The sequence below is a fragment of the Symphalangus syndactylus genome, chromosome 2 (assembly GCF_028878055.3).
Source record: "Symphalangus syndactylus isolate Jambi chromosome 2, NHGRI_mSymSyn1-v2.1_pri, whole genome shotgun sequence".
NCBI lineage: Eukaryota > Metazoa > Chordata > Mammalia > Primates > Hylobatidae > Symphalangus > Symphalangus syndactylus.
The window spans coordinates 26,220,447-26,364,625 of NC_072424.2; the positions used below are offsets into that span (position 1 = coordinate 26,220,447).

Genomic DNA, 144,179 nt, shown 5'->3' on the forward strand with positions numbered 1-144,179 from the left:
ACATGAAAGGGACAAAATGAATATTTACCAGGAGCCTGTTATATGCCGGCACTAAGGCAGATGGTTTATACACATTAGCGCATTTCATACTCACAGAGCCCCAGCAGATCTTTATGCTTGTTCCAGTTTAGGGATGGAATAAGCTCAGGAGATCCTCTTAAGAACCTCATAATTAGAATTTCCCTGGGATATGACAGAAGGTAGTTTTATGTGGGGGAAAGAAATGAAGAAAAAGGACAGGGTTCACATGGAGGAATTGAGGAAATGCAACCCTGGATGGCTCTAGAATCCTCTTTGCAGAGACTTACCATTTCATGGAACACTAACATTTCAGAGCAAGAAAAGTGGGTATATGGAGATGATCTAGATTGAATTCTTTTTTTAAAAAATGAGAAAATTGAGGCTCAGATAGTAAGGGACTCACCCATACTCATAGATATGAAGTGAAGAAGGCTAGATTAGAAGTTAGCTCCCTGACTTCTTAGTCCAGCGCTGTTCTGTTGCACCATTATTTCATGCTTCTGTGTGTGCCTGTTGGTCTGATTAGGGAAAGGAAATTTGAAGAGGAAAATCACTTTTGGGTTTATTGCTCAAGTGAGAGGCCAGGGGTCATTAAAAACATTAGACTTTCAGCATCGCTGGAATGATTGTCGGTAACACTTGATGGATTCCTTTGATGTCCAGGACTCCCCTTTCTGGGTCTTAGGGAAGCAAGGTCACAAGGCCTTGGAAACCTTGATGTTCATGTGAGCAATTAATGCTTTGCTGCAACTGAACTTTGCCACTTGAACATTATTAGTTTTGAAAGAAGCTGCCTGGCCTCAGAGTTCAAGTTAAACTTGGAACTGGAGCTATGTCCTAAGAGTCAAGCAAGAGGAGTAAAGCACAGTGGCTGTGGCATGAGACATGAATGATTCAGCACATATTTATCAAGTGCCTGCTCTTTGTCTGTGCAGGGCTCTGTTGAAGACCTTCCTAACTGAGGGAGGTGGACCACAACAAATAAGTGAAATATATAGTGGTGAAAAGAACTATGAGGAAAAGCAAAGCAAGAGAAGGAGAAAGGAAGTTCTAGGGGTAGAGAGTGGGGTTCAGGGTAGGCCTCGCTGAGAAGGGGAGACATATATATGTATATATATAAAACTGTGGTAAGAACAGGTAACATGAGATCTATCCCATCAACAAAAATTTAAGTTAACTATACGCACAATGTTGTGCAGCTGACCTCCAGAGCTTCCTCATTTTGTATAACCGAAACTTTATGCCTGTTGAATAGTAACTCCCCATTGCCCCTCCCCCAGCCCCTGGCATCTACCATTCTACTCTCCGTTTCTATGAGTTTGACACGTTTAGATACATTATATAAGTGAAATCATGTAGTGTTTGTCCTGTATCTGGCTTATTTCACTTAGCATAATGTCTTCCATTTCGTCCTTGTTTTGGCATATGGCAGGATTTCCTTCTTTTTTATGGCTTCATAATATTCCATTATGTATGTATACCACACTTGCTTTATTCATTCATCCATTGATAGACATTTAGGTTGTTTCCTTATTTTGGCTGTGGTGAATAATGCTACAATAAACACAGAAGTGGAGATTTATTTTTGACATACTGATTTCATTTCCTTTGATATATACCCAGTAGTGGGATTGCTGGATCATATGATAGTTCTATTTTTAATTTTTCAAGGAACCGCCATACTGTTTTCCATAGCCACTACACCCTTTTACATTCCCACCAACAGTGTACAAGGGTTCCCATTTCTCCACATCCTCACCACAACTTATCTTTTGTTTTTAAAGAATAGCCAAATAGGTGTAAGGTGATATCTCATTGTCATTTTGATTTACATTTCCCTGATGCTTAGCAATGTTGAACATCTTTTTATATACCTGTTGGCCATTTGTGTGTTGTCTTTGGAGAAATGTCTATTCAAGTCCTTTGGCCATTTTTAAGTTGGGTTATTTGAAGTTTTGCCATTGTGTTTTAGGAGGTAAAGGAGACATTTGAGCAAAGACTTGAAGGAGGATTAGAGAGTACAAAGCCATACCAATGATTGGGGAGGAGTTCTTTCAGGCAGTGATAACAAGAAGTACAAAGTATTAGAGACAGGAGCCTGTATGGGGAGATGGAAGAGTAGCAAGGAGGCCAGTATGGCTGGACTGTGAGTTAGGGAAAAGTCATAAGACATGAGGTCAGCATGGTACCAGGGTCCAGAGCCGAGGTGGAGAAGTAGTCTGATATGGGGTATATTTTGAATGTGATATCACAACAAATCATTCAATACATCTTTAGTTAACAAATATGCAATGTGTGCTTTCTACATTCAAGGCAAATACAGCACAACCCTGAAGCACTCACCATAAAGGTGGGGTGATAAGAAAAGTAAATAAATAACTGCAATACAAGGCATGTCATAAGCAACACAGAGAGGAGCAAATCAGTAGGGGATGTTCCTCTTGTTCCCAATCAGGGATAATTAAAGGCTTTGCTGGTTTGGCCTTTGACATGGTTTTCAAGAATGGATAGAATTTCTGAAGTCTAAAGTCTTTTTACTGTTCTGGTAATAAATATTAATATATGTTCATCACAAAAATGTTGTAAAGTGCAAAATATAAAATAACCACCAATAATCCTATACCCAGAAATAATCACTATTAATATTTTGATGTATTTTCTTTTTCTTTCCCCTATAGAATCAATTTCCCCTGTACAATCAATTATATAATCAATCAATTTATACAATCACACACAGTATAAAACTTAGATCAAACTGTTCATAAATTTATAGTATCATTTTTCATTGAACAAATTATGAGCATTTTCTAAGACTATATAATCTTTGAAATGTTAATTTTATTTATTGCTTGGTAGTCAATTATATTGCACCAGGAGTGGTTCAATAATCTTCCATTGTTGGAAATTTATTGTTTTCTTTACTGTTATATAGATAGTTCCATATTACCATTCAAAATGCTCACCTCATTAGACATCATTATTCATAAATCGTTGTGCATATTTCTAATTATTTTCTTACGATACATTATTGAACTGGAATTATGGACTAAAGAATATGTACATAAAGTTCTCAAACATATTATACCTATTAATCAACTTCCCTTAAAAAGGTTATAACAATTTATATGCCCAAAAGAAATCTAAGAGAAGGTCTGTTTTCCTATGCCCAAATTAATAATGGTCATTGATACCAAAAAAGAAATTTCCAATTTGAAAGGTTTAAAAAGAATCTCGCTTTTATTCCTGATTCAGTTAGTTTTGTTGTATAACAACAGAACATTCCCAAAATAGTGGCTTATGAAGAAAACCATTCATTTAGCTAATGATCTGTGAATCTGAAATTTGGGCTAAATTCAGTTGGAGTCACTCATGCAGCTACTATCAGATAAGGGCTCTACTTTTAAAGGATTTGCTGCTTATTGGTAACAAGGGCAGGGAAGTTTGTGACTGGATAATGTACCTCTCATCATCCATCAAGGGCTTCCTTATGTGGCTGGCAAGGAGTTCTGAGATACAAATTCTTTTCAAGTCTCTGCTTGGATAGCACCTGCTAACATGGCATTGGCTAAACCAAGTGACATGGTATCAGCATGGCAGCAGGTTCCTTGCTGTTCACATGGCAATGAGGTTGGAACAGAATGAGGGAAAGAACTCATGGCAGTCTACCAAGGTTATTACAAACAAAATAGGACAAGACCAAATATTTGTTTAGCAATTAATTGTGTGCCAAACACTTTCCATGCATTATCTCATTGAATCCTCACAACTGTCCTGTGAGTAGGTGCTATTATCTCAATTTTAGAGCTTAAGGACTGTATCAATTGAAAGCAGAACAAGTATGAGATATATATTAAGACATTTATTGCAAGAAATTTGCCGTATGCAATTGTGGGTGCTGGCTGGGCAAGTCTGAAATCTTTAGGGCGGGCCCTGGAAGGGCAGGCTGGAAATTTTAGGCACAGGCTGAAGATGTAGTTCAGAGATGGAATTTCTTCTTCACCAGGGAAGCCTCAGTTCAGCTCTTAAGGCCTTTTGACTGATTAAATTATGCCTATGCAGATTATCTGGGATAATTTATCTTACTTAAAGTCAACTGATTATGAGCTATAATCACATCTTCAAAACATCTTACAGCAACACCTGGATTGGGGTGATGGAACAACTAGAGACTGTAGTCTAGGCAAGTTGACACATCAAAAGACCATCATAAGAACGCAAGAGAGGTTCAATAACTTACCCCAAATCGCATAGCTGTTAAAGTGGCAGAGCTGGAACTAAAATGCAGCTCTGATTGTGAAGACCTCAGTATTATTAACCACTACACTCCCTTTTGATATTGTAATATTTTTATACATATATTGGGTGTTTAAGTATTTTTCCCTTTGTAAGTTTTTCTTCTCCATTGTGGAGTGGGGTAGCATTTTAACAAGTGGTGATGTGAGGGGCCCCTGGGAAGAGGCGGAGCTCGTTTGTAAATGTAGAGGTAGAAACGCAGGGGTGTATGCAAGGGTGTTTTAGTTTCCTGTTGTGCTGTAACAAGTTACCACAAATTCAGTTGTCTAAAATAACGCGAGTTTGTTATTTTACAATTCTGAAGGTCAGAAGTCCAAAATTAGTCTCAGTGGGGTAAAATCGAGGTGCCTACAGGACTGTGTTCTTTCTGGAGACTCTTGACTTGTCTCTTCCTTGTCTTTTTCAGATTCTAGAGGCTGCCTGACTTCCTTGGCTCATAGCCCTGCATCACTCTGACCTCTGTTTCCATTGACACATGTCCTTCCTGGACTCTCCTATTTCCCTCTCATAAAGACCCTTTTGATTACCTTTGGCCAATGTGGATAATTCATGGTAATCTGCCTATCTTAAGATGCAAAACTTGTTCATACTTGCAAAGTCTTTTTTGGCATATAAAGTAACATTTTTACATGTTCTGAGGATCAGGACATGGACATCTTTGGGGACCATCATTCTTGCTACCACAACAAGTTATGGTGTGAAGGATTCAAACCGCCCCTATAAACTTTATAAAATCAGTGAAGAAGGGAGGGGGAGATATGTAAATAAACCAAGCTTGCAGCAAACTGAGCATTTAATCATTAGGTCAGCTTGCTTTCTGACTTGCTTCCTCATAGCTGTTTGGAGCCTATTGCCTCAGGATCATGCACACCCTGTTATAAGATTATAGTTCCCCTCAACTGTTCTATAGATAACAACTTTAACATTATGAGATGTTAAGTTTTCCCTTTGAGATATTCCTTTCAAGTCCTGCATACCAGTGAAACTACTGACATCATCTGGTTTGAAGAACCTCACAGGAACTGACTCACCAAAAAATAGTTTCCTGATGATTTCATCCCTCTTACCCCAATCAGTCAATGATCCCAACTCTCCAGCCCTTTCCACTCCACAATCCCCTTAAAAACACCAGTAAAGAACTCCTTGGGGAGATGAATTTTAGGATCGCTTTCCATCTCCTCACTTGGTGCTCTGTAATCATTAAACTCTTTCTCTGTTGCAAACCCTGCTGTCTCTGTGTAATTGGTCTTTTACTACACAGTGGGCATATAAACATGTTGGTCCTATAACAGGATCTATTTTATTAGGCCTATTCGTGCTTGTTGGGAGATGGTGCCACATAAATCAAAAGAGATGGTGTATTAGTCTGTTCTCATGTTGCTAATAAAGACATACCCAGGACTGGGAAATTTATAAAGGAAAGAGGTTTAATTGACTCACAGTTCAGCATGGCTGAGGAGACCTCAGAAGACTTACAATCATGGTGGAAGGGGAAGGAAACACTTCCTTCTTCTCATGGTGGCAGCAAGGAGAAGTACTGAGTAAAAGGGGAAAAAGCCCCTTATTAAACCATCAGAGCTTGTGAGAACTCACTCAGTATCATTAGAACAGCATAAGGGTAACCACCCCCATGATTAAATTACCTCCCACCAGGTCCCTCCCATGACATGTGGGGATTATGGGAACTACAATTCAAGATGATATTTGGGTGGGGACAGAGTCAAACCATACCGGGTGTGTTGGGACAGATACAGAAAGTCTTGAGAATCTTCTGCAGTAAAAAGAGCACTGAACTTGGTATCAGAAGACTGGGGCTCAACTCCCTGCTCCACCTCTGGTTGTGTGGCCTTGGAAAACCTATCTAACCATTTTATGGCTTCAAGTTGACACTCAATGAAGTTTTCACTTTGACCATAATCAGCAGTTTCTGTGGGCTATGGACCCTGGGGCCTGTGGGGTTCTTGGGGTAAGTTAATGAATTTATGTATACACAAATGGCACAACAGCTCTCGATATGTGCTATTTTTCAAGTATATGGAGATTCTGCAGTGATGACTAAGAAACACCATTGATTTAAAAGTGTTACTGAACTCATAGTACCTATCTGTCAGTCCACATACTCTGCAAATGGAAAACTACTAACATATGCAGAATCAGTGAACTAATTTTTAAAATAGGGCTTGGAACTATTCGGGTGGATGGATTCTCCTAGCAATAAGATTTCTTTTGAGTTGAAAAAGAAGGGGGACATCAGTGTTTTTCAGAAGGGGAGAGGCCTGGGTGGAGCTGTCTTCTGAGAAGGCCACTCTAGCAGTAGTGTGAACCATGGACTGAGCAGTGCTTCTCAGCCTTGCAGGCTCATTGGAATCCCCTGGATCATATTGGTACCTCTGTCTACGGCCACACGTTCTGATGTAATTGGTCTGTGGTGGGCATGGGGAAATAAAATCTCCCTAAATGATTTTAATGTCCAGCAAAGTTAGAGAACCACTGGTGTAAGGTGTCATTATGCTTTTCAAGAAGCTGAGCAGGACCACATGAGAAGTGCAGAGGCTCCAATCTCACTCAGGCAAGAGGCAATGAAAGGGATAGAAACGAAGAGAAGAGGACAGTGGAGGCTCTGCAGAAATGAAATCAATAGTACCTAGAAAATGATTGCATTGGGCCGAGGATGGTGGCTCACACCTATAATCCCAGCACTTTGGGAGGCTGAGGCAGGCTGATTGCTTGAGGTCAGGAGTTCAAGACAAGCCTGGCCAACATGGTGAAACCCCATCTCTACCAAAAATACAAAAATTAGCTGGGCGTAGTGGCAGGCTCCTGTAATCCCAGCTACTAGGGAGGCTGAGGCAGGAGAGTCACTTGACCCTGGGAGGCAGAGGTTGCAGTGAGCCGAGATTGCACCACTGTACTCCAGCCTGGGCAACAAAGCAAGACTCCATCTCAAAAACAAACAAACAAAAACAAAAACAAAAAACAAAGAAGAAAAAATGATTGCATTTGGGAACTGAAGAAGTCAAAGTTAACCTGAGGCTTCAATACTCATGTTAATAATAATTACAATAATAATATAGGAAGAGAAGACAAACCTTTAAAAAATGTTTATGTGTGCCTTGTGCTGTGTTAGCACATCCACCCATCAAGTCCATTTCTCCTCACAGCAATGCTATGAAGCAGGAGCTCTTTTTGTTCACCTTTTACAGATGAGGACACGTGAGGCAGCTGATAAGTGGCTGAGCTGGAAGCCAACTTCGGGTCTGAGTTACACTCTGGATTCTCCATCACCAGTCCACATTGCCACATTGTCAGGCTTGGGGGACCTGGGCAATGTCTCTTTTACATGGGAGGGGCCCAAGCTAGTAATCAGTCAGGCCAACCCTGTGGATCCTACTTCTAAGAAGACTCCTCACCCCTTCTGGGTAAGATCTCACTGCAGATCAAACCCACACCCAAATGGGGGTCAACTCTAGACCCTAAAAGGCATGATTGTTACTGTCTGGGAAACGTGAGATCTGATGACAAGGGGCAATACTTCCTTAACCTTAGTCACCTTCAGGTCTTTCCTAAATCCTCTCACAACTCCTTTTTAGGGCCTGCTTCTCCCTGGTCAAGAGATTTTTAATGTCACAGGTGATAAGATTAGAAGGACAATTTAGTAGGCCTGATGATTGGAAGAAATTATTTAGAATGAGTGTTGGTAAGAATAGAACATTTACATGTTATTAACATGCCCTTAAATTGGGACACTGCAATAATTGCTAGCCACTGGATTTTGCTACCTGAGGGAAGGGTTTAAATGACTAAAATTTTGAATTGTTGTATTGTTAGAGTGTGCATTTGAAATATATAAAAGGTATAGCCCAGAAACAAGTCCCAGGCCCTAAAGGATGAATGCCAATTAATTCACTTGGGTTTGAAAGATGCTACTTTGCCCTCATCTGTAGAATGATGATAATAACGACTAATCATCATTGAGGTTATTATTTTTAGCAACAGAAATCGATCGTCTCACAGTTCTGGAAGCGAGAAGTCTGAGATCTAGGTGTCAGCTGAGCCATATCCCCTCTGAAAACTGCAGGAGAATCTGACAGTGCCTCTTCTTACCTTCTGGTAGTTTGTCTGGAGTCCTTGGCATTTCTTGGCTTATGGCTGCGTCACTGAGATCTTGCCTTTGTCATCACATGGTGTTCTCACTGTGTTTCTCTGTCTTCACATGGCCATCTTCTTATAAGGACACCAGCCATATGAGGTTAATGGCCCACTCTATTCCAGTATGACTTCATCTTAATTATTTTTGCAATGTCCCAATTTCCTAATAAGCTCACTTGATATCCTGAAGGTTAGGACTTCAATATATCTTTTTTCTCTTTTTTTTTGGCAAGGGAGACACCATTCAATTCATAACATCTGCCTCACTTGACTATAATTCATTTCAGGGCTTTTTACAGTAAACTTCCTTTATTCCCACCCCACTTTATTTTTGCTCAATGAGATCTTATCAATTAATTCTCACAATAATTCCATAAGATAAGTCATTATTATTTTTTTTGTGTGTGAATGAGAAACCTGCTGGAGATCATGCAGCTTATAGGATTCGGAGGCAGGATTTGAAGTCAAGCAGTTGACCCCCCTCCCTGTGTCCACTCATGGAGTTGTGAAGAAGAAAGGAGATAAGAATACATCTGAGGGCAGGCTGGGTGTGGTGGCTCACGCCTGTAATCCCAGCACTTTGGGAGGCCGACTCAGGCAGATCATGGGGTCAGGAGTTCAAGATCAGCCTGGCCAACATAGTGAAACCCCATCTCTACTAAAAATACAAAAAATTAGCTGCTAAAAATACAAAAAATTAGCCAGGTGTGGTGGCGGGTGCCCGTAATCCCAGCTACTTGGGAGGCTGAGGCAGGAGAATCGCTTGAACCTGGGAGGTGGAGGTTGCAGTGAGCCGAGATTGCACCACTGCACTCCAGCCCAGGTGACAGTGCGAGACTCCATCTCCAAAAAAAAAAAAAAAAAAATACATCTGAGAGTAGTGACCTCAAAACCAATCACTTTTATTAAAATGAATTCATTCTACCAACACTGAGCACCTGCTGTATACTAGTCATGCTGCTGGCGCTAGGGAGACAGGTGAGTCAAAGTAGACTTGACCATGAGTAAACCTTACAGTTCGTGGAAGACAGGCAGAAATCAATAACCGCACAAATGGGATATGTAAGTACACTTTAAGATTAGCACTCTAAAGAAAACTGACCCAGTTTTAAGAGCATTTAATTGGGAACTGGCCAAGACTGAAGGAGAGGGCTAACTACAAATAATATGACAATTATTATTAATGGGGGAATGGCTTGGATGGGCACTATATGTGTCTCACAAGTAATTGAATAAATAAGTAATCAAATAAGTTTAATGGTTGCAAGTGGCATTTAAAAACAGAATAGAACTAAACATCAGAGTGTATTGCCCATGAGACGGGAGGTTTTTATGAAACTTTTAGTTATATATGTGTATGTGTAATCCGAGCCCCTACATAAAACATATTTTATAATGTGTCATCATCAAAATACAGAAATATTAGTTGAGCTTTGTGATTAGGTTGGTCTCCAAATTTGAATCCCTACCTTGTCATATTCTTCCAGAGCAACTTCAGGCAGCTTGTGTAATTTATTCAAGCTTTCTCCTCTGCTAAAACAGAAGAGAGTGTTTTTAGGACCGATTGCAAGCAGAGAAGGAAGCAATGCACAGGCAATGTCTGAAACATGCTGTCTTCCTTCCCCAGTGGTTTGGTCATGTTCACCGGGTACTTCTCTGGTGAGGTCAGCCTTTCCCCCACCCGCCTTCCTGACATGTGTCTCTTTTCTAGACAGTGAGCACCCAGGATCTCACACCCCATGAAGCAGACTCTTTCTGTGCCCCACGTCACAACCTCTTGGTCACCCCTCTAATTGCAGGTCAGCAGTGGTGGACACTTCTTTGCCTACTTCCAGTGTCCCATCTCAAGTGCCAGGTTCGATCTCAGAGCTTTCTCAGAAACTGAGGGAACCCACTTAGCCCACCTGTAGGTGTTGCCCAGAGCTGGGGGCAGTTAATGTTCTTGGAGAGGGATAAATGCCTGTTCCAGGTCCTTCAGAAGACACTTCTGGCCTGGTGCAGTGGCTCACACCCGTAACCCTAGCATTTGGAAGGCCAAGGAAGGAGAATTTCTCCAGCCCAGGAGTTTGAGACCAGACAGGGCAATATGGGAAGACCTCATCTCTACAGAAAATTTCAAAATTAGGTAGGTATAGTGGTGTGTGCCCGTGGTCCCAGCTACTTTGGAGACAGGTAGGAGGATCACTTGAGCCTAGGAGGTCAAGGCTACAGTGAGCCCTATTCGCGTCACTGCCCTCCAGCCTGGATGATGGTACGAGACCCTGTCTCAAAAAATAAATAAATAAATAATAGAAATAAATAAAAGACACTTCTGAGTTACATTCTACGTGGTGCCTCAGACAGTCCCCAGAAGGTCTGGGCTCCATTTCCCAAGATGGGAATCAGCTTGATAATGTCCTCTTAACTGGTGCTGCCCCATCCAGGTCTCATTCTCTGCGGTCTCTCACTCCTGCTTCCCGGATCTTTTCCCAAAAGGTTACCTGCTTCCAAGGGTCTGCTTTAGGCTCTGTCTCTGGAGAACCAAAAGAAACCATGCCTGCAGCACTCAAGGAGGCTTAGGAAGACTTTTCTCAACAGCTCCAGGTTCAGGAAATTTTATCCAATCTGCTGACTCTCACTTCTCTAGACTAATGGAAACTGAAAAGGGTGGGGACAATAAAAGCCCCAGAAAATCCACACTATTTTTTTTTTTTTTGGCAGTCTTCTCAATTTGAGCTTGAGCTTCTCAGCTCAGCCTGGGTCAGTTGATGCCTCACTTACTTTTGCCTTCTGGGTGATTCACTAGCAGAAGTATTCATTATATTAAAACAAATATACTGATTGGGCATGGTGGCTCATGCTTGGAATCCCAGCACTTTGGCAGGCTAAGGCAGGAGGACTGCTTGAGGCCAGGAATTCTAGACCAGCCTGAGCAAGATAGTGAGACCCCATCTCTGCAGAAAAAAAAAGTTAAAAAAAATCTAAATACACGGAAGTAATCCCGGTAGTCACATAGTGAGCTACTATTGTATCTACTAATTTTTAAATGTCTGCATCTATTGATTTAATCTTAAAAATTTTAAATGTAATGTTCTTTTTTAACAGCTTTATTGAGATACAATTCACATATCATTCAATTCACCCATTTGAAGTGTATAAGTAAGTGGATTTAGTAAATTCCCAGAGTTGTGCAACCGTCAGCCCAATTATTTTTAGAACATTTCATCATCCTCAAAATAAACCCTGAACCTATTAGAAGTCACTCTTCACTTGCACTCAACTTACGCCATCCTCTGGCAACTACCGATCTATTTTCTGTCTCCATTGATTTGCCTTTTCATAGAGATGGAATCATACAATATATAGTCTTTTGTTTCTGCTTCTTTCACTCAGCATAATGTTTTCAGGTTCAGTCATGTTGTAGCATGTATTAGTACTTCATTTGTTTTTATTGCTAAATATTTCATTGCATGGATGTACCATGTATCTATTACTTCCGGATTGTTTTTCTGGTTCACTGTAGTGTCCCTAACTCCTACAACAGCACCTGCCATAAATGCTGTTGAATAAATGCATATGTGAGTGAATGAGCGATCAATGATAGCTATCATAACAGGAATGAATCTTTGTTCACAAACTAAGCTGTAAAACAGGTGCAGGAGGGAGGTGGAGCAAGATGGCTGAATAGAAATCTTCAGCAATTGTCCACCCACACAGGAACACCAAATTGAACAACTATCCACACAAAAAAACACCTTCATAAGAACCAAACATCAGGTGATTTTTCACAGTACCTGGTTTTAATATCACATTAAGGAAGGAGGCACTATAGAGGGTAGGAAAGACAGCCTTGAATTGCCTGCACCACCTCTGCCCAATCTTCCAGTAGCCCCCATGTGGTGCGGAGAGAGAATCTGTGTGCTTGTTGGAGGGAGAATGCAGTGATTGTGGAAATTTGCATTGAAACTCATTGCTTCCTTGTCACAGCAGAAAGAAACACCAGGGAGAACCCAACCAACACCCATGGAGAGAGCATTTTGACTAGTCCTAGCCACAGGGAAATCATCCATTGCAGTGGTCAGAAGCTGAGTTCCGGCAAGCCCTGCCATCATGGGCTAAAGTGCTTTGGGCTTCTAAATAAAATTGAAAGGCAGTCTAGGCCACACGGACTGTAATTCTTGGGCAAGCCCTAGTGCTGTGCTTGGCATGGAGCCAGTGGACTTGGGGTGCCTGGGACCTAGTGGGATATAAGCCGGGAGGCCAAGGGAGTGCTTGCATAACCCCTCTCCCAACCCCAGGCAGCACAGCTTGCAGCTCTTGGAGGTACTTCTTCCTTCTGTTTGAGGAGAAGAGAGGGGAGAGTAAAGAGGACTTTGTCTTGCGACTTGGATACCAGTTTAGCCACAGCTCCTGGACAATATTTCTAAACATACCCTGGGTCAAAAGGGACTCCACTGCCTTGAAGGGAAAGGCCTAGTACTGACAGAATTCATCACTTGCTGACTAAAGAGCCCTTGGGCCCTGAATAATCAGCAGTAGTAGACAGGAAGTATTGGCCATGGCCCTTGGGTGAGAATCAGAGTTGTGCTGGCTTCGGGTGTGACCCAGCACATCCCTAGCTGTGGTGGCTCTACGGAGGAAGACCCCTTCTGCGTGAGGAAAGGAGAGGGAAGAGTAAAGGGGACTTTGTTTTGCAACTTGGTTACCAGCTTTGCTATAGAGAAGTAGAGCACTAAGTGGGATCCTAGGATCCCCAGTTCCAGGCTTTGGCTCCTGGATGGAATTTCTTGACCTGCCTTGGGCCAGAGGGGAGCCCACAGCCCTGAAGGGAGAGACTCAGGCCTGGCAGAATTCACCACAAGCTGACTGAAGAGCCCCTGGGCCTTGAGTGAACCACAGTAGTAGCCAGGCAGTCCTCACCATGGGCCTGGGGTGGTGCAGGCCATGGCGGAGAGACTCCTCTGCTTGTGGGAAGTGGGAGGAAAGAGCAGGAAGCATGTGGCTTGGTTGTCAGCTCAGCTGTAGTATAATAGAGAGCCAGGTAGAGTCCTAAGATTCTTGACTCTATGCCCTAGCTCTCAGATGGCAACCCTGGACCCATCCAGTGCCAGGGGGATCTCATTGACCTGAAGGGAAGGACACAAGGCTGGCTGGATTTGCTACCTGCTAATTGTAGAGCTCTAGGGCCTTGAGTGAACATAGGCAGTTGTCAGGCAATGGTGACTGCAAGCGTTGAGTGAGACTCAGTCCTTGACTTGGCTTTGGGTCTGGCCCAGCACAATCTGAGTGGTGGTGGCCACAGGGGTTCTTCTCTAACCCCTTCCCCAGCTCCAGGCAGCTCAGCACAGAGAGAGAGAGAGAGAGACTTTGTTTGTTGGGGGAAGTAGGGAGGAGAATAAGAGTCTCTGCCTGTTAATCTAGGAAATTCTTCCAGATCTTACCTAAGACCACCAAGTCAGTATCTCTATGAGTCTGCAAGAGTCACAGCATTACTGGGCTTGGAGCACCCCCTAAAGCAGATATGGCTGCAGTGACCAAAGACTTAGATCACAACACGCAAATCCCTTCAAATACCTGGAAAGCCTTCCCAAGAAGGATGGGTACAAACAATCCCAGACTGTGAAGAACATAATAAATACTTACATATTCAGTGCCCACACACCAATGAACATCAACAAGCATCAAGACCATCCAGGAAAATATGACCTCACCACAGGAACTATTAATAAACAAGGCACCAGTGACCAATTCTGGAGAGACAGAGATATGTGGCCTTTTAGGTAGAGAGTTCAAAATGGCTGTTTTGAGGAAGCTCAGCGAAATCCAATTTAACACAGAGAAGGAGTTCAGAATCCCATCAGATAAATCTAACAAATAAGTTGAAATAGTTAAAGAATAAAGCAGAAATCTGGAGCTGAAAATACAATTTACATACTGAAGAATGCGTCAGCATTTCTTAATAGAAGAATTAGTCAAGCAGAAGAAAGAATGAGTGAGCTTGAAGACAGGCTATTTGAAAATACACAGTTAGAAGAGACCAAAAAAAATAAAATAAAATAAAGCATGCCTACAAGATCTAGAAAATAGCCTCAAAAGGGCAAATCTAAGAGTTATTGATTTTAAAGAGAAGGTAGGGAGACAGAAAAAGGTAGGAAGTTTATTCAAAGGAATAATAATGATGGCAGCAGTGGCCAGTCTGGAGCAGCTGTTATGAAGACACCACCTGCAGCGGGGGAGGTGCAGTGGGGTTGTGCATTCTGTGGTGCTGGTGGGAGCTGGGAACAGGTGAGAGCCTTGCCCCCTACTGAATTGGTGGAGCAGGAGCCCATGCTCCTGGGCACAGCTGCTGCCGTCCAGCCCCAGCTCCCGACCTGAGCATCCCTGTGCTCTTGCGGGCTCTTTCCCCACAGGCTCAGAAGTGTCTGCTCCTGCTCCCTGGCCTCTCTCCACTCCCGGCTCCCACTCCAGTGTGGAGCAAAGCTGTGGCTGAGCCCAGGTACTGTCATGACTCAGCCAGGTGTGCATGCACTTGGGGTGGCACCGACATGCCAAACCCTGCCCCCTCAGCCCCTACTGGACTCTGGGTGCCACTGAACATGGGAAGGAGGCTGGTGGGGGGGTGCTGCAGGCAGCTTGGCATGGGCCTGCAGGCAACCCTTGGCACAAACAGCCTGGGCCCTGTGGATGGAATGTTGATGGCGGTAGGAGGCAGACAAGCTCCTGGGCAGGAAGGGGCAGGTCCCTGGTGAAACTCCACCTTCAAGCCAGGGACCATCTGAAGCCTGGGGTCTGGGTTGCCAGCTCCAGGTGGAGTCCATGGCCCAGAGTGAGAACTTACAATGCTTTTTCCAGGCCTATTCATGGCTGCCCATGGACCAATCAGCATGCACTTTCTCCCCTCTGAGCCCATAAAAACCCCAGACTCAGCCAGACTCACACAGATGGCTGACTACCCGCTGTGGCAAGGAGCTACCCATGTTGGATCTCCTCAGCTTGTAGGGACAGCCTGCCTGTGAAAATGTGCTACCCACTCCTGGTCTCCTCTCTGCTGAGAGCTAGACACTCATTGGGATGACCTGCCTGTGGGTAGGAGCTACACACTCTGGATCTCTCTGCTGAGAGCTGGACACTCCTCTGGATGACCTGGCTGTGGAAAGGTGCTACCCACTTTGGGTATCCTGAGGCTGTTCTGTGTCACTCAGTGAAGCTCCTCTCCACCTTGCTCACCCTCCAGTTGTCTATGTACTCCATTCTCCCTGGATGCAGGATAAGAACTTGGGACCTACTGGATGGCAGGACTGAAAGAGCTGTAACACAAACATGTCAAATACATGCCCCCTGCTTGCCATGTTGTGGTCAACAAGGAGGAGAGAAGAGAGGACAGAAGAGGTGTAGCCCTTTGGGGAGCCTAGACTTAGGAGCTCCCCGAGCCAGGGCTGTGACACCCTCTTTGGGGCTCTGCAGTTCTTGGCATTTCCAAGCTTCTGGGTGCCACCACATTTCCCGGTGCCCACATTGGAGGCTGCTTGTGGTACGCCTGGTCCAGCCACAGCCTTGGAGGGAGCCAGTGTCTATGCTGGCTCCTGGAGCTACCTACCCTGCCACAGCTGGCATGCCTGGCTGTGCACAGTGGCCAAACTCCGCACTCACTCACACACTCCTCACTGCTCCATGCTTGGCTTCCCCTTGGCAGGTGTGGGATCTGGGCTGATAGTGTGACCCAAGCACAGCCTGCTGGGCTGAGTGGGTGGAATGAGCCCAGTGGGCCTGAGCAAAACTCAGGCAAAAGCACCACCAGCCACAGAGGTTTTGAGCTGGAAAAGTGACACCCTAAGGATCCTGTGACAATAACAGAGAACATCCCAAACCTAGGGGAAAATATCAATATTCAAGTACAAGAAAATTATAGAATACCAAGGAGATTTAACCCAAATAAGACTACCTCAAGACACTTAATAATTAAACTCCCAAAGGTCAAGGATAAAAAGGGACCCTAAAAGCAGCAAGAGAAAAGATACAAATAACATATAATGGAGCTCCAATATATCTGGCAGCAGACTTCTCAGTGAAAACCTCATGGGCCAGGAGAGAGTGGCATGATGTATTTAAAGTGCTGAAGGAGAAAAACTTGTATTCTAGAAAACTTTTATCTTTAGGATAAACTTTTACTTTGTTCCAACAAAAGAATCCTTCAGACACAAAGGAGAAATAGACTTTCCAAGATGAACAAAAGCTGAGGGATTTCAACACCAGACCTGTCCTACAAGAAATGCTAAAGAGAGTTCTTCAATCTGAAAGAAGAAAGATATTAATGAGCAATAAGAAGTCATCTGAAGTAAAAAACTCACTGGTAATAGTACCTACACAGAAAAGCACAATATTATCACACTGTAATTGTGGTGTGTAAGCTACTTATATCTTGAGGATGTTTATGGATTGGAAGAATCAATATTGTTAAAATGTCTATACTACCCAAAGCAGTCTACAGATTCAAAGCAATCCCTATCAAAATACTAATGGAATTCTTTACAGAAATAGAAAAACAACCCTGAAATTTATGTGGAACCACAAAAGACCCAGAATAACTAAAGCTATCCTGATCAAAAGGAACAAAACTGGAGGAATCACATTGTCTGACTTCAAATTATACCTCAGAGCTATAGTAACCAAAACAGCATGGTACTGGCATAAAAACAGACACATAGACCAATGGAATAGAACAGAGAATCCAGAAATAAATCCATGCATCTACAGTAAACTCATTTTCAACTAAGATGCCATAAACATACATTGGAGAAAGGACAGTCTCATCAATAAATGTTACTAGAAAAACTGGATATCCATATGCAGAAGGATGAAACTAGACTCCTGTCTTTGACCATATACAAAAATCAAAGAAAATGGATTAAAGACTTAAATTGAATGCATCAAGCAATGAAACTACTAAAAGAAAACACTAGAGACACTTTCCAGGACATTGGACTGGGCAAAGATTTCTTGAGTAATGTCCCTCAAGCATAGACAAGCAAAGCAAAAATGGACAAATGGGATCACATCAAGTTAAAAAGCTTTTGCACAGCAAATAAAACAGTCAACAACGTAAAGAGACAATCCACAAAATGGGAGAAGACATTTGCAAGTTATCAATCTGACAAGAGATTAATAACCAGAATATATAAGGAGCTCAAACAACACAACAGGAAAAAAAATCTAATAATCTGATTAAAAATAGGCAAAAGATCTGAATAGGCATTTCTCAAGAAAAGACATATCAACAATAAACAGATTCATGAAAAGATGCTCAGCATCATTGATCATCACAGAAATGCAAGCCAAAACTATAATGAAATGTCATCTTACCCCAGTTATAGTGGCTTTTCCAAAAGACAGGCAGTAAGAAATTCTGGTGAGGATGTGGAGGAAAGAGAATCCTCGTACACTGTTGGTGTGAATGTAAACTAGGACAACTACTATGGAGAAGAGTTTGGAAGTTCCTTGAAAAAAAAACTAAAATTGGAACTACCACATGATCCAGCAATCCCACTGCTAGGTATAAACCCAAAAGAAAGGAAATTAGTATGTTGAAGAGATACCTGCACTCCCATGTTTATTGTAGCACTATTCACAAAAGTCAAGATTTGGAAGTAACCTAAGTGTCCATCAACATATGAATGGATAAAGAAAATGTGGTACATATACACAGTGGAGTACTATTCAGCCATAAAAAAGAATGAGATCCTGTCATTTGCAACAACATAGATGGAACTAGTGATTATTATGTTAAGTGAAATAAGCCAGGTGCAGAAAGATAAACATTGCCTGTTCTCACTTGTTTGTGGAAGCTAACAAAAATTAAAGCAATTGGACTCATGAAGATAAAGAGTAGAATGATGGTTACCAGAGGCAGGAAAGGGTGTGTATGTGTTGGGGGGAAGTAGGGATGTTAATGGGTATGAAAATGTAGTTAGATAGAATAAATAAGATCTAGTGTTTGATAACACAACAGGGCGACCATAGTCAACAATAATTTATTGTACATTTAAAAAATAACTAAAAGAGTATAATTGGATTATTTGTAACAAAAAGAAAGGATAAATGTTTGAGGTGATGTGATTTATCCTGATGAGATTATTACCTATTGTATATGCCTATATAAAAATATTTCATGAATTCCATAAATATATACACCTAATATGTGCCCACAAAAATTAAAAAGAATAAAAGAATAAAAAGAGGTATAAATAAGTTAACTTCCTATTTTGAACCCTACCACGCTCAATTCAGTACTTCCCAGCCTTTTTTGCTTAAGAGTGTATGTGTCTCCAGGGTCATCATGTATGCACGCCGATAGCCTCTGAGATAACCCCACTCCCAGCGGTTGCAGGTTTGGGAGACCATCAGGCAGGATGCAGCTGGGTTGTCCCATTTCACAGCCACTGGCTCAAGAATTCTCCTTGAAGCTTCCATGCCCTCTGGGTACACAGGGCTCTCTCCCTGAGGGACACTTGTACAGCTGCCCAAGATCTTCTTTGCTTTGGTGTGTATGACACAGCCTGTGGCTCCTTCTCCTCTGGGACCTTGCCACCTTCCCAGATGTTGTCAACTGAGCCAAGACAATTGGATTGTTCACAGTTCTTTAATTCTTCAGTAGATACGGGCAGGATCTACAGGTAAGATCACAGAGAAAACAAGTCTCAGTTGGAATTCCACCACATGTGCCTTTGCTTATTAGCAAAAAGACATGCAAACATGTAATTATGTAAGCTTGGTGAAGATTCAGCTCTCTATCCTTTGAGGTCTTCCCTCAGCATCTTGCATAAAAGCTTCTCTTTATGCTTTTATGCAAGAATGTAACAATATTTTAGCAGTAGGAATCAGATAACCTATCCAGAATCAGACAATAGAACCTTCCTATGAACGAGTCTTAAGCCCAGGGTGGCTTTCCAGAGAGTACAGGCTATTGCATGGGACAGGCCCAGTGAGCTCCTGTTGTCTTGCAGAATTAGGCTATGTTCTCACATTCTGTTCATGCAAGAGTAGGAGTGCCTGAACAAGTCTAGCAATCTGCATGTGTTCATCGTTTCATTCCACCAAGGAAAAATTCTTTCTAACATTCATCATAACTGTTTATAAAGTCTCTGACCGAAGGGCTGGTTATAGCCTCCATTTTTTATTAGATCATTTCAAGTGCTAAACAGTGCCTGAAGTCTATATTCCTGATGAGTGTACTTCAGATGTTAACTAATCACATCTAGGTGAGTTACTACTCCTTGTTTTACCCTAGGGCATAGGTTAAAACAAACACATACACATCCTACGATCTAAGCTGAAATATCTTAAAGTATATCACAGACCATGTAACACAGGGGCTCTATCTATAAACTGAGGCCCAGTAGGGTGAGTATATAATTTATCATCCAAACCAGGGTTGTGTTACAGGATGAAAGAGGGTCTTAAAATAATTCTGCAACACAATAGGAGCACTCTGGGCCTGTCCCATGCAAAGAGGGATATGTGATCAATTTAAGTATTAGTCCTTTCCACTCTCAGATCCTACGATTATGCGGGGGTTGGGCTATTCCTTGGGCTTTCACCCTAGAGAGATAGATGAGTGTACAGGGATCCACATTTACAAACATCCCCAATCCTCCCGACACTACTTCTTCTCCTGTCCTTGAGCAGCTTTGAATAACTCAAACAAGGTGGAATCTGGCATGTTCAGATTCTGAAAACACAACATGTGAACAGCACCTCCCTCCTGGGAGTGAGTGTGGGGTGAGGTAGCAGCTGGATCTCATCTTTCATCTTGGTTGCCCTCCGCAGGCACCCGAGTACCTACTGTGTGCCAGGCACAGCATCAGCACTGCACATCTGTTATCTAGACACACTTCTGTGTCTGTCTTTCTCCTTCCCAACTGCCCACCTTTTAGCTGACTGTAGTGGGATGAGCAGAGGCTTAATCTATCAGTTGCAGGATCAACTCCAGCTTCTACCACTCTAACCTTGTGAGCTTGGACAACTCCTCTTCCCCTCCTGAGCCTGCTTGCCTTATTTGTAGTGTTATGAGGGAGACCAGATATAATGTACATGTCCCCTCGAAGTCCACTGGCCCCTTTGTCCCTGTGGATTGACCCTGTTCCAACCTCAACACACAAAAAATCAAATGCTTATCCGTTTTGTTTTTTGGCTGGCCACCACTCTGACCTCAGCCCCTCCTGCTCTCACCGCCCACTCTGCTCCTGACCGGTGGATTTGATGTTTCTCTCTCTAATACTCCAAGCACGCTCCCATCCCAGGAACTGTGCATTTTCTGTTTCCCTGCCTGGAAGGCTCTTCCCCCAGGCATCTGCAGTACTAGCTCCCTCATTTCCCTCAGTGCTTAATAAAAACTCACCTTCTCCCGAGGCAGACGGATTACTTGAGGCCAGGCACATTTGAGACCAGCCTGGCCAACATGGAGAAACCCCGTCTCTACTAAAAATGCAACAAAAAATTAGCTGGGTGTGGCGGCGCACACCTGTAGTAGTCCCAGCTACGAGGGAGGCTGAGGCACGAGAATCATTGTTTGAACCCGGGAGGGGGAGGTTGCAGTGAGCTGAGATGGCACCACTGCACTCCAGCCTGGGTGATGGAGTGAGACTGTCTCAAAAAACAAAGAAACAGCCCCCCAGCCAAACGCACACACAAAAACAACTCACCTTCTCCCTGACACCTTCCCTGGCCTCCCCTGACAGCACTCTTATTCCCCTCTCACATACCACCCACTCTGTGGGCCACCTTTCCTGACTCAGGCTGTCACTCCATCCTGTCTCACTACCTAACATTTCATATCCTTGTTAACATCTGTCTCCGCCACTACAATATTAACTACAGGAGAACAGATTTTGGTCTGTTGAGTTTACTGTTACAGTCCCAGTACCCAGAACACTTCAGAAGGTGTTTAATTACTGTTTGTTGAATAAATGTTGAATCAATGAATGCAGATGTGGGGGAGGAGGAGGGCCTATATTGTCCATCTCATCATATTCACTGTCCATCTTTTGGGCCCACCCACAGTGGGGATTTCCCATCTGGGGCCTTCCCAGCCTCTGAGCCTTCAGCTTCCCCGTCCCACTCCCCACTTTCCCACCCCCCAGGTGTCTAGATATCTCATCACTCACTTTCTTTCTTTTCTTTTCTTTCTTTTTTTTTGGAGACGGAGTCTCGCTCTGTTGCCCCAGCTAGAGTTCAGTGGCATGATCTTAGCTCACTGCAATCTCTGCCTCCTGGTTCAAGCGATTCTCCTGCCTCAGCCTCCTGAGTATCTGGGATTACAGGTGCCTGCCACCATGCCAGGCTAATTTTTGTATTTTTAATAGAGACGGGGTTTCATCATATTGGCCAGGCTGGTTTCAAACTCCTGACCTCAGGTGATCCATCTGCCTCGGCCTCCCAAAGTGCTGGGATTACAGGCGTGAGCCATCACACCCAGCTGTCATCTCTTACTTTCTCACAGCAATTCAGTGCCCCTGGATTTGCAGACCGCACATGAGATCAACTCTAGCAGGGTTGAGTTCAGGAGAAGGCAAGCATTAAAAATCCTTTTTCTTCCTCTTTCAGATAAAGTGCTTATTGGAGGCCTGAGCAAAATTGCATTTAGATAACAGATGTGCATTGCTGACGCGTGCCTGGCACACAGGAGGGGCTCAGGTGCCTGCTGAGGGGAACCAGGATGAAAGATGAGATTCAGGCGCTACCTCATTTTATGGCTCACTCCCAGGAGAGAGGTGCTGTTCAAATGTCGTGTTTCAGAATCAGAACACGCCCCACTCCACCTTCTTTGAGTTATTCAAAGCTAGTCAAGAATAGACATACAGTCCGGGAGGAACTGGGATGTATAGAGATGTGGATTTCTGCCCACCCATCCATTGCTCCAGAGACAAACCCAGAGGTTCTTTTATTAAGAGGAAGGGATTGACTATACAGGAGCTGACACAACACTGAGAATGAGGGCTACCGCATTTTCTCCTACTCTTGGCACCATTGCTCACATAGGCTGAGGAGGGCAGTGACATAGCTTAAGGTGCTTGATTTATTCAGAACCTGGGCAGCAAGTAGTGTAACAAATTGGGAATGTTTGGTTCTAAGTCTCTACTCACCTCCAACTTGCTATGTGACCTTGAATAACGCCCTCAGCCACTCTGAACCTTTGGATTATCCTCTGCCAAGGTGGGGCACTGGCAAATTAAAATGTCAAGTGGCTTTCAAAGGTTGAGTCATTGCTCTTTGCCGTGAAAAACGAGATGCCCTGGACTTAAAGGGTTTTGCATAGTTTGCCTGAGACCTAAAGCAGAAGTGAGAAACGGCTGGATGCCTGGCATGTCAAGCTCCCGGCAGAGCGGGAACGTCGTTGTCTTGTGAAGCTGTAGGCACTGCTGGCTTCCTGCAGGTGTGTTAGATCTGAAAGCACGGACCAGTGGGGCTTGTCAGTTCTCATTTTTCCCTTGTCATTGCAGGTATCTGTGGACTCACTTGAGGGGCTGGACTTCGTTCTTTACTCTCTTCTCTACCCTGAGAGCTAATCACCAATTTTGAGCCATTTCATCTCCTAAATAGCTTCAGGCCACCTACTTATCTCCATTCCCCCTGACACCCTCGAGTCCAGGCCCTGGGTTCCTGCACCAGCCTCCTAATTTGTGTGCTCCCTGGTTGTCTGGGAAGCTAGAGTGATGTTGAGAATGAAACCAGGGTCACTCCTCTCTCCTGCTTAAGCCCTTCAAAGCTTCTCTATCGCCGTAACATGAAGTTCAAACTCTTTGCATTGCTTCCACTGCCCTCTGTGATCATCTGTTTCTCCAGCCACTTCTGCCCCTGCCCTTGTAACCCCAGCCACATTGAATTACTTGCCCCAGGCCTTCCTACCTCCAGCCCTTCACACAAGCTATTCTGTGAGGAACCACTGTCTGCCATTTCAGTTAGATAACTCCCGCTTGATCTTTAGGCCTCTCAATTTGGGAGGCACTTTCTCTCCCCAATTTCCCTGACTCACTATGTCTGGCTCAGGCTGCGTTTTTTCTTCCTTTGCTAACTCTGATTAACCGCCGGGGCGGGGAGGGAGTAGGCATCTGCCTGGAATGCTAGTTTGAGAAGGTTTTCGGGGCCCAGGTTAGTGGGAAAGAGAGCTGTGAATGGTTAAAGGTATTTGCCATGGAAGGAGGAGTGGGTGCGTGCAGCCTAACCTTTGCCATCCTTGATGTAATACTTCCTATCCTCTAGGTCAAGCCCACTTTCTCCCCATGCAATCCTCTGACTGCTTCTGGTCTCACTGATTTCACCTTCTCCAAATGTGTTTATATAAATTAGAGTCACATGACTTAGCCCCGAATCGTTCCATAATTGCATTAGGCATTATTTTTGTCTCCTGGTCTAGACTAGAAGCTCTGAGAAAGCAGAAACTTTTTACTCTCATCCTTAATCTTCTCTGACACAACTGGAAAACAGGTGCTGGTGCGTGAATGCATAACTGCTTGCAACCTTTGGCTTTTGATCCCCACTACGCTGTAGATAGCCACTTGTTCTTAAATCTACACTCCTTCCTGCAGCCTCGAAGCCCCTGTGCTTTCGTGCTGCCTTTCTGGGCTCACCTCCTGTCGCTTGCCCCATCTGGAACTCTGCTGTTGCCTGCCTGTGCCCTGCCTGAACTTCTCACGGCTCCCTCCTTCACATTGTTCAAGTCTCAATTCAAATGTCACCTTCTCAAAGACTCTTTCCTGACCACCCGCCTACTCCTTTGTGGCTCTCTAGAACCTTACCCTGCTTTATATCCTTTAAATCACACTCCCACTTCCTGAAATTATTTATTGATGTGCTTCCTTTTTTCTTATTCTCTGTCTTTCCCTATCACCCTGCATCCCCAAATCAGCTTCCCGAAGGCCATGTTTACTCTGCCTTGTTCTCACTGTATCCTCAGGCCAGGCACTGTTGCTGAGTGGATGGATGGATGAATGAGTGAAAGAGTGAATGAATGCCTAACGAATGGACTGTCTGCTTTTGAAATTGATCCAGTAGGAGAACCCTTTACCTAGACGTTCATTTTCCAGGGCTTTGAGATGATGGCCTTTGGCTCTGCAAATTCAGGAGAATTGCAGATGGACTCTTGCTTTTTGGGAGAAAGCTGTGTTTATTGGAAAGGGAAAAAAATAAGAGAAAGGAAACGACTGCTGAATTTCTGTGTGGAATGGTCTGTCTGAAAGGCAAAGGAGGCATCTTCTTGCTCCCCAGCCTCTCAGCCTCCTGGAAAGAGAAGAGGCCATGAGAGGACCGCTTCCGGTGGCCATATTTGTTGAAACAATGGGCCATGTTTCACAGCTGACTCACCAGAAAGGAACAAACACCCTCTTTCTATCCGGCTCTGAGCCTTGGACTTGAGAATCCCCTGAAGAATGTTAAGGGGGTTTAATGTTTCTCAGCAGAAACTGCTTTTAGAGAAAGGAAACGAGGAGGAGGGAAGCATTTTATTGTTTTCCTTTTGGTCTTAACAAACAAGGCCTGTTCAGTAGAATTTCTTTTTTCTTTCTTTCTTTCTTTCATTCTTTCTTTCTCTTCTTTCTTTTTTCTTCCTTCCTTCCTTCTTTCCCTCCCTTCCTCTTTTCTTTTTTCTTTCTCTTTCTTTCTCTTTCTTTCTTTCTTTCTCTTTCTTTCTTTCTTTCTTTCTTTCTTTCTTTCTTTTTTCTTTCTTTCTTTCTTTTTCTCCCTCTTTCCTTTTTCTTCCTTTCTTCCTTCCTTCCTTTTCCTCCCTCCCTCCATCCTTCCCTCCTTCCCTCTCTCTCTCTTTCTTTCTTTCCTCTTTTTCTTTATCTCTTTCTTCTCTCTCTCTCTCTTTCTTTCTTCTCTCTCTCTTTTTTTGGCATGATTTTTATTCCCCAAATTCTTTTTTTCAGTTTATGCTCGGAAGACTTCATTTCCTCCAAGTCCAGGTGGAAAGCTGCATAGGCCACGATTGTTATTTGTTTTTAATATTTTTTGCTGTAATCAATTTGGAAAATACCAAAAAGCAGAGAAATAAAATGAAAGCAATCTATTAATATATCCCCAGCATGCAGAGGCAATGCTCTAGGCTTTTGCTACTCTCTGAAAATTGGGAACACATCGTATACACTGCTTTTGCATTTGACAATATACCATAATGAGTCATGAACGTTCTTGTGAAATTTTTTTTTGCTTTCTTGTATAAAACAATGCACTTTTGTTATGGCAAATTAAAAAAAAAACAAAACAACAAAACTAGATAGCACAGAGAAATAAATTTAAAAAAGTATAATTCCACCACTGAGAGATAATCATTACAAAATTTGTACCCAACTATTCCTTAAAAATATATTCTTAAAAACATAATATATCTAAAAACCTAATCTAAAAAAGGCAAGTAGAGCCAAGTTGTACATTCAGTGGGGCAGAAAAATAGCTTTTTAGAATGTAAAATCAAGTAAATTTCATACAGTACATGATTATTATGTGATAAATACATGGCAAATTCTATTGGTCTAGTGAAACCTATTTAAATTGCCTTCTCCCTTGCCTTCCTTTACTATGGAGCCTGCAAAGTAAAAAATACCCAGTTCCTTTGCAGTTGGGGGTGGCCATGTGATTTGTTCTGGTCAAAGAGATGAAAGTAGATTTCTGAGAAAGGCTTCTTTTTGCAAATAAAAAGGCAGTCATTTATAAAAGAGAAGACTTTTGTCCTTTGTATTTCTCTCATTTTTCCTGTTGCATTGTGGACATGACACCTGGAATGCTGCAGCCATTTTGAAAACATGAGGACAAAATCTACAAGCAGAGGACAATATAGAAAGAAAATAGTAGAAATTATTGATTATTTTCATGACAACTTCTCCAGCTATGAGCAGTCTAACTCTGGAATTCTTAATGATTGAAAAAAAGGTCTCATACTTGGTTACACCATTATTTGTGTGTTTTCTGTTACTTGCGGCTGAATACTCTCCAAACTATTTTGTGATGGCATGACATTTTATCAAATCTAGCATCATTCATGTCTGTCCTGTACAGTCTCTCCATGCTCCATGCCAAATTGTCAACTGTCAAATTAGAACTTGGGAGGGTCCTGTTCACAATAATATGCCTAATCCAGCAAGTTACATATTTCAGATATTTATTTCAGTGGAAGTTCATATCTGGCTGAGTTTCCATTCCCTTATTTTTTATTTTATTTATTCATTTTTGAGACAGAGTCTCATTCTGTCACTCTGGCTGGAGTGCAGAGGCACAATCTCAGCTCACTGCATCCTCTGCCTCCCGGTTCAAGCAATTCTTGTGCCTCAGCCTCCCGAGTAGCTGGGACTACAGATGCTCACCAGCACGGACAGCTACTTTTTTGTATTTTTTGGTAGAGATGAGGTTTCAACATGTTGGCCAGGCTGGTCTTGAACTCCTGGCCTCAAGTGATTTCCCTGCCTCAGCCTCCCAAAGTGCTGGGATTACAGGTGTGAGCCACTGTGCCCGGCCTTATTTTATTTTTTTGAGACAGGGTCTTACTCTTTCACCCAGGCTGGAGTGCAGTGGTGCCATTGTGTGTCACTGCAGCCTCAAATGCCTGGGCTTAAGTGATCCTTCTACCTTCTGAGTAGCTGGGACTACAAGTGCATGCCACTATGCCTGGCTAATTTGTTTCTTCTTTAGGAATGAGGTCTTGCTATGTTGCCCAGGCTGGTTTCAAACTCCTGGCCTCAAGCAATCCTCCTGCCTTGGCCTCCCAAAGTACTGGGATTACAGATATGAGCCACTACGCCCAGCTCAGTCCTTTATTTTTATGTAGGTTGCAAAACTTTTCTGTCCTCAAACCCCGATGAGTGACCAACTCGCCATCTCCAAGTCAAGGATTGAGCTTTATACATCTGTGTATCAACCCACAGCCCAGTGCCTTGTGAATGGTGGATACTCAATAAACATCAGTAATTGAATTGTTTGATTTTAACTTTCTGATGTCTTGGTTACAGAATATGTAAGTCTTTTTGAGATTATTGATTTAGACATCTTTACAGAATCCACAAACACAAAATGTTGTTTGTTTATCAAAATGCTAAGCAGAGCTATTAAAATGATACTATCATATTATTTTGTTTAAAGAATAATTTTTAGCTTCCTGTCATCCATCAGTTAATTATTGTCACTAGCAACATATCTCAGGCTGGTGGTGAGATAACACATTTGAAAGAAAGATTGTGTTTAGAAAGACCTTGAAACGATTAGTGAGGAAACTATGATTCTATTCATGTTGTCTTGTCGTGATTGCAAGTGGGATGTGGTCAATTAGTCGAGCTATGCTTTATGCATCCAGACCCTTATAATTGAGGAGCTGGCATTCTTGCCTGTCTGGCAGGCAATTGCTCAGCAGGGAGCCTCATGGCCAGACAAGCAAGAGGGAAGAAGGCAATGTGGTTGCTCAATGAGCCTTTAGAACAAATTGATCCGGACTGTTTGTGGTTCCAAAAGCCACCCAGTACTTGCTATGTGGTTTTCCTTGTGGACAATTGGGCAATGAGAGGGGGTGGGGACAGGAAACCTTAACCTCTGCCTAGCCACTCACAGCAAGATGAGAGGCAACTGCTCAGTGCGTGTCTTCAGCTCACGCCCTCTTTTGCCTGTCTTGACCCATCTTCTTCAGGGATGGGAACCAGCATGATGAGGGAGAAGTTACTCAAGGGGCCCGTCTTCTTGGCTTCAGCCCTGTGGGAGGCCTAGTGGGCTTTGGACCTCACAGCCAATCAGGTGAGTCACTTGAGCAACTGAAGAACCAAGACAGCTTATGGCTGGGCTCCAGGATGGGGAGGTCCCAGGGGAGGGCAGAGCAGGAGAGGAGGCTCTAAGGTTAATTGGAAAGAACAGAACAGTGAGAACCACTGAGCTCTTTCATGCTCCTTTATCCCCCAAACTATTTTGCCTAAATCAAAGTTCAGGTGTAATGGACTCTCCTTTGTGGAAAGATCACATTAACTGTCATAAGTCATTTTCTAAACTGAGGGATCAGGACAGGGTCCACAGGAAGTAAAGGAGGAAGATGCTGTGTTGATTAGAAAAGATCATAGATGTCTTTATGTAGTGAGCCTTAGAGGTTGCTGGGGCCAACAATTGCCCTTTACTGAAATGGAAATGGCTAAGAGAGCGAGAGTGGCATGCCTAAGGGGTCAGGGTGTTGGGAGAAAAGCCGAGTGTTGGGAGAGAAGCTGAGGCAGGGCTTGCATGTCTGACATAATGTGAAAGAGTCTTGGAACATGTCTGGGGTCCAGGGTCTAAAACCCCTCATGGCCTTTGGAACACCAAGCTCTGTGCTAAAGGGTGGAAGTCTGCCCTGCCACACTATAATCTAAGCCCAGGGCATAAAACCCCTCATGGCTTGGATGGAATCCAGGGCTCAGGGCATAAAACTCCTCGTGGCCTCTGGAATATGTCTAGACTTGCTGACTCCTTGCTTCTAGCACTCCTCTTATCTCAAGTAGCAGAACACGTTCCGTATGCTTCAAAGAAAATGCTAAACCATAACAGCTGCAGCTCAGTCGCTTGATGCATCACTTTCTCTCAACCCTCACAACCTCACCACCTGTTTCTTTGTTTGATCACTGATAAATAGCATGGGCTCCCAGAGCTCGGGGGTCTTTGCAGCTTCCATACTAGTGTTGGCCCCCTGGTCCCACTTTCTTAACTTGTCTTTTCTCATTTCTTCGACTCTGCTGGACTTCATAGCCCCCATGGCCTGGTGTTAGGTCTGATCGCCCCAACACAGGGTGCAACTGGGCTTCTTTACACCAGGCCTGGTGATCCTTCCCCATGTCTCTTCTGAGCCTCCTTTTCTATTTCCAGTGGGAAATGACTCACACTTCCCTGCAGCCTCTGTGTTCTGATTGTTGTGCTCTGCAAGTCCTACTTCTTCCCTTCCTACACTCTCCTCAGTGATGACCTTCTTTTCAGGGGCAAAACCCACCTGGTTCCAGAAAAGCACATATCACATGCTGAGAACATAGTGGGTGCTCAGGCAATGTCAGTCTACTCCCTCCTTTAGCATCTCCTTGATCTCTCGAAGATCAGGAAACAATTGGAAACCCAAACTAGATGTCTTTTATGTGCTAAACTACATTGCAAGCTATTTGGGCAAGGGCTTTGCTTGGTCTCTCCTGTAAACTCAGGGCCTAGCTTGGGATCTGGCACACAGTGGGTGCTCAATACAAGCTTGTTGACAAAATAAATGAGCACCATGGGAAAAATGGTGTGATCCTCAGAGCAGTCAGGGGAGGCTCCCAGGGGAGGTGGGGCTGAGCTGGGCTCTAGAAACAAGGCTACTTGTGATTCCTTTGTTTATTCATTATATCGATTTAATAAATATTTATTGTGCCAGGCATTCTTCTAGATGAAGGGAACACCACAGCGAGCAAAACAAAACATCCTCGCCATTAAGAAGCTGACACCCTAGTGGAGGGGGATAGTTGATAGACAATGAGCTCTGTAATGTTTTATGATGATTCATGTAACGGAGGAAAATGAAGGAAAGTAGCAGGGACAGAGATGCTAGGTGGTCGTGGGGAGTCGAGGGGAAGCTGACATTTTATATGGAGAGGTCAGAGAGGGCTTTACTTATGGAAAGGGGACTGTGAACTGCTGTGTAGCAGATCACAGTGCCAGGGGATCCCACTCAGACTCCCACAAACCCATGAGTCCCCAGAATATTCTTTTCCCTTTGCTTCCCCATGTAAACATCCTGGTAGTGGAATCAGGCTGGCTGGCTGGCTGGCATAGGTAGGAGGGTGGCATTGTGGGATGGAAAGGTGGTGGTGGTCACACCCAGACATGGTGGTCACACCCAGACTAGGTGCTTAGTACCCGGAAGTTTTGAACCCCAGTCCCTGGCTTTCCGGGACTTGACTCAGTGGTCCCCACCCTCAGGACTCTTCCCTCCAGGAGCCAGCAGCTCCTAGGCAAGGCCATTAGAGGGGCCTATCCAGTGCTAGGCTCTCCTCTGGGATTTTGGAATTGTGGGGAAATTTGTGCTTGTATGTCTGGTGGGGGAATCTGGATAGTGTCACATTGTGAAAAGGCAGCACATCCTGCATTCTAGACCGGAAGCTGAAATCCAGGCTGGGGTGCCATCCACCCCATTCTGGCGGAGACCCCTGGGGCCACTTTCTTGCTGGGGAGTGAGGCTGGCATGTGGGATCACCAGGCCGGCCCTGACCAGGCAAAGTCATCCTAAGGTGTGTGCTTCAAACTAGAATGTTGAGTGTTCTGCTTAATGAGAAGGCTATATGCATTCTGTGGAAATGACTGTGATACTAACTGGTCTGGGATTATTGTTGTTTGGATATAAACAAAGAGGTGATCCTGGAGGCTGGAGAACTTGCGGTGACTGTGGCACATGCGTCTTTCCTGCCGAGAGCTCCATGGCTATCATCTGATTCCAAAAGGGGTGGTTGACTTCCAAATGGCAAAGATTCATCTATTTAATATTCATAAGGGTCTTTGAATTCTTAGGGGCAGAAAAGGATGTTTTTAGTTCTTAGTACTTGCATATTTTACAGAAGGCTTTTTGATCTTTCTGATCAACAAGTTTGAATAGAGAGAAGAAATGTCAAGGCTGCCTTCCCAAAACACAAAGACAAACAGCTTCAAGGAGAAGAGAGGCCAGGGGAACACCGTGTTTCCCATTTCTGATGGGCTTTGCTTTGAATACAGACACTTGCTTGGAGGGAATCTAAGATAGCTTGCAACCCTCTCTCAGCACCTGTGTCTTGCAGAGGAGGAAATTTAAACCTTGCCTCCTGAACTGCAACCTAAGGCCAGAAAGTTCAGCTCATTTTCTGCCAGTGGAGAAACAAGGCAGACATTTATCTGTACATACTAAAAGAATGAATCCCTACTTTCCAGGAGATGGGAAAACGGCACTTTGGGCCTAGTTGTTCTTGCTACAAAAAATAATCATGATCATTGTGTATGAAATAATTTAACTTATTATTACTTAAATTGTATTTTAAATGGCTGGGATTTTTTTCTCTCCAGATAAGAATGTTTCACATTGAAGGAATATTTTATACTTTTCAAAACACTTTTATATTCATTATTACTGAATCATTGGTCTCAGTTTTCTCAGTTGGGGGGTGTGGGATTCGAACAAATCAATGGGAAATGATAGACATCACTACACATGTCATCTTAGCTTGATTGGTCACTCTGTGATAAGAAGGATGCTGAGGCCGCTTCTGAGCTCTGCAGGAAGGCGCTTCCTGATGGATTAGTCAGGCCTATGATGAATGTCAGAGGAAGGATCTAGTTACCCAAAACCCTGTCATGCCTGTTATCTTTTCCAACCATAAGCATCCATGACTCTAGGGCAAGAGTCAGTAAATTACAGCCCTGGGACCAAGTCCAGCCCACCACAAGTTTTTATTTGAATAGAATTTTGCTGTAGTCTTTGTTTATATTGGCAGCTTTTGTGCTACATGGCACAGTTGATTAGTTGTAATAGAGACTGTATGACCCACAAAGCCTAAAATATTTGCTATTTTGTTCTTTTCAGAAAAGTTTGCCAACCCTGTCTTAGGGCAGTTTAGAGTACTTCTAAAAAACATAAATATATCCAACATCTCCATGAAGGAGGACGGAAGATCCTAGTAGCCTTACTTTAAGAATAAAGAAAGTGAGGGAACATAAGAAGTGATTCGCATAAGGTCACAAGGCCAGGTATCACCATATAGGTTCCCTAAGGCCCTCAGTTCATTCCACTGCAACATGTGACTTCAAAATAGAATGTCCTAGTTTGATGTAGAAAAGTTGATTTAATTTGTTTTAGGATAAGAGTTACACACCACATATTTAGCTGTAAACTAGGAGATCAATAGAATTTTTTTCATGTGCAAGACAGGGAGCTTGGAAATCCCTGGTTGTTACTGGATCTCAGGCACTTCACCTATTCAACAGTGTGAGTGCTCCTAGAAGAAGATACTGAAACAGGAGTAGATATGTAAAAGATTTATTGGGGGAGGTGTTTATGAAGGATGAAAGGAAATGGAGCAGAATTAGGCTGGCCTTGGACCATGGTACTGGTCTGAGTCCTGTGAAAGGAGAGAGCAAAGGAAGGATTGGGTCAGAGGAGCCTCAGACCACAGGGCAGCTCTGGGAAAGGCTGCCAGACTGATGAGAGAAGGCTACATGGGGAGAAAGGGAGAGGCCTGGCTCCTATGCCACCATTGTATTCAGCTGCTGACCAGGAGTGGCCTGGGGTACATGTGGCCCTGGCAGGAATGGCATGGTGGAGTCAACAGGGCAGCACCGAGAGGCTGTCAGTCAACCAGGCACCTGCAGCAGGTTCTCTTGAAGGGGAATCTAAACAGTGCTCCTCTGTGGCTGGCATAGCATGGATTATTTACCCACGCCATGGGTAAATGGTGTGGCTGGGCCTGGCTCTGTGCTAGGCCTGGAGACTACAGAGATCTAAGAGAACATTGTTCTCAACCCCAAGGCAGCTCATGATCTAGCTGGGAAGACCAAACATGCACACCTGAACAAGCAAATATGCATAAGGCAATAACAAAAGGGGGCGCATAGTGGAGTAGCCTGAAATTATCAGGAACAATGTGTGCCGTGCTTCAAAGAGGGACCCTGGGAGGAAAGCCTGGGATGTTCCCATTTGGCACGAAGACAGGTATGTGTGCAGGGTGCTCTGAGTCATTTCAGCCTTCCCCATGCTCACAGGTCACCTTTACCCATCTGGCATTCATTGAATACCTACCAAGTGCAAGGCTGTATGCCAGGTATAGCAAGTAGGTGGGTTCTTGGCCATAAACAAACTTATGATATTGAGGGGTGTTATAGGCACTGATGAGTCATTTTACAAAACAAATCTATAGAAATACATTTGGGTTTGTGTGGGACTCTTAATGACTAGAATCCTGCTAATATCCAGGTGAGGCACAAACAGTGGGCAAAATCATTCATTTAGCAATCATATATTTGTAAAGCTCTATAATGCATGATGCGGTAGTAGGAAGGAAGTATTTCTTTCAATTCATTATAAAAAATAGAAAAAACTTAAATTCAGAAAAATAGAAAAATATAGAATAACAAATTATAAAGCACCTGAATATACTCATCACCCAACTTCAACAATTGTCAACTCATGACAAATTTTGTTTCACCTTTAGCATCACCCACATCCTCTCTCTTGTATTAGTTTGGAACAAATCCCCAGACATCATATCATTTCACTGGTGAATATTTTGGTAGGTATCTCTGAAGGATAAGGATGCTGTTTTTCTTTTGAAATATATCCAGAATACTACTATACATGTCACCTTTGCGAGTCTCATTTTCTTATTTATGAAATGAACATGGTGGTATCTATTTTGCAGGGTTATTATCTGCATTTTATATGAAGTGCTTGGTTCATATTAACCATAGTCATATTCCCTATTATGATTATAGCACGTATGAGAAATTGTGACTCAGAAGGGCATAGAAGTCTGCATTTCAACAGGATATCAAAGTGGTTCTGATGCAACAGTGGCCAAGACCACATGTTGAGACACACTGTTCTGGGGTATACAGTGACAAATTGGTGCCATCTTTTTAAAACCTAAGTTGAATTATGTCATTTTCGGACATTTGCCAGAGCTTTCAGGACACACTCAAATGCCTTATCCTATACTCAAGGTTCTTCAGGACCTAGAGCCAGTGATTCTCAAATTTGAGTGGGCATCATAATTACTTGGGCATTCTGTTAAAATGCAGATTCCCAGGTTCTGTCCCTAGGGCTTCTGGGGTGGTGCCTAGGAATCTGTATGCTTATTAAGTTCCTGAAGACTAGTGATACAGGGGTCCTCCCACCACACTTTGATGACTCTAGATTATAGAAGTAAGAGAGACAAACCTACAGCCACCTGGAGAATTGGGTCTCACAGTCTACTTAGAATATTTGGTCACCGTGCAAGAGTAGGTAGGTATGTGTATGCAAGTGCATATTATGTCCACATTAAAGGGCAAAAACTGGCAGCCCACAGACTAAATTTATCTTGAAATCTGTGTGTGCTTTCTGGCTTGTACAGTATTTCATATCTGTGAATGTTTACCAAATTTCAAAAAACGGAGATTTCACATTAAAATCCTTATTTCTAGCCTCCTTTGAAGATAAAAAGATCTGACCACACTGAGACTACATTTTCCCATGGCAATATTGGGCTGGAGGTAGTAGATGCCACTGGATGTGATATATATTGTCCACTTGACCCCAGTCCCCACTGCTTCTCATTAATCACATCTAACCCAGTTTTCTCATTTATATTGGCTGCCTGGTGCTAAGATGTTTCTGAATTTGTGATATAATCTCCCCATGTAAGTTGACGTGCGTGTGTGTGTGTGTGTGTGTGTGTATTTGTGATCTGTCCTTGGCAGTGCAGATCAAAGCCAAATCAAAGATGGGTTTAGTTTGGTCATGACATGCACATCAATGGTACACATCATTGGGTAACACCATTAATGGAAGTTTCCACAAATCTTCTCTGGGATAAAAGAACCCAGAGGAAAAAATACTCAGAAGATAGCTGCAGCAAGGTAATTGCCCTCGTTACAAGAGTCAGTTTCTTTACTCAAGTGATGACATACAATAAGAAGATCACCACAAACCCACTATTCAAGGACAGGCTTTTACCTAGCCTCAAGGAAATTAAAACTAAAGCCACTCACACCCTTCTCTGAAGGCAACAAAACACAGATAGCTAAAAGCGAAGATACATGCATATGAATATATGCGCACACAGAGATGTATTCTCACAGTTATATATGAGTATGGCTCTAGATGCATGTATGAAACCACCCAATGGTTCCATTTTGCCCACTGCCTAGATAGAGCCCATTTATCAAGACAGGAGAATTCCAATAGAGAAAGAGTTTAATTCATGCAGAGCCTGCAGAATGGCAGACAGGAATTTTATTACACAAATCAATCACCCCAAACATTCAGAGGCTAGGGTTTCTCTAGGATACGTTGGTGGGCCAGGGAATGGGTGCTGCTGATTGGTTGGGGATCCAATCATAGGGGTGTGGAAAATGGTCCTCCTGCCTGCTCAGTCTACTTCTGGGTGGGGCCACAGATCCAGCTGGCTGACTGGGTGAAGCCATCAGTGGTCACAAATGCAAAAACCTGAAAAGACATCTAAAAAGGGTTATCTTAGTTTCTACAAGAGCAATGTTATCTGCAAGAGTAACTGGAAAAGTGGCACCTCTTGTGACCTCCAGAATGATGGCTGGTAATTGTTTCCCTTAGCAGAATTCAGGCTCCTTTCATTCTCCTAACCTGATGGTCTTTCATTAGTTTTACAAAGGCAGCTTAGTTTTAGGGAAGGGCTATCATTTAAACTATAAATTAAATGTCTCCCAAAGGTCACTTGGCCAGACCCCAGCAATGATTAAGGGCATTTTAGAGGTTAAAGGCAAATTGGGGTTGGTTAGATCAGATCTCTTTGACTGTCATAATCTCACTGTTATATAATTTTTGCAAAGGGGGTTTCATATATGCTATAAACACACACAAGTGATTTTGGTAGTGCTAGAATAATCACAGGAGGGAAAATGTAATAAGTGACAGCTTGCGAAAGACAGAAAGAAAATGAATTTAAGAACTCTCTTAGGAGTGGGAGCATGAAATGATAGAAAAATTATGGATTTTGGAGTCAAACTGACAGTGACTTGCCTGATGTGTACGGAGTTCTGAAAGTAATGAAAATAAAAGGGAAATCAAATGAAGTTGGCAGGGTTTTGGTGTCATGAATCAAGATCCAGGGGCTATGAGGTGCCTGGCTGGTTCCAGACCTCTGGTACTTCCACATCCCTGCTGTTCTTTCCATCATCCCCACTCCCAGGTGAAAGCACTTTGCACTGGAATCTCCATCTCAGACATGACCTGTGGCCAGGCCCTGTCATCTGTGTGCACTTGGCCTGCTCAGCCTCCTCTCTACTCCCATGGAGAGCTTTACCCTCTTTCTGGGAAGGTCCTTTTCTGGTGCTGCTCTGCCAGGGCTGTGGGCTTTGGTTGGGACTGGACAGGTGCTGAGAATCTGGGAGGATGCTGTCACTCTCAGTCACCACATTTGTCATCCCTGAGTCGGAGGTATTCAAACCAGTGACTCCATCTTGAATAGGGGCTGGTAAAATGAGGCTGAGACCTGCTGGGCTGAATTCCCAAGAGGTTAGGCATTCTTAGCCACAGAACGAGATAGGAGGTTGGGGCAAGATACAGGTCACAAAGACCTTGCTGATACAACAGGATGCAGTAAAGACACTGGCTAACACCCACCAAAACCAAGATGGCTACAAAAGCAGCCTCTGGTCATCCTCACTGCTCATTATATGTTAATTATAATGCATTAGCATGCCAAAAGACACTCCCACCTGCACCATGACAGTTTACAAATGCGAAGGCATTTACCCTGTGTAGTCTAAAAACCCTCATGAGTTGAAACCTCAATTCCTGGAACTCCTCACCCCTTTCCTGGGAAATTTGTGAATAATCCATCCCTTGTTTAGCATATAATCAAGGAGTAACCATAAGTATACTCAGTTGAGCAGTCCATGCTGCTGCTCTGTCTATGGAGTAGCTGTTCATTTGTTTCTTTACTTCTCTTAAAAACTTGCTTTCACTTTACTTTGTAGACTTGCCCCAAATTCTTTCTTGCACCAAGAACCCTCTTTTGATGTCTGAATCAGGACCCCTTTCTGGTAACACCAGGTTGATTTTTTTTTTTTCTGATACCATCCTACCCAGTACCTCTCCCTTATTGTTTATCTGGTGATCTCAGGGGTTTGGATAAAACATTCCTGGCAATGGGTCAAGCTGAGAACTTGGCCAGCCTTCAGTGAAGTCCTCTCCATCTCTCCGTAGTCGCTCTGTTTTCTCTCCTTGGTAGCCATCTTCCCCTGCATCTTGAGACTCCCATGATCCTTAATCCCTTTCCGTGTGCCCCTGCTCTGTATGGCATCTTCCTCAGCCAGGCCTACCCCATCTGCAGTGCTTTCACCCAGAGTGCACCTTCCTCTCACTTGAACAAGCCAGGCAGCTGCAGAGGCACTGCCCTCAGTAGGCTGTTAGGAAGGAAGCAAGTTGATCTCACCTGTATCTGGGAATCAGATTTCTATCTTCCTTTGAATCATCAATGGCCAGCTTGCTAGCTCTGTGCCTTTAGGTAAGATACTCAGTCTTTCTGAGCCTTAGGTAAAAATGTTTTAAATGCCAAAATAACAGCTATTTGTTGGCCTCATTGCCATTTTCTCCATAAATAATGAAGCCCTTTTAAATTTCTTTCTTTTTTTCTCTTGAACTAAACATCTAGGAAGCCAAGACTGAATATGTAGGAGAAGAATAAAGACCTGTTTTGCATGTGAAGAGCTGGAGTAGGAAGATCATAGGACTTCATTCTGGCTTCAGTTCCTGCCTGGGTAGATTTTGGCAAGTTACTCTCAAGTTTCTGATTCTCCAGCACCTCATCTTTGAAAGGGCAATAAAAATACCACCTTCCTTTTGCTTAGGGTTGTGGGGAGGGTTACATGAGAGAGAATATATAATTGTGCTTTATGCACTGTGAAAATCTGTGTAAATGTTAGACGCGGCTGCTGCTATGACATCATAACTTCTGAGGGGAGAGAAGCCCTTTAATGACTAGCTCTCTTGCTCGCTTTGTTTCCTTCCTGTTTTCCTGGTATGAGGTTGTGAATTCGTGGCTATAAGGGTATGCAAACTTGTACATGAATGTCCGTAGCAGCATTATTCATGATATCACACACACACAAAAAAAAAAACAAAACGTGGAAACCACCCGAATGTCCTCCAGCAGATGAATGGTGGATATTTGTGACTGTATAAATTGTAGCATATTTATACTATGTAATATTATTCATTAGTAAAAAGAAATGAAGTAAACCTTGAAAACTTTATTATACTATGTAATATTATTCATCAATAAAAAGAAATGAAGTAAACCTTGAAAACTTTATGCTAAGAGAAAAAAAAAACAGCTGCAAAGGTCACATATCCTATGATTGCATTTATAGGAAATGTCCAGAGTAGGCGTTTCTGATCTATAGAAGACATACAGTAGATCAGTAGTTGCCTAGAGCTGGATGAGGTGTTGGAAGGGTTGGGGGTGATTGTTGATGGGAAGGGGGTTCTTTATGGGGTGATGGAATGTTCTAAAATTCATTCTGCTGATGGCCGCACAGCTGTGTGTCTATATTAGAAATCACTGAACTATATATACATTTAAATGGGTAAATTGTATGGTGTGTACGTTATATTTCAACGAGACGTTATATATCAATTTTTTTAAAGGAGTGGAGATACACACCTTTGCTTTTTCTCCTTCTTTCCCCAGTAGGAGTGGTGGCTCACACCTGTAATCCCAGCACTTTGGGATGCCAAGGCAGGTGGATAACCTGAAGTCAGAAGTTCGAGACCAGCCTGGCCAACATGGTAAAACTCCGTCTTTAGTAAAAATACAAAAATTAGCTGGGCATGGTGGTGGGTGCCTGTAGTCCCAGCTACTTGGGAGGCTGAGGCACAGGAATCGCTTGAATCTAGGAAGCAGAGGCTGCAGTGAGCCAAGATCGTGCCACTGCACTCCAGCCTGGGGGACAGAGTGAGACTCTGTCTCAAAAAAATAAATAAATAAATAAAATAAAAATAACAAAGGAGAGGAGATACACACCTTTGCTTTTTCTCCTTCTTTCCCCAGTAGCAGCCCTGCAGGGGGTCCCCTTGGAGAATATTTGACTGTACTTGTCCCTCTGACTTGGATCCGCTTCCTGTCCACCACTGCTGGTTTTGTTGTAGTTCCTTTGGACAGGCCCATACCCGTCATGACAAGCCCTCTTCGCCAGTCCCTGCCATTGGTTCCACTGCACTAAGGACTTCTTTCACAAACTGCTACCTCCTGTGCTGACATTGTTTTGGGAGGGCAGGGAACTGTGCCAGGTTTGGCTCACCTCAGTGTCCCCAGTCAGCACATCTCTACCAGAGTAGATGCAAAATAAATAGCTGTTGAATGAATGCGTATTTACCTAATAAGAGGGTTCTCCTTAAGTTCCTTTAAATATTGAGCTCTAATATATCAAGACCCTTTGAGGGTTTGTCTACCAGTCTATAGGGCCTGTAAGAGCCTCAGAGGGAGGAGAGGGAGTTTTTATGCATGTAGTCTTTGCAACAACTAAGCAGGAAGCGACTGTGTTTAAAGTCACGTGGACAGGGCTGGCAAGGGCCTTTATTCGCCCCTATACCTTCTTAGTCCCCAGAACCTACTCTCTTTACAAGACCTCTTCATAAGCCAAACAGAGCAATAATAGCTTTGAAAGGGGAGGGTGGCAGCAGCTGGAAAGAGGATGAAGAAATAGAGAAGACCAAAGTCATGACTGATTAAAGACAAATATGAAATGCACATAAAGCATCTCCAGCATCTCTCCATGACCTTTTCAGAGTCACAGTCAGTGAGCTGCACATCTGGTGTCAAATAGGCTCACCCCATGGGGACCCCAGCCCCGCTCAGCCCCAGTCAAGCCTCCCTTCCCCTCAGCAGTGAGAAATGCAAATTGGAAACAGCCAGGCCAGGAGCCGGAGGCCCCATGTGAACACTCAAGCTGTGGACACCTCCCCTGAGAATGAGGTTACTGAGCTCGGAGCTTTACTCCCCAGTTAGAAAATCCCCACCAGGCAATGCGAAGAAGACACCATTCATTGCATCATTAAATTGTAACAAGCCCTGAAATGCACTCCAGAAGCCTCGGTCTGTTTGTCCTTGCAGTCGGAAGGAAGCCTGTGATTGGCTGGCCAAGCTCAGCCTAGCAGGCCTTATCTCTGACTGGTTATTATTTGATTAAAGAGGCTTCCTCCTCTTGTGGTGTTTCAAAACTGCATTGGGAGAATTTGCTGCTGCGGGGGGACTCTTTCTGAGGTTACTGTGGTGCACCCAAAGTCTGTCAGCCTCTGGCCGTGCAAACAGGCACCCAGAGGAACCAGACCTTGCTTCTTATTCACCCACAGCCTGGGACTGTCTTCTCCAGAGTCTCCATCAGCTTTGCTAATCGACTGATTGGAAATAATTCCTCAAACACCACCAAGTCAAGGATACAGGTATTTAAAAACCTGGGGGGCAGGGAGTAATTTCTTAGGATGTCATGACAGGAGACACGGGGGTAGGACGAGGAAGCCGGGGAAGCGGCGTGGAATGTAGGAGAGGCAGACACAGTAGGAAGAAGAAAGTCAAAGACAAGAACTCAGAATCACGGCATTCTATGCAAAGGCAAAACTGAGGCTCTTGGGCATAGTTATTTGCAGCTGACAAGAGGTGCAAGCACGTTTGTGATGTAACATTCACATCTGTGTGCATTTGCTCCTCATGAAATCCTTCCCGAGTTTTTGCTACTCTTTTGGCCTCCATGAAATCCTCCATCCTGGCTCAGAACCCCCAAATCCTGAGAAGATTTTGGACACTTTATGAAAAATCTAATTGCTTTAGCTTGAAGCGTCATCAAATCTGATTTGCAAACGGCACATGGCTTTCAAAGGCTCTGCTTAGTAGTACAAATCCTGGTACCAATCCTCGTGATGTTGGCTACAGAGGAAAGAGGAGGAGCTGAGAACCTCTTTTATGAAAGTTTGGTTCCCACTTTAAGATCTGTGTTTAACAGGTGATATTCATTCTTATCCTCACTGTATTCCCTATTCAGGGGTGTTGTCTGAGCTTGGGTCGGGCAGATAGCTTTATGTCAAAGGACTTTCTCACTGTAGAGGAAAGCTGGGCTCCATATTGGGCCAGCAGGATTTAACCATCTGGAATGAAGATCAAAGACAGCAGAAAAGACAGCAGAAAAGACAGACTTCATTCTCTCTGTTAGATTTGGCTGGAGGTGGCAGCACAGGGGAAGATAAGATGCAAAACCAAGGAAATCAATACTTTTGTTTTAGTATTGAGTGGAAAAGAATGTTTTTATGGTATGTCAGTATTCTTAACACTGATTTTTCCCTATATGCATTTCAGGTTAAGAAATAACCATGCCAACCGCATTTTCTCTCTCCACTCTTTGTGGCTGTCTTTATTCCCAAGTACTTCCGTCATTGTTGTCTTAATTCCCAGTGTTCGTATCCAGAACGTCCCTGCTTTGTTAGCCGCAGTGGGATGAGTCCGTGGATCCCCCCACAGGATGGTGGAGATGCTTCCTGTGCTGACTGCTGTGGTCCCCAGGGAGCCTTCACTGCAGGGGTCCCGTGGGATTTCCTGAGATTACCCAGAGTATGAGGGCCGAGAAGTTTGTCATAATGACTCGTGCTCCTCTTCATAAATTTATGGAAACTGCCAAGAGGTGGAGGACAAGCCCGGTGCAAGGGGTTATACTTCTTGGATGTGATTCTTCTCCGCTCTTTTGGAACATCTTCTCCCTTTGCCACTGCCAGCATAGTCTGGATCCTGTGTGCCTCTTGGGCCTCTTTTCTCATCCTTCTCTACCTCTGTCTCACCACAGAAACACTCTTTCAGTTTTCTGGACCCACCATGGTCGAACCTTATCACATGTTATCTTGTCTGCTTAAAGCATTCTTCACCCTACCCTGCCTCCGGGTCTGACCAAGTCAGGAGATTAGTCAGGTCTCTTTCTGAGTAAATCCACTTCTTCTGCTATGAGGTTAGGGTCCCCTGAACCTCCCCTTATTGGACCACTAACCATATTGTCTTATGATTGCTTGTTTCCTGATCCATTGCCCCCACCAGACTGACAGCTGTGAAGGCAGGGTTCGTGCCTTTATGACTCCCAGCCAGGACCCCAGAGCCTAGGAATCTGTGACACCCAGTAGGCTCTTTCTTGTGATAATGGCTAACACTGATGGAGTGTTTTCTATATACCCAGCACTCTTCTAAGGGCTTTATCTTATTAACTCAGCCCCCACAATGAGCCACGGAGGTCACTGAGGTGAGTGTCAACCCATTTAACGAATGAGCAAACTATACGTTAAGGAAACTGCCCAAGTTAACACAGTAAATGGCAGACTTCAGAGCCCATGCTTTTTTTTCTTTACATGTATGTCATCATGGCCACTCTAGGGCTAAAAGAGCCAGTGAGAAACGAATGAATGATAGCAGGCTGATGGTAAAAACATTATAACTGTTTCACATGCTCGGTTGGACCCATTCATTCAGCTGGGCCTGCTGAGCACTGACCGTGTACCAAGCTGTGAGCAAGGCTTTGAGGATACAGTGATTAGCAAGCACAGACCCTGAGCTGAGATGCTTTCAGTCCTGAGATCTGCTCTGTTCTCCCTGTCGAGAGCAGCTTTCCCGTCCCTTTCACCTGCCTTGGTAGCCAGGATTAAGCACTTACAGGCTCTCGCCTAAACACGAAGGGGAGCTCCAAATCTGGAGTTTGTTCCAGCCTTGAGGCAAGTGCTTAATGAAGCTAGCATTGTCCGGAAGCTGACGTAATCTCAGGCACTGTGCTGAGTGCTTTGCCCTGGCTGATCTCGTATTTCCTCCTTATGAGGTAGAGGGGTTACCACCACCCTGTGTTTCAGATGAACAAACCAAGGCTAAGACAGCATAAGGAATATGCCCAAGCTGGTAAGTGCTAGAGCTGAGACTCAATGGCAGGGTGGTCTAGCCTCAAAGCCTTTGCCATTAACTAGGGGCTTTCTTGAGACCCTAAGCTTTGGGCTCACCGCATCCTAATGACTGGTTTCTGTTATTAAAAGTAACAGGGAGGCCGGGCACGGTGGCTCATGCCTGTAATCCCAGCACTTTGGGAGGCCAAGGCGGGCGGATCACGAGGTCAGGAGATCGAGACCATTTTGGCTAACATGGTGAAACCCCGTCTCTACTGAAAATACAAAAAAATTAGCCAGGCGTGGTTGCGGGTGCCTGTAGTCCCAGCTACTTGGGAGGCTGAGGCAGGAGAATGGTGTGAACCCGGGAGGTGGAACTTGCAGTGAGCCGAGTTCGTGCCACTGCACTCCAGCCTGGGCGACAGAGCAAGACTCTGTCTAAAAAAAAAAAAAAAAAAAGTAACATCGAAAACCGGAATTACTTTTGCACCAACCTAATAATATTCCTGTCTGTCTGCCTCCCCAGTTACTGAGTTGGGGTTTTCTCCCTGCTTAGTGGTTCTCAGCCTCCTCTTCCTTGACTGGACCCCTGACCTAACATCTTTTCTGACCACTGATACTTGTGGGCTCCACACTTACGCCTGATTAGGCAAGACGGGGCACCTGCCTGGGGACACCTGCTTTGAGCCGCCCTCAGTCTCCAAGTGGCCCCTCCCCTTCTCTTCTCTCAGGAAATGGTCTTGGAGCATCTGGTTCTAGAACATCATGTTTGAAAAAGTCTAAACCAAGGTTCCCAGCTTTAGAAATCCTGATACATCTGTTAATCTTTCGTTAGAAAAGCAGACAGCCTAAGGAAAAAGGTCATTAGAATCCAGAGCTGAATCTTGCTTTTTTCACTTGTTATTTAAATTGTCCAAGCTCTAGTTTCCTCCTTTGTAAAATGGGTGTAATACTTTCTCATGAGGTTACTTTGACAGTACAGATTCTGTGTTCAGTAAATATGGGCTGTGTGCTTACTGTGTGTGAGGCACACAGTGGGTAGAGTAGAGAATGAGGCTGAGAAAGCTGCCTGCCCTTGTGGAACTTACAGTTGAATGGGGATGACCGACATTTAAAAAATCACACAAACAAATAGCTCAGTCCCATATGTGATGAGAAAAAGAACAGAGGACCTAGTTTAGATGGGGTGGGAGACTCATTGATGAACCAATAGGATTTGAATCCTTAATAGCCCACCTCGACCAGAATGCAAGAAGTTCTCAGTACTTGCCGCCCTGGCCGTGGACCTGCACCTCTCTGGGGCTCAGAGTCTGTGAGAATAAAATGAGGGAGTTGGACTGGATGATTCCTAAGACCGAGTTGCCCACCTCTGGCATTTTGTGGTTTGATGGCTGGTTAGATCCAGGTGAAACGAGGGCCTCTGACTCCCTATCCTGGGCTCTTCTTCCCCAGGTGCTTCTGCTGGTGGAGACAAGCTAGGCCCAAACTCAAGGACGGCAGGAGGAAGAAGTGACCAGTTCTGTCTTCTAGAATCCCCATTATCTCAGCACCTCCCTCCTAATTCCCCCAGCTGGAGCCCAGTATTCACTCCCCTGGGGTCACTGCTATCAGAAGAACTCCCTAAGCCCCTTTCCAGGAACTACATCCTTCCTGTAGACCCACTTCTCTGTGTCCTTCCTCTCCAAGCACCTGAACATCCAGCCTGGGCAGTTAACCCACCTGGGGTGGGATTCTTTGGATGGTGAAATTCTGAGAACAGGAAGGCTGCGAGGGCAGGGAGCTGAAGATTTGAGAATAGGCCTAGGTCTGTTCCTTGGCTGCCCATGAGTGCTCCCAGTGCTTTCCACTTGACCTCCCCCAGGCTCACGATGTTCCCTCTGCACAGCACACAGTGTCTATTGTGAGCTCTTATTAATGACGTCTCTTGCAAATGGCTGGTTAGCATTTTTTCCAGACAGAGCAGAAACTCTGGAGGTGGTGGGGAGGCTAAGTTTGCAAAGGGTGATGAAAGGAAATGCTTAGCCTCAGGCCCCTGAAAGAATGGGGATGTCAGCATCTTCAATTCTCTCCCACCTTTCCTAGGTAGGGTTGAGGGGGGCTGTCCCCTTGACCTCCAGAAGCACATGCATTCTTTTTCCATCTCTTCTTCCCTACCTGGGATCTCACTCTTGCCTTCAGCTGTCTATTATCCTATACCTCCCATTGCCTGCTGGTCATGGGGCTTAGTGGGACCTCCAGGGCATTGGTGTTTTAGCCAACAATGCCTGAAGAGAGCAATAATGGTGGGGAAACTGCGGTAGGCATGGGACTTCAGGGCACGCAACTCTTCTCCATATGAATTCAAGATTTGAAAACTCCCTGTTTGATGGTGGAGTCATAGACAGTTGAATGTTAAGAAAGGGACAGAGATGCTATGCAACAAAACTCTAGATCAAGAACATTTCCAAAGAGAGGTTGAATAGGAAGTTGTACTCCAAGGCAATTACCCCCAACAGCTCGTAAGAGGAAAATGACAGTATATGTGCAATGAAAAGTTCACTCTCATCCTTCAGTTCCCAGAACTTCAGCCTTGCTATTCCCACCATGTGGTACTGGGTTCTCCAACTGCCACAGCATGTCAGATGTAAAACAAGGACCCTGCGTGTCAGGCTGAGTCAGTGCTAATTAAGTCATTGTATCATGGCTCCTGGGCTCTCCAGGCACAGGCAGACAGGAGCCCTTTCCCTACCCTGTCCACCTTGCCTGGGTGCACTTGCTTAGTGAGCTTTGCATGCAAACTCTACCCATGCCCTGTGGGGCTGGTGGGAAGTGTAGCTGTGTTATGGGCTTCAGCATCCTGCCAGAAATCAGATTGGCCATAAAAACACCCAAAATGAGTCTTGAAAGAAAGTGACATTCATTTCCCTGTGGGCTGGACATTCTGCAGGAAAGGGATGGTTGCTGTAGAAATGAACCCTGAAGGCTGCTAGTAACAGTGTCATTCTTTTTTTGAGTCAATTCCAAAAAGTGACTATGAGGAACAGGGGCCTGGGAAAATTGAAAACCTTGGGACTGAGAGCTCTGCTAGGACTTGGCTATGGGAAAACCAGGGGGACCATGAAGCAGCAGCAGGCAGGAGGCTGGCTTCTCCCCACCATCAGCTCTGCTCCCACTTCGACATCTGCAGGCACTGTGGGAGAGGAGCTGAACTTTTGCTCAGTGGTCCCCCAGGGATGGGGCAGCAGCAATTCTGACTCCCATCAGGCTCCCCTTGGGGCACATTTTAATTATCCTGTGGGCTGATGCTCAGGGTGAGCCCACTGGGTAAGGCAGGAGTGGGGCCCCTTCCACTACCCAGACAGAACAGCACGCACTATTAGATACTAGAAAATGTGCTCTCTAATCCTCTGACTGCATGGATCCATGAAGCAGCACTGTGCATCCCTGGGGCTTCACCATCGCTCCTTCAGTGCCTGACTACACCATCATTCCTGCCCCATGTCTAATTAGCTCCATGAATCAGGGCAACAAGGCATAGTTACTGCTCTCAAGGAACTCACAGCCCAATGGAAGAGACTGGTAATTAAACAGGCAATTTAGTGCAGCATTGCAGAGTGGAAAATGTGACCAGACCGTAGAGCAGTGCAGTGTATTCACAGTGCAATGTGTTTCTTCCCAACTCTCCCTGTCCCTAATCCCAGTCCTTGCCCTGAACACCATCTCCATTCCAGCTGGGTCTCAAATCTGATTCTTCTCCAGCCAACACCAGTGGTTTTTTTAGCATTCATGGCACCCACATTCCAGACAGCAGATAGCTGTTGGCTTATGATGTTTTTTCCAGTCTAGGGTGAATGTATACAATTTGAGGAACTTCCCTTCGTTTTGAGAGTCTATCCTTTCTGCTTGTTGGAATTTTAAAGCAATTTTATCAAATGATGGGGTTTGTTGATTGGCAATTTATGTTTAATTTAATTTTAACATTATGACTGGGCAGAATTAAAAAGTTAATATCCCTTGGTTTACTGCACTGTAATAGCTCAGAGTCCAAGAAGCATTGTTCAAAAAGCTGCTTGTCACCGAGGCTAACATTCATGCCTAAACCCATGCAGGAGCCCTTGGGATATGCTTCTTAGTTTCTGATTTCCCAGCCTGTAGCAGAGTGGCAGAGTTGATCTATTCAAATTCCATTCACTTCCCCAAGACACTTAGCTGGCTATTGCAGCCAAATCCTTAAATAGAAACTACTGTTTTATTGGCGTCTCAGGCTCCTGTATGTTTAATGCCTCAAGTATCCACTTTCTGGGCCAAAGTCATGAAAATCTAAAGGGGAAACTATCCGTCTCAGAAAGCACTTGCAATGGAAATAAAAGCCATTAGTACTCAGTGTTATCAGGATGTTTAATTTTTCATTGATATTTCAAGATAAAAGTTGATCTTCAGAATGGTGTTAATTCAGGTCACCAGCTTCCACTTAGATGCAGCTTACAGACTGCTGCAAAAGATGCCAGTACATTGGTTTATGGTAGCCGAATCTTGGGAGTTCTTCATCTGCGTTCTTCTGTTAGGGTATCTTGGGATCATTGGCTCTGCTGTGATTAAATGAAGTCCCCTGATGCATGTGGTTATTCTGACACTTGAGATATGGTCCAGGGCACTGGAAGTCCCTCACAAGCTTCACAGATACAACAAAATGTCCACCAGGCAAGCCAAATCCCAAGAATATAAATGTCAAAGTTCAAGTTCTTGGGCCGTAGTTGAATGTTCCTGTGTTAAACATTGTTTAAAATAAGCAGGTCATGCCAGGACCTCAATGCTTAGATATTTAGCTGTGAGGAATGTTTCGTTTTACCCATGTTTGCAATGTTGCCTTCTCTCTGTGACAGCAGCTGCAAAAGAGACTCTCACGCTTGGGTTGAGTGCTTCTTGAGGTCAAGGATATACCTCGTGCGTGTTACTGGTGGAAACCTTCTCCCTCTGCCTGTCTCTCTCTTGAGACCCAACACGTCTCCTGGCACATAGGAGGCCAAACATGGTTGTTGGTGACAATGATAATGCGAACAATATACATTTTAGAGATAATGTTTCTGGCGGTTTCTACCATGACCTAATATGTCTACTTAATTATTAGTATTTTAGCTTGCCTATTTCATTACTAAAATAAATTCCTTTGGCTTGATCATTGTGTTTGGTTTACTTCCTTAAGAAAAGGAAGTTGAGGGAGCATGAAGCTGGTGGGCAGCAAGGCCTCTAAGGGGACACCGTGTTCCTTCGGAACCTGCACTGGCTGCTTATGCAGGGGCAAGAACAAGAACATTCAGGCAGTGTTTCTCATCAAGGCTCTGCCAGCTGTGTGGACCTACGCAAGTCTCTTTATCTCTCTGGGTTTGGGTGTCCTTATCTGTAGAATGTGTTAGGTTGGATCAGAATGGCTCAACCTTGGCCCTATAGGTGCTATATATCAGATAAGTCTTTTTGTGTGGGGACTGTCCCATACATCATAGGAAGTTTAGCAGTGTCCTGTCTCTAAGCACTAGATGCCAGTGGTACCCCTCCCTTCATTTGTGACAACTAAATATATCTCCAGACATTTACAAATATCCCCTGGAGAGCAAAATCACCTCTGGTTGAGAACTACTGGATCAGATGATTTCTACCTGAGTTTGAGAAACCACATTAAGAGTTGTTAATGCATCCTGTTTTATTGAGCTTCTACTCTGTGCTAGGCACTGTATTAGGCTTTGTAGCTTGAATAGATATTCTATTGAGAAAGGGGCATCTACTTCATGAAACTCTGAATGAGAGCTGGATAATCTGAATTATTTGCACAGGCATGGAGGTAGAGTGAAGAAGATAGAATCCCTGTTTTGATTCTTACAAGCCATGTAAGCTTCATTTCCTCATCTGTAAAACATCAGATTTTCACATTGTTGTCAGGACCTAATGCCCAGTGTATAGGAAAGCAACAGATCATAGTAGACATGCAATAAATAAACTTCTGTCCCCAACCAATGAGGGAGTCAGATCCGTGAAAATCATTAGCTTTGCCAGTGTTGCTCTATGTTTACAACCCACTCTTCTTCCCCAGCCACCCCCAACCCTCTTCTTACTCAAGCCAGTGCCGATATATCATCTTAAAACCCCCAACTGTCTATTTCAAGAAAAGCCCCCATATCTCTTGTGTCACCAGATGGTTGAACTTGGGCCATCCTTGAAAGGGTTGTCTCTTCCTATAAAGAAAAAAAACAAGAACAAATTCTCTAATAACCAGAGATTTGCAGACAGCATTGTTCTATCTGTGTGCTTGAGCAGGACAATGGCAATAGGACTTGACGACAAGGGACCTTCTACCATGTACATTAGCAGTGTGTTCCTCCTGGAGGCACTGATTAGGCACGGGTTCTCAGTGTCTCAAGACCATGCTTTGGATATTGACAGCAGCTGCTGTGCCATCTCCTCCACGGAAAACACCTTGGTGTTTTGTAACCTGGCATAGAGAGAGGCCTCATGTCACAGTGAGAAGGAATTTGGGGTGAGGGAGTTTGAAGCTGCACCCTCCTCTCAGTGAGACACTGACTAGGGGCTGCAAGGAACGTGAAGAAGGTGTAGTTCTTTAAAAAACAGACTCTGCCTCAAATCCCAGCTTTGCCATCTACTCCCTGTGTGACCTTGGGAAACTTAGTTCTTTTTCCTGAACCTCAGCATCATTATCTGACAAGTCTGTAATCATAAGGGTCTTTCTCGAGTTGGACAGTTATGAGAATTAAATAACAGAGTGTATGGAGAGCGTGTGGCACAGTCCTGGTAAATAGTAAGTGCTCACCAGAAATCCATTATTATTAATAATATGTATCATCTTAAATGGTAACTCTGAACACTAATGAATATAACATGTTAAACAGACAACAAAAGCAGAAGTTTGAGTGGGTGAAAAATATGAGGTTGACTCATTCTGTTACTGACAAGAAAAAAGGCTTAGAAAGGGGCAGAGTGGGAAAGCCTTAGTAACTAGGACCTCAATGCTGGCTGTTGGCAGAGCTGGGGCAGATTCCCTCTCTCCAGAGTCCCCTTCAGATGCTGGTTCTCCTATGCTGGGGCTGCTTTCCTGCTCAAACATTTATGGCCCATGTTTAGAAAATTACACAAAAATTAAGGAGAATAAGATTTTAGAGCAGTGTGCTGTTTGCAGAGGGAATCTTTTTTGGAGACTTGTTTTTAGAGGGACTCTTCCTTCAGGATAAGAGAGAAATGAATATTTTGTCTAATACTTTCCTAAATACCTAGGGCTACCCCAGAGAAGGGGGTTTCTATATTTCCATCTTAGCTAGATGAAACAGGAAGAGGAGACTGAGTGTTTCACTGCTTCTCTCTCCCTCCCCTCTGCTCCCCCTACCACAGCGCTGAGAGGAGACCTGTCCTCTACACTCCAGCTCACACTAACCCATTGCTTACGCACTCCAGCTCACACTAACCCATTGCTTACGCACCGTCAAGCACTACTGAAGCTACCTCCTTTGTCCGTTGTTCTCCCACCTTCTCAAAGTTCAGCCCCTGACTCCCAGCCTAGACCCAAGGGATGGCGAGTTGATATTTTGCTTCAATGCTGATGTTCCGTCTTAAGAACCACTCTGAATTACTAAACAACAGAGCACAAATAATGTTCACCTTTCCAAATGAGATTTTAGATTTCTCTAGGCTGGCTCAGACCCGTGATTCATATCTTGCCTTTTACCCCTGGCCAGTGACTCATAAGTTTGTTTGAGAAGGAAAGACTGAGGTGTCCAGGCTCCATGGTTGAAAGAAGAAGGGTTTTTAACAGAGTGGCTTGGTACTATTTTGGACATGCTTGAGATGAAAATTTATGTAGGTCTTTTATGGTGTCAGCATGTAAAATTATGCGTAACTACAATGCGAATGGAACCTTGCTTAAAATGTCATAAATTATTTGAATTAAACTCTACTGTAGTCTTAAGTGATGGTTATAATTCAGTCAAAAGGTTTGGAGTCATAATTCCTATTAGAACTCAATTTCCTATTTTGCCTTTTTTAACTTAACAGTTATCTACCTGCTGTCTTACTTATTAAAAGAGGTCTCACCACGAACATAGTACACATCTGAATGTTCTTCTTTTCCTCACCCCCTCGTTTTTAAACCCTTTTCTAGAATAGCATATATAGAACAATGACTTAATGGAGAGATTGGTAACTATGGCTCCTGGGCCAAATACTGCTCACTATCTGTTTGATGAATAAAGTTTTATTGGCACACAGTCACATCGATTTTCTTATATACTGTCTAAGGCTGCTTTCATGCTACAAAAGGGTTGAGTAGTTGTGACCAGGACCGTATAGCCCACAAAGCCTAAAATATTTACTATCTGGCCATTGACTTTAAAAAAGTGCTAATTTTGACTTAGAGAATGAATGTTGAAGTCAGATACATCTGGGTTCAAATCAAGTCTTGGTTCCTTGCTAGCTGTGACATTGGGAAAGTTGCATAACCTCTCTGCAAAACCTAATCTGTACCATGGGAATGAGAAATACCTATCTTGGAGGGCTGTTATGCAAGTTAATTGAAAAACCTACAGCCTTGTGCCTGGCACAGAGTAAATGCTCAATAAATGGTAGCTATGCTGATGATCTTTCATTCTTTTATCCAACAAATGTATATTTGGTGCTTTTTCTATGATAGGCCTGGGGGCTACACAGTGACTAAAATGTAGAAAGTTCCTGCTCTTATGGAGCTCACATTCTAATGAGGAAGATAGACAATGGTCAAGAAAAAAAATCAATAGGTTATTTTCAGAGAGGGTTAAGTGCTATAAATAAAATAAATCAGATGATATAGAAGAAAGTGACAAGGCAAGGGACAGAAAGTTGCTAACCAAGTTAAGGTCTAAAAATATAATGAATCAGCCATGCAAATGTCTGCAGAAGGAATGTCCTGGGAGAAGGGACCATAAACACACAGTCCCTGAGCCAGTGATGAGCTGGGGATGGTCCAGGAACAGAGAGATGACCTTGGGGACGAGGGTTGAGTAAGGCAAGGGTTGAGTAAGGCAAGGGAGAGTGATAGAGGACGAGGGAGGAGAGGTAGGCAGGGGCAAAACAATGTGAGAGCTTGTAGTTCCTGAAAAGATAATTGGCTCAGAGGCAGGTATGCAAGCTGAGACCATGAAAGAGCAGAAATGTAAGTGGGACCTTGAGCTTATTCTATGATATTTGTTCTAAGTATCATCATCCATCCTCTTTGGTCTCAGGCATTGGCCACTGTTGAACAGAGGAATGAGTAGGGTCCTCATGAGTCCTGGTCAAAGTGGCAGCTCTTGGCTGTGGCAAGCCCATCACACCCTACTTGGGTTCCTCTCCTCACACTGCCCCCTGATTCAGCAGACACATCTTCTGGCCAATGTCACTACCTCTTTAAAATAATTCCTTTTCAGTAGCTTTTACTGCTTCTCCAGGTAGAGCACTTAAGGTGAAAATCAGTTAATGTAATCTCAAAACTCTAATAAATGTCCAGCAACATAAGACCACCAGATAAGCATTTTGTCCCTAGGGTCACTCAGAATTCACAGCTCAGTTCCCATAATTAGCATTTCTTTTATGTCTGAATCATTGAACAGGTGTGGAAAGCCCCATAACAATATTTTACCTGTTTAAGGTTTAAAAGAAGGCCTTAGATATAATCAGCTGCTCAAACTGCCTCCAGAGTTGCTAATAATAGCTACACAGTATTCCACAGTAGCAAAACACTATTGCATACTTGTGGCTCACTTACAGGTAAAAGTATCCCTTCAGTTTGCTTACCTTTATCCATTTTGAATGACTCCTTCTCCTCCTCTGCTTGTTCTCCTCTTCATTCTCCTTCTTCATCTTCTTCATCATCAGCAAAACTTTTTATTGGAAGTACTTAGCTCACTAACAGTAATTAATATTTCCCTTACAAAGCCGGGCATTGTTGTTCATGCCTGTAATCCCAGCACTTTGGGAGGCCAAGGCAGGAGGATCCCTTGAGCCCAGGAGTTAGAGACCAGCCTGGGCAACATAGTGAGACACTGTCTCTGCAAAAAATATAAACAAAAATTATCTGAGCCTCGTGGCATGCTCCTGTGGTCCCAGCTACTCGAGAGGCTGAAGTGGGAGGATAGCTTGAGATGGGGAAGTCGAGGCTGCAGTGAGCCAAGATTGTGCCACTGCACTCCGATCTGGGCAACAGTGAGACTCTGTCTCAAAAACAATCAATAGTATAGTTGTTGAAGGAAAACTATTCTCTCTCTCTCTCTCTATATATATATATATATACACATACACAACATATATATACACTATATATATACTATATATGCACATACTATAGTATATGTATGTATAATATATGTATATGTAGTATATATATAATGTATATGTATATGTATATGTAGTATATATATAATATATGTATATATATAGTGTATATATAGACACACACTATATATAGTAAGTAAACTATACTTAATACTTAATTTCTGCAAACCCAAGGACTGAAATATACATATATGTATATTTCCTTTACAATGTGTAAATATGTGTTCCTGTCTCCACTTACAATGTGTAAATATGTGCTCCTGCCTCCAGTTGCCTTAACATTGTTAAAGGAACAAGATCCAAGTGTGGCTGTCTTCCAAGCCATGCTTTCATGCAGCGATTCTTTTTTGATTTAGTTGACAACAATTGTGTATATTTATGGTGTACAATGTGATGTTTTGATATGTATACTTACGTGGTTTGGCTGTGTCCCCACCCAGATCTCACCTTGAATTATAATAATCCCCATGTGTCAAGGGCAGGGCCCGGTGGAAATAATTGAATCGTGGGGGGCAGTTCCCCCATACTGTTCCCATGGTAGTGAATAAGTCTCATGAGATCTGATAGTTTTATAAATGGGAGTTTCCCTGCACAAGCTCTCTTGCCTGCTGCCATGTAAGATGTGACTTTGCTCCTCATTTACCTTCTGTCATGATTGTGAGGCCTCCCCAGCCATGTGGAACTGTGAATCAATTAAGCCTTTTTCCTTTATAAATTACCTTTATCAGCAGCGTGAGAACAGACTAACACGTATACATTGTGGAATGATTAAATTGAGCTAATTAACATATTCACCACCTCACATACTTAATTTTTTGTGGTGGGAATATTTAAAATCTACTCTCAACAATTTTCAAGTATACATTATTATTAGCTATAGTCACTATGCTGTACAAGAGATCTCCAGGAACTTACTCCTCCTGACTAAAGGAAACTTTCAACCCTTTGACCAACATCTCGTTTCCCAACTCCTCCTCTAGCTACTGATAACCACCATGCTACTCTGAGTTCAACATCACCATGCTTCTTTGAGTTCAACATTTCTGTATCCCACATATAAGTGAGATAATGCATATTTGTCTGTCTGTGCCTGGCTTATTTCACTTAACATAATAATGTCCTCTAGGTGGCCGGGCGCGGTGGCTCATGCCTGTAATTCTGGCAATTTGGGAGGCCGAAGCAGGCGGATTGCCTGAGCTCAGGAGTTTGAGACCAGCCTGGGCAACGTGGTGAAACCCCATCTCTACTAAAATACACACACACACACACACAGACACACACACACACACACACACGAGCCACACACACACACACACACACACGAGGCAGGCGTGGCGGCATGCGTCTGTAGTCCCAGCTACTCGGGAGGCTGAGGCAGGAGAATTGCTTGAACCCGGGAGGTGGAGGATACAGTGAGCCGAGATGGTGCCACTACACTCCAGCCTGGCAACAGAGCGAGACTCCATCTCAAAACAAAAACAAAAACAAAAACAAAAACAAAACAAAACAACAACAAAATAAAAATAATGTCCTCTAGGTTTATCCATGTCATTGCAAATGACAGGATTTTCTTCTTTTTTCAAGGTTGAAGAGTAGTCCGTTGTGTATATACACCACACTTTCTTTATCCACTCTTCCATCAACAGACACATAGGTTGCTTTAATATCTTGGCTATTGTGAATAATGCTGCAATGAACATGGGAGTACAAATATCTCTTTAATACAGCAATTTCAATTCGTTTGGATATGCACCCAGAAGTGGGCTTACTGAATCACATGGTAGCTCTATTTTAAATTTTTTGAGCAACCCCCCATACTGTTTTCCATAATAGATGTACTACAAACACTGATTCTTAATTTGGGGTCCATGAATGACCTTGGAGGGAGGTTATGAAACTGCTGAAATGGAATGTAAATTTTTACATGTACTTTTTTTTCTGGGAAAGAGCCTGGAGTTTCATCAGTTTATCAAACTGTTCCCAGACACCAACAAGTGAGGAACTACTGCTTTAAAGACTTTACTGAATCAATCAGTAGTATAGTTGTTAAAGGAAAACTATGCAAGTTTATACCTGGAAAAGAAAAACATGCTGAAGTTGAATCTGGAGAAGCCTGTGATTCTGAAATACACCTTTTACCAGCTATGATCTGTGAAAGCAAGTGGGACTGATATCTGGATCCAATGGAACCTTCCAGACTTTGAGGGGACTGGACATTTTCCTAGGAACTGCAGACATTACCTAGCACCCACTCTGTGCCAGGTGTTGTCTCAGTGCCTTACATATTTTAACTCTTAATCCTTATAATATTATAAAGTAGGTACTATTATTAGCTTTGTTTCACGGATAAGGAAAATGAGGCACAGGGAGATAAAAAACATAAATTGAGTTTACTTTAAACATTCCAAGACCCTTAACAATTGTGGACAGTGTAGTTTTATGATCTGTAATTAATGGTTCACAATAATTATGATTTTGACATGTGTAAATGGCAGCCATGTTGTAATCTTGAAGTACATCCCAATTAATAATAGGATTCCTATACATGCCACCTCTGTTTTTGTGAATAAGAATGCCGTACCAGGTCACATACAGAGGAGAGCAAGTTAACTGCTTTGCTTAATTAGAATTTGGCTAAGAGTCACTATGGCTTATAAAATAAGTTTACTAACCAAGTAGGCAATTTTATTTTTGGAACTATTAGCACAGTCAAAAAATTAAGACTGTTTAACTACGGCATGCCACAACTTTGTGGAGCTTAAAGTCAATGAAACTTTATTTCTGCGAGGTTAAAATTTCATTCATTTAGGATTTGATCAATTGATGGAGCTTTAGATATAATTCATTCTCTACCTAGATTATATTTATTCAACAGTTAATGAGCAGGTGACCTAGAAATATACAGGAACTATTCTTTAAGAACATCACTCATAAATAAGCTAGAGAAAAACCAACATTATTGATATTAAGATTTATTTAACCCATTGATTACCTATAGCAGTTACTAAGAATTCTACAATTTATGTGTGTGTGCTTAATTTACATATGTTCCAATGCTTTATGGAGGTGAAGTAGGCCCCAAAGTGAGAGCCTCTGGAAAAATAACTATGATGTGATTGATAAAGGGGGAAGGTGTTTTGTTATCTCGTAAGCAGAATCAAATGTGCAAAAGGAATGGGGTGAGGGAAGTGTTGGTCTCTGTGATCCATCCAACCAGTAGTAAAACAAAATGGGGCTAGAAGAAGAAATTGCACCTTGTGATCCTGGATTATGAAAAGCCTGTTCTCTAATATCTCACTTGCATGTTGGAGATCATCCTTGTAATAAACATCAAATATTGTATGGAGTAAGATGATGATGACTGCTAGTTAGAAAAGATGTGGTTAAAACCATGACCAATCCTGCTATGCTTACTTAGGTTTTGCTTTACGTAAGGTAATTCAGATAATTGGAAACTAGGTTCATAACACTCTTTACTTTGGAGGCCTTTTCTTTTGGGAAACCTGTAAGTTAAAAGCCAAAGACAGTTACACAGAGTATGTTTAGAACACCCAAGAGAATAAATTTTCCAAAGGAAAGTATTTGAGCTTTTATATGTCAAATTTCTTTAGAAGTGTTCTAAAAATTCTAAATTTCTTTAGAAGTATTCTAAAAATTAGCCTTAGTTGAACTTAGATTGATCTTCCTTCCAATTAGACTTAATGAGTGAGGTTCTACCTTACTTTGAACTCATTAGAAAAAGAATAATCTAATTGCAAAGTAATTCAGCTTCTCCTCTTCATGAAAATTATTTCCTTTTGACAAAGACTGATTCTGAGGGAGGAACAATAAAAATAAGTCTCTAGCCATGCCTAGTTTTTCCGTTTCAAGCCTTTTCAAATTCCTTCTTTCAAGAGTATTGGGCATGTGTGTGTTTACCTCCCAGACTTTGCTTGGCCTTGTTCTAGATCGTGGCGTTCTGTTCTGTGTAGGCCACCCCCTACACTGGAGATCAGGGCCCCTAGTTTTCCTTGTAGTCACGTGTTTTCTCTACTCTGACCCAGGGAGTGGGGTGAGGGAGAGAAAATGGGAACTCTGCTGTCTATCTTAGATGCATGCCTGCTCTAAGAGCTACAAAGTCACAAGCCCCCAAACTCTGTGGTTCCCACATCGCTCCTTGAACGTTTCTATTCCTAAGCCTATCCTTGTTCAGGACTCTTGATAGTTATAACAGCCATGCACTCTGTCCTTTTATAAGTAGCTAATCATGTCTTGTACTTAGACATTCAACAAATAGATATTGAGCATCTGCTTTATGCAAGGTACTGTTAGGTACTAGGAATGCAGGGGAAAAGTCAAGAATGCCATTTAAGAGAGAGAGAGGGGCAGATATTAAATGATTAATTCTACAATTAAGTATTTAGTTATAATTATGGTCATTCCTATGGGGAAGAAATTTAAGAAAGGGGCCTGACTTAGTCTGAAGGGTCCACAAAAATTTTTGTAAGGTGGTGAGGCTTGAGCTGTGTTATGAAGTATGAGTTGGAGGAGAGATGTGGCGGGGACCACTGCAGGCAGAGCAAATGCCAGGGAAGGGCAGAGCCTGGCTTTCGTGGGGAAGTGAAAGAAAGCCAGGGTGGCTGGAGTCAGAGAGCGAAAGAGTACGTGGAAGCAGATGGGGGTGGTGAGATTAGCAAGGGCGGACTGAGCTAGGTATTCAACACGTTACAGGCTTTAGTGTTTGTTCTAAAATCTGTAAGGAACATGGAGGGATTTTAGTCAGTTGGGATGGTGACAAGGGAGAGAGATGGGGGTATTTGGCATGGTGCATTTGGCATGCTGCATTTTCAGATGCTCGGTCTGGCTGATATGTATGGGATGTGTCTGGATGGGTAGCCAGTGCAGAAGTAGATATGAGGCATCCAGGCAGTGAGTCGTTATGCGCCCCAGTGAAGATGGTGATATTTTGGATTAGGATAGTGCAGGTGGAGAGGGAGATAAGGGGGTGATGGGTTTAAAGCTATTTAGAAGGTAAAATTGTTTAAGACTTAGCGTTCTATTGGATGCAGGAAAAAGTCAAGAACTTCTAGGTTCTTGGCCTGCTGAGGAGATGGTATGAAGTGAAAATGAAGGAAAGACTTGAGCCAGTCAAGCATGCCAAGAGAAAACATAGAAAACATCTAGGTGGGTAGAAAGAAATGCAGGAAGCGCAAGGTTGTGAAAGTGGAGAGACTGCCTGGCTCTTTACACCCAGAGCTGGGACTTGCTCAGCAAGCCATCCCTACCCAATAATCTGCTGTCAGGTTATACAACAGTAGAAAGCTTGGAATGAGTCTGGGCTTGTCCACGTTAAAATCTAGTCCACATCAGGATCTCTTTTCCAGAAGACAAGATGCTTTGTTTTCATATCATTCCAGCCAGTATCTCAGCTCCACAAACCATCTTGGGCAGTATCTTTTAAGAACCAATGGTGATTTTTAGGGAAATGGTCTTAAGCAATACTTAGGAACAAAAGGTTTTCCTGAAAAACATAGTGTCCACAGAGATGCAATTTTAAGCACAGCAAAGACAACCTTTTATAATGTTATATAGTGTAGCCTGTTCTGTTAGAAGCGCCTAAGTCTCTTCATTCTACATTACGACCTTTGGTTTATCTCAGCCCAACCAGAAGTGTCATTAATGTGGTTCGATTGTCATTAGAGCTGTTCATAAATGTTTAGTTATCCGGGACACACGGTAGGATTACACTTCTTCACCCAATAAAGTGGATTACGAGCCAGTGTACAGCTTACTACACTCTCTTTTCCAGTCTTGGCAAACACGAAGGCAGGTATCAACATGGAACCTTCCTCAGCCTGGGTCCCTCAGTGACCGTTATGAGCACAGTCCCAGGATAACCTGCTGTTGACATGTAGCTAGGCAAGAAACAAACTCTGTTGTTTCAAGACTAAGACTTTTGTTACTGTATTATAACCTAGCGCATTCTGACTGATATAGAGTAACTTTAAGGGTTCATATGAGTTTCAAAAATTTAGGACAAATTATGTGAGGATCCAAGCTCAAAGGAATAGCATTTCCTCATTTGTCCCAAAAGTATCTGCAAGAACTATGTTTTCCAAGCATAAGATCTTGGCAGCCTAGCTCTGAGATGAGGACCACCGAAGAACTAGAGCCACTTCCAAAGCCTAGGCTAGCTGAATAATATATCCCTTGTATGTTTGGGCTTTAATATCAGGTAGATTCTGAGTTCAAAGTGCATTTCTGCCACTTTACAGATTCTGACCTCTCCTGGTGCCTCAGTTTCCCCATCTGAAAAATGGGAGTAATAATAGTTTCTAACCCATGGGGCTATTGAGAGGATGGGCCCATCATCTGCCTGTTTGCCCTCGGATCTATTCCCCATCCTTCCCTGCTCTACTCTAGATCTTAGGACAATGCCCCCTTGCAAACTTATTCCTCAGGCTTCCTTGAAGCTTGGGTCATCCCCAGTTGGCAGAGAGAGGATAAAAGTCATGGTATCTCCCTGTTTCTCAGGTGGCACCTCCAACGGTGGTGGCTTCATGGTTTTGGCTCCTCCTGGGCAGGACCCCCTCCTTGGTCCCAGTTGTAGCCTATGAGGTGATGGCTCTTGGCTCTGTCAACACCTGTCTTTGCCACTCCAGCCTGAGGGAGGGTAGTGATCTTGTGTTGCTGCTGATCTCTGGGCCTCACCCTTCTTCTTTTGTCCTCTCTGTTCTTCCAAGACCTTTCTAAGTAGTTTTTTGTATTAAAGTCTCACTAGTGAGCTGTCTGGAAGGGGTTCTGTTTTTCTGATGGCGCCATGACTGACACAGGTGATTATTTGAGAAAATGCCTCTAAAGTACTTAGAATAGTGCTTGACACATAGAAATTGCTCAATAAAGGGTAGCTAACAAAATGTACTTACTTTCTTCCTTACCTAGATTCTCTGCTGCCAATTTAAGCCAGACGGGCAGGCCCCTGCATACAACATAGCTCCTGAATCATTGCCCACTTCTTCTCTTCCTGGTTGACCAAGTCCATAGACATGGGCTTCTATTTTGATTCACCCTTCTCTAATCTTACATGGGAAAGGGTATTCACATACCTCCATGACATTTATGACACATGTCAGAATTTTATTTTGAATTTTCCAAACTTTTTACTATGGCTTAAGAAGACCTGGTCGGCCTGTGTTCCCAATTCCTCCCTCTGCCATTTTCCCACTTACCCACTCCAGCCACGCTGGCCTTGGTTCAGTTCTCACTCTCTGCCAAGTTCTGCCCTTCCTCTGGGCTTTGGCGTGTGCTCTTCCCTCTTCTTGGAGAGGTCTGCTCTGGGCTCCTGTCTTGGCTGGGCCCTGCTCACACCCTGGCCTCAGTGTAGCTGCTTTCCCCTTTTAGAAGTCCTCCCTGACCACCTTATCCAATATCGGCCGCCTCTGTTCTTCTCTGGGACGGATGCTGTTTGGATTCTTTATTGCACTTAAAAAAAATTTCATTGTGATTTTGTTTATCTTTCTTCCTACTGTCTCCATCCCTACATACCATATGCCATTAGATCATGAATTCCACAAGGGTAAGATCTGTGTGTAACTTCTTCATCTGTGTGTCTTCAGCACTTAGCAGGATGCCTGCTGCAAAAAAGGCTCTCAGTCAGTGTGTTATGAATGAATGGATAAATGAATGAATACTGTATTACTCTGTCTTTAAATAGCTTATGTCAAAGTTCTCTGGAAGACCAACAGTGATAATTTGGGGCATTCCACCCTCCTACCCCTTACCCTGTTGCTTGTGTTGTGCGGAAGCCAAGCAGAGGCCCTGGGTTGGCTCAGGCTGGTCCCCTTCCTCATTGCGCCTTGCCTGGGCTCTGCGTGGTACCTGAAGTTCCACTCCCTTCGTGACATACTCCGCCACTGGGACCTTCGCTGAGGTTTCTAAGGTGCTAGACTGTCATTCTTTACAGTCCCTCCATCTTCACCCTTTTTTGAAGCCCTGCCACCTCCAAGGCTCTGCATCTGAAGGATCTTAGAGCTGAGCCACCATCAGACCCCTGAGTCCTGTCCCTTCTCAATGCCGAGCCATCCTGGCCTCCACTCTTTTCTTGGACAGTCTCTCCTCCCACAATCCAGCTTGAGTCCATGAGAAAACAAAGGCCCATTTAGAATTTGTCTTCTTGGATACCAACCCCAGTTGAGCAGCTTCTCATTTTTTTGCTTTTGATCACAAAAAGGCAGTTAATTGCAATTACTTAGCCAACTTCCAGGGCTTAGGAAACCTCAGGATTTAAACCACAGAGCCTGGCTATGCTCCTGGGAGAAAGGAAAAATATCTTTTATTCCCTAAGAACGAGCAAACAGTAGTTAAAAATTAAGAGACATTCAAGCTAATTTCTTAACTACACTGCTCTGCTAGTTATCCCATGCAGGGCCCCAGTTTCCCTCTAGAATTGGTGCCCTGCCCAGCGGCACAGCTAGTGGCTGGAAGTGTGGAATACTACCTAGTTCCCACCGTGCTTTCTTCCTGGGGTGTTGAACCTTGTCATGTACCCTATCTGGTGGGAGATGGCAAGAGAGATCTCCCAGAAGCCTGGCTGCTTACTGCCTGGCTCCAGTGTATTTGATGACCATCTTGAGAGACTGCTGCTCTAACCTGCCTCATCACAAAGACACTTTCCATTCTAGGCTGTCCGAGTTGGACCTGGGCTTGGTGCATTCTTTGAACACTATGTCTCGTTATAACTAACTTCACTGTCCAGGAAAATGTGCTTGTCTTCCCTTCTGGTTGGCTCTGCCCTCCTCACTCCCCCTCCTAGAATGAGGTCCCAGCATGCCTTATGCTTGAGCCCAGGAAGTTTACATTATTATAAGCCATGATGTTTAGCCACAGTTCAGTCTTCTTTAAGACTTGGAAGCAAGTGTGTATGTAAGAAGAAATATCACAAATATTTTAGCTTGGGAGCAATCGCTTGGGACTAAGGAAATAGTTGTCTGTATCTGTAGTGTGGGCCCACTTTTCTTGGTGTAGCATTTTGGAAGATTCTGCCTTCTCTAAAAGAAGGGAGAATATTCATTATTTGCTTCTCTGAATTATTCATTTCTGAATTATTATTTCATAAATCAATATATATGTGATGGGTAATGCAAGTCCAAGTGTGGGGTGCCGTTATAGACATTTCCAGCCAGCACTACGCTATTCCAGTCATCCTTTAACGTCTCTTATTTGAAGCTGAGTCTATTGATTGTTTCCTGATGAAGCAGGTTTCTGTCAAAATGAAGTCCTTAGTATGCCATAAATGTGGTAAAAGTAAGTCAGAGGGGTTTCCTTCTCATCTGGCCTAAGACCCTTTCTTTCTTTTCTTTTCTTTTCTTTTCTTTTTTTTTTTTTTTTTTTTGAGATGGAGTCTCACTCTGTTGCCCAGGCTGGGGTGCAGTGGCACAATCTTGGCTCACTGCCATCTCTGGCTTCTGGGTTCAAGTGATTCTCTTGCCTCAGCCTTCCCGAGTAGCTGGGATTACAGGCACATGCCACCACGCCCAGCTAATTTTTTGTATTTTTAGTAGAGATGGGGTTCCACCATGTTGACCAGGATGGTCTTGATCTCTAGACCTTGTGAAAGACCCTTTCTTAAAGGCAGAATCTAAGGTCACCTTCACTGCCACCCCTCAGCATGTGATACACTGGTAGGGACTATTTCTAGACTCAAATGTGATTAGAAATACATTTATTTATTTGCAGCTATTTAATTGTCCATATTTTATTTTATCCAATGAGATCTTGAATTTCTAAAAACAGGGACTAGAGTGTATCCTCCTCACAGAGTATAGGTAGGCAGTAAAAAAGTTTTTGATTAATTATTTAAATAAACTTGGCTTGGGATGTGTTGCAGTAGGGATCTAAGCTGCCCATTTCATTAAAATGAACATGCGTGGTGACAATCAGGAATGTTACCCGAGAGTTACAGAAGACAACATTGTAATGGCTTACACAGGTAGAGATTTGGCAAAATCCAGAGGTGTGTGATTCGTGGTGTTCGGTTTGGATATTGAATTACATTGCAAATGGAAGAAAAACGGAAAAGGAAGCAGTGCCACCGGTGTCCTCTTTTACTAGGAAAGAAAAACTTCTTCAGGAACCCTCAGTTTGCCTTGCTCTCAGTTCACATTGCCCAGAACTGGGTCATGTGACCTTCTTGGCTAGAAGGATAGTTGCAGTATTGGGGAACAAGATTATCATAATTGGCTTAGATACCTTGATTCATTCTTTTCTCAGAGCTAGACAAGAGATCACCCTGAATATAATCAGAGGGTGGAAATATGTCTTGAACAGGTAGGTCTCAGTGAGTGCCCCAAATCAGCTGGAACTAGGGAAGTGAATTCTGGAAGCCACAAGTCAATGAACTTTATGCTGATTTTTGAAACTTTTTGAAACAATGATTAAACAGGAGTAGTGTAAATATTCTAGACTATAAGCTCGAAGGGAGGAGGTGTGTGCTGTTTGTTCAATGCTGTATCTACAATAGGTTGGGTGGCATGAAGTAGATATTTTATAAATATATACTGAATAAATAAATAAACAAAAGCAGCGCAAAGAAAAGTAGGTCATAATGAGAAGAGCATGGATCCAGTAAGAATAATTCATGCCAAGCTACTTCCTTTAAAAGTTCTTGATAGAATAATCATTATATTTTATATAAGGGAATTTAATAGATACTTTATCATTGGATTTTTGCAAGTCAGTTAACAATGTCCTTACAATATTCTTGTAGAGCAATGCTATTATACATAGGTAGACCTGCAGCTACTTGAACAAATGCACCCAGGGAAGTTCGGTCAACGAATCTGGATCGGTCTGAAGGGGAGCCTCTGAACAGAGACTATTAGGAAGGCAGCATGAATTATTGTCAAGAATATGAGGTTTAGTATGAGAAAGGCCTAGGTTCAAATCCCTTCTGTGCTGCTTTCTGTCTGGTTGATTTGGGCAATTTATTTAATTACTCTGAGCCCATTTTTCTTATCTGTAAATTAAGGATCGTAATATCTTGCAGCAGCATCATGAGAATGAGCCATGTTAAAATGTAGCAGGTATACTGGTCAATATGTAGGATGGCAGAACAAAGATTTTAAAATACCTCAAACATCTGGCAAATGGCAAAACAAAACAAAATGCAATGTACACAGAGGTACATGTGCATTACTTTCACAAACACAGGGTGTGTGCCATTTTCATAATTGGCTTAGGTATGATGATTCATTATATTTTCAGAGTTGGCCAGGAGATTGTCCTGAACAAAATCATAGAGAGGGAAACAGAGAGGGAATAGCTTCTCTGCTGGTACAATGGGTGGGACCAGCTTTTTACAGGATCTAATCAGACTCACCTTATGAAGATAGGAAATCTAACATCTGGTACACCACCCTGAAAACAAAAGGCAACTAGCTTGGGTAATGAAAGGCTGTATTACTGTGTATATAGAATTTGTAGTGCTGTCACTCTTCTTGTTCCTAATATCCATAATATGTGTCCTCCTCTTTTTTCCATATGAATCTGGCTAGAGGTTCATTAACTTTACTGATTTTCTCAAATAATTAACTTTCACTTTCAATTGTTTTTTATTTTCCTACTTAAAAATTTTTCTGCTTTCGTTGATATCTGCCCTTTATTATTTTCTCTTTTTGTTTTGCTTACTTTGGGTTTAATTTATACTTTTTTCTTAAGGCTGAATCTGAGATAAATAATTTGAGATCTTTCTTTTTTTCTAGTATAGGTGTTTTAGTACCATAAATTTCTAAGTACTGTTTTAGCTGCATTCCTCTAAGTATGATATATTGTGTTTTCATTATCATTTAGTTCAAGGTACTTACTAATTTTCATTTTTATTTCTTTTTTACAGCAAGATTTTTTAAAAGTATGTGAGTTTCCAAATAGTTAAGGATTTTCCAAATACCTTTAAGTTAGTGGTTTCTAATTTCTTCTGTGCTCAGAGTATATGTTTTATGATTTGGATCCTTATATGTGCATCGAGACTTGTTTTATGACCCAGAATATGACCTATCTTGGTGGATGTTCTGTGCACACTTGAATGTTTATTCTCCTGTTACTGGGTGGCATGTTCTATAAATGTCAATTAGACCAAGTTGGGTTGGTAGTATTGTACAAGCCTTTTAAGTCCTTATTAATTTTTTACCCACAGTTCTATTAGTTATTGGGGGAGGGGTATTGAAATGGCTGACTACAGTTGTAGATTTTTAAAATTTCTTGTTGCAATTCGATTAGTTTTTGATTTATATGTTTTGAAGTGCTGTATTAGAGGAATAAATATGTAGAATCAGTTTGTCCTCATTATGAATTGACCCTTTTATCATTATAAAATGATCCTCTATATTATATCTGATAATATTCTTTGTATTGAAATTATATATTAATATACCCACCTATATTTCTTTTGATTAGCATTAATATAGTATACTGTTTCCTAACCTTTTACTTTTATTTGTCTTAATATTTAAAGTGAGTTTTTAAATAGGTGGCATATTGTTGGATCTTCATTTTCTTTCCAATCTGACAATATCTGCCTTTTAATTAGGGTGATTACTTATATGAGCTTAAATCTATCATCTTGCCATGTATTTTTTCTTTATTCTATCTATTCTTTCTTTTCTCCCCCATCATTTACTGCATTCTTTTGAATTCATTAAACATTTTAAAAATTCGACTTAAGCTTCTTTGTTGATGTGTTAACAATAACTCTTAGTTTTGCTTTCATAGTAGTTGCTTTAGGAGTTAAAGTATACATCTTTAACTTATTACAGTTTACCTTCAAGTATATTATGCCGCTTGGTGCATAAGATAAGAATCTTACAACAGAATACTTCTCCCTTCCTGGACTTTGGGCTGTTGTCATCATACATTTTATTTCTACATATGTTATAAACCCCACAAAATATTGTTTTTGTTTGTGCATTAAGGAATTATCTTTTAAAAGGGTTTTAATGGCTGACATGGTGGCTCACTCTTATAATCTCAGCACTTTGGGAGGTCAAGGCAGGCGGATTACTTGAGGTCAGGAGATCGAGACTGACCTGGGCAACATGGTGAACCCCAACTCTACTAAACATACAGAAAAAAATTAGCTGGGCATTGTGGCGGGTGCCTGTAATCCCAGCTACTCAGGAGGCTGAGGCATGAAAATTGCTTGAACCTGTGAAGAGGAGGTTTCAGTGAGCCAAGATCACGCCACTGCACCACTGCACTCCAGCCTGGGTGACAGAGCGAGATTCCATCTCGAAAATAAAATAAAATAAAATAAAATAAAAGGGTTTTAAAAATAAGAAAAATTATTTACCTACATATTTGTGGTTTCTTAAGCTCTTAATTCCTTTGCATAGATTCAGAATTCCATCTGACAGCATTTTTTTTTTTGCCTGAAAGACTTTCTTTAACATTGCTTATAGAACGATCCTGCTGGTGATGAATTCTTTTGGCAATCCGATGTCAAAATATGTTATTTTATTTTTTTGATATATATAAAAAATATAAATGTACATACTATATATTAATATAAAAAGAACTCGATTGATAGGTTCTTCATTCAGTACTTCAGATGCTGCTCCACCATCTTCTGGTTTGCATTTTTCTGATGTGAAATCTGCTGTCATTCTTACCTTTGTTCCTCTGTACAGTAATGTCTTTTTTTTTCTCTCTCTGATAGCTTTTTTTTTTTTTTTTTTTTTTTTTTTTTTTTTGAGACGGAGTCTTGCTCTGTCACCCAGGCTGGAGTGCAGTGGCGCAATCTCGGCTCACTGCAAGCTCCGCCTCCCGGGTTCACGCCATTCTCCTGCCTCAGCCTCTCCGAGTAGCTGGGACTACAGGCGCCCGCCACCACACCCGGATAATTTTTTTGTGTGTTTTTTAGTAGAGACGGGGTTTCACCGTGGTCTCGATCTCCTGACCTCGTGATCCGCCCGCCTCGGCCTCCCAAAGTGCTGGGATTACAAGCGTGAGCCACCGCGCCCGGCCCTCTCTCTGATAGCTTTTAAGATTTTCTCTTTATCAGTGGCTTTAGGCATTTTGATTGTAATGTTTCTTGGTATGGTTTTCTTCATGTTTCTACTGAGTTTGTTGAGCTTTTTGGGTTTATGAGTTTATAGTTTTGGTCAAATTTGGAAAGTTTTCATCAATTATTCTTTCAAATACTTTTTTCTGTCCTCCCTAATCTATTCTAACCTCATATTTCTCATTTTCTTCAGGGACTACAATTGCATGTATACAAGGCTCACTGATACTCTACTTTTACTTTCAGTATTTTTCTTCCCTCAGTGTTTCATTTTGGATAGTTTCTATCACAATACTTTCAAGTTTTTTTTGTTTTTGTTTTTGTTTTGAGACAGTCTCGCTCTGTCACCCAAGCTGGAGTGCAGAGGCACGATCTTGGCTCACTGCAAGCTCCACCTCCTGGGTTCACACCACTCTCCTGCCTCAGCCTCCCATCAAGTTTTTTACTGTTTTTTATTAATGTCTAACTTATTAATCGTGTGTGTGTGTGTGTGTGTGTGCCTGTGTGTGTGTGTTAGGGCATTAAAAATCTCGGATGTGGTTTTATTATCTCCTAGATGTTTGGTTTGTGTCTTTTTTTTTTTTTTAAGATTTTTCACATCTCTACTTCCTATGCTCAGTTTATTTTTTCTACTTGTGGAACACATTAAATACAGTCGTAACTACTTTCTTAATGTCCTTGTTCTCTTATTTTATCATCTCTGTCATTTCTGGGATGATTTCAATTGGTTGATTTTTTTTTCTCATTACTTTCCTGCTTCTTTTTGCATGCCTGATAATTCTGATTGGATTCCAGATGTTGCAAATTTTACCTTGTTAGGTGTTGGTTATTTTTAATTTCCTGTAAATATTCTTGTGCTTTGCTCTGGGACACTTTGTTCTTAAAAACAGCTTAATCCTTTGGTGGCTGGCTTTTAAGATTTCTAAGATAGAATCAGAGTAGCTTTCACATTAGGGCTAATTTTGCCCCACTACTGAAGTAAAACCATTTGAGTTGTGAATTATGAGGTTTTCCAGTCTGGGTGCCAGGATCAGGCACTATTTCTGGTCCTGTATGATCACTGGGTAACTTTCTACTCTGCCTTGTGGGACCAGAATTAATTTCCTACCCTGTGCAAGCTTTAGTAATTGCTCTCTCTTTTCTTCATACATGATTATTTCCTGCCCTTAGGTAGCTTCCTCACACACATGCTCTAATCAGCGGAAGACTGGAGTGAGATGTGTTGTAGATCTCCACAGCTCCTTCTTTCTCTGTGTAGCTTTCTCCTTTCTGATATACAACTCACAGTTCCAGCTGCTTTGGCCTCCCTGCTCTCCCAGGGAGGAGAGGGCTCACCTCATTTGTTTTCCCGCCTCAAGGACCACTGTCCAGCACAACGTTTAAAAGGCATTGTCTTATAAACGCCTGTTTGTTTTTGTTTTTAGTTGTTTTAGGCAGGAGAGTAAATTCAGTCCTGTTGCTCCATCTTAGCTGGCTAGACTGGACTGCTATAAATTACTGTGGCTCACTTCATAAAACAGATTGCCAAGGGTGTCACCTATTTCCAAAGCAATTCTTGTTAAGTAACATGAAACACCTGACATTGCAATGCACATCAGCTCCACAGTAACAATTGTGCAACAGGCATTACTGAAGAGTTGCCTACAAATGAATTTTATGTAAGATGATCCATTTTTCCCTTTGGCTTACATTTTAAAACTCCTGTGGTATTCTCTGTAGTGAATTTGTTGTTACTTTCTCTTTAGTAGTGACTTCAAACCCTAAGACTTTCCCTTATTTTTTCCCCTCTTTCTTTTTTTCCTTGTCATGGGCCAATAACCTGTACACAAAATTTCATAATGTTTTGGGATTAAAATTCATCTTCCTCTAGTCAACATAAAGTGCTTGAGTATTTAAGTGTGTGCTTATTGCTAAGATTATGTGTGTGGGTTGTATAAAGACAGAGTCTTTGACCTCAAGAAGCTCATTTTCTTAAAAAATATGAATATCAACTCCCATTGTTTTTGATTATTTCAAAAGAGGAGAACATTTGCATTTTGGGGTGGATTTATACACAGAGGCACAAGAAAGTTCGAGATTTATACACAGAGGCATGAAAAATTCAAGAGAAGGATTTTTTTTTTATTGTTCCTTAGCCCCAATAAGTACTGAGTGCTTACTATACAACAAGAGACTTTGGTGTTAACTAAGAGACTAAGGCAAGTCACTGACATAATGTGTTTGTCATCATCTAGAAGACTTGACAGAAATTGAGAAAGATCCAAGGTGTGGTATTGTAGTACATATTTGAGATATCACAGGAGAGTGTGGTTATTGAGGGCTGGAGAGATTAGGGAAGGCCTGAAGAACTAGTTCAGGAAGGAACCGTAGAGTTTCAGGGAGAACAGTATGAGCAGAATTAAGAGGATGAGTGCCCATGGCTTGTCTAAGAACAATCAGAGAGGAAGTAAAAGGCTTCTGCTGGAGAAGAGGGAATAGCAGAGGCCTCTCTGCGGAGGCCTTATTATGTTCCAGGCTCAGGCATTTGTCCTATGGGGGGCTGTAGATGATTTTTTTCCAGGTGGATATGCACGAAGATTTGTATTGAATAGGGGATTAGAATTAGTGAGTGTAGGAGGGACAAGGACTGGCGGCAGAGGCTTGAGGGAAGGGCATATGAATTAATCATCTTTGTATTCCCAGATCCTAGTTCATACTTTATGTCTGTTGCTTGAGTGCATGTAAAAGTTTATTTATTATTTTTTGAGACAGGGTCTCGTTGTTGCCCAGGCTGGAGTGCAGTGGTGTAATTTTGGCTGACCGCAACCCCCTGCCTACCAGACTCCAGCAATCCTCCCACCTCAGCCTCTTGAGCAGCTGGGAGTATAGATGTGTGCCACCACCCCGTGGATAAAAAAGGTTATCTTTTTCCTTCTAAATTGCTGATGCTCTTGATAATCATTGGCCTTGTCAATGGCATGACAAGTATTGTTTAGAACTTCATGGTCGGTGTTATTTTGTTCCAAGGGCTAAAGGTAGGCCAACTTGAACTCAGACTACTTCATTTTTTAAAAATTATATTTTAAATTAACTAAATAGTTGCATATATTTAGGGGGTACAAATCGATGTTATGACTTATGAATACAATGTGGAATAATTGAATCAAGCTAATTGACATATCCACCTCAAATACTTCTCAGTTTTCATGGTGAGAACTTTTGAAATGTACTCTTAGCGATTTTGAACGGTATAATACATTATTATTTACTATATTCACCATGCTTTGCAACATATAATCCGACGGGGGAAAAAAGCCCTTATTTCTCCTAACTGAGGCCTTTTATCCTACAAGCCTTATTTGCTTCTTTTCATATCTCATTCTCCTCCTTAAAGGAAAAGGCACTCAGCCACTTTTGTAGAAATCACACAACATGGCCATTTGCAATCCCTGCCTCTCCCATTTGTAGTAAATCCTACACAGTCTTACAGATCTCATAAAAAGTCAGACCACACACATAACCTGATAGCCCACGCGCACATTCCCAACAGAGCCTGGAAGAGGGACAAGCTCCCGGATAAGCTGAATTCACACAAAGCAGAATGAGGTACCCACACACACTCACACACGCATGGCCTAGGCAGTGTAACCATCTGTCCAGGCGCTCACACACTATCTTTAGCCACACACAGGCACGCACACTCGTGTACACACATTCCACTCTCGGATCCACTCACGCTCCCTGAGGCCCGCAGGCCGGGCCCCGCCCCCGGCGCTGGCTCGCCGGCGGCCCTGCGTCAATCCCACGCGCCGGTTGTGTCATCACGGTGCGCCATTGCAGCAAGCATTGGCAGGGACTTGAAGTGCGGGCTGCTGCAGCAGCCGAAGCCGGAGCTGCTAGGGTGCGAACTGCGAGGGCAGGTGTGGGCTGCGGGAGGCTGCCCGGGCCGGGAGCGCCGGGACAAGTGCGTGGAGCTGGTGCGACTCCTGCAAGTTGCTGGGGCAGTCGTGTCCCCTTCTCCCCGACCCCCGAGCTCCAGGCTTCTCCCTGAGAAATGGATCGGTCTCGTGCAGGGGTGGGGGTCAGGATTCATCTCTCCTGGGGAGACTGGGCTGGGGCATGGGTTCCCCTGGGTTGGAAGGAGTCCTTATGGACTCAGTCCCCTAAGCATCTGCACGCGCGGAGGCGCCGCCAGCCAGCCCGCCTGGGTCCCTAGGGGACATTGAGGCAGCAAGGGGTACTCTGAGAGCAGCCGGTATGCTGGAGATAATTAATGACAGCGTTACCATTGATTGTACTGAGCGCTCACTGTGTGTTACACACTGTGGTAGACCCTTTGTTTATATTATTCCGTCCTCTCAGCAACCCAGGAGGTAAGAGCTATCATTCTGCCCATTTTCCAGATGGGAAAACTAAGGCATAGAAGTTAACCGGCTTATGGTAATAAAAAATCACACAGATGGTAAGCAGTGGAAGATTTAAACCTCAGAGCTGGTCTTCCAGCCTCTGTCCTTTTCAGATCCTCTAGTCAGCTTCCCTCAGCGCATGCTGGCTGGTGCCTCTGGGATATTGCTTCTTTATTACTCCTTGACCTAGAGCGAACTGTGCGGAGGGAGGAAGTGCAAAACGTGGACCCCCTATTGGCACAAGCGAGCCTCTTTGTCCTCTCCTCATCCCCTCTTCACTTCGTTTTCTCAGGCAGCAGCGGCTCCCCTGTTGTATGGACATTCTGCACCCGAAACTGATAGCTGAGTCCTGAAGTTTTATGTTATGAAATAGAAGAACTTTCATCCCAGGTGCATTGGTTTATTCTCTCCCCTAGCTTGTTAGATTGTACTTATGTTTAAATTGTTAAGGACATAGATGGTTATGCCGAGAATAACAGTGACTGTAGCAAACCTATGTGGGGATTGTAAAGAAATTGGAATATGCCTTCCAAAGGAACACTGTTAATCTAGACATGACCTTTCAGGATTTTAAAGGAATAATTTTAGGCCAGGTGAGAAACAGCCAAAAGCAAAAATAATGTGAGGCTAGAGATTATGTTTGAAAGTTTTTATATTTTGGGTTAATATCTATTCTGGGAGTTTACTCTTAGTGAACCTTTTTCCTTAGGGTAGAAAAAAGCTTATCGAAAAGGATGAAAACTTATACATCGGATATTTCAAAATAGTGTGCTTTTCTTTCAGAGCTTTGTAGCTTTGTATTACCTTTGTATTAAAAGTGAAAATGTTTCTTTTAGGACATCACAAGAAAGTTAAGATCTTAATTCAATTTAAGTAGGGGAACTTAAGGGATGCCCTAATTGCCTTAATTGAATAAACATGCCTTCCTTCTGCCAGGAACTATTCAATTAACAAAAATGAAATAAAAATAAGCTCTTACTTTCATTTGCAAATGACTATTCATAGCTATTTTATTTGGATACAATTCATAGCTATTTTGTTTGGATACTATTTTGTTTGCATACTATATTTTGTTTGGATACTATTCATAGCTATTTTGTTTGGATACAAAGGATACAGTGTTGTATCCTTATATATTCAGGAAGTCTTAGAATACAAATGCTGATTTTTTTTTTTTTCTAGTCAGGGCAGCCTAACTGTGTTCATATAAACACATCAAGGTCAGTTTTTACCTTGTGACTCAACATGATAGAAGTCTGTCAGTTCATTTGATATCCCATTATGGAGCAAAGTAATGTAGAAATCAGAATTTTGAGTTCTGGTATTTACTCTCTCGATTCCTTGTTAATTTAAATGGTACCTATTTTTTATAGCACATGATTTGGGAATTACACTTTGTGACATGGATGAATCTGCACTGACCCTTGGTACAATAGATGTTTCTTATCTGCCAAATTCATCAGAATACAGTGTTGGTCGATGTAAGCACACAAGTGAGGAATGGGTAAGTTTAGGATAAGAGTTAAAAGCATTCAGCCTAAAAATGTTCATTTCAGTGATGTTTGTGAAGGTGCAAATACTGGCAGCAACATAATATCACGTCAAGATTAATAGCTACAGAAACTGGTATGTTTATGAAGCCTAATAAAAAATTCTATGGCATTATATTGGGAAGAAAAAATGGTTAGAAAATTTATGTACACTGATTATGTTAGAAAATGAAATAATCATTTTGCATAGGAAAAAAACCCTAGTAGTAGTTTTGGGTCAGGTAAGAAGTTTTTTTTTTCTTTCTTTTCTCTTGGTGTGTACTTTCCATGAGTTATACTTGAAAAGCATGAATTTTATAATAGAAGTAAACTTTAAAAAATTAGGAACTTATAGTATGAATTCAATCCAAAAGGCATACATTTTCTTGGATTTTTTTCCTATTTCAGTATAACACGACGTATTTTAAATATTATCTTAATTGTCTTTATATAAAAAATAGTGGGTTTTTTTTTTTTTTTTTTGCTTAATTTTGAGCATGTTGTATCTGTATAATAGAGATTTGAGCAACTGAGCTCAAAGTTAAGCATTTTTAGAATAAAAGAGCGAGGCTTGACCCTAATTGAACAGTATAGCTATAATTTAAATTCTGGTCTTTAAGTTGCCTTGATAAGATAAAGGAATGTTATATAAGTTTACCTGTTTTTTATTTAAAGTAAAAACTTGCTCACTATGTAAGGCCTTTATAGTTCTGTAGTGGGACTGTGTGATTTAAAAGGGGGTAAGGTGAATTGTTAGACTAGAGATCCAGGAGTCTGAATTGATTTATCTAGCTGTCAGAAGTCTGTTTGACCTTCTACAATTTAGTTCTTAAATTTTTGAATACTGCCTTCAGTGTGTAGCTATTACTATCCTTGGGTGCTCAGCTTTTGCTTATGTGGTAAGCTTTTATCCAAGTGTTGATCATGGAGGGAGTACTTAAATGAAAATCACCCAGAATATGCCGTAAGTTTTTCTTCTGTCCAAAATACTTTAGATTTTGAGATCAAGTAGACGAGTGTTCTCTTGCCATTTAGACACTATATTTTTTTCTTATGATTTGTCAGGGTGAGTGTGGCTTTAGACCTACCGTCTTCAGATCTGCAACTTTAAAATGGAAAGAAAGCCTAATGAGTCGGAAAAGGCCATTTGTTGGAAGATGTTGTTACTCCTGCACTCCCCAGAGCTGGGTAAGGACTTTACTGCTTATTGACCGTAATACTCAGCATAAAATATGATTTCCAACTTTGTAGTAGGCGGTCTTATTGGACTAAATTCACTTTCAGAACAGAGACCCATGTTTATGAACCAAATATTTCAAGTAAAGATGTTGATACATTTTTTCTTTCCATTCATTTATTCAGTAAATATTGGTCCCATAATTGATACTAGGTAACAATCTAGTTCTTTTGAGGTTTTAGTAGGATTTTCAGGGGGAGAGTAGATCTTATTTTCGGTTAAGTCTTCAAAGAAGTTAGTGGGAACCTTCATGAACTTTTAGGTGTTGAACTTTAGCACTTAACATTAAAATCCTAGCAAGATAAGAAAGAGATAATGGGACAGAATAAGAAGTTAAAGCTGTGACTTTGCTCGGAGTCTTTGCTAATGGAAGGTGTCTGTTGACTTTGTGATAGTGAAAGATTGTCACTACAATGTTAGAATGAAGATGTAAGAGAGTGTATATGGGTTTGTTGTTTGTATTTTGGTGAAAAAACAAGCCATGCAATATCTTTTGCATTACAGTGTAGTCTTTGAGAAGAGCCAAGTGTGTGAGAGGTATATTTTTGGTGATAGTTGAAGAGAAGGACAAATTAGCACAGGAACATAGAATTTCATGTAGTTGTGTTTGAAGGCAGCAGAATTGCCTTTTAAAAGTCATATCTGAATGTTAAGCTCTCTCTGGGATCCAGTTATTAGGATGAAGAAATTCTGCCATTTAAGCGCCTGCCATTTATAGAGGTGGCTTATAACTTTTGAGACTAGGTAATTGTGCTGTGTGAATTTTCTACTCAAGGTTGGTTTGGCAGAAAGTAGAATTCTGAGTCTGGTATAAAGGGGTTTACTAACATGGGAGAGATTTGTGTGGAACCCAAGCAGTTTATGTTAAATGTTCAGATCTGCTGAAGAATGTCTTGTTATAAATATTGCTTCTTTTAAACCACAAGTACCTTGTTGCAAGAATTTGGTAGAATTCAAGGATCACAGAAATTTCTAGCCTAGGAGTAAAGCTAGTTCAGATTAATAGGCCACTTGAAATCAAGATTTAAACAGAATGTCATTTTCTTTCTAGATCTGACATCTAGTCTAATTCTAATTTTGAATACTTAATAACTACAATGTGTTCTTAAGTCAGAGGGTATAGGAAATAATTTGGTAGTGGTGATGGTTTGGAGTAAGGGTAGATAGTACAACAGACAATTGATTTTTGCCCTACTATAGTACCTGATGGAGTTGAACTTGATCTTGAATTACTTCCATGACATGATCATTTAAAATAATTTGTTTAAAAATATTTTATTCGTAACTGTATGATATTTGCTATCTTTTCTCTGAAATCCTATTTTCCTTTTCTCTAAAGAGATTCCACTTAAGTAGTTTTATATTTGCTGAGGGAACATTGTGCTTTTTCAGCATTGAAGTGTGGAACAGTTACCTTTTTGCCCATATTGATAAAGCTGTAGACTATCTTTTCAGCAAAGCTATCTCTGGAGTATCTTTCAAGATCACATGTAAAGAGGGTGACCAGTAGACATACGATTTCTCATTAAATGGACAGTTATTTAGGGGTAATAGAAAGACCATACTCTTTAGATAAAGACATAAGATTGAATCCTAAACCTCTGCCAGTCTTAGTTTCTCACCTAGAAAATGGTGATAACTCTTATGTGTCAGGGATTTTGGGAGATTTGGTAAGCAACAATAACTGCATGGTACTTAGCATGGTCTTTGTATTTTGGGAAAACTGAAATCTCTGACAGTCTTGTAGCTTCACTTCTTTCAGGGTGGAGATGAGGAGTCAAGCAGCAAGGGGTACTATTTCCTTTGGTTTTAAGGTGGTTTGTTTGTTTTTTGTTTTTTGTTTTTTTTGAGATGGAGCCTTGCTTTGTCGCCCAGGCTGGAGTACAATGGCATCGTGTTGGCTCACTGCAACCTCTGTCTCTTAGGTTCAAGCAATTCTCCTGCCTCAGCCTCCCAAGTAGCTGAGATTGCAGGCACCGACCACCACACCCAGCTAATTTTTGGTAGAGACGGAGTTTCACCATGTTGGCCAGGCTGCTCTCAAACTAATGACTTCAGGTGATCTGCCCGCCTCGGCCTCCCAAAGTGCTGAAATTACAGGCGTAAGCCATCACGCCTGGCTAGTTTTAAGATTTTAAAGATGAATTTTGAGTTTATGACATTCTTTGAAAGCTAAAAAATACTTTTCAATAAAACTTTTTTCTTCACTTAGATTTTTGAGGCAATATCTATTTTTATGCTTCATATTAAAGTCATCAAGAATTCATAATGAGAGCTCTTCACTGTCAATCTAGTTGTGTATTTATGTCTACATTTACTTTGTTTTATATAGGACAAATTTTTCAACCCCAGTATCCCGTCTTTGGGTTTGCGGAATGTTATTTATATCAATGAAACTCACACAAGGTAAAAAGAAATTTCTTATGTTTTTAATACATCTCAAAAGAAAAACTTCATAATAATCAGTTAACACACTTTAAGCTGAATTGCTTTGCATTACTGAGAGTTAACAGAATATGAGTTTCTGACACAAGAGAGATTATCTGAAAATTGCAAGCGGTATAGCCACAGAGAGAACTATTTCTGTTACCACTTGTGTACTTACAGATATTTTCAGGGGAGTGTAGATGTCACTTAGAATGTTCTTTGACTTATATTGATTTTGCATATGAAGTATGCCAAAATGTGGGAAATATTTGTCTGAGAAGACCGGTAGGTTTGAATCTCTTATGATTTATTATGACTATTTAATACTTAAAAAAAAAGTATAAATTATTGAAATCTGCACAATCTGTAGGGTGTTAAAAGACATTTTCTCTACTGAGCAAATGTTGTTTGAGTTACTATTTACCCAAGACTTTACTTAGAATTCTTACGGTTTCTAGGCATATGGGGATAGGCTTATAAGCACCAGTGTGAGAGAAAAGGGTCTTTGTTTTATCTGACTCTAGGCCAGGGGACAGGGAAGGAGGGCCGAAAGGTTATGTGAATGTCTGTGAGGCAAGAGAATCAGTAACCAAATGCTAGCAGTCCTTGTAATTCTAAAAATAGATACCTGGAGTAGGCAGGCAGATAGGCTCAGATGAGAAATACTTGAAATTCTATGAAAATTAGTGCAAGAAATCAACTACTTGAAGCCCTTATGATATTACTTCTCATAATGTGATGATTAGATCACATATGAGAATGATAATACTTGCATATATAGTAAACTTTTAAAAACAGAACTTAAGTCTAAGTACATGAGCAGATCATTCCCAGGCTGCCGGTCTCTCTCTCTCTATTTTAAATTTACATTTACATTTAAATTTAAAAAAGAGGGGAGAGACTTTGGTCCGTTGAATTTTTTTTGATAAGATGATAAGATCCTAAGAAAAGGGATCTCATAGAGTCTTCCTTATGTAAGTAGATATTTTATAGATAGAGCCAAGAGGTTTGTTTCTTGCCCTCAATTAGAGACAGTTGAGGAAAATTGCATTTGCCATGATGACTAGGCAGAATGAAACTATTCCGTGAAATAAGCTGCATGTTCAGCTATTTAGTTCTGTGTATTCTATGAAGCAAAGCCTAAAACATTTTACACATTCACCTACAGAGGCACACACTCTGTCACTGTCACACTCATGCACATGTGCACACACACAATGCTTTCAGTCAGTTGCAAAGGGATTTCATAGAGAGCCTGGACTTTGTACATACCGATAATATTTCTGAAAATGTTGGCTGAAGGAAGAGTTTAGGATTAACGTTTAATATATTGGGCCAAATTTTTGGAAGATTTAGACAAAGGAAAGGAGGAAGAAAAAGAGAATGGCAGGAAGGAGAGGTGAAGAAATAAGTCATTCATAAACAGTTCTCTTTCAAGTTACTTTTTCTCAATTGAGGGTATTCTAGGTCTTTTCAGAGTTACTGAATTGATCATGATAATGCGATATCATGTAATCATTACAAATGTTTTCAAGTTATTACATAATGAAAGCTTGTAGCATTCTTATTCTGAAACTCATCTCTCCATCATCCCATCTAAACACCACATAGTCATTTGTAACTGACAGGAATATGTTCTGTCCCTCAGGTGTATTTAAAATGTGAAGGGGAAAAAAAGTGAGAAATTCTGGCTTCGTTAGCCTAGAGTACAAATATTTAGATCATGCTTGACTTCTTTCAACTGATCAGCCTTGTCAATTCAATTAGAGAGTCAGTGATTATCTTAGGAAAAAACAAACAAAAACTATAACAAAAAAAATTAGCCTTTGATCATAGGAAAAGACTTCCAAATTTATCTTTTTATAGCCCATAGCTATAATTATAAGCTGTATGGTTTATCAGAATAGATATAGCTTATATATAGCATTAAACATTTTTGCCTTTTTAATAGTATTAATAAAGCCAGATGTTCTTATTTCTTTTGTTTTCATATTAGGGTTATTCAGCACAGTAACACTATTCAAACATTAATACACAAATTCCAAGTTTCAGTTTTAGCTGAGAGTACGTGAATAAAATTGGCTGCACAACATTCTGAACTACTAAGGAGAATTTGCTGTGGGAGAACCCTAAATCTCAGAAATAGATGACATTAGGCTTTGTTTTTATGGGCGGAAAATTAGTTTATGATTTAAGCAACTTGTTTTAGGGGTACCTCTAATACTTCTCTGCTAAATCATTTTCACAGACACCGGGGATGGCTTGCAAGACGCCTTTCTTATGTTCTTTTTATTCAAGAGCGAGATGTGCATAAGGGCATGTTTGCCACTAATGTGACTGAAAATGTGCTGAACAGCAGTAGGTAAGGGCGGGGCACAGGTGTAAAGGTGGGAAGAGGCAGGGAGGGGCGGTAGGAGTGGGAGGGGGAAGTAATTCTTAGTAACCTTTAGTTTCTCTAGGACTGTGTCTCAAGAAGTGTTCACATTTCCAAACATTAAATGTTAAGCTCCAAAGGAAACTAAAGAAAGGCAGGAGAACAGATGCTTTGGTGACAGTGCCATGTGGGAATAGCAGCCTTGTTTTATGGATTAATAATTGAATGGGTTTCTAAAACCTGAAAGGCAAGTAGGAGTTCAGAGATGCACATATTTCCAGAGTTCTCTGCTTTCTGTAATAACAGTGTTGGAGACATTGTATTTCCTATTTTATAGCTGAAAGAGAATTGAGTTTGATATTTTTGCCAGTTACTGAGTATCTAGGTACAAATTCTTGTACTAGAAAGTCATTGTTAGAAATCTTAATAGAATGAATTGCTGCCTTTGCTCTTACAGGAGCTTGCTTACAATAGGAAAGACTGACTGGAACTCAGGTAGAATGGGGAAATAAATATTCTAGAGTATGGGAGTTTGAGTGAAGGTGTTCCAAACTCCCATACTCCAGAATATTGATTCTAGAGTACTGGCCTCATTGGCGTGGCCAGTTTTAGAGATCTACCTGGATTTGGGGAGCAGGAGACCAGGGTGAATTAAAAGGCTGCTTTGAATTCATAAGTGTCACCTGTAGACCCTTCATTATGTTTGTTAAGGCCTGAACAATGCTGGCACATAATATGTACTCCAGAAATATTTCTCGAATGGATGAGTGAGTAGTTGATAATGGAGGTGCATCAGTCATGGTAATGACTTATAGAAACATTCCTGGCCAGAATGCAATGAATGCTTTTTAGGGAATAGACTTGGGGGGCATCAGTGTCCTGTGGTATTGGTCTTTTTGTATTAGTAAATTATGGAGCTACGTGGAATTTTGCTGTACTTCACTAGTTCAAAATCAGCACCAGTAGGGTAAAACACAATTATTTGAAGCTCTTAGATTATTATATATTCTGTTTTCTTGTTAAAACCTTCAAGTACGTTTATTTCATCTAGATGTTTTGACTAGTAACTGGGATGTTAGAAGTGGTTTAAGGAGGTTGAACCTCATGCTTTCTCCCCTAAGTCAGCTGGAAGATTTATGAAACTGGATTAAGTGTTTCCTTTTATCTCACTGCTTATTATTCTGTGCTGTGATCTTTTGATCTTGAGCTGTGCCTTTTAAAAGTTACTGGTTTGAGTTGAAAAAAAAATTGTAAATATTTATGACCCTTTTTGTTCCCTCCCAGAGTTTTACATATAGTTTTACTAATAAAGTCACAGTACAAATTAAAAGTAAATTAAGTCTTCAAAAGAAAAATCACACATTAATTTGGTAGTAGACTTTTGGATCCCTCTGAATTATATGCCTAAAAGGATAACCTTTCTTTTTCTCGCTTCTTGTAGAGTACGATTTCGTGTCCCTCACACTTTAATGGGAACATTCAAATTCACATAGTTGTCACCCAGTAAACTTGAATTAAATTCTTGAGTCCGCTTTCCAGATTCCTCAGAGATTCATTGATTTAGGAATATAATATTCTTAATATTTAGTAGATAGCCAGAAAGAGCACTTCTAGCTTGAGCTTATTCTTTCATGTGACCACATTTTAAAGAGAACATACATTTTGTTTTGTGATTTCCAACTGCAGTTTAGAAAATACTGAATACAGAATGTAGTATAGAACCAGTTACATTGTCTCTTTTTCCATTTTCATACCAGAGTACAAGAGGCAATTGCAGAAGTGGCTGCTGAATTAAACCCTGATGGTTCTGCCCAGCAGCAATCAAAAGCCGTTAACAAAGTGAAAAAGAAAGCTAAAAGGATTCTTCAAGAAATGGTTGCCACTGTCTCACCGGCAATGATCAGGTATTAAAAGGCAAGGCAAAAAGCTTTCAATCACAGCCATGCTGGTGTGAGCAAATAAGACTGAATTATTGAACTTTCCTAGCACAGTTCTGTTTGTCCAAAAGATGTTTTAATGAATCCTGATATTAAATTAAACTCTTCTTATATTCTTATTCAGCTTTCGTGCAAAGTAGCACTGTGGTAGGCTTGAAGGTGCCTTCCTCTCTGTTAATTGATAGCAGCCAATGTATTACTACTAACTTCTGCTCACCTAGACTACTTGTGAATCAACTTTCACATATCCGAGTCATAAAAGGAGTGGTTTGTGTATGTCAGAGGGATCGTTCTGCTCACTAAATATTCATTCGCCTTGGTCATTTGCTCCTGCAGTATAAAATGTTATTAGAGTGAAATATGATTGTAGTCTATAATAAATGGATACTTCTGTAAGTAGTATATATATATATAAAGTTAGCTCTAGTTCAGCAATTCAGACATACATGCATGCATGTGTACAAACACACACAAAGTCGTTTACAAGTACTTTTAGGTTGTAGGTCCATAAATTTAGGTAGACAGAAGTAAACTGTATATGCTTGTATGTAAAAATATATGTGTGTTCATTTATGTTTTTTTTGTTTGTACTTTGTTTCAGACTGACTGGGTGGGTGCTGCTAAAACTGTTCAACAGCTTCTTTTGGAACATTCAAATTCACAAAGGTCAACTTGAGATGGTTAAAGCTGCAACTGAGGCAAGAATTTCTGTGAATCTATTACCCCATTCTCCCCTCAATTGTAGAGTGATTTTAGAGTTCTTGTGGAAATGTTTTCTTGTGTACTGTGATGTATTTCAACCCATTTGGAAGATTTCCCTCATTTGTGATAACTTCAGTAGCTGTGTATTTGGGGAGGAGAAATGGGATACAGGAGTACTTACCAGCAATATGCAGGATTCCTTTTGTAAGTTACCTTGCAACAACCCTGAAAATCTGGTAGAACAATCCCTATTTTACAGATGAAGCAATAGAGACACAGATAGATAAATAGGTTGTCTCAAGTGGCAGATAATAAGTGACTTGCCCTGGATTTCAAACCAAACCAAGCCTGACTCCAAAACCTGTGCTCTTTTTATATCAGTAGAGCTGCTTCTCAGAAAGGGTATAGGTCAACTGGAACTCTTGATTGCTCTTCTTTCCCCAACTTATTTCTGTTGTTACAGTTGCTCTTTTTTTTAGCTCAAAAAGTATTACACTGAAGGAAGTTCCTATTATTGGAAAATGTTTTTAAAGAGTGAGTCACTGATTAGCCAGTGTTTGAGTGACTAGCCAAATATGCAGTTGCAAAGTGTGATTGAGTTTTACATTTGAATTTTAAATTTGGCATTTTTCCCTTTGCTAGACAAATTTGCCGCTTCTGTTTCTACCAGTTCATAGATCCCATATTGACTATCTGCTGCTCACTTTCATTCTCTTCTGCCATAACATCAAAGCACCATACATTGCTTCAGGCAATAATCTCAACATCCCAATCTTCAGGTAAGATAAGCTGATTTTGGAATTTAAGGAATTAAAAAGATTATGTTTTGAATTTTTATTTTTTTAATTATACCTTTCGATATGTTATTGTAAAGATGACATTAGCCTTTTTTCTGTTATTATAAAAGTGATATATAGTTATTGTGTAAAATTTGGAGAGTGCAAAAATGCATTAAGACTTATCATCATTATCTATATGTTTTATATGGGATACTTGGTGAACTGTGACTACCTAAACTTTATGGGCATTATTTATCAAACAGATAAAAGGCAGTTAGAAAGGCAAGATAACAAATGACTGTACCAGGCTCAGCAGCAGGGAGTTGTGTGGCGGGGGAGGGGGCAGTGAAGTGGGAGAAGGGTTTGTGATATAAAGATAACCATACCTGTTACTTTGACCTCATAATTTAGTAGAGCTAGAACCACTTAAAAAGTACAATATCATGTGAAAGGTGTATTTTAGAGGTTTTCACCTTTTGAAAGGTTTTTTAGAGGTTTTCCTCAGTGCGTTCCATTCAGGGGAAATAGTATGTGCAAATGCGGAGAGATACAGGAGCATGGTATGGTTGTGAAGTGATGGACAGTTGGGTAAGGTGGGAATATGGGATGCATTAGGAAGGATCAGAGACTGGAGGTGGTAGCTGCGTAGGTAGTGAAAGCCAGATCAAAACAATTTCTAAGCCAAGAGATTAGAGTCTGTCCTGTACTTGAGAAATGACATGTTCAGATTCATATTTTGAAAGGTCATTCTGGATTAGAAAGAATGAAATCAATTCTGCTTCCATTAGGGTAGTTCAGGCAGAAGATAATGGAGGTTTAAATTGTAGTATTGTTTTTGGACAGGAGGGCATCGATTTAAAAAGTACTTAGTAGCTTGAATTTAAAGACCCAGTGCTAGTCCATATGGGGGCTCAATAGAGGGGGAGAGGAAGGAGCAAGATTCCCAGGTGTTTACCAACTAGGAAACTGGGTAGGTGGTAGGTCTGATCACCAACAAGGAATTGGTGAGGAACTGGTTGAGCTGGTTTGGGAAATTAAAGTTTGAAACCTGAAAGCACACAGCATCTCTAAGGTCAGCTCTGTGGATAGAGAGTGGATAAGAGGAGCATGAATTTAGAAAGAGACTGGGAGGAAAGTGGGCTGGCAGGTTGTGCAGGTGGAGCTTCACAAGATGGCCTTCATCACCTTTGTGTGCTATGTCCTCAGTATCACAGTCTAAGGAGCTCCTTCTTAATCCCTTGGTTCAGAGTTCTATAGGCTTTCAGAGTTCTGTAGCTAACCAGACTCCTGTGACCCAACTGAAGAGAAGCCATGGATTCATGCAGTCAATGATATTTATCCAGCTGTGCTTTAGACAAGAGAGAACAAAATATATAGTCCTTGCCTTCACATAGCATAATGGATAATGTAGACAGACAGCTAGCTGTAATAGTGTGTGATATGATCCTACAGCGTAGATGTGCTTTTCCAGGAATTAGAATATCTGTGTTTGCTCTCCAGGGAACCTCTCTCCAGGAACAAGGAACCTGGGAAACTGAATTAGAAAGTCATCAGGAAGTTTCTGGTGGGCACAGACTTAGAGGGAAGAGGACTATTCCACTGGGGCTCTAGAGAAGCCTTGCTTCTCTGTAATTAGAATATTTCCTTTACCCATTTCCTTCACATTTGGTTCTCAACTAGGATTTCTTGGAACTTCTTAATAAACACTGATAATTTTTCATAATCCAACTTCCCTTTCATGTACTCTATGCCAGTGATTGTGTAGCTCACCTGTCCTTTAGACACAGCAGGCTGTAGTTAACCCAGCCTGTTTTTGTGCAGCTTTCTTTTGTTACATGACAGTCTACCCATTCACAAACCACTTCTCAGGTGTTATTTTTGTGGATGGCTCATCTCATTCATTTTATTCTGCAGAGTTTTACTCTCAGAGTGATACTAAGCTTTGGCAACACCTTACTGTGGCTTCCTTCTATTTACTGTAGAGCAGTGGTCCCCAACCTTTTTTGCATCAGGGACCAGTTTCATGGAAGACAATTTCCACAGACCATGGGGGTGGGGAGGATGGTTTTGGGATGATTCAAGCATGTTACGTTTATTGTGCACTTTATTTCTATTATTATTACTTTGTGATATATAAGGAAATAATTATACAACTAACGAAGTAGAATCACGAGACGGTCCCAACTGGGGGTGATAGGAGACAGTGACAGATCATCAGGCATTAGATTCTCATAAGGAATGCACAACCTAGATCCCTCATGGGCAGATGTGCGGTTCACAATAGGATTTGCACTCCTATCCTATGAGAATCTAATGCTGCTGCTGATCTGACAGGAGGCGGAGCTCAGAGGGTAATGCAAGTGATCGGGAATGGCTGTAAATATAGATGAAGCTTTGCTTGCTTGCCTGCCACTCATCTCCTGCTGTGTGGCCCGGTTCCTAACAGGCCAGGGACCGGTATTGGTCCGTGGCCCCAGGGTTTGGGACCCCTGCTGTAGAGGATACCAAAAATATATATTAATGTTTATATTAGTATCACTCTACTTGAAAAGAATAGGAAGCTGTGAGTTTGGAAACACTGACTTAGTTTCAACTTCATATCAAAATTAGTGTTGTAGAAAGAGACATGGGGTTGGGAAAAGAATTGTTTTATGCCTGTGTATGTGCAAATGAAGCACATTTTTGTTTCATGTTTTGGAAAGATGGTTATGCTTGGGTTCAGTTGGATAAAGTTATTTTTGTCTTACAAGGACCCTCTGTAAACAATAATTATTTGAGAAAATTTCCCCCAAGGAGCTTTCGTAATGAACATCATATCCATTTTGTAGTAAACATGCCATGGGCGAATTTCAGAATGTTTAAGGGTCAGTGTCTTGAGACCCTGGGCAGGATGTTAAAATTTAGAAGTGTTCTATAATCCTCTTAAAATCTGTACTACCATTTTTACGGGTAATATGTCATGCAAACTCCTTTTGGCTTGGAACAGATGTAATAGAGATTCATTATACATAGTGATATCCCAAAGACTGAAGAATAATGTAAATGACTGAAACATGTCAATAATATGGAAAATGAAAAAAATGCCTGCATTTTTACTGTCAGCTGCTCAAACAGCACATATGGCTTGTATCCACTTGGCAAATGTTTTCAATTAACTTGGAATGTGAGTATTCTTTTTACATTTTTCTTTGTAAATAATTCATGCATTCTGAATTTATAGTACCTTGATCCATAAGCTTGGGGGCTTCTTCATACGACGAAGGCTCGATGAAACACCAGATGGACGGAAAGATGTTCTCTATAGAGCTTTGCTCCATGGGGTATGTGTGATCTCTAATTATCCTTAGGGACATTGTGTTGGTTATCACAGTGGAAGGAAAAATGGCTCTTTTGAGTTGAGATTTTTAAAAACTACCCTTTGAGTAACTGGAGTGATTATTGCTTGAGTTTGGTAATTTGTTGTTGTGTTGTTATTACCAAAATATAGCATTGGAGGAGCTGTTTTATTAGTGTGAATAAGATACTTTGTCAGTAGTGAAGTTACAGTTTTTTCTGTTTTGCTTTTAAAGATTTAATTTTTCTGAGCTCATTCTAAGTTGAGTGGTCTTGAATTCATGTTTTACTTTCTTCTTATATCCCAGCATATAGTTGAATTACTTCGACAGCAACAATTCTTGGAGATCTTCCTGGAAGGCACACGTTCTAGGAGTGGAAAAACCTCCTGTGCTCGGGCGGGACTTTTGTCAGTTGTGGTAAATACTCTGTCTACCAATGTCATACCAGACATCTTGATAATACCTGTTGGAATCTCCTATGATCGCATTATCGAAGGTCACTACAATGGCGAACAACTGGTAAGGGTACCTACACAAAAGTCATCTTTGCTTATCAAGTCTTTTAGATTTAACTTTTAGAATTTACATTTGCTTTTAGAATTAAGAATTTTTTTGGTACTCCCTATGTTTAAAGCACTGTATGAAATGTGATTGGATGGGCATGGTGAGTAGCTTTCATGCCCGATCTTTAACTTGATTGGTAGTGCTTATGTGGTGTTTCTTGAGCTTGGCAGAAGTGACCTGGTTAGATTTATCAGTGCCGACCTTGGTCATGGGATTGGGAAGTGGGAGAAGACTTGCCACCGTGTTGCCATCTGTGCTGTGGAAGGTTATCTGCGGTTTGTTCTCCCCAGGGCTTAATGAATATGTGCATATTTTAAATTGGGCTTGAAGAACTTGTGGGGTCATGTTGGCAAAAACACCTACAGATTAATTTGAGAAGTAGCAATGACTTTTTCAGTACACCTTTTTATTGAAATATAGTAGTTACAAAAGCGTATATAAATCATAAGCATGTAACTTGAATTATCACAAAGTGAATACATCTATGCAACTAGCACCCAGATCAATGAACAATATTACCAGTACCTTTGAAACCCTCCTTGTGCTTCTCCTATCATCATCCCTCAAGGATAATCATTAATTTCATTTCTTACAGACTAGGTTAGTTTTGCGGATTTTTGCACTTACATAAATTGGATAATATGTGGTCTGTACGCATCTGGTTTCCTTTGCTTAAGCAGGTGTTTGTGAGATTCATCCACATTGTTACATGTAGTCTATTCCTTTCATAGTTGTGTAGTATTCCAGTGTATGAGTATACCATAATTTATTCTACTGTTAACAAAATATTTGGCTGTAATCATTCTTGGATTTTTTTCTTGATGACCATATACATTCATTTTGTTGGGTATGTGCCTAGGAGAAGAACTGATGGGTCTTAAAAAATATGTATTTTCAGCTTTAGTAGTTACTGCCAACCACTTTATCAGAATGGTTTTACCAGCTTACCACTCCAGTCAGCAGTTAACGTTCAAGAGGAATTTAGTTTTGTTCCTATTTATTGTGGAAATTTTGGCTGAGGTACTTATTTCAAGCTTACGGCTCCAGACATGTCAGAAATTCAAGGACATCTGACAATCAAAGGCTTTAGAAATTAGGTGATAGGCTTACAAATTAAGTGATATGATCTGTATGACACTCTTCTCCTTGTGTTCTATGAATCTGTCCTCGACGTATACCCTACTCATCCTGACTGTGTCTCAGGAGTTCATATCTGAGTCTGTGTGCATTATATGTCCTGTCATTATGCCTTATGTGTAATAGATACTAGGTGTTTACTGAATGAATACTCAGCTCAAAGGCCACTGTGAGGCTGGATTTGCAATTCCTTGCCTAATATTAGACATTTAGACTCTGGTGATCATCAGACCTCAGATAAATGGCCTCTTTGATGTTTTATTCTTATTTAAGAACCACAGAACAGTTTTCCAGGCTATGTCATTTTTTCCTTCATTTGCAATTGTATTTTTGTGAATTGTGTGAACATGATACTAAATGAAATAGTATTAAATGTTTTGTTTTTCATTGACTGAATTCCATCTCCCAATGACTTGATTACATCTTTGTGCATCTTTGAATACTAAACATTTTCTGACAGGCCGCAGTTAATGACTACCTCCTTTCCTTCTTCATTGTTCAAGATGAACTTACAGTTTCCATAAAACAAATTATTCTGTGGATAATAGAATGTTTGTGTATGTGTTGGCTTTATTTCTCACCATGTTATTCTCACTATTGGAATTTAGGGCAAACCTAAGAAGAATGAGAGCCTGTGGAGTGTAGCAAGAGGTGTTATTAGAATGTTACGAAAAAACTATGGTTGTGTCCGAGTGGATTTTGCACAGCCGTTTTCCTTAAAGGTGAGTGTCTGTTGAAATGCAACCATGTTGAAGCATCGACCTGGAGTCAGGAGGCTCCAGTGCTGACTCTAACAGCACATCTCTGTGTAACTTGGGGCTGCTCTCCTGTAAAATGAGGACTATGACAAAGGTGGTGTTGCCTAAATTTTTCTACAAAATTTGCCTTGACAAAGGAGAGCGAGTATCTGTTTTTGGGAGATACCAGGCTCAACATTTATTGCTATTATTATTATTTTTTAATTCGTGACCATCTAAGGGGAACAAAAAACAGGTAGAAGGGATAAGTTCTAGTATTCGATAGTACAGTACGGAAATTATAGTTAACAGTAATTTATTGTATATTTCAAAATAACTAAAAGAGAAGAATTGTAATTCCCAACACACACATAAAAGGTAAGTGTTTGAGGTGATGGTTATCCCAATTACCCTGATTTTATCATTACACATTGTATATAGGTATCAAAATATCACATGTACACCAAAATATGTACAACTATTATATATCAATTAAAAATCCCCAAAAGCCAAAAAAATTTTGAGATGGATGAATGAATAAATGAATAAATAATTGTAAAAAAATAAAAATTCATGTGAATCTTGCATGTGCCTTTGTAATATGTATTTATATCTTATGTTTTAAAATTGCCTTTAGGGGAAATTTTTCCAAACAGCTCCCCTAAAAGCTGGGTAACTTTTTTTTTTTTTTGAGACGGAGTTTCATGCTCTTGTCGCCCAGGCTGGAGTGCAGTGGCGCAATCTCAGCTCACTGCAACCTCTGCCCCCTAGGTTCAAGCAATTCTCCTGCCTCAGCCTCCTAAGTAGCTGGGATTACAGGTGCCCGCTACCACACCTGGCTAATTTTTGTATTTTTAGTAGAGACGGGGTTTCACCATGTTGGCCAGGCTGGCCTCAAACTTCTGACCTCAGGTGATCTGCCCACCTCTGCCTCTGCCTCCCAAAGTGCTGGGATTAGAGGTGTGAGCCACTTCGGGCAGCCAAAGCTGGGCAAATTTGACAGGATAATGCTCTCTATGTCCTATTGTGTAGAATCCAGTACCCACACATCCCAAAGGATAGTGCCATCCTCATTGAAAGTCTTGGACTGGCATGTCCCTGAGGCCCTTGCTGTCTTAAATTCTTAAGATATTCAAATTGTAAAGGAGAAGAAGAAGAATGGGTACAGAAGTAGGGAGCCCAGGGATAAGGAGCAGAAGGTCCTGCCTCTGCTTTTATTCTACTTCCTGGCTTAACTTTAAGAGATTCCAGCTGCTGTGGTAGATGCTTGCTAACCTTAAACGCTTTGATCTTTTAGAACCTCATCATTTCTTGCCACTTTTCTTTTTCTTTATTTTTTAAATGGTCACATAGCTCCTCTGTCATATTATGATTTGCTTTTAGATTGAGGTTCTTTTGAAAATAATGTGACCCTTGGGTTGCCAGATTTTTTTAAGTATGATTATGTCTATCATCACTATTAATGATATTAAGAATGTCAATTTTATGATGATGTGTGAGAAAAGTTAAAAATTTCTTTTAATTTTAAAATGATTTTGTTTAAGCATCCTATTTGTGTCTTCAGTGTTCAAGTTGAGTTTCATGCTTAGCAACATTCTGTGAATCATTCTGGACTTCTGAAGACAGTTTAGGATATAGAAAGTATTTCCCATGCTCTATAGCATGGCTTATTTCATAAACAACTCCCTTTTAACCTTTGGAAGATGAAATTACATTTTATATGTTGGTTCGAAAGTGAGGGTAAATGATCATGTTGTATTTTTTTTCTCTAGGAATATTTAGAAAGCCAAAGTCAGAAACCGGTGTCTGCTCCACTTTCTCTGGAGCAAGCGTTGTTACCAGCTATACTTCCTTCAAGGTAAAATTTGTAGAATTTTTTAATCCTAATCAAGCTACCAAACATCTGTTATTTCTTGTATTGCATAGATTAACCTTATTAAAAATGTGCACATTCTTATTTTCACTTCTTTGCTCAAGTAACTTTTCTCTTAGTCCAATAAAGGATATTGAGATGACATGTTTTCATGTTAGTTTGAAAGTTTTTAATTATTTGCTTATAAAATCTTTTTGATTTTGTGACTGATATAGGAGTTCTTATTTGATTTATGCTTTTTGAATGCTTGAACTGAGTTTTTTTGGTAGTAGGTTATGCATATTGTGTGTAAGTGAACCGTATGAAAGAATTTTGCTGTTTGAATTTTTCAGAATTCAAATTGAATTCAAATTGAATTTTAACTTAGAGAAATTGAATATGAAGCCATTCCTTTAATATGTGGAAGTGTTGAATTTTCAGAAATGTTTTAAAATAAGGCATCTTGCTTTATGTATTCTTTCTGCCAGTGGTTTTGAAAGTGATGTATCAACAGACTATTTAGTCATAACTAAATAATATGTTTTGACCAGGCCATAATATAGTATATTATGGAGGAAAATAACCCATAGAAATAATCTGTGTGTGGTTTAAATTTAAAATATATAGTAATTTAAAGTATCTAATTCATTTAAAGATGAGTTCCACATGGTTTGCCTTGTAAAAGAGTGCAGTTGTGTGTTGATTTTCGAAACACTTTTTAGACCCAATGATGCTGCTGATGAAGGTAGAGACACGTCCATTAATGAGTCCAGAAATGCAACAGATGAATCCCTACGAAGGAGGTTGATTGCAAATCTGGCTGAGCATATTCTATTCAGTAAGTAGAATACCAGACTCTTTAATTCTACAATTTAGATTCATCATGGTGTAGTGCAGACTATACAGGTTTTGTAATCTGCTGAGGTTAGTTTCCACTTCTATTAATTCACAGGTGGTGATAGGTAAGTTATTAGAAAGAAGGTGATACCGTGAGGATTTGAGCTAATTGGAGTTAAACGTCTTATACAGTGTCTGGTAATTAGTAGGTGTTCATGTGGTAGTTGTTGTGCTTTTTAAAGATAGTTATTATTAAAATGATTTGTTGCCTCTGTTGCTCATTAATGTGTTTTATTTGAACTACTTGAACTAATTTGTGGTACAACGTCTAGATTTATAGTTGCATGTCCATTTCTCCTTTGACCCCATGAGTTTTTGTAATGCAGCAAATATGAGTGGCCTTGTATAAAGCTTTGCCTTAGCCATGGAGAATACAAAATGAATAATTAATGGTTCTGAACTCAATGAGCTTATGTTCATGTCAGTGGGATGGTTATACACAAATAATTAAAGTGAACCAAGAGAGGAGTGTGAGTTCACTGCAGGACCAGTCTTCTGTAAGTTCCAAGCTGTACAATTGTGTACTGTTGTGGAGGCTGCTTTAAAATCCCAAGGCAGCACAGTGGTTCTTTGGTGCTCAGCCTCATTGTGATTTCTTTCTTGCTGCTCTCTGGGCCAGGACCCTGATGATACTCTCAGCGCCCCCTTCCAATGCTACTGGGGAGGCCTTCCTCCTTCACCTCGCTCCTCCCATTCTGGAGGCTCCTATTCCTGCTTGATTTTGTGTTAGAGGATTCTTTCTCAAGCACATTTGATTATGTCTCTATCCTGCTTAAAATCTGGATACAAAAAATAATACCTTATTGTTAAAAAGTTTGAAAATAAAGATGAAATGGATAGCAAAAACCCATTACCCAAATAACCAGTAGTGTTGCTGTGTAGTCTCTAAAAATATTTTTTACAGTTTTGTATTGTGCAGCTTTCCATTTATAACACAATATTCACATTTAAAAATTCTTTATAAATATTTTTAATAGCTGTACATATAGTACTGAGTACTTTTTTTAAACACTGCAGACAACTTCAATTACGAGTGGTGAATGAAGTATTCATAAATTTATTGTTATCTTAGAAAACTCACAAATGTTATCGTGATTTCAGATTATTCCATGGGTGTTCTCAGACTTGATTTGTATAATTATAATGTTATGCGAATTCAGTGTAGGGGTGTGCACTGTAGTCATTCTCAAATGTGTGTCTGTGCCCTTCCTTCTTACCTCTGGGTCAGGTTGAAAGAAGAAATACAAAGATATTGAGCACCCATTGCTGTGGCTCCTGTGCCAGGCCAGTCATTTTATTCTCATGTGGTCTAATGAGCTAGGTAGTATTTTCGTTTTATCAGTGAGGAAAGTGAGGCCAGGAATTTAAGTAATTTGCCCCAAGTCATGAAGTTAGTTGATGAGTAAATTAGGATTTGAGCCCAGATTTTTCTGACTTCAAGTCAGCTGTTATCCTTCTACTACACCTTCGTTTTAATATGGTGAATACCAGCAAGAAGAGTGAAGTGGAGTTGTAGTTATAATAGACTGTAGGTGGGAGCAAGCCAAGGATTATGGAAATGGGAAATCCTGTAGAACTAAAACAGGCTTGTACTTTGGGTCTTGATACTTCAATAAAAGTGTCTCTTCGTCATTCAGTAACTAAATTCCATTGGCCTGGATTGAAGGTGGACCTGTCTTAGTCTGTTGTATAATGAATAGTGATCTCTAATGAGGTTCCATTATACCAGAACACTAGTATTATAACTTCCTTTTGGTAAATCACACGAATGGGAAATGTGATAGAAGACTTTCACAGTTTTAAATACTCCTGTTTAAAATTTAGGTATTTCAAAAAAGTTCAGCTATGTTTGTAAAAAGTGCAACTAAAAAAAGCTTTGTGTTTGCCTTCCAGCTGCTAGCAAGTCCTGTGCCATTATGTCCACACACATTGTGGCTTGCCTGCTCCTCTACAGACACAGGCAGGTATGTCTGCAATGTCACCTGCAGTTAAGTAGGAAGCAGGAGAATGTTTTGTCAGCTGCTCAGATACATATTCAGGGGCAGATTTGGCCCACTCATGGCTAGTAGTATAAGGTAAACAGTAAAATAAGCTGAGGGCCCTGCCCAAAGGAGCTTACCAGCTTGGTGGAGGAAGAATCTACATTTAAAAACAAAACAAAACAGACTGCTTAATATATGTAGTACTAAGCTATTGCTTGATTAATACTGTTAATGTAAATAAGGTCTGTCTCATTAACATGTGGTATGTATTCTGATAGCAAATGCTTTCCAAACGAATCGACTGGCATTTTAGAACCCACCCTTTATCCTCCCAAAATACATTTGTCTAAGCTTTATGATGGAAGAGACCACAGCAGTCTTGTTCAGTCATGTTCTCAACACCAAACAGTGCCAATATATATAGGCACCAAATAAATATTTGTCAGATACATATTTAAAATGAAGGAAATCTTGCTAAAAAATAAGCACTCCTTACTTGCAGATGGCTTTTTTTCTCCCCCTTGTGATCTTACGTGTGCATATCAAGTGTCATGGCTAGAGTGTTCACTAGCATGTGTAATACCTTGACATTCCTGGAGGACCAGCTTTTTAAGTAGTTTTCTGACTCGCTCTGCATTGGTGTTCTGGCCCTACTTCTCTATGTGCTAGCAGTGAGCTGCAGGAAAGCCAAGGCAAGAAGAAAGTCTTGGAGTGTTGGCCTCTCAGCTTTTTGGAAAGTAGGTTTTCCACTGTCATGATACTGTTTCTGTCTTTCTTTAGGGAATTGATCTCTCCACATTGGTTGAAGACTTCTTTGTGATGAAAGAGGAAGTCCTGGCTCGTGATTTTGACCTGGGGTTCTCAGGAAATTCAGAAGATGTAGTAATGCATGCCATACAGCTGCTGGGAAATTGTGTCACAATCACCCACACTAGCAGGAACGATGAGTTTTTTATCATCCCCAGCACAACTGTCCCATCAGTCTTTGAACTCAACTTCTACAGCAATGGGGTACTTCATGTCTTTATCATGGAGGCCATCATAGGTATGTCAGGCCTTGAAATATTTTCAGTAATTTTCATGGAAAATAAAAAGGCCTAAAACACATAGTGGTATCTGCTTTAATTTGGATGATAGCCCCTTGCTTGAGAGAATGTGGCTATAATTTTAGTTTTCAAATGAAAATGTAATCTCCTGTTATATCACTGTTTATAACTACAATGAGTAGTTACTGAATTACCATTTGATTAGTATTACCCTTATTTCTCAGGAGAGGTAGAGTGTCTTGCTATCCAGGAGCTGAAAATCTAACTGAGATGAGACATACACAGGGCAGCAAAGTGAATGGAGGGCCTCATTTGTGATTAAGAGAAAAGAGAGGAAGGAGAGAAGAGGGGGCTTATGTCTTTGGAGAAGGTTTTTGATGCAGTTGGGATCATATGGAATCACGAGAATTTAATCTTGTGGGATTTACTTAAATTTCTCCAAATACAGGCCATTATTTTTGATGTATTAATAATCTCTTAAGGTTATTCGAGCCAGTTGAAGTTTTTCTTGGAGACTTTGAGCTGGCAACTTCATTGTTGCTTTTCTTTTCTTAGCTTGCAGCCTTTATGCAGTTCTGAACAAGAGGGGACTGGGGGGGCCCACCAGCACCCCACCTAACCTGATCAGCCAGGAGCAGCTGGTGCGGAAGGCGGCCAGCCTGTGCTACCTTCTCTCCAATGAAGGCACCATCTCACTGGTGAGTGAAGACTCTTCAGTGTTGCCTGGTCTCTTTTTTTGAGCGTTTTCATGAAAACATAACCCCCCGTGTTTTTCTGTTACAGAATGTTTGGCCCATTGTTGATACTGTATATTCCACTCCTGGATTTCAGTGACCACCAAACCAATATGTCATTTACTATCTTGGTTTGCTCTCTAGGTCACTGCTCCACTGAATCTATCCTGTATGATAGGACAAATTGCTCAATGATCTCAGGCAGTCACATCCAAAGCTAGTGAGCATGTATTGTGTGTGAGGCACTGGGTCAGTGGTTTGTAAATAATTAACACATCCACCTGTAGATGATGGAACCACAGATGGTAAGAGTCAGAAGCAGCCTTAAAAATCATCTGCTCGGCTGGGTGCAGTGGCTCATGCCTGTAATCTCAGCACTTTGGGAGGCTGAGGCGGGCAGATCACGAGATCAGGAGATCGAGACCATCCTGGCTAACATGGAGAAACCCCGTCTCTACTAAAAATACAAAAAAAAATTAGCCGGGTGTAGTAGCACGCGCCTGTAGTCCCAGCTACTTTGGAGGCGGAGGCAGGAGGATCACTTGAACCTGGGAGGTGGAGGTTGCAGTGAGCCGAGATTGCGCCACTGTTCTTCAGCCTGAGTGACAGAGCAAGACTCCATCTCAAAAAAAAAAAAAAAGAAAATCATCTGCTCAACCCCTCTCAATTTACAAATGAGGAAAACCAAGCCCAGCAGTACTAATGAGCATTTATATTATATATCCAAACACTTTTAGGCATTTATCATGAGACATATGTATTAAGTAGTAGATTTCCTTCTTCTCAAAATCATCATCATGTAGAATTCATATTTTATTTGAATTCCGATATTTTCTTTTGTATGAATGTGTCTTGAGATGTTGATGAGATGAGTGCATGTGTTAGGAGTACCGCCCCCTCTACACTGTGCTTTGTGTGACGTGTACTTGTGGTCCTGTTGGGGAATCTGTTTTGCATGAACCTTGGGTGGTGGGATGGGAGGGATGAGGGCAGATAAGACTCCTAAGATTGACCTTGTCCTTTCTCTGGTTTTTATTTACTAATTCCAAGGTTGTGTTTCCTCAATCACCACTTTTGTGTACAGTATTTATTATAAGATAACTATTGCAGAGAAACTTTCTTATAAAATAGAAGAAATAGATGGTGGGGGGCTGATAAGCAGTCTTCAGAGGGCTTGCCACATTATGGGTGTGGGGAGAGAATTGAGCTCAGGAGTACCCCTTGCAGGTGGTGCAGCGTTGGATGCTCTGCCAACGTTAAGTGACAGAGGTCTCTTATTGGGCTTTGTCCGTGACCGTGTGTGTATCAAGACGGTGGGCATTGGGAATCACAGGACTTGCCCAGTGGGGTGACGGAGGTAACAGAATGGAAGACTTTGGCAGCTACCTTGTACCATGTTTTCTGCCTTTAAAAAAAGAAGTATAAAATGGTGGCATTTACATTTAAATGACTTTTCTTTTCAGCCTTGCCAGACATTTTACCAAGTCTGCCATGAAACAGTAGGAAAGTTTATCCAGTATGGCATTCTTACAGTGGCAGAGGTAAGAGGTAGAGCTTTCCTTTATTTGTCTTTATGAAGTTACTTGCTCTTTATTCCCTTATCTTTTCTACCACTTATTTAAACCAATAATTGGCCAGGCGTGGTGGCATGTACCTGTAATCCCAGCACTTTTGGAGGTGAAGGTGGGTGGATCACCTGTCAGGAGTACGAGACCAGCCTGGCCAACATGGCAAAACGCTGTCTTTCCTAAAAATACAAAAATTACCTGGGCATGGTGGCACACGCCTGTAATCCCAGCTACTTGGGAGGCTGAGGCACGAGAATTGCTTGAATCGGAGAGGTAGAAGTTTCAGTGAGCCGAGATCGTGTCAGTGCACTCCAGCCTGGGCGACAGAGTGAGACTCAGTCTCATAAATAAACAAATAAATAAACAAACCAATAATTACATTTGGTATATGGTCATGTTCAGATGTAGAGAAGCGAAAAATAAGAATGGGGAGAATAAGTGCCCTTTGGGATTATTTAATATTTTGGTTCCTATTTGTAAGTTGTGTTGTCTAAAACATATCCTGACTTGATTCTGTGACATCCAGAAGGTTGTATGCTAAGTTGAGATGTTACACCTATCAGTATGCTTGTAGCTTGCACTTCTGCAGATTTCATTTTTGAGATTCTATTTTAATTTTGGTAGATTTAGTATAGAGGAGATGGCCTGGAAAAGTACATATCAATTTAGAACATGTAGGGGTACTTTTATTTGATCTTTCTGGTAGCTCTCCCCTCCCACCCACCCTTTCTTTTGTCTCCTGCTGTCTCCTGAGTTTGAGTTTGGAAGGGAAGTGGATTAACATTATGAATGGCTAAACAGAGAAGAGCCAGGAAGGGTCAGAGAAGAGGACTGCCTCGTCCTGGCTCCACTGGGCAGTTGTTTGTGTGCCAGTGCATCTTTATTTACTATCCATCATCTCCTTGGCCTAGCACGATGACCAGGAAGATATCAGTCCTAGTCTTGCTGAGCAGCAGTGGGACAAGAAGCTTCCTGAACCTTTGTCTTGGAGAAGTGATGAAGAAGATGAAGACAGTGACTTTGGGGAGGAACAGCGAGATTGCTACCTGAAGGTACTTGGGTGAAGAATTCTGGTGAATATTACAGGGATATGTTGAGGTTTATGCTGTAGTGAGATCAGCTGGAGCCTTGGTGATGTCTTCATATCTAAAGAATCCCCCAACTAGCTCTGGTACCTTCTGTGTGGTAAAGACACTTAAACTGTTTGAGTTGAATTAATACCTTAAATTATTCAGTTTAAGTAGAAAAGGAAAGGAGAGTCTGAAAAGTCAGGAAGATGAATGTCATAGGTGAGACTTTCACCATCGTTTTATGAAGTACACAGATGCATACCTGTTTACCTACACCTGCACCCCTCATGAGGCAGCTATTTTGCTATTGGGCTGCCACTGGCCTGGTTGCTCTTTTTGAGTCACTCTTGCTGTCCCTCCCAAAATTTCATATATTAAGCTCTTTGCTGTGAATTAAAACAAATACCATTATAGGAGATAATTGAGATTAAAAAAAAAGTCCCTGATTTAGAAAAATCAATTTTGTCTAATTTATAATTATAGAACTTAGTAATAGTGACCCATCTTTTCTGAATACTCTAAGAGGATTACTCTTTTTTGACATTTAGAAATTGTCTTCTTTTTCACTTGGGTGGTATTAGTTTAGTTTCAAGATGGGGCAGTGATCTTGCTTTCACACTCCAGAGGGGCTTCACCAAACCAGTGTGTTTTGGGTAGGTACAGTGAGAGCCTCTCGGCCATAAAGCACCGCCATCACGGTGGCCGTCATTCCCCACAGTGCTGGACTGTGGGCAAAGGCTATTTAGGGGAGGCAGGGAATAGGTGCTGCAGAAGGAGTGAGATGATCTTGGTGGTCTTCCATTGGTCTTTCTGCAGACTTGAGTGACTGTTGAGCCCAGGCTTCAAACTGTGGAGGGCCTGGTCTTAGGAGCAGCTATTTTCAGTGATGACAGCTTATCATAAGTAGGGCATTCATTTATGAAAATTTCTTCTAGGTGGCTGTTCAGTGAACACAAGCCTCAAATACTATAAAAAAGTGAATGATTACAATAAAGAATGTGTTTGAAAGCCAGCAGTTGTTTCCAGCAGAGATTCTCTGCATGAGGGGCAGGGAGCCGCTTTCATGTAGTGCTGATGTGAGTGGCCATCTTCTCACGTTACTGGCTCTCCAGAGAAAGTCCTCTGTCCACTTGCCTTGTGTCTCTTGTCCCTTCCTCATGACTTAATCTCCTGCTTTTGCACACTCAGGTGAGCCAATCCAAGGAGCACCAGCAGTTTATCACCTTCTTACAGAGACTCCTTGGGCCTTTGCTGGAGGCCTACAGCTCTGCTGCTATCTTTGTTCACAACTTCAGTGGTCCTGTTCCAGAACCTGAGTATCTGCAAAAGTTGCACAAATACCTAATAACCAGAACAGAAAGAAATGTTGCAGTATATGGTATGTTAAGTCACTATTTGTTCTTTTAAAATCTTTTTTTTTTTTTTTGATTACAGAAATTCGCTAGTTGTAGAAAATTGGAAAAATGCAAACTTATCCTGACCTCTAACACCATAGAGTATTACTGTTATCTTCTTTGGCATGTTATATAAGTTGAATGATACAGTTATACATTCTTACATCTGGCTTTTTTCACGTAATGTTATTTTTGAGATTCATACCTGTTGCATATAGTTGTTCCTTTGTTCTTGTTGTGTAGTGTTCCATTGTATAAATATTTACCACATTTTATTCATTCTGCTGTTGACGGATATTTGGGTTGTTTTCAGTTCACAGCTGCTTTGAACAGTGTTGCTATGAGCGTGTTTGAATATGTCTTTTGGTGAACATCTGTGCCCCTATATACAGCATATATGTGGGAACAGAATTGCCTGGTTGTAGGCTCTGGGTATATTAGGCTTTAGTAGATACCACCAAACAGTTTCCAAGGGGTTATACCTACTTGTACTCTCACATGTGTGTTTCACTTGCTGCACATCTTGGCCAGCGCTCCATCTTGTTTGTTTTAGGAGGTATGATTGGGGTGGGAGTAGTATTTTATACAGTTGTAGTTTGGAGCTGAAACTACTTTGAATCACTTTTTAGAGCCAGAAGGAATCTAATCTAATCACCTCATTTTATAGTTGAAGAAAATACACAAGGTCTCACTGCTAGTTAATGGGTAATCTCGGGATCAGAATTCTTGTTTCCTAACCTCGAGGCCTATGCTTTCTCTGGTTCCACTGATGTACAATCATCTGTGTACCACTGGGTAGCTTAAAGAATACTTATACACTGTCTCATTTGATTCTCACAACAGTCCTGGAAAATGGATGTTTTAGGTATTTCTACTTCTCTCTGTTCTCCCTATTTATCTCTCTATACCCCCTTTTCTTTGCCCCTCCCTTTCTTGTTTACCTCAATATAGGACAAAGTAGGTGTAAGCAAAGTAGGTTTAACAGCCAGTCATCTGAGAACTCACAGGTTGCCAGTGGTGGAAGTGGGGCCCCACCCCTGTCTGCTGACTTGCCCTCATTCTCTTCCTCGCTCCCCATACTTTCTTACTGTGGCTACTGGGATTGTCATGATTTGTTGGGCCTAACCATTTGACAGGGTTTTATTCTCTCTCTTCAGCTGAGAGTGCCACATACTGTCTTGTGAAGAATGCTGTGAAAATGTTTAAGGATATTGGGGTAGGTGTCCACCATTTATGGTATAAAAGCTATCTTAACTTCTGTTCTCTTGAGATCTAGTCTGTTTGAGCTACCTTTGTGGTGGGGTGGACCCCGAGAGAAGCAGTTTCTGCTGGCTTAATGATAAAGGCATTTTTGGGAATGGGGCATGTAGGATGGGTTGGGCTCTGTTGAAGGTGAAGCCCATCAGTGTAGATTTATTTGAATGTTCTGGAATTTTACTGGTTTCACATTTATTCCCAAGCTGCTATATATGACTGGTATCAATATGTTTCAAGGTGCTACAGGTTGAGTATCCCTTATCTAAAATGTTGGGACCAGAAATGTTTTGGATTTCAGATTTTTCTGGGATTTTGGAATACGTGCATTAGACTTACAGGTTGAGCATCTCTAATCCGAAACCCAAAATACTCTGATGAGCATGTCTTTTGAGCATCATATTGATGTTCAAAATCTTTCAGATTTTGGAGTACTTCAGATTTTTGATTTTGGGATTAGGACCGCAATCTTGGCTCTTAATTATTCCATATGATTTTTAGTTACTTTCTTGTATTTTTACGAGAATTTCTAGAAGTATCCTCAGGTGTCCTTTACCTTCGTGATTCATGGGGAATGTAAGTTCCATAGAGATGCTAGTGGCCTTTTGTGAGGGACTGTTTGTGACTTTATTCTAAGTCATTTTAGAGTATAGTTATGTTGGTTGAAATTTTAGAATATAGTTAATGTTGGTTGAACTCCATCAAAAAAAAAAAAAAAAGAAAAAGAAAAAGAAAACCTCGCTTGCATTGGAAACTCCCACCTCATACTCACACACACCCATGCATGCATTTACTTAAAGCCAGGATATGGTTTTCTGTGCCTTTACTGCCTTCTGAGGTCTAGGACACCACAGGTCAGGTTGGTAATAGAAATTTTTTTTATTTTTTATTTTTTGCCTTTAATTTAATCTAAACTTTTTCTTTAGGTTTTCAAGGAGACCAAACAAAAGAGAGTGTCTGTTTTAGAACTGAGCAGCACTTTTCTACCTCAATGCAACCGACAAAAACTTCTAGAATATATTCTGAGTTTTGTGGTGCTGTAAGTAATGTGTGGCACCATTGGCAAATGAAGGTCATGAGATGAGTCCCTTGTAGGTACCAGCTTCTGGCTCGAGAGTTGAAGGTGCCGTCGCAGGGTCAGGCCTGCCCTGTCCCAAAGTGATCTCCTGGAAGACAAGTGCCTTCTCCCTCCATGAATCTGTGACCTTTCCAGCTCTGCATCAACACAGCAGCCTGCAGATAACACTTGGGGGGACCTCAGCCTCTATTCGCAACTCATAATCCATAGACTACAAGATGAAATCTCAATAAATTATTTTTGAGTTTATTAAAGATTGACATTTTAAGTACAACTTTTAAGGACTAATTACTGTGATGGACACAGAAATGTAGCTGTGTTCTAGAACTGAATCTTGTATACTTCGTGCTGCTGGGTAATTTGTTGGTATATTATCTGGTTAGTGGTTAATGCTTCCTTTAAAAATAATTGAGTCATCCATTCACTCTTTTTCAGTTTTATCTGTCAATAGTAGCTACATTTTTAATGGGAGCACCTTTTATCCCAAAGTGCTTTATAAATTGAGTGGACTGGTATATATCACACCCAGATATCACTGTGCTGTCCTTTGCTGTCAGATTTAGAAAATGTTTTTAAGAGCTATTTGAAAACAAACAATATTAGTTTAGGTCGGCAACTGAGATATTGTAATCAAATAGTTAACATCAGGAAGTTAATTTGGCTGGCAAAATTCTAGGGAAACTTGGCCAGAAAACTGGTGTTGAAGGCTTTTGCTCATATAAAAAAGTGCCATTGAGTTTTAAATGACCAGCAAATATTTAGAACCCTTCCTGTTTTATGTCTGTACCTCATCCACCCCTCAGGTAATACCTGCCTCTCACAGGTACAGCTGTTTCTTGGAAATCCTCCAACCAAATAGCAACTTTCCTAACTTGATTAGCTTGAGCTGACAGACTCTGTTAGAATACAGTGCTCTGGTCACAACTGATGAGGGCTTTCTGTACTGCACACAGATTGTGTACTGCACCCCAGTCCAGGTGACTGGTACCCACTCGAGTTGTGCCGTGCACAACCTGTCCAGTATATGTGTGTGGTGGCCCTACTGACTGATAATGGTTAGAGGCATTTATGGATTTTTAGCTTTGAGGAAAAACCATGACTTTCAACAAATTTTTGTGGGTTATATGCCTAAACCCTTACGCCACATAGTGGTAAATAATTATGAAAAATGGTCTGTTCATAATCGGTAGGTGCCTTTTGTGAGCAGGGAGCATAATTATTAGTTTATTATGGTAATTATGGTGATTTTTTAAATATCATGTAATGTTAAAACATTTTCTAACAGTTTACTGTTGCTTATCTCCAAGATATTATGGAATTAAGAATTTTTCCATATGAGTGTTACATAGATTCTTTGAATTTAGTATAAAAGTACTGAGAATTAAGTTTGTACTTCCATAAGCTTAGATTTTAAACACTAATAATATCTCATGAATAACGTGTGTTTTGGGAGAGGGAGGGATGCTGATTGATATTTCACATGGTATGAAATACCGTGTTGGAAACTCGTAGCAATAATGCTATGCTGTTGTGATTCCTCTCAAATTCTGCATTTAAAATATATTTTTTCTTTATAGGAATTGATGTACCGTTAAGTAATTGTCAGTTGTAGTATCTCTGATGTTGAATGAGATATCACGTTTTAGCATTCCATTTTATTGACTAGGGTAGAAGAACACTTTTCTTGGTTACATTTGGAGGATACCCAGGGAGTCTTGGGTGTTCCTTATCTGGGGAAGCAAACATTTCACTAGTCTCTTTTTTTCATCCTTTAAATTGTAGATTAAGGATTACTCAAGCTCACCGTTATTCAAGGTTGGGACTCACTTCCCAGTCGACACTCTGCCCTGCCTGTCACTGCTGCAAAGAGCTGCTGCTTTGCCAGCCTAAGCAAAGAAAATATGGCTTCTCTTGCATTATTTTCCCTTTTGGTTGGTTTGTTTTCTAGAAGTATGATCAGATGCTTTGGGGAATGCAATGTATGATTTGCTAGCTCTCTCACCACTTAACTCACTGTGAGGATAAACATGCATGCTTTTTGTAATTAACTGGTGCTTCGAAAATCTTTTTTAAGGGAGAAAAACCTCAACCAAAGTTATGCTTATCCAGACAAGCTGACCTTTGAGTTAATTTCAGCACAACTCATTCTTCAGTGCCTCATGACTGAAAAAAAAAAAAAAAAAAAAAAAAAACAACAAAAAAACGAAAGCATCTTCACAATAAAGCTTCCAGATAGCACCTTTTTGCTAAAAGATACATTCTCATTGTTTTCCAACAGTGATGGCTTCCACATAAGGTTAAACAAACTAGGTGCTTGTAAATAATTTATTACAGTTTATAGCATTTCTGTAACATGAAATGCATGCCCTTCTTCAGGGGAAGACTGTGAGTCAAATTAAAAAAACACAATATTAAGCAATATGCAGCTGCACTCTGTTTTTAAAAATGAGAATGTCCTAAGTGATTCAGAAGAGAGGAAGGAATTTATGCACTCTGAAAATGCATGAAAAACAAAGGCAAAAACTAGTGTGAAATTTGTAGAACTGTTAACTGAGATGGCATCGAGTCTTCCTTCTGAAATCTGTTAAATCTCACAAAGTCATGAGGGTAAATGGAGAAAATATTTCTGGGATTACAATGAAAGTAAGCCCAAATTGTGGAATTGACAGTAACCTGGACGGGGAAATGCATTTCCCATAGCACTCCATGTAATATGAGTGCTCTGTGAGATGTTCATCAGTGTTTTATAGAAATGGTGTTGCTGGGAAACTAAGTTTGCACATGGAAACTTACAGTGCACTTTAGCGCAGTAAGGGCTTGGCATCCGGCAGTGAAAAACTGTCTAACCCAGCATTGCCCAAACTATTTTGACACCAGGACCTTTTTCTCCTTTGGGATACTTATGAACCTCTCACTAATGTCCTGTGGAGAACATTTTGGGAAACACTATGTTAGATAGTTCTTTAAGGAGACAAAACGGTAATGAACAGATGGCACTGGGGCGGAATATGCATGTATTTTGTAACATCCATTGTGGCGTTGAATAGATGTGTATTTCCTCCCCTACAGAAAATAAGCACAGAAAATTATAATGTAGGTGATCAGCGCTCTTTCCTTTGATAGAAAGAACAGCCCCAATGATCCTGGCTTTTTCACTGAACGTATCAGAATACATGGATGAATTGGGGTAAATAAGGTTTTAATTCAGATCTAGAAGAAAGTATTGTACATTTGAATGCAGATTTTTATCCACAGATAGTTGTAGTGTTTAGACATGAGAGGACCTATCGTTGAGGTTTATAGGACTTACTATGGGCTGTAAACCTGTTTTTTAAAACTCTTTTTAGAAACCTGAGACTTGCCGTCTGGCATTTTAGTTTAATACAAACTAATGATTGCATTTGAAAGAGATTCTTGACCTTATTTCTAAACATCTAAAGCTCTGAAATGTCTTGATGGAAAGTATTAAACTGTTTGCCTGTTGTACAAAGAAATGTTAAGACTGTTGTGAAAAGAATTACTATAAGGTACTGTGAAATAACTGCAATTTTGTGAGCAAAACATACTTGGAAATGCTGGCTTGTTATTGTATTGCAAGAAACACAGAAAATGTAGTTTTGTTTTAATAAACCAAAAATTGAACATATTCTTGATGTGTTTGATTTGTATTTAAAACAGTTTCCTACATAATTCATTATACGAACAATTATTGTTTTCTGACTTTATATAGCAACTTATTAAAATGCTTAACGATATCAAATGTGTGAACCTACAGTTCATGCTTTTATTATTGACCCACAGCTTTCCAAATTTGATCAAGCATTTGGAGATGTAGGTCTGCTTCTTAGATATTGCTCTCCTTTTATTTAGTAAATATTCATATTCTAGGGAGATTCTGTGGGTTTTTATAAAGATTTCTTTAAGCTTGGTGCTTTTTGTTGTATTTTTACATATTTAAGTTTATAAAAAGTATTTTCTCCACTAGTTTATCACAGTTGCTCAAACAATATTAGTTTACTTTTTTGACAAGAATATTATTTCTTTTATCAGAGCACAGATTTTGTGGATTCTTTCAAAGTTCTCAAATACAGCCTGATCTCCAGAGTGTTCCTTTTGGGAACCGTGGTAAATGTGTGCCTGCTGATGACGTCCGTGTCCTTTGGATGCATGATGTGGCTGTGAAACTGATTGACGCCCAAGACCATCCCATCCGTTCTCCAGCCAGCCTCTCTCCCTAAACTTTCTACTTGAACGCTTTTGATTCCCTCTGTGATGTTGCCGTGACTGTGCCCTTACTCTGACACATTCAGTCTTTGCATTAGCAACTCTCTTGCTGCTGCCAGAGGTTACCTTCCTTTTATTGTAGCTAAATTCTAACTTTTACAGCCACTAGGTAAGTGGATGTTAATTTTGAAGTCTCATCTCTTGTTGTTTAGTCTACTCTCTAATTTTAGTCCTATCATTTTCCTTTTTAAGCCCTTGCTGTCTTCTACACGCCTAGCTAGTAAAATTCCAACATACCTCCTTGACATGTACAAGGGCACTTGTGGTGTTGACACCCCTACCTGGCTTCTCTTGCCCCCTCAGTTTCCATGGCCCTATTGTCTCCTGTCTACCGTCACGACTCCGTGCTTCTCCAACACTTCCTTGCCTCCCATCCCTTACCAGATAGTCCTGGTGGTGTTGCCTGATCCTCTGATTTGAAAAAAAAAAATGTTTTCAATATAATCTGGAATTTGTATTTTTATGTGAAAGCATCTAATTTTTACACTATGGTCCAACAACATATATGAATCAAGTAAATTGCCTTTCCAGGCCATTTCTATCTTGCCAACTGCCAGTTTGTATCTTTTGACCTAGGAAAAAGAAGCATGAAAGGACCAGTTTCAAGGTGCCCCTTCCAGGAGGAGCTAGTAGGCAGTCCCCAGGGGAGAGAAAGCTAACCTTGGTCACCTGACTTAGGCAGGACTAGAGCTTGAGGCAAGTATCTGATGAAGACTGGTGATGTTTAACTAGGCAATGAACACGTCTGGGTCAGCCTTTGACATCTGACTCACTCCTGTGCCCATGTCAAAGAAAGTGTGTATCAAAACAAACTAGCATTTGCTGCTGGCAGTGGGCTACCTATGACAGGTGATTAGAGTAAATGAGTGGACAAACGCAATTTCCAGCCCTCTGGGAAAACATCTTGCCTCTTTTGTCTTGCAGGTTGGTGGACAATCAGAAAGGAAAGAACACAAGTGGACACACCCTCAACCACCTGCTGAAAGTTCCCAACCTACATAGCCAAGATACTTCATACAGAACTTAGTAGAAGTGAGGTGACTCCTTAAGGCAAGAGCAGAGGTAGCATGCCTGAGTGTGTATTTCACCTTGTTTCTCACTCCTTACTGGTGGGGTAATCCTATGCCCATACCCTCTTTTTTCTTTGTAATTATTAACAATGCCCTCTTTGACTCTTAGAAGAGTCTAGGTGTGCATAATAGACCATATGGTTGCTGTATCCATGGGCTCTGCAGCTGCTAGTGACAAGGAATCCTGCTGGAATTGAGAACGAAGCTACCTTAAGAATATATATTCAGCTTTTTATCACCTGAGAATTTTAAGTCTTTGAGTTTACTTGTAAGGAAATGTTTATGCACTATAAAACATCTAACTTCTGCTTCTTGAACCAGTCTTAGCACTTCTTGGGGAGAGCTCAGAAATAGCCCAATTGTCCCCAAGTAATCTCTGTCAGAGAGAGAATCCTACAAAGCCCATCTCTTCTCCTACTTTTGGAGGGTTCGAAGCCCAATTTACCCGCTTTATTATTTCTCCATTGTTGAAATGGTGGGCAAACATCCCGCTTCTATTTCATGATTCTAGGCATGCGTGGTGGTGAAGAGAGTGCTGACTCCCTTCGCCTAACAAGGGAAAAGTAGAACAGCACGGGGCCCACAGTGAGGATTTTAAGGAGCCATGGAATACGGTGGCTCTGTCTAGACCAGTGATTTTCAAGTGTGCTTACCAGACAAGCAGCATCAGTATCACCTGGGCAATTTCAGTATTACGTGGGCAATTTCAGTATCACCTGGGCAATTTCAGTATCACCTGGGCAATTTGTTGGAAATGCAACTACTTTGAGCCCCAACCCGGAGACCAGCAATATGTATTTTAAAAAGTGCTCAGGTGATTGTGATACACATGATGTTTGAGCACCCTTGCTCTAGACACTTGGCACAATCGGGCATTTCACAGTTCTACACAGCATACTCCGGAAGTAAAAACGAGGGAGAAGGCATGGGTGATAAACGCCCTTCTAAAGTGGCTTTTCCTCCAGGATGTGTTAAAGTGATCAAGTAAACGGGACAGAGCTGGGCTTTCAGGTAACAGTGCTTAGATCCTTTATGTACCTGGAGATGTTTCTTTCTACAATGGGAAATGGCTCCTTGAGCCTTGTCATTGCCTAGCCATCTCTGTAGATGCTGGCATAGCTCCCATGCAGTTGGGTGACTTACACCACAAAGTTTGGCATTGAGGTGCTTCTCAGCCCTCAATCTATGAAAAGGAGGCTTGCCCGAGTTGAATTCTATGTGTGAGCTTTACACAGTCCTTTAAACTGATCCCTTGGTCAGTAAATCTAGGACTGAGAGCTGGCTTTCTTGTGTGCATACAGACTCTGAGCTGGTCACATCACTTCTGTGGACATGGTTGTTCTCCATATGGCATAGGAGCAAATGCACAGTGGATTTTTGAAGATGAAATTAGGTTTAATGAAGGCGGAAGTGTTTTGTAGGCCGGCAAGTGTGAAACAACTGTGTGTGTTTTGTATGCTTTCATGTGATGGCCAGTCAGGTGTGGCCACAGAAGAGACACAATTTGTTATAGTCACAGGTCGTAGAGACAGGAGGCGTGGGACACACCACACAGGGCCACATGGGAAAGACACAGGGGTGGTCAGGAGGCAGAAGACAGGAGCGAGGTGGGGGCTTGTGTCAGAGCCTTTATTGATGCTTCTGAGGGAAAGGCAGGGCAGGGCATTGTGAACTGTTTAGGATTGATAATTGAATAGTCTGGATAATTTCATTGGGCTCTGAACTATAGGAGTGGTCCCTAGTTTTCTGGTATCAGTCCCTGGGATGAGTTAGGTAGAGGAATATTGCTTACGAGGGTGTATAGGCCAGATTGAGAAGGAATGGTTCTGGATTAATTAGTGTGTATATCAAAGTAGGCTCCTGGCTGAGTCCTTTGCTGTCTCTAAGAATTGGCTAGTGCCAGGAGGGGCAGTCTCTCCCCAGCCAGTCTTTTTAAGATGTCAAAGAATCATAGGATAGAGAGTTTAGCTCTGAGGAAGCTTATGCATCCTTCAGAGGGAAATTAAGGGTCACCTAATATTCTGCCTCCAAGTTTTACAGAAGAGAAGATTACCAGTGCTCACACAGTAAGTTGATAGAATTTAGACCAGAAGCAACATTGTTTGACACAGTCCAGTCAACACCAGCCAAATGGAACATGGACAAGTCAGTAAAATGACCAAGTTTTCCTGCAGCAAAGTCGAATCATGCATGTGTTTGATGTGAAGCTTGGCAAATGGCATAATGATGTGGACTGGACGGAAGTTAATTGGCTCCAGCAAAACAGTGTGGCAGACATATCTAGGACTGACTTGTGCTTCTATTATTAGGCACTGTGCTAAGCACTTTGTATGTATCATCTTAGTCCTCTGGGGTGGATACTATTAGCCCCATCCTACCAGCGATGAAACTGAGACTCAGGGGTGAAGTAGTTTGCTAAAGACTGTTAACACAGAGTTCACATTTTCTCTTGATCATTGTGACATGCTTCTTTCTGGAGTTTGCAAACCCAAGGAACCTTCATCTAGGAGCAATTGACAAAAGCACAGGGAAAACAGTGCTTAGGAAAACATCCTCAGGATGGGGGAAGAGAAAGTGAGCAAAGGGCTTTGCTGAAGATCTCTTAAAATGTTCTTGCACAGAGTTGAGCAGGAGGGGAGTCTTTGAGGTTGAAAATAGCCAGAATGTGCTACCGCTTATTGCAAATCTGTTATGGCACAGAGCCACACTCAGCAGCTTAGCATAGGGTAGTATTTTTATTGTATGCTCCAGACACCATGCTGATCATGGTCCTAAACAACCCTAATAGTAACCTGAATGTGAGCAATTTCTCAGGGTCATGGTGTTGGCAAGTGGTGTGGCTGGTTTTCCAACTTGATCTTCAGCATTGTGTTTTACAAATGCTCAGTGGAGTCACTTAGCATCCACTCTCTAAGCATCCCACATGGTGGGTCCATGTCTGGAAGAGAGAACAACTAACTTTGAAACAGAATCTAGAGATGGAACTTATTTGGGAAGTGTTTTGAACACAAAGCGAGCTTTAGTCAGGTTCACTTTGAAGTCTCCCACTGTGTTCACTGGGTTGGAAAACTTACTTTTCTCTTGTGGCTGAGGAAACAGGTGGCAGTTCCACCCTGTCCTCCCTCACCGTGCAGGCTGTGGTCCTGGCCCCCTCCTTCTGCAGTCAGGAGAGACCTCTCCCCTCCAAGACACCGAATGGATCACTTCCAAACCTGCAATCCTGGGACAGTAATGATATTAACAGGGCCAAAACTACATCATGCTTTAAGGCTCTAAACTACAAGCTGTGTTTTCATTTGTTTGTTTTTACACAAAGTGTCTTTCTGCCTCCGGGTCAGGATTTTGTTTTCGTTGTTATTTTTGAGATAGAGTCTCCCTCTGTCGCCCAGACTGGAGTGCAGTGGCCTGATCTTGGCTCACTGCAACCCCTGCCTCCCAAGTCCAAGCAATTCTCCTGCCTCAGCCTCCCGAGTAGCTAGGCCTACAGGCGCGTGCCACCACACCCAGCTAATTTTTGTACTTTTAGTAGAGACGGGGTTTCACCATGTTGGCCAGGATGGTCTCAATCTCTTGACCTCATGATCCACCCCCCCTGGCCTCCCAAAGTGCTCGGATTACAGGCGTGAGCCACCGTGCCCTGCCAGGAATTTTTGTACAATCTGTTTTGTAGGAGGCTTCTAGCCTCCTTAACATTCTCCCATAGAAGTTCCCTCTCACTGCAGACACAAGGCAAGAAATTAAATTTGGAGAGTATATCTAAAATGGGCAATGGAACACAATCATTGTTTCTGGTCAGGATGAAACTTAATTTTTATTGGCAACAACCTTGCATTTAGTTCTTTCTCTTTGTGACAATTCGTTGCACTTCTTTATTCTAATCTTTTGAACCAGGAGGGTCAGCTGAAATGGTATGCCTGTGCTTGCTGTTTTAATTCAGTTTTATTAAAGATAAAATCTTGTCAGGGCCCAAGAAATAATTTTACATAATGGTGAAATGTAGAGGTTGAAAGAGTAACTGTCAAAAAGACATTTGGGTCTCATGGCATTGTGAGGGGCTAGGACTTGGTAGATACTGAATATGGAGTTACTGTAGCCAAGCCAGGCACACAGAGACAGGAGATACCCCACACCAGGTGAATTCCCAAAAAGCTCCAAGGAAATCAACTTTAAAAATTACAACATGATTTTAAAGGATTAAATGCTTTGCTATTTAAAGTAGCCCCTGGCAAGGTCTTTAGTAATACGAAGGTCATCGAGTCTGCAAAGTAGAGTTAGTAATTGGTTATATGACTTCGGGCACACACTTGATCTCTCCGTTTTGTTAATTAGGGCTAATAACAATGACTGACCCCATGTCTAGCGCGGGAGCGTTAGGAAAACCTGCTGAACCAGTGTGAGGTGCTTTGCAGTGTAATTTAGGTGTAAAGGTGGGCTTCGGTCACAGAATTGGACTTTTGAGGCAGAGTTTTGCAGTAGATTCTGTAGGCCCTACCTCTCTCCCCTCAGCCACCCTGGAGGACAGATGCGGATGTTCCTGCACCCCCTCTCTTCCTGGGTCTCTCTGTGGAGGATGTTCTTGGTTTCTGCCTCTGGTGCTTGGGAGCTAACACCTCAGAGGTGAGAGCTGGGGGATAAACAGCCCACCTTCTCTGCCCCTCAAGGGCATGCTTTGGAGGGTCCCTGTGGGTGGGATGATGCTCCAGTTGCCCTCATCAGTGACCTACTCATGAGCACCTCTTTCTTGGCTTTTCCCCTCTGTGTCTCCCTGTCCCAGTCCCTAACTGGCCTTCCTGGCATCAGCTCGCACATAAATGACTTGCAGCCAAACTCTTGTCTCTCTGGCAGCTTTTAGGGAGACCCAAATTAAGACAGGCCTCATGACTATTCATCAGACAAGATGCTGAACTGGCCAGGCGCAGTGGCTCACGCCTTTAATTCCAGCACTTTGGGAGGCTGAGGCAGGTGGATCCCTTGAGATCAGGAGTTCAAGACCAGTCTGGCTAACATGGAGAAACCCCATTTCCACTAAAAATATGAAAATTAGCCAGTCATCGTGGCGCATGCCTGTAATTTAAGCTACTCGTGAGGCTGAGGCAGAAGAATCGCTTGAGCACGGGAGGCAGAGGCTGCAGTGAGCCGAGATCGCGCCACTGTACTCCAGCCTAGGCGACAGAGACTTCATCTCAAAAAAAAAAAAAAAAACAGAAAAAGATGCTGAGCCACAAAGCCATGTCAACAGCTAGTGTTTCCAAAGACTGCTAAGTTGCACTAACCAATTCAGTGTCACTCCAGGTTGCGGAACAATTAGAGGGAGAGAGAGGGAAGCTGATATTTCTAATTCCAGGTTTGAGGTCCCTGCCAGAAGTTGGTGATGAGGAATGATCTGGAAATACTGCCCTGGTTCCTTTGCTGGTTGCCAGGAAGAAAGATGATCAAATGTGCTTAGAGAGATTAGGATTCAGGGTGGGAGGTATTTGGGGAGGGTTATTACCATCATCAACCCACATTCACGGAGCCTAGAGAAAGCAGAAGATTCAAAGGGCCAACCATGGCCTCACCTGGGGCAGCCCTCTGGCTCTCAGGGGACACAGGACTTTATCCAAGAAAAGTTACCTAACAATATTGTAGTTGGAGGTTTGGATGGTGATTGAGGGAGGTCTTATATCAGAGTTAGTTTTTAATTGAGCCTTGAAGGAAGGCCAAGAACCAGAGAGTGGGGACAGGAATCCCTTCAACAGTTCACCAGACAGTTTTGTTTTTTGCTTTTTGTTTCTTTGAGGCAGAATCTCACTCTGTCACTCAGGCTGGAGTGCAGTGGTGCAATCTCATCTCACTGCAAACTCCGCCTCCTGGGTTCAAGTGATTCTCCTGCCTCAGCCTCCTGAGTAGCTGGGAGTACAGGTGTACGCCACCATGCCCGATCAATTTTTGTATTTTTAGTAGAGATGGGGTTTCCTCATGTTGGCCAGGCCTCCAGGCCTCGACTTGAGGTCGAACTCCTGACCTCAAGTGATCTGACTGTCTCAGCTCCCAAAGTGCTGGGATTACAGGTATGAGCCACTGTGCCTGACCCCAACAGTGAAATTTAACAAAACTCTTAAGTGATAATATGCGAATCCTGTGCGTGGCCACACATAGTGGTGACCTGTGGGCTCCAGACAGATGGCCCACCCATCACATCACATCACTAAAGCTACTGTAAATAATTAAAGTAGCTTTAGTTATTTAAAGCTACTTTGATAACTTTAAATTTTCAAAGAAATGAGGTCAATGCTTCAGATGTCAGAAAATTTTTCTGTAAAATTCTAGCTTTTGTTAAATCTGTAAGAAGACCTGACGGCCCTGGGTCTGTGCTCCAGCGTGGAGTAAGGGGTTGCTAGTGAACAGAGAGCATTTGGATGGGGCGTGTGTCTTTTCATGTGCCACACTCCCCTTACCCAATTGGTTCTCACACCAAGGGTCAGGGGTTGTTAATTATTGGACATACACTTTTCTTTTTTCCAAAATAGAAAGCAATGTCTCCAAATGCCTATCTTTATTTAAAATGGAAAAAAAGAAAGCAGATGGACAATTTGTTTTTTTTCAGGGTAAAGGTAAAGTAATATATATTGAGCAAGAACTAATTGCCAGTCATTGGGCTAACAGCTTTACAGGCACGACTAGCCACTTCCCATTTTACAGATAGAGAAGCAGAATGAGTGGGTCTTGGGAAACTCCTCAAGCTCTTAGGGGAAGCTTGGTCTGTGGGCACTCAAACTCCAACTCCTCCCACTGAACCTCAAGTTTCTTTGACCTTGATTTCCTTCCTGGATGTCTGGATTTCATGATATGGGTATACTAAGTACCCCCCCACCAATACATTTGGATATGGGTTTCGAGATGAGGGGAAGGAGAAGGAAGGTAATGCACTAGAATGTGGGACTTTACCAAAAAAAAGTAAAGCCCGCTTCCCAGGACCCATGTGTCTGCCTTAGGAATTAAACCCACCCCTTCCAGGGTAAAGGGGCTATAACTATTTGAAGTGGGGAGGCACACACTGCTGTTGAGTGTGATGGGTGGGCCAATCTCACGTCAGGGGCCTCAGGATAATAGAAAGCCACAACCTGTAAGGTCATGGGCAAGTCCATTTTCACAGCCTTCTTCCAGTACAGAGCTCTGAACTACCAACAGACGAGAGTTTCGAGCAGATAGAGTCTGGTGCATGGTCTGGGGGCAGCTTCCTACCTAAATGCCTTCTGGCTTAACTGCCTTTGCATGTGACTACTGTCCAGGGGTTTATAGCTTTATGATTCAGAATCTGGCTGAGGGTGCCTGGGTTCAAATCCCTGCTCTGCACTTACTAGCCACATGAACCTTGTGCCTGCTTTTTGCTTAGTCACTTCCACCTGATAGGAGATCAAATGAAGTAATGAGCATGCATGAAGCATTTAGCACCAGTGTGGCACATGGTAAACGCTTTATACACATTAGCTCTGCTAAGAGGCCTGCCCTTTTCCAGATGAGTCTGCACACTTTCTGCAGGAGCCACTGCTTGTCTACCCCTGCCTGCCCACTGGCTCCTTTGGCCGGCATATTGAAACCACCGCGTAAACAGGGGCATCCGTGTGCGGGACTAGTGGTTTTGGGTTCACCAGCCTCCTCAGCCTTCCTGTTGGTCGTGAATTTCCCGATGCTAATTTGCTTGCATCAGGCCCTGCCTGGACCAGGATGCAGGGTGTGGCCACACTGCGCATTCCAACTCTGTCCACTAGATGGCGGTCAGATTTCATCAAGGGGTACCAGGCCCAGGACTGGAAAAAAGGTGTGGCCTCCGCCCAGACCCTGGGACCAGGTGGACACCTCCTGGGGTGCTTCTTAGCAACTGCAGCTTATCACTGACGGCCAGAAATGAGACCTCAGGATGGATCCTTCAAGTGGAGGAAAGGAAAGGAGAGACAGAAATGCAGATGGGGTGGGAAGTGGGGTAAAAGTGGCAGCAATGGGCATGGCTCAGGGAGCCCAAGGTTTCCATCTAGCCTCTGTTTCCTGTCTGCAGCCTAGAGGCACAGGGATGTGGATTGATGGGGACCCCAGGCAGCCCGTCCCCTGCCAGGAGACAGGCCCTGTCACCTCTGCCTGGGTTTCACATCCGCCCGTCCCCTGTGCTGTTCCAGGCTCTGGTCACTCTGTCAAATTGTCTCTGCTGATTTTATCGCCTTCTCTCCAGTTTCTCTGCCCACCTCTGCCTTGCAGCCCAACTTCCCTGAGCCTTTCTGCTCCTCCTTCAATCACTGTCAGAGCCCTCCAAGAACACCTAGTTTTCCCTGGCCCTCCCTGTTCACTGCACTCAGTGCTTTTTCAGGCACACCCCACCCCGTGCCTTTGCTTCTGCAGTTTCTTATTCCTCACCTCTGCATGTTCAAATCTTATTCTCCACCCCAACCCGTAAGTGATTGCTTCCTCCTCTGAACCCTCATTGCATTGCTTCTATGGTGCTGGGCCCTTTCATTTATTCTTTCATTCTAATGTTTGCTGAGCACCTACTGTGTGTGGCAAGATGCCAGGGATACAATGGTGAATGAAGTCAACATCTCAACTCTCCTTGAGCTTCCATTCCAGCTGATGAGATGGGCCTAAAGGTAAACAGTGTAAGGAAAACAATCACAGTTTGCCACAAGGGCAGTGTGGGGAACCCATGGGTGCTGTGGTTGTGTGTTGTGGGGTGCCGGCTGGGGAGGCTCCTCTGAGTGGTGGTGTTTCAGCCAAGCCTCAAGACTGAGAAACAGCCAGGTTGGCAAGAGGCTAGTGGGGTGGGAGTGGGCTGCCCTGGCAGAGGGGATGGCGTGAGGAGGACCCTAAGGCGGGAAGAGACTGGGCTGGTGGAGAAGCTGAGAGAAGGCTTGTATTAGTCCGTTTTCATGCCTCTGACAAAGACATACCTGAGACTGAGTAACTTCTAAAGAAAAAGAGGTTTAATGGACTCACAGTTCCATATGGCTGGGAAGGCCTCACAATCAAGGCAAAAGGCACACCTTACATGGCGGCAGACAAGACAGAATGAGAGCCAAGCGAGGGAGGAAACTCCTTATAAAACCTTCAGATCTTGTGAGACTTAGTATGGGGGAAACTGCCCCTATTCAGTTATTTTCCACCGGGTCTCTCCCACAACAGATGGTAATTATGGGAGCTACAATTCAAGATGAGATTTGGGTGGGGACACAGCCAAACCATATCAAGGCTGAAGGCAGCATCTGAGCTGAGAGGGATGCCAGAGGGCCAGGTAGGGAAGCTGTTGAAGGGAAGTAATGAAGACTCAAGCTTTTTAAAGTGCATTTTTTCCCCTCTGCTGATCTGTATACAGTGTCCCGAGTGGAAGGGGAGGAAAGGAAACCATAGTCCAGAAGGAGATGCTGGTAGCTTGGGTGGGGACGCAGAGAAGTGGGTGGATTTGGGCATTCTGGAGACCGGTGAGCAGGCCTTCTCCACCATACAGGGATAGGGCACAGTGTCAAGGTAAACTCCAGTGGCTTGGGGTGGGGTGGAGGACAGCTGCCTCCAGAGCACAGTGAGGGAGGGGTTCTGAGAGGTTCTGAGGGGTACAGTCTGGGAGGTAAAGTGTGATGTGTTTGACAGCTCTAGTGCAGCACAGCACAGGAGGGGCAGTGTGAGATTGGCAGTTGGATCTGACACTCGATGAATGGCCTCCCAACTCCTCGAGGGCAGGAACTGTGCTTGATTCACTGTTGTGTCTCTTAAAAAGCTTTTCCTGGGATATGGGGAAGTGGCCTCTCTGACAAGCATAGGGATTTGATATTGTTGGAGAAATGGGTGCCAATGGGCCTAGATGGGCTTCTCTTGCCACATGCCACCTGCTGTCTTGGGAGCACCTAGGGATGCCTCCAGTGGCTGCAGAGTGAGGGTGAGGGCGAGTCATTGCTTTTCTCCTCTGCCCTCCATTGCTGTGCCTAGGGGACTCCAAGCCCACTTACTCGTCTCGGATGTTGCTTAGGCAGTGAGCTCAGGATCCCCCTCACTCCCCTATAGGGTCCACTGGTTATACCTTGGCCTTTGAAAAGTGGAATGCTCCTGATTTCAAGTCATATGGTATAGAGGCCTACTTCCTCTCAGAAGGGGAAAGCGGTGCCTCACATGCCACCTAGAAATACCTCTTTAATGTCTAAATCACCATATTGGAACTTCACTCCTAACAGAAACTGTGCCAGCTGCACCTAAAAAACCCACCATATTATCCCTTATTATTCATTTACAGTGTGAATTTCACACATTGGTAGACATAAGATTGGCAAAGCAAACTGGGGAAGAGCGGGAGGGAGAATGCGTGGCTTTGTGTCTGAGATCTGTGGGAAGAAGGGGGAAATGCTGAGAAGGGACAAGGGGAGGGACGCTGGGGCTGGAAGCAAGTGTCCTGCACTGCACAGTCTTGCCCTGGGCTGGTGCCTGCCTGGGAACTTGAATCCTCCTTCCTCAGTAGAGGAGCCGGGGGGCACCTGCCATTTTGTCCCCTAGAGGGCGCCAGCACCCTGCAATGGAGCCTGGAGTTTTGGGACCTGGCTGGGAAGACAGCTGAGAATGGAAGAGGTTTGGGGCATCTCAGGGCCTCAGAAGCACCCTGTACCTGGAATCCTCTGCCTTGCATCCCCTGAGCTCCCTGCTCCCCTCTGCTGCTCCAATGGGGCTGCATTTCCTTGGGTATCTCCCAACCCAACACTGGCCCCATGCTTGCCAGCATGAGCCCTTGGTTGTGGGACCTCCAGCTAGACCTGGGGACTTCAGGCAGCTGTGATGAGCACCAGAGGGACTCCTGAGCTGCTATGTGCAGCTGGGTCTGCCTGCCCTGGAGCCTCTGGTTCCTATGGCCTCCTCCCTGGAGGGAGAGTTTGCTAGGGGAAGAGAGCTTGTCTTTGCGTATTTTGTTTATTCTCTATTTCCTTAGGGCCTCACTGGACCCTGAGTAGGTACTCAGGGTAGGTACTGAGTACTACAGTACAGGGTAGGTACTGAGTAGGTACTCAGGGTAGGTACTGAGGTAGGTAGAGTACTGAGTAGGTACTCCTCAAATCCACTGCACCTGTGTGCATGCTGGGCATTGGCCCTGGCAGCTGCTATGCAGAGTGGCAGTAGAGCCCCGGGAACAGTAAGTGGGTGAGAAGGCTCAGCTGGTGTGCAAAATGGGATCAGAGCAGAGCTTGGAGGCTGGGGATGCTGGGTGTAGAGGAAGGAGAGGGCAGTGAGCTGGTCTTGGAAGCTTGGGGAAGGATTCAGACAGGCACAGGAGAGCCACATTAAACAAGGGTTTGGCCCAGTAGCCACCTGGGCTGCCAGTGTTCTAGAACTAGGAAACCAACCCAGGAAGCTGGCTCTGCTCCTGGCCCCCAAAGCCCTTTCCTCTAGGCTGTTCTGGGCCAGGGAACAGAGGGGAAATGTTTTCCTTATTCCATTCTGGCCTTTAGCTGTGGTATCGCCTGCGAAGCTCTCTGGAGGATCCAGGGGGACCGGCCATCAGATCCCCCCAAACAGCTGTGCCCTTCTGTCCAGACACTGTTCAGCCACAGCCTTGGGCTGGGCCTTTCCTCTGTGTCCTGGGCCGAGGACTCAGAGCTGCTGGGGGCCTGTGTACCCCGCAGGATCCATGAAGGTCTCCACAGCTGCAGGTGCAGGTGCAGGTGTCATAATCTGCATAAGTTGCAGTTCATGTGATTGTCACCGCCAGCATCTCGGAATATTGTTCACCTGGGTATGGAGCTGCCCGAAGTTCTTGTGTGGGTTTTCAGCCATACTAACATGGGTTATAGGCATGCTGGACCATTGGTAAAATCACATTGGCAGGCTGTGTTTTCTTCTCCCAGCTGTTAAAGCTGCAATTCTGGCAGTCAGAGGACGTCGCTTACTTGGTGGTTTCTAGCAGCCAATTGCCCTGTCTGAAACGGATCCCTCATGGGGTTTGTTGTGTTATGGGCTTGTCTGAAATGTTAATCTATTTGTTCTTAAATGTCATCGGTGAGTGATTTTTATCACAATGAGAGTCTTATTGATGAAAGTCATTGAGAGACCGAGGACTTGGTGCAGAGTCTCTGTGGACCACGAGGGAATCTAGCAGAGAGGGGAGGTGGGTGGGTTGGATGTGGTGGCACCTTTCAAGCTGAGGCCATGGGAGCTGCTTCGGGCTGGGCATTTGGGCAGTTCCCTTCAGTACAGGCCTCGCCCCCAGGCAATATTGTGTTACAAAGGCAGATGCACCTGAAACTGGGAGGCAATGGGCAATGCTCAGATTTCCATCCATTTCCTATCACAGCATGGCCATCAGGAAGAGTGACTTAAGAGGCTCAGAGAGGTTGAGATTCTTGCTCAGGGCCACACAGCAAAGCAGAGACAGAGTAATGCTGAGAAGGCAGATTTCTGCATCATATCTTTTGGAGTTCTTTCAGTAAAGTGGGGTCCTGAAAAGCCAGGGATGCAGAGTTCATGCATTTGGTTGGTCAAATAGTACTTACTGAGTGCTTACGGCATGCTAGGTGCCGAGGACAGCTCAGTCTAATGGGGGATGCCCCTGCAGAGTGTCAGGATGATCCTGGGAAGACGCCCACTTCAGCCGAGTCAGGTATCAAGCAAGCTTCTTGGAGGAAGCAAAAAATACCTGCGCCCTGTTGGAGGATAATCCATTAATTTGATGCTCCTTTGAGACCGTCCCAAGAGAAACAGAGAGTAAACACTCATAAACAAATAGCAGAAATAATGAACAGGGATGGAGTTCTTGCTAGACACTACTCCCTGCAAGGCAGGAGCCCCTACCCCTGGGGACACCGAGGCTCAGGGAAGCCAGGAATGGTTGGGAGGGCCTCAGCCAGTCAGTGGTAGAGCTGGGAGTTCCCTGGGTAGAGTTTTGTTTTTGTTTGTTTTGTTTTGTTTTGTTTTTAATTTCTGTTCAACATGGAAAATTCCAAACATGTACAAAAGTGGAGAGAATAATAAAGTACCAAGATCCCAACATCCATCTTCAACAGTCACCAACTTAGGGCCAATTTCATTCTGTCCATACCCTCTCCACTCTCCCACCACTGGAGTATTTCATAGTAAATCTCTGACATCATCTCATTTCATCCATAAGTATCTCAGCAGGTAGCTCTAAAGGATAATGACTCTTTAAAAAAAAAATCACAATCCCATTATCACACCTAAGCACATCAACAGTAATTCCAATCAGTGTTCAATGACCAATTGCCTCAATTTTTTTTTTTTACCAGTTTGTTTGTTCAACTCAGGATCCAAATAAAGTCCACACACTGCAAGTAGTTTCATTTGAACTATAGTTTCTCTCCCTCTTTCTTTCCTTACAATGTAATTGTTTACACAATCTGGTCATCTCTTCTGTGGTTTCCATACCTCACATTTGCTGTTTGTATCCCTGGGGACCTGTTTAGCATGTTCCTCTGTCCCCTGTATTTCCTATAACCTAGAACTTGAATCGGGAGTCTTGAGCAGATTCAGGTCTGAGTTTTTGTAGTGGCAGTGTCTTAAGCACAGATCACAGGCAGCCTGCTGACCTCTGTGTATGTGTGTGTGTGCCAGTGTGCCTGTGTATGTGTGCACACATGTGTATGTGCCTTTGGGCTTTTCTCTTCTCCCTGGGCCACTTCTCAAAAACCACTGCTTTCCACTTTCTGGTGGACACAGGCTCCTCTTAAGGTTACAAAACTGCTTCAAGGCTACTTGTCAAAGAGCAGGCAAGGAGCAAAGAGCAAGTGTTCCTCCTTGTCAAAGCTTCAAAGAAGCTTTCAGCACAGACAGAATTTCTTTTAATGTCTGCACTTCAATTTCCTCCTGCTACCTCCTTCTGTTGCCCATATTTTGACTTTGGGTCTTTCCTGTCAGGATCCTTAACAGGTCTGAGGATCCAGCATTCTCCTCCTTCTTCCTTCTGTTGTTCAGCCCCGATTTATGAATGACTTACCACATATCAGCTCTGCTCCAGTGAAGTTAGACATAAACCTGGGCTTCTACCCCGAAGGTCCTGTGGTCTGAGGGGGGCAGGTCAAATGAAACTACATGCGATGTGTGGATTTTAATTTGGATGCTGAGTTGAACAAACCAACTGGTAAAAAAAAAAAAAATTCTTGAGGCAATTGATCATTGAACACTGACTGGAATTACTGTTGATGAGTTTAGGTGTGATAATGGGATTGTGATTACTTTTTTTTTAAAGAGTCATAATCCTCTAGAGCTGCCTGCTGAGATACTTATGGATGAAATGAGATGATGTCAGAGATTTACTATGAAATACTCCAGTGGTGGGAGAGTGGAGAGGGTATGGACAGAATGAAATTGGACCTAAGTTGCTGCAGAAATGGCAACAACAACCGTTCACCCACCTGCCAGCCAGAGGTCCCCAGGGGTGCTCTGAAAACAGAGGAAGGCGATCTGGGGGAGGACCTGGGAGGACAGGTCAGCTTCTGCCTCTCTGGTTGGGTGGAAGCCCCTGTCCAAGTCAGAGACTGAGCCTGGAAGTGTTGGCTGCAAAGTGGAGAAAGAGGCCGTGTGTGCTACAACTCAGATACCTGCTCTGGCACCGGAAGTATTTGCCCTGAGCCATCCGTCACTGTGCAGGTGCTTAGTGAGCACCTCGTCTGTGCTGGGGGAAGAAGGGGCTTGTCTCATGCTCTCAAAGTATGTATGGTGTCCAGGCAACTGGGTGGCGATCTTTACCCCTCTCCTTTACCCTTCACATCCATCTGGTGCCTATCATGTCCACTCCACCTCCAAAACAGATTCCAAATCTATCCCTTCTCTCCACCTCCCCCAGCCCAGCCTGGCCCCCATCATCCTCCAAGTGTCCTGGCTCACTCCTGCTTCCTCTCTTCCTCACTCGAATCCATTCCTCACAGTCCAACCAGAACCCTGTTTTTGAAACGTTAATCTCATTATACCCATCCCTTGCCTAAAATCTTACAGTAGGTTGAATAGGGATTCCCCGCCCCCACAAATTCATGTCTTCCCAGAACATCAGAATGTGACCTTATTTGGAAATAAGAGTCCTTGTAATTCTAAGTAAGTTGAAGTCATCCTGGATGAGGGTGGGCTTTAAATCCAATGACGGATGTTCTTATAAGATGAGGAGAGGACACACAAAGACAGTCCAATTGCATGACTATAAAGGAACACCTGAAACTGAGGAATTGATGGAGAAAAGAGGTTTAATTGACTCACTGTTCTGCAGGGGGGACAGGAACCTGAGTGCTGGCATCTGCTCCTGGTGAGAGGCCTCAGGAAGCTTCCCGTCATGACAGAAGGTGAAGCGGGAGCAGGCAGGTCACCTGGTGAGAGTGGGAGCAAGAGAGAGAGAGAGAGAGAATTGGGGAGGTCCCAGACTCTTTTAAACAACCAAATCCTGCATGAACTCACTGAGCAAGAGCTCACTCCTCACCAAGGGAATGTTACTAAACCATTCATGAGGTATCCACCCTCCTGATCCAATCACGTCCCACCAGGCCCCACCTCCACCATTAGGAATCACATTTCAGCATGCGATTTGGAGGGGACAGACCTCCAAACCGTATCGTGCTGCTATAAGCCAAAGAATGCCAGGGACTGTGGGCAGCTGCTGGTAGTTAGGAAGAAGCATGAGGGAATTTTTCCCTGGAGCTTTCAGAGGGGGCACGGCCCTGCCGACACCTTTATTTCAGACTGTCACCCTTCGGGACTGTGGGAGAATACGTTTCTGTTGTTTTAAGCACTCAGTTTGTGCTACTTTGTTATGGCAGCCCTAGGAATCTAATAAAACCCTTAATAAATAACATTCAACATTGAAACACTGTACCTAGAATGAAATCCCAAACCATTCACATGACCTTCCAGGTCTGGCATGTGCCAGTCCTTCTCCCCTGCTGCCTGTGCCTGTGCCTGTGCCCTGTCCACACCTCTCGTTTCATCTGTCCTCCTCCTAATCACTTGACATGCCAGTTCCCCAGAGAGACCTTCCCTGGCCTTTCCTTCTCTGACCCTGCCGTAATCAAAACTAGATCCACCTGCGCTTCTCTGTCACACCTATCCGATTTTAACTTCCTCATAGCGCTTACTCCAAGTAGTGATTTTGAATCAATTGTGAGGCACGCTTCCTTATCAGATTGTGGTCTCTTCGTGGGCACATGTATCTGTCTTCTCTGTGCTGTATTCCCAGCCCGTAATTCCGCATCTGGCACATAGTAGGTGTTTAATAAATGCCTGCAGAATAAATATACCCAACATACACATAAATGAAAATACCTCATGGGAAGAGGCTGTAGAGAGGGTCAAATGCAGGGTTGGCGGAGAAGAGGGGGGAGATCAGAAATGACTCAGTCCATGTCTCCGGGGGTCAGACATATTGATGAGGGAGGGCCATGGATCTCATTGTAAACTTGGGGGCACCAGACGCTCATCACTGTGCCAGATGACTCTGTTAGTGGGCAAAAGTGGCTCTGCTTGCCAGCGAGGAGGCCCTGAGTTTGAGCAGGAAAGGACGTTCAGCTCCCTGTGCTGTGATTTATGGCTCCCAGACAGAGTGCAGGTGGTCACAATTTACAAGGGCCACAGACCCTTTGGGCCACAACTGTGGTGAACGACATCACCCAACAAAGGGAATTTACTGCACAGGCATAATGCCAGGTGTTAGGGTGAGTGAGAAAGGCCTGCAGAGCATCTGCTCCAACTCCAAGTTTATAGAGGGGTCCACCGAGGCCTTCAGAGGCACGTGACTTGCCTAGAGCCCACCGTGGGTGTGCCCTTGTGGCATCGCAGGCCTGGATCCACGTCTCCTTGTGCTGTTCCTGCTTCCCTCGAGCCTTTCCTTTCAGAAAAACAGCAAAAACCAAGCCAAGAACCTCACCTTACGCTCTCTGGGAGGCTGACATTTAAGTAAGTTCATCTGGCTCAGGTTTTACTTAAAGCTCACAGAGGTGACTGTTCTACTTTATAGAAAAGTTAAACTTTAAAAAACTTTCTAGCTTCTTCAACAACTTTGCCAGTGCTGGACAGGTCACTGCTTCTTCTGCAGCCCCCACTTCTGTCCTTGCTGCTGTCCTGAATCTTTGATGTCTGGGAGCCTGAGACGAGAACTCGGGGATGGGAAGGTGTAGCAGCGTGGACAGAGAGCAGGCGTGTGACCTCATTTACCTGTCCAACTCCATCCAAGTGAGGCCTTACAAGGAGGCTTTGTGCTGGACACACAGTGGCGCTCAATTAAGACTGACTGACATAATGAACAGCCATGGATGGTTTGAGTGACAGGGTCCAGCCCCCTCTTTCTGTGACCTGCTCCATCCTCTGAGGCATCGGAATCTTCCTCACTCAGCAATGATGCATCCCTAGCCCTGCCCACCTGTTCAGCCAGGAAATCTGGAGATGGCCCAGGAGTATCCCCTTCACAAGCTGAGTCTTGATTCCTACCACATTTCAAAGGCCCCACTTCTGGCCAGCATCCCTGCTGCCACCGCAGCCCTGCTACCCACCCAGCTGCTGCGTGAAGCCTATGACCGGCCCTGGCAGCCGTCCTTGTCTCCCAGGTAGTCTGTATGTTACAAAGCAGCTTCAAGGAGTTGAGATTTTTAAGATAAAAGTCACTCAAATTCTGCCGATCCCCTGCGTGAAACTGTCCATAGCTTTCTGTTGCACTTGGAAGAAAATTCCAACTTTTTGCAGGGCCCGTGAACCACGCCCACTACCTGCCACCCCCTCCCTTGCCAGCCCCTGACCCCTGTTCTGCCACCAGATGCTCCACTCAGCTAAGCTCGTCCCTACCAGGGGCTCTGTGTCCCCACGGCTGCACTTCCTTATCCTTCAAGTCTCGGCTTACATGTCACCTCCTCAGGGGACATCCTCTGTGACCATCCATGTAACATAGGTCTCTGCCCCCATTTCACCCCACAAACATTATACTGTAGCTCAGGGGTCTGCAAACTACAGGGCCAAATCTGACCACAACCTGAGTTTGTAAATAAAGTTGATTGGGACACGGCCACACCCATTCCCTCACCTGTGGACTTGGCTGCTCTTGGGTTACGTTGGCAGAGCTGAGTAGTTGCAACAGAGACCGCATGGCACACAAAGCCTAAAATCTTTACGATCTGGCCCTTTGTAGAAAAAGTTTGCCAACCCCTGTTCTAACTCAGCCTCTCATTGGCTTTCTTCAATGCCATACTGCACATGTAATTATTTTATATATTTTCATGTTTTTTTTCCCTAGTTTTTTGCCAATCTTTCCATAAAAATGTGAATTTTCTGAGGGTAGGGCCTTATATGACATTCTTAAGCATATCTCCAGTCTCCAGTTGTTGACAGAAATAAAATTTATAATATTGTCCAATACTTTCCTAGGACTAATAGAGTAACTACTGGTCAGATTGGTTGGTACATTTGGTTCATCTCTGCTTGGTTTATTGGTTCCAAATACACGTACACACACCCTAGACCAGATGAGGGTTGACCGTGTATTTATTGACATTAGTGGCTCCCAACCTTTTTGGCACCGGGGACCAGTTTTGTGGAAGACAATTTTTCTATGGACGGGGGTTGGGGTGGGGATAGTTTCAGGATGAAACTGTTCCACCTCAGGTGATCAGGCATTAGTTAGACTCTTATAAGGAGTGTGCAGCCTAGATCCCTCGCATACACAGTTCACAATAGGGTTTGCGCTCCTACGAAAATCCAGTGCCCCACTGATCTGACAGGAGGTGGAGCTCAGGAGGTCATGCCTGCCTGCCTGCTGCTCACCTCTTGCTGTGCAGCCCGGTTCCTAACAGGCTGTGGACTGGTACTGGTCTGTGGCCCAGGGGTTGGAGACCCCTGATTTACATCACTTCTTGCTCATGCAGTCACACCTGGGCACAGGCTCCTTTTTTATTTCTCTCTCAATCATACTGGCTTCTTGGATAACTTTTGGAGCATGAATGAATTGGCCACAAAAAAAAAAAGGATAAAAGCACTTTGGGAGGCCGAGGCGGGCAGATCATGAGGTCAAGAGATCAAGACTATCCTGGCCAACATGGTGAAACCACCTCTCTACTAAAATACAAAAACTTAGCTGGTTGTGGTGGTGCGCACCTGTATTTTCAGCTACTCGGGATGCTGAGGCAGGGGAATCGCTTGAACCTGGGGGGCAGAGATAACAGTGAGCCGAGATCGTGCCACTGCACTCCAGCCTGGTGACAGAGCAAGACTCTGTCTCAAAAAAAAAAAAAAGGGCTAAAACTTTTCCCCTGACAGAGTGGACAGGGTAGAGGACAGACCACAGGCTGGTTTCCAGAGGAAGAAACCTTGAGCTAGGCATCTGTTCTAGTCTTGATGCCATGACCCTGTGAAGAGTGGCCTCAATTTCTTTGGAAGTAGGTGGACTGTAAATGATAACTGAGAAAGCAGACTCCCTCTGAGCTTAGCATCTTCATCCTGCAACATGGTTTCCAAAGAGTATAGAATTACTGCTTCCCAGTTTCCTGAGGCTCTCCTTAAAGTTGGATTTCCCATGTGAGGTCAGGTGATTCTCACTCACAGCTGAACCCACCGAACAAAATTCTCTCCTATAGTTCATATTCCTGAGGCTAATTTCTGGCTCGAATTTTTCCACAAGCATTTGCTCTGTGTCTTTGGGCAGGGCACCTCATGTCTCTGAGCCCCAGCCTCTTAACCTGTGGCGGGACCATATTTTTAAAACGTGATCTGATTGTCGTTATTATTGCTATTTCTTTTTCCCTCATAGAGCTCTTCCTTCCATTCATCGGGGAGACTCCCATCTTTCTACCCCTCCCTGTGATGGCAGAAAGGGGATGAAAAAGGAACATTCTTGCTGGCCTCAGAGTTTCAGTAGCCCAGACCTTCAGGCAGACAAAAAGCACTCCTGTCTGCAAAAAATTATTTTGAAGGACATGAGATGCATGAGAGGAATACCCTCCTCCCATCCCTATCGCTGGCCAGAAAAAGATTCTCAGGGCTGCAGGCAGGAATGTGAGGTGGAGGGGGGCAGGGAAGGCGTAGACACGGAGAGACCCCAGGAGGAGCTTGGCTTCCTGTCCCCCAGGCTGAGCGCTGGGCAAGTAGCCACATCCCCAGGTGTATCTGTGGGAGCTGAGGGCGGAGCAGGCTGTGTCTGTTTTGCAGGGAGGCAAAGGACCTCAGAGAAGAAACAGCTGCCTCATGGGTCATGATAAAGCATGCCCTGAACAGCCTCGTGTATCCACCACCTGACATGAAAAAGGCACAGCAGATGATTCCACAGAGGCCATGAAGCCAAAAGGGCCCTCATAAGCAGGACTAGGGGTGGCTTGATGGTGACCTGCATGGGCCTAGGTCATCACAGCCCAGATGGACCTTTTTTCTCTCTGCCCCCACCGAACCTGGGCATCGCATTGACCTTCTTGAGCCTTCTGGGCTATTTCAGGGGAAAGGGTGGGTGGATCTGAATTGGCTGATGTAAATTCCACCACCCTGATCAGACAAGAGAGAGTATTGTCACTCTTGGTTGATGTTTGTATGTGATAGAGGGCAGAACGTATGTGAGGTTGGGTTTGAAAACAGATCAAAGGGGGTATGGGGTTTTGAACTGATGAGAAAGATTGTTTAGAATAAAAATGCATAAGTGTAGAAGGAGTTAAAAGGAAGAAAAGAAAGAGAGAGAGAGAGATTGTGAAATCAATCCTCCAGCTGATGGGCACCTGATGGGAAAATGTTGCTCTACACATCAGGTCCCGTTTACAAGGCTGATAGGAACCATAAGACACCACCTGCAGCTGACTTTTCAGAAAATCTGGCACCAGAACACGGGGCTTGGAGCAATCCATCTTGGGAAGCACTGAGCCATGAACCTGTTAAACGGTATCTGCTGGAGACCTGCTCAGCTCATGCCCAGCTGCAAGTCGTGGTGGAATCTCTGCCGCTCGAAGGCCAGATGGCGCAAATAGTGGTGGTGGACCTGGCGTCCCACTGCAGGGAACACACACTGAAGCAGATGCCTGGGCTCACAGCTCCTGGGTCAGCTGAACTCATGTTGCTGGCACTCCCTGAACAGTCGAGAGGGGCACCTGTTTATTCTGTGTGTTCCATTTCCTTCCTTCCATGTCCACATTCCTCTGGCTGGCACCTGCCCTTCTGCTTCAATGGAGCCTGGTGCTTCTGCTGACCTCCACCTGCCAGGATCAGGCTGGTCCTGATTAGGAGTTGAGGCTGTTGCAATGGGAAGAGGTAGACAGAGTGGCATGGTGGAGGGGAGAGCTCTGTGCCCAGATGGACTCGGGCCCCGATCCTGGCCCCACCCCTATGTGTGGGACTACAGGCAAGTAACTTAAACCTCTTTAAGCCTTAGTTTCCTCCTCTGTCAAAAGAGAGTACCTAACTCAGAAAGATTTTGAGGATTAAATAGTATAATGTGAACAGCATACTTAGTGCAGTACCTGGCACCCAGTATCCAGTACCTACTCAGTGAGGTCACTTCAAGACCATAACCATGGGGGTCTTGCATAATAACCACTGTAGTAACAACTCGTGGAGCACTGGCACATGACAGAGGGGACCCGGAGCCCAGTGCTCAGCCATCCAGGAAGGTAGGGGGCATAACTTTCCCAGACGCTGGGGATCTTGTCTTTTCAGCCTGTTTTTCCCACTCATCCTGGAATGGGCTTGCTTTTCCTCCTTCCAGCTGCATGCAATGGTGGATGCTGACTCTACCCAGGCAGAATTGTTATTAGGGGTTTCCATTTCCTGAAACCCTGCCCGTTGGAGATAGCCTGTTTCCAATTACTGTACCTACCCGTAATTAGATGAGAACAAACTGAAAAAATGGCTTTCATGGGAGCCACCGGCACTGCTGGATTGGCTTTGAAGCTTAACCTCGTTATTAATAATAAACATTTTGGTGATGGACTTTTGACCACGCACTCATCCAGCATCTTTTCCTCATGAACACTCTTTGCCTGAGAGGCTGTGTGTGGTCTAAATGTTGGAGGTCAGCTCCTTGATTATGCTTGAAAAATCAGCTCCTCTCTCTCTCTGCCTGTTTCCTTATCTGTAAAATGAGAGGGTTAGACCCTATGGCCTCTGAGGCTCCTTTTGCTGCTTTATTGAACTTGAATACTTGTGGGAAAAAATTAAACCACTAAGGTCTAGAATAAGCAGCTCAGAGAGGCCATGACCAATCAACGCCCTTTAGTTTATAAAGTTACTTCTCTGGGAATGGACCTTTAGTGAGTGGTGATGCTCTGTGACCCTTTCAGAGGGAACATGCTGAGAAATGACTCCCTGAGTTGACAGAGTTTTCCTAAGAATATTGTTTCATTTCAAGACTATCGTGGTTTGGATTTGATCGTGTCCTTCTAGGTAGTCCTTGACTTTGGCTTCTCGTCAGGGTTTCTGGGGAGCTTTTCAAAATTTTCATGCCCAGGCTACACCTTAGAACAGTCACAGCAGAATTTCTGGGAGTAGGGTGGGCCTCAATCCTTTGTGAAAGTTGCCCATGTGATTTCAGTGTGTGGATGAGGGGGAGAACCATAGTGCTAGAACTGTCCATTTCAAACTTTCGTGGGCCCATAAATGACTGGGGATCTTGTGAAAATGCAGATTCTGATTTGAGAGGGCTGCAGTGGGGCCTGAGACTCGGAATGTCTAAAGAGCTTCCAGTTGATGCTGCCACTGGTTTCCAGACCACACGGTGTGGCAATACTTGGAAGGCCCAGCCATGTGACTCTGCTGTCAGAAACTGCAAGTCCATGAGAATACGGGCTGCAGACGTTCTCCTAGGAACCTTCTCTGCCCACCCTTATCAGCAGAATGAGACTGGGAAGTGCAGTGCCCTAGTCAGGTGCGCTACCTGAGAATTTGGCTCCTCTTCACACAGATAGTCCTAAAGTACTTATTCAACATTTCTTTAGTGGGAGTGGCATTGGTTTTGGCAATGATTTTTTAAAATTGTGACTTGAACATCCTGTCTATCCCCAATATACCCATGTCAGCAGCAGCCCTCCTGCCAGATGACATCTCGGTCCCATGGCAGACTAGGAAGGGCCTTTGGCCTTAGCTGAGGCCATTGAATGCTTCCACTGAGGACTTTGACCTGAGAAAGTAAGTGCCTCAAAGGTGCAATGACAGAGTTGATGCAGGCAGTGGTGAGTGTCTCTAGGTGCAGGGGTAGTGGTGACGATAGTGACCCGTGTCCAGCAGTGGCATTTGTTCTTTGCCAGGCCCTGCCTATGGATGGACCTGGGCTGGGATTCTGGACATCCAGTCTTGATGGGTTTCAGGTGTTTCATTGATTTTGCAAGCTATTCAGTATCCTTCCAATAAATGTACTTTCTGCGTAAAGAGTCTTGCTTTCTGTTGTGTGGAATCAACAATGCTGATCGGGACATATCAGTCAGACAATTGAGTTGTTAATAGATTAAATGAGATAATCCATATAGAAAGCTTAGAGTTCTACCCAACTTGTAGGAAACAGCCAATCAATGTTAGCTAGGTTAATGAGGGGGGAGAAGGAAGAGGAAGAGGAGAAGAAGGGGAAGAGGAAGAAGAGGGCATGGGGGAGAGGAGGAGGAGGAGATGTTGAGTAGGAAGCTGCGAGGGGCAATATTGAGGGGGCTTGCTTTCAATAGAGTGATCCCGAAGGCCCCTCTAAGGACAGGCCATCAAAGTTGATGCCTGAAAACAGAAAAGGAGCTTCACGTGAAGAGCACATTAAACAGAGGGAAAGGCATGTGCACCTGTGCATGAAGAGGTCATGAAACCGGCATGTTCCAGGAGTTGCTGGGAGGTCAGTGTCTGGGCAGGAGATGTGGCACAGGGTAGGCAGGAGCCAGATCTCCATGAGTTTCCACACTGGGGTGGGGACTCAGCCTTTCACACTGAACACTAAGAGCATTGGCAAAGCTTTGCCAACCCTGGTGCTTCCTCCCAGTGGTGGGTTCTCTCTGGTTGATATCTGTTGTTGTGGGGATCCCTCCAGCAACAGGGAGGTGACTCCTCCACCTCCATCAACCAGCTCCATTTTTGCAGAGCACTCATGTGGAGTAAAATATGCCTTCTTCTCCTTAAGGTGAACAAATTACAGTCTAAAACTTCCTTTCCTCAGGGATGATTACAGTCTAATCCTGGCTCTAGCCGTAGCTTGCAAGGAAGGTCATCCCTGTTGAAGGAATTTGGGGCATCAGTGTGGAGGAGAGGAGGGCACAGGATGAGGGAATCCCTCTTGATTGAGTTTAACAGCTTGTTAGTATCTCCTTACTGTGCTCTTGGGTGGGGAACTCTGGGACTCACTTGAAGTCCAGACCTGGGTCAGGAAGGCAGAGAGGGGTGAATAGAAATAAAGGGTCATCCTTGCGCACACACACCGAACCCAGATAACAGCTGATCCAACTTTCCTTCATGTGGCTTTGTCCATATGTTTATGGGACACATATGGCATTCTCATGTATTCCATAAACATATGGACAAAGCCACATGAAAAAGACTGCCTTCCTTTCTTCCCAGATTTAAAATCTTTTGAGGGCAGAGACTGATTCCTATTCCTAGCAAGCCTGAGGGGTTACTTTTAAGATGCCATTCTAAAAGCACCTTGGGCAGATAGGCCTGGAGGGGGAGAAAAGCACGTGTCAATCTCTTTCCGTGGGCTGTCTCTACCTGGATATTGTGTGTGTGTGTGTGTGTGTGTGTGTGTCTGTGTGTATGTTTGCATGTGTGTTGTGCGTGTGCATATATAGTGTCTGTGCAGGTCTCTGTATGTACAAATGTGTGTGTGTGTGTGTGTGTGTGTGTGTGTGTGTGTGTATGCCTGTAATCCCAGCTACCCAGGAGGCTGAGGCAGGAGAATTGCTGGAACCCGAGAGGCAGAGGCTGCAGTGAGCCAGGATTGCTCCACTGCACTCCAGCCTGGGTGACAGAGAAAGATTCCATCTAAAAAAAAAAAAAAAAAAAAAGGATGTCTGCCCTTTTATGTAACAACCCAAAGTCAATAACACTTTTGCTTTTTCTTCTGCAAATGAAGGATAGAAAAATACAGCTAACGATATTTTCCTGGTTGCTCATAGCTGACGGCCCTGCCAGCTGCAGTCCCCTCAGGCCTGTAAACTGTGCAGGAACCACAGCTGCTTTCTCACGGTGGAGGAAGGAGTCACTGGCTCATCATTCACTAGCTAGGAGCTTGGAGCCTAAAATCTCCCCTCTTGCCACTTCCCTCCCAGCCCCTAGTGATGGAAGAATGCGCTTTAGTCTCAACTGTCCAGCTCTCAGATCCCTCACCTTCCTACCTCCTTAGACACAGCTTTTCCCCCTCCACTTCTCTTTTGATATGATTTTGATTAAGATAGGAAAAAAGAAAAAAAGAAACAATAGTAACTGACGCTGAAATTTTACCAAGCAAGAATTTTTTTTTTTTTCCTTAACAATGTCAGTTTCCTCCACTGCAAACAGAAGGTGTTGGACTGGGTGATCTCACAGATCCCTTCCGGCTTTTAAATCAATTACAGTGCCTCTCCTCCCCACCCCCAAATTCACTTGTGCACATTTCTGGAACTTGGTGAAGAGATGTGTCATCACCTAAAGCAGCTTTTGGTGTTAATCTTCTGTGATCTTACAAGTTGGTCAGGGCAACAGCAAGATGGTCTGGGGAGGTCCCATGAAGTCTGCTTCCCAAAGCACAGTTCAAGTTCTCAGGCTTCTAGGAGAGACCTGGAGGAATCCTATTAAACCCTGGTCCTCCTGAGAATCAACAGGGAGCCCTGGAGAGTCTAACTTAGTTGGTTGGGGGGTTCTGTTCCAAAATGTGCATCTGTAGCCATACCCCAAACTAATTCAGATGCAGGTAGTCCAAGAACCAAACTTCAAAAGATGTAACCATAGACCAGGGTTACTCAGCACCAGTGCCGTTGACATTGGAGCTGGACAGTCAGTTATTGGGCAATTGTCCTGTGCATCGTAGGATGTCTAGCAGCAGCCCTGGCCTCCATCCACAAGATGTAGTAGCAACTCCCCTTTCACTAGTTGGTACAGTTAAAAATGTCTCCAGACACTGCCAGTTGTTCCCTGGGTGGCAAATTGCCCTTGGTTAAGAACCTTTATCATAGTGTTTCCCCTTGGGACCTGCTACTGGACATTTTGATCAACACAACACAGGTTGCTAGAAGTGGGGAGGTTCCTGTCACCGCTTTGGGAAAATTACCCTCCCACTGAAGCCAAGCTGTGCTGGAAGCAGCCAACCCATGTATGGACGGTGTCTTTGCATCCTGGTGACTACCTGTTGGAGGGAGGTGGGGGTTCTTTGGAGAATCCCTTCGGTGGGACCCATTACAGCACTACCAAACTTGCCTGCTGGTGGGGCAGCAAGGCCACCAGCTTTCTCCAACTCCAAGCTCCTTTGGATGTAATGAGCTCCTTTGTCACGGTGGAAGGTAATTGTCCCAATCCTGAGTGTTTATCGAGCACTTGCTTTCTACCCAGCACTATGCTGAGTGCTTTGCATATATTATCATTTTTTATCTTCCCAGCGACTATATAATATGGCTTCTATTATTATCCCTATTACAGACATGAGAACAGTGAGCAAAATAATGTTTCCAAATGGCTGACCTGGAATTTAGACTTGGACAATCTGACTCCAGAGACCACATCGTAAATTGCCGTGCCATATACATATGCATGTCTCTTCCCATTTCCTGAAAAATATAACTCAGTCTTCGCAAACACGAGAGAAATATAATTTTAGGTTGAAAACACATTATAATAAAAATTGAGGGATGCTTTTTGCACTAAATCTCCCTTATCGGGAACACATCAGCCTGGGCAGCTTTCTGCTCCCTGGGGAGCAGCATGGGAATGAAGTCCCACCCAGGATAAGTGAGAAGGCACCTCATTCTGTCCATGCTTCTGCCTGTTTGAGAAGTTTTGGAGTGTCAGGCAGTGACGAGTAGCAGCGGGGGAGGTGGAGAGGAGGCGACTTGCAAGAGGACGGCGAGTGGGGTTTAGGACATCTGCATACATCTGCCATCCCCAGTGGGAGGTTTTAGGCAAAGTTATTTAGCTGTGAATTTTTACAAATATCACCAGAAAACCCCTGTGGGATAATAGGAACTTTGGCTTGGATTGGTGCTGTGAAGGGTCCCACTGTGCTTGGCTTTATTCCCTGAAAATTAGCAAGTAGGGGAAAAATGAAGGCATCATTTAGGATGGTTATTGCCTCTGCTAATGAGCATATTGAAATAGTAGTTAAAAACTCCTTCATTCATATGTGGACTGGAAATGGAAAAAACCAAGGGGGCGTTGGGCATCAGTGAACTGGGGGTGCCTTGTAAGGGAGCTGCTAAACTGATGGATGCATCAGGTTTATTTTCCTGGGGCTGAAGATGCAGGTGGTGTTGGAACAGGAAGATGAGCTGAGCAGGTCCTGGGTGGGGCCATGGGGCAGGTTACAAAGTACTATGAGAGTGAGAGGAAGGAGGCCTCCGGGCAAGCCAGTGACAGAGATAGTTGGCATGTTTAGTGGAATATGGACATGGTTGGCCTTGTCAGTGCATAAGGAGAGTATGTCAAAGCACAGTTGGCTGGTTAAATAGCAGCCCTGGTGCCAAAGGGGGTTCAGGTGGATAGGACGGAGACCATAGAAAACAAAAAACATTCCAAATTGTGTCAATTGGGACTTGTGTTTGCAAGTGATAGAACCCCAACTTAAACTGATTTAAGCAACACACAAACCAAAACCAAGTGTGAGTGTGTGTGTTTGTGTGTGAGTGGGGTAGGGGACCATTTGTTAATGTCATGAAAAATCCCAGAGGTGATTGTTTTTAGGCATGGGGGTCTGCAGACACTCAAATGATGTCAAAGGCCTTTGTTTTTCTGGCATCACTTTTAGCACCACTGTGTCTGTGGGCCACACCTGGGGGCAGGCTTCCTTTCCACAATGATCCCCAGGCACTTTCTTCAAGTCCAGCAGAAAGTGAAGGCTTCTCTTCCTTAATAATCCAAGCTAAAGTCCCTGATTTCAGTCTCATTGGCCAGTCGTGGGTTCCGTACTTCCCCCAGTTTGGGGATTTTGTCTGGCCCAAGCAACCAACATGGCCTGAGAGTAAGGGCGGGACCTCACTCAGAGTGGGAGAAACCTCCTGCGCTCATGGTGGGTTTAGATGGGCAGCCTGATCTTTCTCTCTCCATGTTGAACAATGACCTATAGACAAGAGCTTGCTGATTACATGGTAGTCACACAAGGTATTCCAGCCCCCACATTTCCTTTTTGTTCTGGAATAAGCTGAGGCTGACAATTTGAATTCAATAATAGTTACTTCCTAGCTGGTGATTTTTTATTTTTTAAAAAGTAAACTCTAGAGTTGGGTTTACTGATAAGTATCATATAATAAGTTATAAAGATGGGCAAAAAAACATCACTTTTTGCCCCTTGTTAAACACGTAAGTTCCTTAAAGGGAGGCCAGGCCTCAGCGTCTTTTCTAAGGGTTTCATCATGCAACCCAGTAGCTCCTACGAGTTCCTCTAACAGGAACCAAGTTACACACACTTGAGGAACAGGAGTTTCTCCATCCTTCGTGCTGTGCTTCCTTTCCTGCACATAAGACAGGTGAGGGGCTGTGGCTCACAGACATTTTCTGCATTCCCTGCAGATAGGACAGGTGAGGGGCTGTGGGCACACAAACACTTCACTTACTTAATGGTGGCCATGGCCACATCTGTGCTGACAACTGGTTTGCGATGCCAGAAATTGCAGATTGAACAAGCTCATTACAGCCTCCCCGATGGTTTTAGAACCTTAGATTAACTTTCCTATGATCCAATCCTTGGTCCACTGTGCAAGCTCCTCCCAAACTCCAACCCAGATCTTCCTCTGAGGCAAGACCACCTGTCGCTCTGCCCTAGATTCCTACATATCTTATTGGGTTATGACTTTTTTTTCATAAAGTCATTGACACAAGGATATGACTGGGGCAGCTGGGGGTGGGGCTTGCTCAGGGAGTCTTGGAGGAACCCTCCCTGCTTAGTGGAGCTCTGATGGGATTCTTGACTCCCTTCTGTCTGCAGGCCCAAGAACACAAACATGTTCCATCGACAGCTTATCTTGACTGCATATTCCAGTGTCTCCCCTGAAACTACTGTTGGCACTTTCAAGTTCTACTGATATTATAGGGACCTTATGGATCCCATGGCTTTATTTTCTGAAGTTCTTGGAAGTGCTAATTTTCATTTCAATGCAGGGAAAAAAAGATCTAAATCATATCCCAGAGCTTAGCCATCAAAAAGCCATGGGCATTATTAGTCATCAGGGAAATGCAAACAAAAATCATCTCAGTGACATACCCCTTCCTACCCACTAGGATGGTGTCATCAGAAAGGTGAGTTTAGATGGGTTTTATAATCTTAGACTAACTTCTTATGATCCGGTCCTAACAAGTGTTGATGAGGGTGCAGAGAAAGTGGAACCCTCATACACTGCTGGGAGGAATTCATGGTGTAGTAATTTGGAAAACAGTCTTGCAGTTCCTCCAAAGGTTAAATAACAGTAATCTAAACAGCATGGCACTGGCATAAAAACAAACACACAGACCAATGGAACAGAATAGAAAGCCCAAAAATAAAACCATGCAGCTACAGTTAATTCATCCTCAGCGGGGGTGCCAAGAACACACAATGGGGAAAGGATAGTCTCTTCAGTCAATGGTGCTGGGAAAACTAGATATCGGATATTCACAGGCAAAGAATAAAATGGACCCTATCTCATACTATATACAAAACTACCTTGAAACAGATTAAGAACTTTTTTGTTGTGTTTTGAGACAGAGTCTCACTCTGCCACCCAGGCTGGAGTGCAGTGGCATGATCTCAGCTCACTGCAACCTCCGCCTCCCAGGTTCAAGTGATTCTCCTGCGTCAGCCTCCCAAGTAGCTGGGATTACAGGCGTGTGTCACCATGCCTGGCTAACTTTTGTATTTTTAGTGGAGATGGGTTTCACCATGCTGGCCAGGCTGGTCACAAACTCCTGACCTCAAGTGATCTACTCACCTTGGCCTCCCAAAGTGCTGGGATTACAGGTGTGAGCCACCACACCAGGCCTAAAGACTTTTAAATATAAGAAAGACCTGCAACCATAAAACTACTAGAAGAAAACCTAGGGGAGAAACTTCTTGACATTGGTCTGGGCAACGATTTTTTTGAATATGACACCAGAAGCACAGGCAACAAAAGCAAAAATAGAGAAGTGGGCTTATATCAAGCTAAAAAGCTCCTGCACAACAAAGGAAGAAATCAACAGAGTGAAAAGGCATTTACAGATTGAGAGAAAATATTTGCAAACCATATGTATGATAAGAGGTTAATATCTGAACCAACCAAACAAAAAAGTTTAAACATAGTTACCATATACCTGTAATCCCACTCCTAGGTATATATCCAAGAGAAATGAAGACATGTTCACACACACTGTGAACGTAAATATTCATAGCAACATTATTCATAACAGCCAAAAGGTGGAAACAACCCAAATGTCCATCAATTATGAAAGACAAACAAAATGCCATCTATTCATGCCATGCAATTATTTAGCAACAAAAAACAATGAAGTACTGCTACATGCTACCACATGAATGAACCTTAAAGACATCATGCTAAGTGAAAGAATCTCCCCACGAAAGACCGCATATTGTATCATTCCATTTCCATGAAATAACCAGAAGAGGCAATCCCACAAAGGCAGAAAGTAGATTAGTCATTTCTGGTGGCTGGGGAGAAGGGGTTATGGGGAGGGCCTCCTTGACGTGTGGGGTTTGTTTCTGGGGTGATAAAAATGTTCTGAAATTAGATAATGATGATGGTTGCGCAACTCAGTGAATACACTAAAACCCATAAAATTGTACAATTTAAATGGGTGAATTGTATGGTATGTAAATTTATCTCAAAATGGACATGTGTGTTTGTGTGTACATGGAGAGAGAGCTGTCTGGCTGAATCTCAGGCTGGGGTGTTCAATCTGCAGGATTCTCTGATGGTATAGAAATTAGCTGACGAAAACATTCAGTGCTGAAGTAACTTCATCAATAACAGTAGTAGAATGTCCCTTTCCCCTCCAAGCATATCATTCTAATCGTGTATTAGGTCTCAGATTCTTTACACTAATTCATGAACATGCTTGTTATTGAGCAGAAAGATTTAATATTCTTAACTTCAAGGACAAAGATACAAATCTTAGCTTTGACTGTGTTGTTTCATGAGACTGTGTTTGCTGTCAGAAATAGGCAGTGTCTTTTAATTATGAAGCACTGGGGATGCATCTCACAGCTCAAAATGGAAGGGGGCAAGTGAGACTCTGAAAGGAAGTACAATTTCCATTTCGCTTAAGAATTGCAAATGTCATTTATAAGAGCAATTCAAAGTCATTTTGAATCTCGGATCCTGCCTCGTGTGATGGCTTACGGGAGCTCCCTTCTCCCTGAGCTGTCTTCGGCTTTAGTGTGAGGACCAGACCTGGAGGGGCATTTCAGAGGTTGCTACAGGGAGACCAGAGGGGAGTCTGTTTTAAACAGAGTCAGAATTAATGTCCTTACCTAACCAAAAGGATGACATCTGGGCCATAGCAGGCTGTAAGCAACTCCATGTTAGGGACTGGACCTAGCCAACTTGACCTCCTCAGGACCCAGCAAAGTGGCTGACACAGAGTAGGCATTCAATATTATTTTTTGGATGTTACATGTCAGCTAGGATGAAGTGGGTAGACAGACACAGACCCTTACAGAAATAGTAAGGGAAATGTACATCAAATGATCACCTACAGATGGAATTATAAACTATGAAATACCTTAAAGGAAAAACCATGCAGGGGCATGTGGAATTATTGATGACGGAATGGCCACGTAAAACGCCTGTGACCTTTACCTCTGGCACACTTTAGGTCCTCCTCGCTTTAGGCGGAAGAGAGATTAAGTCACCCTAGCCGTCACGGGGGTGCAGATGATCAGGACTAATTTACTAAATGGAAAACTGCTTCTCCCAGTCGGCCTCTTTGTGGAAGAGGCAAAGGGCAAGCACTAGGGCCTCCCTTGGGACCATTTTGCAGGTAGAGCATTGTCACCTTGTGTCACCCGTTAGAGGCAATGCATCAGGGAAACAGGAGAGCAGCAGGTCCCCAGCGAGGAGGGCTCTCTGTGCTGCCCTCATGTGGTGAAGCTGGGAGCATGCGCCTTCCTTTGCCTCTGGAGTTTCAAAATATTCCTCAGGTGGTCCATGCACATGAGTCCACACCCGCCCACAGGGAACCAGAGTGTCCTTTTCCATTGCTTCTTTTGTTGTTTTTGATAGGTTCTGTTGTCAGGAGCTCTGATTCCACATCCGCCAGCCTATAGGATATGCCTCCACTTAGACTCTCCACAGGAATCTGGTATTTAACATATTCAACAGTGAGCTTGCCATCTCCCCGCAGTCCCATCAAGCTGCATCTCCTTCTACAATCTCTGACCTAGGAAATGGCATCATTCAGTCCTCTAGGCTAGAAATCATGGTGCCTTCCCTGCCACCTTCCTTTCCCTCTCTTCCCAGGGCTAATCAATCACAACCCTGTTCGTCATTCATCTATATTCATTGAATCCTCTCTTTTCCATCCCCAGTGCTGCAAAGAGACTGATCTTACTCCATATTAATGCAACCATTCCCTGCCTGGTTTTCTTGTCTTCCATCTGGTGTCCCTTGAATCCATCTTCCACCCTGTCACCAGATCATTCTAAAATGCTAATATGACCACATGAACACATCCACTTCAAACTCTTTGGTGGCCTGGCCCTGCAGACAGTTTCAGGGTGTTGCTCACAGCTCCTCCAACCCTGGCCCAGAAGCTTCCCTGGAGGGCTGGGATTGTATGCCTCATCTTGCCCAGCTTCCTTCTTCTTGGCTGCTCACCTCAAGTGCACCACTCATTTTTAGACTTGGCTCAAGAATCACCTCCTCCTTGAAGCCTTTCCTGCTTTCTTCTCCCAGGCCCTATCCAAGATGACACTCACCACTTCCCTGTTGTGGGATTCTATTGCAGCATAAACAAAAAGAAAACGGGGTTTGGAGGTGGATGATCCCAGTCTACCCCTTGGCATCACCACTGTTGCTCTGTGTGATCCATGCGGGTTACTGAACTTCTCTAGGCCTCAGTTTCTCTCTCTTTAAAGGTGAAGGTTACAGTGCCTTGGTCATAGAGTTCACCTCAGGATTAAATGAAATAATCCTGTAAAGTGCTTGGTGCATGGGAAACCCTCAGCAAATGTTTACTCTGATTTGAACCCCAGAGATAGTCTGAGCAAGTTTCCACCCTAGGAAGGTGACACCTTGGTGTGTCCTTATTTCTGTTTGCACATCCACAGCTAGATTAAGCCTGAGGAAGACAGGTTGATCTTTGTTTCCTCAGTTCCTAGAATAGTGCTTCGCAAATAGTAGACTCTTAATCATTTCACAGCTTCCTACTGTGTCTCCATGAATCTCAGGAAACAATTAAACTACAGCCCATTGATGGTATAATTAAGAGTAGATCTTCAAAGCAGTGATCTGAGCATCAGTATAAAGGAAAATGAAAGCACAGTGAGTCCTGTCTACCCTGAATTCCCAATTCCTCAGGATGACATGTTGGAAGAAATCTTGGTTTTTCTAACTTACAGAGAAACATCTCAAATAATAAAATTATAAAATTTAAAAAACCAAACCTTTTAAAAATTAAATTGATTGTTCAGGAGCATATATAGAGTGCATAGGCTGTTGTTTTATTAAAAGGTTGTTCTTTAATTTGCTGTTGGTTAGGGTAATCCTTCTTGTTCATTGGACAACCTTTTCTAAATATAGTGGAGATTGGCCTGTTGGGTTGAAAATGGGCCCCCTTCCAGGAATGTTGTCAGTTGCCTGTTTCATTTAGCTGCAAATAAAATATAAACAAAATGACCCCACCATCTCTTCATTTTCGGATGGAGCTATAAATTTGAAAAAGATGAAATGCTTCATTGTCTGGAAGCTATAGCATATACCTTCTGTAAATGTCATCTACATCTATCTTCAAGTTTGGAGGAGTATGTGTTAAAGGTAAAGTATGCAGAAAGCCTTAATTAAATGGAATTTTCCTGATTAGTGCTTCAAGTCACGTTTTGTCATAGAAATCCAAAATGGGTTCTGTAGCACTCACTATTAATTGATAGACTGGTAAAAAAAAAAAATAAAGAAGCAATCCTTATGAAATACTTCTTTTTTCCTTTGTTTTCTTTTTTTGAGACAGGGTCTCACTCTGTCACTCAGACTGGAGTGCAGTGGCTCGATCTCGGCTCACTGCAACCTCCGCCTCCCAGGCTCAAGTGATTCTCCTGCCTTAGCTTCCCTAGTAGCTGGGATTACAGGCATGTGCCACTACTTCCTGGCTATTTTTTGAATTTTTAGTAAAGATGGGGTTTCACCATGTTGGCTAGGCTGGTCTTGAACTCCTGACTTCAAATGATCTGCCCACCTCGGCCTCCCAAAGTGCTGGGATTACAGGCATGAGCCACCACACCCAGCCGCAATCCTTATAAAATATTGACTATGCTTTTCCTTTGTCTGGAGAAAATTTAGTATTTAGCTTGTGTATCATAACTTGTGACCTAGTAGTGATCTGACCCTCTCTAACTTTCAGGCGTGTGTCATTTGAATGACATTTATTGCACTGGAGGTGTTTGGCTTATGTGTGACTACAGATCAATGAATTACTAAAAGCTGTTTGAGTTGACAAATAATTAGAATTAGAAAAAAAAAATCAGTCTTTCTTTGGGTCAAAATATCCCCAATTTCTTAATACCACCATTGTCTGTGTTTTTGCCCTATTTCCTTAATCTTAGCTATCTGGTGTTGTAGAGTCATAGGATGCAAGCTCAGCAGAGAACTGAGTTTATCCCCAAATGGAGGTTTCTGGAAAGATTCAGTCTACTTTGGTCTTTTATGTTCAAAGTTAGAGATACTTGGGCCCAACTGACTACTTTTGGTCCAAGAAGCCAGTTGCTTTTTTCTTCCCTTTCTTTGCCTCTTCCCCACCTCCCTTGTATAAAAAACACCAAAGGAATTACGGGTCGTCTCTCAATCAATGTTTCCAGTGAGCTTTGACTGAGCCACAGTTATGAATCCTACTGAGAGGTGCTGTATTTCTCAGGTGTCTCTAATGAGCAGTGTTTTGTTGCATGTGGTGAACTGATGCAAATAAATCATCTGCTGATATAAAGCTGATGACATGCAGCTAGTTTTGTTTTATTGAGTTATCCATACTGTTTGGCATAATAAGTTGTGTTGAAATACTTCCCACTTCTGTGCCTGCCTTTATTAGTTTAAAATCTGGGTCTTTTTTATTGTTGGTGGTGCTTAGTATAGGTTTTATTATGATATGCAATTATCTCTGTGTCATGTTCACTTTGGTTTAATCGCCTATTCTGTATCCTAATGGGGTAAGTCAGCAGAAGACAATGTCCCTTTGCTTGAGAATACTGCACTAAGGTATCTCACATAACTTTATAAATTATTTGTAATTCTAGGCAACATTGAACCTACAAACTTCAGAGATAAATTCCATTTCTATTCCCCTTGAAACTACTTAAAAACCTAACGTCTCTTTGCATAACCTGAGAGAGATACCAATTGCTGTTTGGTTCAATTTTTCTTTTTCCCATTTTTGCCATTGCTTTGCTATATTATTTAATTCCGATTTCTGCCACAGCATTTCCATCTTCTAAATACAGTAGATCCTTGGCATGTGCAGATTTTCAAACTCATGGGGTTGACTATTTTTCAGAGGTCCTAAAATTATTTGTAGTTTTGCAAAAACAAGAATTAGAATTGTACATAGCACAGGCTGCTATGCTAGAGAGAGGTCCTTGCTAATGAACGTGCCTGACTTATTCAACCCTTAGCATAGAATCACTTCTCCATCAATAGAAGCTTCTGGTTGCATCTGGGTAACTATTGTTTTAATCTTTATTCTTCCTCAGCTATATTTTATGGACTAAATTATAGATTATAGAAATATATGTGAATTGGGGGTTTGGAATGGTTTAGGACAACCTTTTAAAAATTACCCATGCTTGGATAACACCCCTGGATATTCTGACTTATTTGAAGTGGGGCCTAAACATGTGTATGTTTAAACAGCTCCCCCGTCAATTCCCATGTACAATCAGGGATGAGAGTCAATGGACTAGGAGATACCTAAATCATTCATAACTCTCCAGCTCCAGTTTAAAAGACTGTGAATGATTTCCCATTGCTATTAAGATAAAGACCAACCCCTTTATTGTCTTCTAAACCAAGCCTCTTCTGGTGCCACCTTCATTTTCCTTGTATGCATCTCAGCCTCTTGTATGTATTATACTCCTTTCTGTGACCGTTGTATGTGCTGCTTCCTTTTGTTTGGAAAAGTCTGTTTCCCTAGAGAATTTCTATGCATCCCTCAGAACTTTGCCCAATCATGGCTTCCTCAAGGAAGCCTCTCCTGACCCCTTGACTAGGTGAAATTTCACCATTAATCACTCTTCCACTTCCTTATAGTGCTTACAGTTGCCACTTCACCCTGAGTTGGGTGATTCTTTGCCTAGTGCCCATCTCTCCAACAATTCTCTCAACCCTGTGAGCTCCACGAGGGCAGGGACCATGCTTTCTTCACTCTGAAGCCCTCTTCCCAGTATGATGCTTGCATATAGTTGGTATTTAAGACAACCATTGAGTAAATAAATAAAAGATTTGCCATATTCCAAATCTGTTGTGGTGATTACTCCACCATCAAAATAGAAGAGTATTTTCATTGAGTTAGACCTAAATCAAGTTTATGAATTGCCAATTGAACACTGCAGAGTATTATTCTAAGCTAGGGTTTCTCCACTTTGGCACTATTGACATTTTTGGGGTTCGATGATTCTTCGTTGTGAGAGTGGGCTGCCCTGTGTATTGGAGGATGCTGAGCAGCATCCTTGACTTCTACCCATTATGTACCAGTAGAACCCCCTTCCCCAGTTGTAGCAGAAATGTCTCCAGGCATTGCCAAGTGTCCTTTGGAGTAAAAAATGACCTTGATTATTGTAGGCAACCTAAGGAGAGAGACCCAGATGAGAAGTTATTATGAGTATCTTTGATGGCTTGCACTTTGGTGGTCGGATTCTGTTACAGGTAATTAGGTGTGAGCGGGCAGGAGAGGGCTCTTACTCCCGCCCACCAGAAATGTTGGGTGATGGTTTGGCAATTATTGCATTGCTTCTCTAAAAGTAATAAACTGGCAGATGGAGCCAGGGAGAGGCCATTTCCGGATGGTCCACACCTGTTAACATTAAAATATTAATTAAAAGCAGCCCCAGGGAGAAGAAACTTCCTGGGTGTATTAGTCCATTTCCATGCTGCTGATAAAGACATACACAAGACTAGGAAGAAAAGGAGGTTTAAT

General features: G+C 42.7%; 1 protein-coding gene and 1 long non-coding RNA gene across 7 annotated transcripts in view; one reads left to right on the forward strand and one right to left on the reverse strand.

Annotated features, from left to right (window-relative positions):
• LOC134732482 (uncharacterized) overlaps positions 1-539 on the reverse strand; it is a 2,453-nt gene extending 1,914 nt beyond the window's left edge. The window contains exon 1 of the long non-coding RNA XR_010115705.1: positions 425-539. This is a non-coding gene — a long non-coding RNA (uncharacterized lncRNA). The remainder of the gene's footprint in view (positions 1-424) is intronic.
• Positions 540-40,229: 39,690 nt separating this feature from the next.
• On the forward strand, positions 40,230-105,067 carry GPAM (glycerol-3-phosphate acyltransferase, mitochondrial). 6 transcript variants are annotated; one of them, XM_063626059.1, is made up of 23 exons: positions 40,230-40,591; positions 70,151-70,301; positions 72,081-72,178; positions 73,162-73,292; positions 74,383-74,505; positions 76,887-76,960; positions 79,230-79,343; positions 81,113-81,259; positions 81,894-81,990; positions 82,637-82,773; positions 85,994-86,093; positions 86,415-86,627; positions 88,418-88,531; positions 90,319-90,404; positions 91,121-91,236; positions 93,189-93,259; positions 94,058-94,322; positions 94,879-95,021; positions 96,521-96,598; positions 97,537-97,677; positions 98,884-99,073; positions 100,247-100,305; positions 101,270-105,067. In XM_063626059.1, exons 4-23 carry the CDS (start codon positions 73,191-73,193, stop codon positions 101,384-101,386), a joined length of 2,487 nt encoding a protein of 828 aa, XP_063482129.1. In that variant the 5' UTR covers positions 40,230-40,591; positions 70,151-70,301; positions 72,081-72,178; positions 73,162-73,190; the 3' UTR covers positions 101,387-105,067. The 6 variants fall into 6 exon arrangements, with proteins under 6 accessions (XP_063482129.1, XP_055105209.2, XP_063482148.1 ...); XM_063626078.1 differs by lacking the exon at positions 70,151-70,301 and adding an exon at positions 72,971-73,008 and having other exon boundaries at positions 40,360-40,591; XM_055249234.2 differs by lacking the exon at positions 70,151-70,301.
• The last annotated feature ends 39,112 nt before the right edge of the window (positions 105,068-144,179 follow it).

Bases quoted from the DNA above. Each gene is read 5' to 3' on its own strand.
- GPAM (XM_063626059.1), top strand. From the start codon at position 73,191: ATGGATGAATCTGCACTGACCCTTGGTACAATAGATGTTTCTTATCTG. The intron at 81,260-81,893 runs GTATTAAAAGGC...ACTTTGTTTCAG, and splicing joins GTCTCACCGGCAATGATCAG to ACTGACTGGGTGGGTGCTGC. The intron at 90,405-91,120 runs GTAAAATTTGTA...AACACTTTTTAG, and splicing joins CCAGCTATACTTCCTTCAAG to ACCCAATGATGCTGCTGATG.